This window comes from Mus musculus, chromosome 10 (assembly GCF_000001635.26).
Source record: "Mus musculus strain C57BL/6J chromosome 10, GRCm38.p6 C57BL/6J".
NCBI lineage: Eukaryota > Metazoa > Chordata > Mammalia > Rodentia > Muridae > Mus > Mus musculus.
Window position 1 is genome coordinate 98,371,338 of NC_000076.6, and position 144,179 is coordinate 98,515,516.

Consider the following 144,179-nt stretch of genomic DNA (forward strand, 5'->3'; position numbering starts at 1 on the left):
CTTTAATTGTCTACAAGCAAACTAGACAGCTAATGGAATCCCCTAAGGTCTGTTTCTCTAACTCTTTCTTCTACAGCTTAACTCACTGATCTATTCCACTCCCAGCTTTTCAGCAAGCCTCACTTATCAAGCATTGTGTCAAAGAAAGTGCCATTATTTATCCTTGGGTGTTTGTCCATGCCAAGGCTTGTTTTCCTCATTTTTTATAGCATCGTTACTCATTCTTCAAAATCTATCTCAAATAATACCTTTTTCTTAGGGCCTCTTTCAAATTCTCTGCCTCCAAGTGTAAGATATACCAATATGTCTCAATTTTATTTATTTATTTTTATCACAGACTATTTTTAGATTTCTGTTGACTGGAGTCATATTTTTTCTTCTCAATTGTACACTAGAACTCTTGAGGTTTTTTTTTTCCACACAAATGGAAGTTAATACTAATACTGTTGGGTAAGATACTCAAGAATTATGAAAGATGATTTATAATGATTTTGAAAAAATAAGCAAATAATGCATATATGTGCCAAGATGTTAAAGATATATTGTAATCTGAAAAGTATAACTCATAGAATATTACAGATTTATACAATAGTTCAGAGAAAATGAATAGAAATGCTGTTATAGATTCAGAGAAAATGAATGGCAGGATTCAGCAGTAATGTTTGACAATGGTTATTACTAGGAAAAACAAGTTAATTTTTTTTTCAGTCAAGAGCTTGGATTACTTTGATAATTAAAGTTTTCCCTAACTTTTCTTGCTATCATTTGTACGTTCTTGTTGGAAATCTGTCCTTTTCAGACTACAAATTCAAAAAGGGATGAAGTCATACCTCAACCTGCTCATGAAGTGATGGCCACTTGATGACTATGCATCTACATGTCTGCTCTGACATTGGGCCCACTGTCTTCCCATGGACTCGTCAGTTGGACAGAAACTATTTTGAGGCCATCCCCAGTAAGCTGTGTGTAGAACATTCTCTTTGTATTTCCTCTATCTATCCTGAGATCATAGAGACAAATACCAGAAAGGAAACCCTCAAGCAAGCAAGGCTGCTTCTTGGAGGAAAGGGTTGGAAATTGGTACTAGACCCAAAAGAATCCACTTCTTTGTTATTTTGCTCATAAACAGAAAGTTTTGATAAGATGTTTGATGTATTCCAAGTCTTTCCTGCACCATAAGGAGGTACCACACTAATTCAGTCACTCTTTCCTTTAAACAAATGGCCATTTAGATTTCTCTGTTTTAATCTTTTAGGTGGCAAGTTGTTAACTGGTAGATGAAGCTGGCATTTACCTCTCATTTTTCTTTGGTGTGGCTAATTAAGGGGGCAAATAGTTCCATTTATTGGCTTGAAAAGCTGCTCAAACGTCTGCCTATCTCTTGTACTCAGGATGAGGAGGGGCTATTGTGCAATCTTCCACCGTGAACAATGGAAACATTGACTTCCAAGGCCCACAAGGGCTCCACATGAAATTGTGAAAGACTGGAAAAACTTTTATGAACATCAATCTTGTAAGAAATACAGTAGGAAAAGACATGCTATGATACCGTTTTGGAAGCAAGAACATTTTCACTGATTTGTTTTTGTTTTTGTTTTTATTTCGAACTGCCACAGATAACATAGTAACTATGCATGTTGTGAAAATAGTCTAATTCTGAGTCAGTCCATACAAATTAAAGAAAAAAATAATGATGGAAAAAAATCTATTTGGAAACTCCTGTAGAAATCTTTTCAAAATTAAGTCCCACTTTCTCAGGTGCCTTCCTCTGTTTGGAAGGTCATTTGATCCAGAAGTTGATTTCTCTGAATATCTATTATTGCCTCTCATACAGAAAGCATGAATTTTTAACTCGGTCATAGATGGAAAGTCTAATGCCAAGAAAATAGTTTTCTGAGACAAAAAAATCATTAAAGGCACATAGTGAGCCCAATGGCACTGTATTACTTTTTAAGAAAATGGATTTGTGAGCCCAGGTGCAAGTTGAAGAGAACAACAAAGATAGAGGATGACTCCATTCTCTGGTGAGACATCAAGCAGGCAGAGAACCAAGGATCCACTCTCTCAAGGGCAGGGTTCTTGATGCTAAAGTCTTTCTGTTCAGTGAGACATGAAGGTAAAAGTCAGAGCGCCTTGTGAGTTCTGTAGTTCACATTCCTGTCGAGATTTACGAGCATCACCCACATTGTGCTTGTGGGATAATCAGAATTTATTGCATTTCAGCATCACAGGTTCTTACAAGCTGTAACTTGCTGTTAGTGGCCACAGCCTGGCATTCTGGAGATTCCCTGACCTACTCAGACTGCTTCCATCTCCCTTTGACCTCACATTATTTGGACAAGACAGAGCATTTCTTCTTAGTTGATGTGGAAAGGGGAAAGCAGCTTTTATCATTTTCTGAATCCCTGCCATCAGAAGAAAACAATAAGCCTTAAAGTAGGAGGCTTTTTCAGTGCTCAAATGTAATTTTTTTTGGCTTTGTTTTAAGGACACCCTTTATTCAGCATGAAATACTGATTCTCACCACCTTCCTGGGGGTAAGGGGTGCTGTGAGGAAAACAGCTGTCTTTTTTTTCTCTCTTCCTACTACTATGGCCACTGATGGAGCAGAAGTTCTTACTGTCTGTTGCAGTTTCTTGGATTTAAAACATAGACAATAAAGACCTGTTTGCCGATGACTGCCTAGATTCCGCACTGTACTGATCATGGCAACTGCTGCAGTCGTGGTAGCTATGCAGAGTAAAACTGTTATTGTTGGATTTAAAACACTGACTCATAGTCAATACAAATATAGTCCGAAGTAAGTTTACAGTGCTTAAGGCCTTGTCAAAAGGTCTAGCTCTTTTTTCAGATAATGATGTCCATAGACAGTCAGTATTTTGGTGTGTGTGTGTGTGTGTGTGTGTGTGTGTGTGTGTGTGTGTGTGGTGTGTATTTGTGTGTGTGTGTGTGTATTTGTGTGTGTTCAATTTAATTTCAGTATACACCACCAAGCAATACCCCAGATGCTGATTTTTTTTTAAGCAAGGAGTATCATTAGATACACAGAGCCAGTGAGAGAGATACGTTAAAGAATGGACTGTACAGAAAATGATCCAGTGAGCTGTCAAAGCAAGCTAGAAGTCTAAGGGGAAGCCTGCCCCACCCTTCACACGCTGCAGCTTAGCTCCACTGGTCCCATCTCTTCTCCAGGGGAGTCTCAACTGTGCATTACATTCATCTGACTGCATCAGACCACTTGTGTTATCTAAGATAACTTTTTTCTGAAAACCAACTGATTGTGCTCTCAAATCACAAACTGTAAACACCTTCATGGACACAGATAAATTAGTATTTTAAAAAAATGAGAGGCTTGACACACATAACTGTCTAGAGTAGTGATTCTCAAACCTCCTAATGCTGAGCCCCTTTTTAAAGTTCTTCATTTTATAGTGACCACCAACTATACAATTATTTTGTTTGCTCTTTTGTAACTGTAACTTTGCTACTCTTATGAATCATAATATAAATATCTGTGTTTTCCAATGGTCTTAGGCAACCTTTATGAAGGGTCATGTGACAGTCCCCTTAAAGGGCTTGTGACCCATTTTAAGAATGACTAGTCTACTGGTAATTTGTTTATGAGCATGGCTAGGAATCTATCCTTTATTTGTTTTCCAGATGATTAGTAAATTAAAAAAAAAAAAAAAAAGCTAAGTTGGTAGCCTGGTGACACAGGCTATAAGCTTGACTACTGAGAAACAAGGCAAGCCAGTTTAGTGCCTTATTAGGCTCTAGCTTAAGCTTAAGGCCAGCCTAGGCATCTGAGATCCTTTCTCAAAGTTAAAAAAAAAAAAAAAAAAAAGGCTGCGGAAATAGCTAAGTGTTAAAGTGCTTAGATAGCATTGTGAGGCCCTTCAATATGCACACTGCCAGATTTTCAGAAAGGCAGATTGAGAGACTGGAAGTATAATTTTCTGTTATACATATTTACCAACACAGTGGAGAAAAATTAGGAGAGAAAAAAGCTCACACCTCTAATGATGGAGAGCTTTAAGACAGAAGTGTTCTCTAGGAAATCTCTGGAATTCTAGGCCAACCTCACTAATGGCCCTGTCACATGGAAAACAAGGAAAAAAATTTTAAGCCATAAACTTCAGTATGGTTTTTAAATTGTGATTGATTGTGTTGCACGTAGCTCAGAAAAAACAAACAAACAAACAACAGCAACAACAAATCAGGATCAGGAAGATAGCTCAGTCAGTAAAGCACTTGTGCAAGAATGGAGACCAACCTTCAGATGCCTAGCAGCTGTGAGTAAAATTGAACACAGCAAGTGTGGCTGAAATTGCAGTGTGGGAGAGAAGAGTATTCCAAATACAGGTAGATCCATGGATATTACTGGGCAGTCACCCAGTTAATAATCGCTGAGTTCAGTGAAAGGTCCTATCTCAAAATGTAAGGTAGACTGTGGTAAAGAAAACTAAGGATACTGCCTCTGGCCTTGCCATCCAAGCAATCAGATGGGCACATGCACCCATACACACAGACACACACACACACACACACACACACCATGAAAACATTTCAAAATCAAGATGAAACTATGTAATATTATGCAACAGTGTCTCAATGCTTTTTACTACTTTCTCTGAAGTTGGTTCTCTAAATATTCATTCCATGATGGGTTGACTTCTCCTAAAGACATCCTCAACTTTCCATGCCAATGCAGAGACTGTGAAGTGTTACTGATTGTGTGTGTCTGTGTGTGTGTATGCCTGTGTGTGTCTGTCTGTCTGTCTGTGTGTATGTGTGTGTGTGTGTGTGTGTGTGAGAGAGAGAGAGAGAGAGAGAGAGAGAGAGAGAGAAGTAGAGAGAGAGAGAGAATGGAAGAAAGCACAGGAAAAAAAGAAATGTGACAACTTTAGTGAAGATCAAATCCTGTGGTTACCAGATAGACAGAGAGCTTGAACTAAGGATTATGGGTAACTTCTGTAAGTTAGAGAAGGAAGTAAAACAGACTAGTCACTAGCTTTGGGAAAGAACAAGACAGCTAACATTGATCTTTATTTTGGTCCACTGAAACTCCATTTGGATTTTAGGCTTCCTGAACTATGATGCAATAAGTTTCTGGTTTGATTTGCTTTGTTGGGTTTCCAGTTTTATTTTATTTTCTGTTCTTTTAAACCAGGTCTTACCATGTAAGCCAAGCTGCCCTCAAATCCTGCTTCCCCCTCATGCTAGGAATACACGTGTGGACCATCATGTTCAGTAAATCCTGTTCTTGTCAAGCTACCAAACTGCAGTTATATGTTAGACTTGCAAGCAATGGTCCTGAGGGATCTATATGGTTTATCTTAAAATGCTATCTGTGCCTAATGTCCACTCCTTCATTTGTGCATTGTGAGCTAAAAATATTTAGAATAATGAAAACCACGTCCAGGTTTCTTTGCAAGGAAGGCAAACTAATTATTCCTTCTTGTGGGAAATAAAAAGGGTTTTAATCAACATCTGCAAAGTGTCCATGAAGAAAACAGAACTTTCTTTCATCTCTTTAGTTCTATTTCTTGATATATGTGATTTAGAAACTGGGGGTGACAGTAGAAGAGCCTTGACCATGAAATTCCATCCATGCTGAGGACAGCAAAACAGGCACATGCAAGTGTCAGGTGACCAAAGACTGTGGAGTCAACAAACTAATGCCTGGTCACTTACCCAAATATTTTATTTGTGAGGTAAATAAATTTTTATCTTATTTGAATTTTTAACTTTTCATTAACTCAACTTAGATTCACCTTATTTGCTTTTATTTTTTAACTCAATGTACATTTCTTTTTATGAATAATAGAGAGAAATGTTATATAAAAGTCTTACCGTAGAAAGCTTATAATTCGGGTATTGTCCTTATTATGATGACATCTCAGTATGCATAGGAGTAGGGGGAAATTTATACAGAAAAGAAATTCAAGACCTGAACCACGATCCATTATAACAATTCACACTGAAGAAAATGAACTAAGTTCCAGGAAACCTACATCAATCGATTCCAAGGACGATGCTCCCAGAATCTAGCTACCTAATTTGATCTATAACTCTTTTTTTTGCACTTCTTTTTTTTAATTAGGTATTTTCCTCATTTACATTTCCCAATGCTATCCCAAAAGTCCCCCATACCCACCCATCCCCCACTCCTCTACCCACCCACTCCCCCTTTTTGGCCCTGGCGTTCCCCTGTACTGGGGCATATAAAGTTTGCAAGTTCAATGGGGCTCTCTTTCCAGTGATGGCCAACTAGGCCATCTTTTGATACATAGGCAGCTAGAGTCAAGAGCTCCGGGGTACTGGTTAGTTTATATTGTTGTTCCACCTATAGGGTTGCAGTTCCCTTTAGCTCCTTGGGTACTTTCTCTAGCTCCTCCATTGGGGGCCCTGTGATCCATTCAATAGCTGACTGTGAGCATCCACTTCTGTGTTTGCTAGGCCCTGGCATAGTCTCACAAGAGACAGCTATATCTGGGTCCTTTCAGCAAAATCTTGCTAGTGTATGCAATGGTGTCAGCGTTTGGAAGCTGATTATGGGATGGATCCCTGGATATGGCAATCACAAGATGGTCCATCCTTTCGTCACAGCTCCAAATTTTGTCTCTGTAACTGATCTATAGCTCTTAATTGTTTCACCCAACTTGATATCTCCACAGTAAATACACTTAAAACACACAAAACTTAAAAGGACATATTCAAAGCCATAGTATTCTTCATCCAAGCCCCTAACAATCATGTTTTGCCCATGATGCAAAATACAGTCCCTCTGTCCCAATAGTCTCAAGTTATGAATTCATTTTATCATCATTCAAATCTCAAGTCTTACTTGAGACTCAAGGAAAACTACTTCTTGTCATAAGTCTATAACCTAGTTATGTGTGCATACACAATTCTATATATACATATATATCATAATATTAACTTATTATTAGACTATATAAGTATCATCTATATAATTACACATATAATTTTATATTTTATATATAATACATATATATTATATATTTATTCCCTACCCCAGTATAGAGTATTATCCATCCTTGCCCATGCTGTATACATATATCAGCACCATATATATGGTGCTGATATATATGTGTGTGTGTGTGTGTGTATACGTGTGTATATATATATATATATATATATATATATATATATATATATATATGTGTGTGTGTGTGTGTGTGTGTGTGTGTGTGTGTGTGTGTATGTATATGTGTGTGTATGTGTGTGTATATATATATATATATATATATGTATGTGTGTGTGTATATATATATGTATGTGTGTGTGTGTGTATGTGTGTGTGTGTGTGTGTATTTCACAGCAGCAGTTTTCTTCATGGCCTTCTATCCTTTCTACTAAAATATTAGTGAAATTCAGAGTCATTCCACAGCTCATGCATTCCACATACTTGCAGAATTAGTATCACGTGAATGATAGCTATGTATGGTGTCTGCTTATCGGGAACAGGAGGCCATAAGGACCAGGTCATGTTTATAGAACATGGTGTTGCTATAGACATCCAGGCTGGGCAAGGATGGATAATACTGGATATCTGGGGTAGGGAAGCTATGAAACAGCGCCAAATGTCTGATGCCAAATGACCAGGGAACCCCAAAATAAAGGTATGCAATCTAGCATATAATTATTAAAATATATTTTTAGCAGAATGCCACTTGTGTGCAAGTTTTGTATGAATGAGGCCTTCATATCAGCAACCTGCATCACTGCCTTCACCTGACTGCTTATGTTTGTCTTTCTGGAAGTCTATATGCTAGTTTTTGTATGTGCCTAGTCACGTACCTAGGTTCCTACTGGTGTCTGCCTGCCTAGAAGCCTGTGTTCCGGTGAATAAAATATGCCTTATCTACCTGTGACTCCTACCATGTATTTCTTTCAACCTCCCACATGCCCATAATTCACCTCTTTCCTGACTTTGGAGTTTAGAGCACACACTACTCCCTGCAGAATACAAGTATGGCCTGTGCCCAGTGAACCTACTTAGAGTGAGAGTGGAGAGCATGTCATTATGGGAAAGCAGGGGGCTGAATAGTCAGCTAGTGCTGTCTTGCAAGAATTAATGTAGCAACATGCTCATTTCTCATCCATACTCCTAGCACCTGTATGCCAGTGGTAGACCTGTAGACACCCCAAGCTTCTTTGCCACTGTCCTTGGGCTCAGCACCTGGCTTTGACCTGTGTCAGTCTTGTTGGCAAGTACATACTAGAATACCTCTCTCTGTGCTCTTCCTTCCTTATCTACCTGATCAGACTGCAAATGGTCACAACCTGTTCCCCCTGATCCATTTTCTACCTGCCAGTTGGCTCTTCCCTCTGAACCTGGGTATAGTGGTTAAAGGTAAGCATGCGCCAGCCTGAAGAATTTACTATTTAGAAATTCTCTTCAGCAGATAAACTTGCCTATCGCTGGAAAGTTCCACTGTTCGCAAAACCTTAGGGCAAGGACATGGTGTAGTTAAGTCCCTTTTTAAATGATAATAATAGTAATAATAATAAATATCTCCATTCCTATTTCCCACTGTTAGGCACTATTAGGAGGTGTGGCCTTGCTGGAGTGGGTGTGGCTTTGTTGGAGAAAGTGTGCCACTGGGGCATAGGCTTTAAGATTTCAGTTACTCAATTACACTATCAATAGCATTTAACGTTTTTGAGGATCTAGAAAATCTCATTGCCTGACAACTTCAAAAGAAACATCCCATTTCTGTTACCATTCATTTACTTCTTAGACAGTGGGTGGTCAGTGTGAGAATAACCACTCCAAGAAATTATGGCTAGAAACAGTCCTAGGTCCTACGCCCTCAGAAGGAAACTACCACCATTTTTTCTGCTAACTGGACGTAGTAATGAATTGACTCCTAATGGCTTCCTGTTATGCACATAGATCAGTGTGTACCTCAGATTATCTTGGAGAAGTTTCATTTTGGAATAGGTAGTGATTAACTGAGAAGCTCAATTGGCCAAGGTGCAATAAATAGATAAATAGATAGATAAATAAATAAATAAATAAATAGCAACTGTGGAATTTTCAGGTCTAAAATAGGAAATCTGTATCACAGCCCTTCATCCCAAGGCTTAGAGATCATTGCAGAATAGAGGGCAGAGAGACTGTACGGGTGAGAAGCAGTGGTTAACTACTTACGGACATAGCACTGCAGCTACACACATACACTCACAGTGGTTATGACAGTGTGGACAAGACCTGTGAAAGTGAGTCCAGAATGAGCCCCAGCATCCATATGAGAAGCAGACGTGAAATTCCACACCGAGATAGGAAACTATGGGCAAATTTAGCTAGTGGGAGAGGCAGAGGCTCTTCAATGGAAGGCTACACATCCAAAAATATATGGACAGCACAAACTGGAATTGATGTGTATGAAAAATATGTACATAAAATGGGTAAATATGGAGTAAATGAATCTGAGTCGTTGGTGTGTGTATGTGTGTGAGAGAGAGAGAGAGAGAGAGAGAGAGAGAGAGAGAGAGAGAGAGAGAGAGAGAGAGGAGAGAGAGAGAGAGGGAGATCAAAACATGTTGCATATCATATTCTATACATGTAATAAAATGTAAACAAATTGTATCACACACAATCACATCCTCATTGCTTTTCTAGATAATTACCATCTACCATTATAATCAGGTTTGACTTTGCAGTTACATGACTTTTGGAGGGGCCGTTTGAGCAGATAACTGTTTACCCACATAACTGACAATGAACAGGAAGGAATAATTCTGCTCAAATCTACCTCAGTTAACGTTTATTGAGGTTACTTACAGAAACATGTGTGATGGTTTGCCTTAAGATATATGAATGAATCAAAAGCAGTTACATCACTAAAACTCCCCCTCCAGAATGGAGAATAACTTATAAAAGATGCATCTTTGGGGCTTCCTGCTCAGCTTGTAGGCAGCTCCACTGAACAGGCCTGTCTCCTACAGGACTTTCTTATATTTGATATAACCATGAGGAGGGGGTCTAGTTTGCCTTATAGCTAACTTCTGATAGTCCTGGTTTTGTGAGTCTTTTGGGTCTTACAAGTTTTTTTACCTTCATGGGATTTATATCCTTCCTCCAGGAAAGAAGGTTTCACTATAGAAGACGTTGATACTCAACAGTTTCAGACACAGCCAATCGTTTCATCCATGACACCAACTGTATCTATGGGAAATCAAGTACTCATTCAGGTGTTCTGAAACATACTGGATCATTTCTAACCACTTGGCACATATATTTCAACTCTTCCTTTGTAAGTAACGAGAGTCAATAAAGGTAGCATAGATTTACCTCTGATATCAGAATATACAGAAAAATATTGTGGAAGAATTAAATTTTAATTACCTATGTGGCTAAATATTTTGGTCATGGCATGAAATTACTTGTTTTCATTGTTACCTTTAGATAACACTTAACTGAGAGGACTTTGGGATCTGATAAAGCAGAGTTTATGGTTAGAGCTTAGGTGATATTTCCTGGACAGACTAGAATTGAAATTAATAAAATGAATAAGAAAGAGGTTTCCTCTTTATGAGCAGGGAGCATTCAACTGATCAGAGACCTTCATAGGATAAAGAGACAAAAAATATATGAATTTCCATTTTTCTCTTGAGTCTGGGAAGACCTTCTTCTCTAGTCCATGAGACTCAAGGCTCTCTAGATTTTGTGCTAAGAGACATACTAGCAACACCCAGATTAACAGAAATCATATACATATGCACACACATATACGCATAACATATACATGCTCCTGAGAATTTTGATTAATGCCCATGCTTATTTGCCTATTAAATATAATTTTTCAATAGTAATAGAAACATATGCATACATGCATAGAACCCCATTTAAATAACTCTGTGCATATAATTAAAAGAATTCTAGAAAAAAAAAGTGCAACATGTGAACTAATTGGTGTTCCAAATTTCTCTGTCTTCCTAAGTCGAGGGCTGTAGAAAGTGCTGTTTATTTCCTTGGCAACATCAATTATGGATGACTGGTCTTGGTAGACTGATGGCAAAGCACCATTGACAGTGACATCACAGCCCACACTTCAGTCTGCAAACACAGACATTGAGATCTGTGTCTAGAGTGAGATAAACCTGAAGGATGTGGGAAACTGACATCCTCTTCCTCCCAAGAGCAGTGCAGTATGGAAGTATGGAAAAAAATATTTTTTATAAACAAAACAGCAAGTTTGCTCAGCAGGTAAATATGCTTATCCAAGAAGTTTGATGGCCAGGATAGTATTCCCACCTTTTCAAATCTGAGTAACATTCTATCATATCTTCATGTACATGTATGTGTGCATATGTATTCACATACACACACACACACACACACACACACACACACACACACTCACTATAGTTTCTTCAACTATTCATAGAAAGAAGGGTATTTATTTTTTTTGTCCCTATCATAGCTACCATGAGTAGATAAGTAGTGTAGCAATATACATGAGAACACAGATACCATGAGGTAGTGACTTTATCTTTACCTTCAGGTGTGTGTATATATATTATAGATAGTATTATAGTTCTGTATCTTATTTCTTTAGAAATATACACATTTCCAAATTAACATTACCAGTTTACATCCTTCTAATAACATGATGGATAATATACTGGAGTTCACATTTAAATGCTCCTCAACAGTGTTTCCCATCTTTTGACTTTTGATGGCAGCATCCTAATACATAGTCAATTAATACCTTATAGCAATTTGACTATGTATTTTTCTAACAATTAATGATGTTAAGCACTGTGTTAGTAAGCTTCATTTTTTGTGTGACAAAATATTAAGATAAAGAGTTGTAAGGGAGAAAGCTTTATTTAGTCTCTTGAGTATGGTAATTTCATCTCATGGTTGTACTGGCACATTGCTTCTAGGTCTGGGACAAAGAGTTGTATTGGGCAGAAAGGTATAGTGGAGGAAAGTTAGCAGCCACCATGGTAGCTGAGAATCAATAAATAAGAGAATGGAAGGGTCTAAGGACAGGATACATCCTCTAAATCAGTGGTCCTCAGCCTTCCTAATGCTGTGACCCTTTAATACAGTTCCTCATGTTGTGGTGACCCCCAACTATAATATTATGTTGTTGCTACTTCATAACTGTAATTCTGACACTGTATCAAACCATAATGTAAATATCTGATATATATCATATCCAACATATGACCTCCAAAGGGATCATGACCCACAGGTTGAAAACCAGTACTCTAAAGCCGGTGGCCTGTTCCTTCCAACTTAGCCTCACTTCTTGAACTCATTTCAGTTGACCAGATGATGTCATCAGGGCCCTCATGACCCTATCAATACTTAGTGGCACCAGCCAGCTAGGATATGAGAGGATACCTCAGACTCTAGCCAAAACAAGAAGGTTTTCACATAACTGCCATTCATTAGTATATATGCTTTGAAGAAATGTCTACTTGAGTCCTTTGCCTATTTTTAACTGCTGTTTGCTCTCCTCCTACTGAGTAGTGGAGCTAAGTATAACTTTTTATCAGAGAAATAATTTCCAAACATCTCTTCTCAATGTACAGGTTGTTGTTAGTTTTTTTATTTGTTTTGTTTTGTTTTGTTTTGTTTTTTCTTTTGCTGGGTAGAACAATGTTTGTTTGATATAGCACTGACATTATCCATATGGACTGAGTGAACATTGCAATATCTAAAATTTCGTTGCCAGGACCATCCAGGCACATTTGCCCCGGCCTCTCTTCTAAGAAATTTATAGTTTGGGGCCTGACAGCCCAGGATCATATCCCCTTAGAACTAGTTTCTGTTCAAGTATAAAATCAAGATGTAATTTTTGCATGTGAAATTTAATTTTCCCTACCCTATTTACTAAATATACTATCTTCCTTTTGCTGTAACCTTTCAGAGCTCTTGCCAAAACTTTGTTTCTGGTCTTTGTTCAGATTTATCTCTAGGGTTTCTGTGTGTTCTGTGAGCCAGGTGTCTGAGTTATGAGCATACGGCTGCTCTTATTTCTGTATCTTGTTTTTCAAGCATGTGTATTTGTTATACCCACCACACACTAGAAGCTTGACACGGGGTATGAATTGTCCTCTAGAGTATGACGTGCTGTCTTCACTAGGAGAGATTGCTCTGCAGCCTTCAACAGTCATTTGAGCACTCTGTCTTTCAGGCCATTTGGGGAAGGCACAGTATGCAATCACACCAGTGGTATAATTCAATACAGCAGGATACATAAATAAATACAAGAGAAAAACAAAAACTGTGTTCTGCCTTTATATCTATCTGAATCCTATATTGTAAGGTTAAAACCTTTTAACCAGAATATTACAGACAACCCAAATTTGAATCTTTACGACAATGTACCATAAAATAAAATAAAATGGCACCGGTAAAAGATCAATGAGCAAATAAACCGTTACACTGACTAAGTTCAATTTACTTCGACTAATAACGCTAAACTTAAAACTCTAGCATTAACAAAAACTTCAAAACCCAGAACATTTTACTAACGCAAATAGCCTGATGGGAAGGCATCATGAGGAAGGCCACTATGACATAAAAGAAGAAACATAGTAGTTTACTATAGCACTTCCAATGGAGGAAGGCAACCAATAGTCCTACCCAGTTAGGGAGCCTATGAACCACAATATGCAGCATGACACAATCACACCAACAGGACAGTTATGGTACCCATACTCTGGATAGTGACAAAAATATCTCTAATTGGATGGACAACTCTCTCAACAAGAGGGAAATCATGGCTGGACCAGGATCCTGGAGGAGAACCTACAACCATAGCTTTTCTAAACCACCATAATACCTTAGTACATTCTAAATTTTTGTCTTTCTGTTCATGGGTAAGTTCAGTCTTCACCCTTATCAAGAAAATTTCTATTTGTAACAGATGAAGACAATTAAAGAAAACCTCAGCAATTAAAAAAAAAAAAGCAGAGTTGTGGATCCCAGTCGAGATGAATTTATACACAAAACAACGATCACAACTGAGGCTAGGGGAACTTTGTGGAAGGGTCAAAAAAGAGAAAAAGGACAAAGGGGTTTGCTGTGAGACTGTAACTCACAGTAATGTCAGAAGTTGTACCCCTGAATTCCTACCAACGTGACTGCCTAAGCATGCGCTGAATAAGGTTAACAACAATAGACGTGCCAGAGTGAAAGAAGGAAAGCTCACAACAGCTCAACCCCACACTCAAAAATAAATAAATGAAAGAAAGGAAAAAAAAAAAAACCTATAGGCAGCTAAGGATCGCTGAGCACAAGAGAGATTTTCTTCCCCTGGGAAGCGCTCACCAATCAGTTATCCGATACCAAATGGTCAACTCTGAAAACATACATTTAAGTAATACAACTGAACGAACAGGAATATGAGTGTGTGTGTGTGTGTGTGTGTGTGTGTGTGTGGTGTGTGTGTGTGTGACATATACATATACTTATAGACTACAATAACAACTAATGGAAAAGAGAGCAAGAGCAAGGCAGGGTATATATGAAGACTCGGAGAGAAAAAGAGAAGTGTCAGAATGAGGAAACTATATTATACTTCAAAAAAATAAATAATTTTGAAAAGAAGTAAATACTCCTATTTTAAAGAGAATTGCTGGAGGAAAACAGATTTCAATTTTACTTATGAGTCTATTAAATATTCATGTTAAAATACAACACAGATAATATTAGAAAAGTCCTCAATATAATATCGCAGGACGCACTCCAGTGATGTAATAGAGCAAACACAACGTGACTATCTAGTTTACCACAAGAAAGCACAGATTGTTAACATTAGAAAATAAATTAAAATAATTCATCACATTAATGCATTTTACCGCAGCAGCAACAATGTTCTCTGTAGCTGATAAAATTCAGTATCTTCAGTTTTCAAAGGAAAAAAAAAGGGTTCTTGGAAAATTAGAAATAGAAATAGCTATTTAACCTGATTAGTGCTATTCTGGGCTCCCCCAGTACTATTCCTGAAAAAGAAAATAACCAGAAAAAAAATCTTTGATGGTTATTTTGAAAGAAAGTGGCTCTCCATTATCGTGTCAATTGAACACTGTGCTTGGTCGCAATCAGTGCAGTAAAGTAACAAAATCAAACTCAAATCAAACCATTGATAGAATGGAATGAAGCCGTCACTATTTAAAGTTGCTATTATTCTCTACTTAGTTAGGAAAGAAACAAATGAATGTACAGTATAAACTTTAGCTGATGTGAAAAACACAAAATGAACTGACATTATATATTGAAGGATGTACGTGTGTGTGTGTGTGTGTGTGTGTGTGTGTGTGTGTGTGTGTGTGGTTGGGATGTTTTCCCAAAAGATAACCTCAATAGTATAAAAAAGTGGCCAGAAATAAGGAGACTGTGTCAGTCACGGGTAATGTTTTATTTGGGGGCATGTGCATATGTCTGTCAGTGTGTCACAGCACACATGTGAAGATCAAAGGACAACTTTTGAAAAGTCAGTTCTCTATAGCATGTGTGTGTCAGGGTTCAAACTCAGGTCGTCAGTCTTACAGGCTCAGGAGTCACCCTTGAGGAATAGAAAACAACCTATACAATGAAATACACCATGTCTGCAAGACTCAATGTGACCTGAAGATCGTTAAGAAGTTTAAATAATATACCACAGGAAGAGTTACTACCATGTCACACCATCCTCGAAACTCAACTAGTAAATAAAGATAGCCCTGTGAAGAACAAAGGGATAAGTCTTAGGACGCACAGAGAAGAGTTGATTTATGACACCAGGAGAAAGATCTTCTTAATGTTAACATTATATTTCTTTCTTTTGTTTTCTTTTTTCTTTTTTTTTGGGGGGCGGGGGAGAGTTTGAGACAGGGTTTCTCTGTATTTCTTGAGGAAAGCAAACCATTAAGAAGCCAAGTGACACTGACCTTCAGTTCATCAAACACAATATAAAGATAATTTTTAAAGATACAGTGGGAAAAATTTTAAATAAAAGGATAACATGACTAACAGCATTAAAGTGGATAAATTTAAGATACATGAAAAATATTTAGAGGAAAATATAGAAAGACATCAACATAGAGTTGCTTGGTACAATTCTCTTTAATTTTCGTTCATACAAAGTAGAAAATGTGTTTTTGGAAGCAGAACTTTGAGATTGTCTCTTTCATTGGAGATGATTCGTTTTAGCTTCAAGCTGATTACTAGAGCCTATAAGAAGGTCTATATATAACTACCTGTAAATAACAGTATATTTAAAATGGCTGTAGCTATAGATAGAATGAGAGTTTATTAATGTCACTTAATTGATGAAGAATTTAATTCATTTCCATGTCATATATTCTAAGATGACCTAAATTATGATTGACACTCTAAATGAAACAAGCAGTGATGTGGACAAATTTCCAAGGGCTCATCTCCCTTTATCAACCACCAGTCACCAGCTCATATGCAGGTGTGAAGTTACCTGTCTCTAATTTAACAATGTTTTCCATTCAACTTGACCTGTTGCATAAACCCAATTATTTGAATAACTTTATTGTTCACCAAGAGAAAGAAAGAACAAAATATTTTCTAGAGGTCCTCTGGGAAACCCTACAGGCAGTACTAAAACAGCATTTTGTTCAGGATCTGATTCTGGGAAGGCAAAAGATCCCAAGTGGCAAAAAAACATATCAAAAGGTTGCACACATTTAAATAGGCTCACAGAATACTATAAAACAACGCATAGGCAGCTCAGCAAGTAGCAAAGAAAGAGAGGAAGGTCTGACATGGAGAGTATCACTCACGATATGCATACATAAATAATACTGAAAGTAAATTCTCAAGGTAACAAAAGACATGATAAAAAAAAAAAGGAGAAAAATATACTGATAAGAGGGCATTTCTATAGCATATACAGTTTATCTAAAATGAAAAAGCTTGTTAATCCCAAAGATTGGAGGACAAAGACCACTGACCCAAATCACCAAGGCTAAATTAATTAAAGCAAGTAATTTATTAAAGCATGCTATCTTGCTCATGTCCACAGGCTGCCTCCCACTAAGGCACGTTTCAAGTGTTGAGCCTTGAGTATGAGGAAGACAAGATGTTTATAGCTCAAGGGTAGGGGCTTGCCAAATGGAGGGCTTGGGCAGGCAGAGTAGTCAAGGTTACAGAAGCAGAACCTCATAGCAAGTTAGTCCTCACAACCACCTGAAAGAAAGGCATGGTTGCAGTGAGGGTATAACAAGGTAGTCACAAAAACAGATGGTCTAACCAAGGTAGTCATAGACATTCATGTGACCTTTTAAAACAAAGGTGGGGTTTCAAGATGGTTATAAACAACTTTTTGAAAAAAGGACATGATTGCCATTCCTGGAACATTTATAGTTAAGGTTACAGGTGGGGCATAGTCCAACCCTTGAGAAACAGGGGTTTAATCATAAACAGGAATGCACCTAGTTTGTCTATACTATAAAATGGCTTTTTAAGTCTAAGCTGGAGGCAGGCTGGTTCTTCACACTCACTTAGACATTTCTTTGGGAAAATAAACAAATAGTTCAAGAAAATGGTTTTTTAACATACAGAGGAAAAAAAGTCTAGTTTTTCATTAGTGTGCTATATTAAGGTTATTTTGGAATGTATAAATACATCCACTCAAACCTTAGCCAACTTCACCTCAAGGAATTACCTTTCCTTTTCTCAAACCTCTTCAAATTTGCTGCATCTGTTCAGATTTTGTTCTGTACCCCCTTACCCCCTACAGTGTTGTTTGATTTTCAAAAAGAAAAAGAAAAGAAAAAAATCTCTTTTCTTACTTTTAGTGAAGAACCTCCCACATTGCTCATCTACCTGATCTATGGTTGTTCATATTCACCTTCACTGGTTTCCTGGGTTTGAGTATACATACTGACTATTATTTAGTATCATTTTCTTTTTTTTTTAAACCTAGTTTGTTTGTTTTTTTAATTAATTAATTTATTTATTATATGTAAGTACACTGTAGCCGTCTTCAGATGCACCTGAAGAGGGCATCAGATTACGGGTGGTTGTGAGCCACCATGTGGTTGCTGGGATTTGAACTTCGGACCTTCGGAAGAGCAGCCAGGTGCTCCTACCCACTGAGCCATCTCACCATCCCCTAGTATCATTTTCTTAAGATGGGATTTTGACAGCTGTAGTGATGGCTCGCTCATTAAACTGTTTGCCTTGTGAACAGTAGAACTTGAGTTTGAGACCTAGAATTCATGTTTTTTAAAGAAGGTGTCAAGTGCTGTGGTATACGCTTGTAATCTGAGCATTAGGAAGGCAGAGACAAGAAGATCCTTTGAGCCAGCCAGACTTGCCTACTTGGCCAGCTCCAAGTCAGTGAGAGAGCCTGCTACACACACACAGAGAGAGAGAGAGAGAGAGAGACAGACAGACAGACAGACAGACAGACAGACAGACAGAGACAGAGACAGAGACAGAGAGAGGACCCCCACATCGTAGACAGGGCTTGAGGTTCAAAAATCAAGGTTATCTTCTGACCTCCCCATAAATACACACAAGGGTGTACATATCTGCACACACATATGTGCACAAATGTACACACACACACAAAAATCATATGCATAAACATAACAAAAAGGGCAAAAAAACAAACAAACAAACAACAACAACAAAAATCTTGCTCTACCTCCTGATCCAGGTCTTCTCAGCCTAGGTATTTCCCTGCAGGATCCATGTCAGTGTAGCACATCAATGTTCAATGTTCACTGCAGAACTCATCACAATAGCAAACTTCGGAAAGCCATGAAGGTGTCCAGCACCAGATAAATAATAAAGAATATGTGAAATATACATACAAGGAAATTCTCCTCCACCATCAAGAAGAATATAGTCAGGAAAAAATTTGACTATATCTGCAGATAATCATATTAATTGAATTAAGTCACTTTCAGAAAGACAAATAATGTATGTTCCCTCCCCCCCCCCACATTTATGGTTCTTACACTCTGCACAGTCACATAAAATCAAGCATGTTTGCACAAATGGAGGTAGAAGAGGCTTTCACTATTCAATATGTGGGATCAAATGTATATCAGCCAGCCTTCAGTTACTAAAATAAAATACCTAATATAATCAACTAAAAGGAGTGAAGGGGGCAGAAGGCTAAGGAGATGGATCACTCAACAAAGTGATTGCTGTGCAAACATGAGAACTTGAATTTAATGTCCAGAATTTACATTAAAACACTGGGAATAGCCACTTGAGTTTTATAATCCCAGAGTTGAGGAGGAAGAAACAAGCAGACCTCTAGGGATCACTGGCCAGCCAGCTGTCTATTTTGCAAGTTCAAGGCCAGTGAGAGAATGTGTCTCTAAAAGATAAGGTTGATTGTAACCTGGGAGCTACAGTTGAGGTTAACTTCTAGTGTTCTAACACACACACCAACACACATGTGTATCTGTGCATGCATGCATGCATACATGCATGTGCACACACACAAATACTCAGTGTGCGCACATGCACACACACATACACACATAGATAATATAAAATGAATAGGAAACATTCTGTGATATTATTGCATCCTGGAGCAGCATAACAAATTTCATAAATATATAATTGCCATTTCTGAACAGATTAGCTTTTGCATGACACAGGGTTTTTTCTATTTTTATTAGGTATTTATTTACATTTCAAATGTTGTCCCCTTTCCTGGTTTCCTCTCCGAAAACCCCCTATCCCTTCCCCCCTCCCCCTGCTCACCAACCCACCCACACCTATTTCCTGACCCTGGAATTCCCCTACATTGGGGCATAGAGCCTTCATAAGACCAAGGCCTCTCCTCCCATTGATGACCAACTAGGCCATCTTCTGCTACATATGCAGCTGGAGCCATGAGTCCCACATGTGTACTCTTTGGTTGGTGATTTAGTCCCTGGGAACTCTAGGGGTACTGGTTAGTTCATATTGTTGTTCCTCTTATGGGACTGCAAATCCCTTCAGTTCCCTGGGTCCTTTCTTTAGCTCCTCCATTGGGGACCCTGTGTTCAGTCCAATCATAGGCTGCCAGGATCCACCTTTGTATTTGTCAGGCACTGGTGGAGCCTCTCCGGCGACAGCTATAACAGGCTTCTGACAGTAAGCACTTGTTGGCATCCACAAAAGTGGATTTGGCAAAATCCAGTTTGGCAAAAGTATGTGCTTAACTTAATTGATCCTAGCATCTTCAGTCACACTACAAATAAAGGCTAATGGTGCATAAACTTAAACTTTTGAGTTCTTGGGTGTTTTTCCTTATTTAGAAATAAGCTAGATACTTAATGAATATCTCTTAACTTTCAGATTGAAAGTTACCAAACATATCCTGATGGCTTTTTACAGGCAAATGTAATATCATTGCCCTCTCCTATACTGTATTCCTTTAACCAATAGATTGGTTCATGTTCTACTATGGTTCTTATGTATTTTTAATTTTACACCATTCTATTTAAGCTCTACAGTATGAAGGAGAAGAAAGGATATACTCAATATCTTTACCTCCCTCTTTGCGGAGACTGGACATTCCATTTCGGTTGTAGTACATGAGAGAACATAGTAGAACAGTATGATGTTCTGCATTGGTAAACTTTAGACTGTCCTCATTTGGAACATACAATTAAAGAAATGTAACAATACGTGAACTTGTTATGAGTATGTAACTAGACCCCTTGGGGCTCAAATATTTATGCATTACTCTGGGTGTTTTTCTAATGATGTTTAGGTGAATTTAACATTTAAATCTACAAAAGAAATAAGGCCGATTGTCAACTCTCATGTAGGTGGACCTCACCCAATTTGCAGGTCCAGTATAGAACAAAGTGGATGACTGCCCACAAGTGAGAGATGACTGATGCCTGGTTGCCTTCACAACTAAGTCTTCCTGGTGTTCAAACCTCTATAGTGACCCAGGATTCTTCTGCTTCTCTGGCATTTGGACTCTCACTGCCCCGGCTCTGGTTCACGGGAGAACTGTGACTAACTAGAAACGCATTCTAAAGCAAGACTATTTTTGAAAGTTATAATCATAAAGCTTCCACACCACCGTATGTCAATGTGAGCTCATATGTTCCTCATAACTGCGTTTGGACTGCGAAAATGACATAAGCCACTAAATAAAGCCACATGGCACCACATGTTAGTTCACTTTTATTGCTTTTTGGTAACACATTAGATGAGTATCAAGAATACCATAAAAATAGATCAGGAAGTCAAACTTGCTGTTGGTTGTTTAACTGCTGTGCTTGACATCAAAAGTCATGACAATCATACAGTTCCATTCATTTCTGTATTTATTTTTATTTACCATTTTATTTATTATTTATTACCTATTAGACACAAACCAAGCTTATATGCCTGATAAATCCAAACACAATTAAAAATTTATGTTCACATCATACTCAATTCTAATGCCTCAGAAGGCACAGTGACTTTTATTAAGCCAGCCATGATAAACTGGCCTCACTTATCAAATATTATCCAGATAGTATGAACTTGAAAATGCTTGACTTTATAATTCTATCTTGACATTTTTTAAAGATGTATTTTATTTTATTTGTGGTGTGTGTCTGTGTGTATGTGTGTGTGTGTGTGTGTGTGTGTGTGTGTGTGTGTGTGCACATGCATGTGTGCATGCTCATGCACACTCGTGAGCTTTGTGGAGACCAGAAGGCACAATGGTTTCCTTGGAGCTGATGTTACAGGTATTTGTGAGCAGCTCAACTTTGATGCTGGAATCCAAGTTCTGATCCTCGTCATAAAGCAGCAAGAATTTTCAATCACTGAGCCATCTCTCAAGCCCTTTTTATCAGGAAAATTTAAGAATAGTTAATCTATATAAATACTTGCTTCTCACTAAACCAATTAAACTTGAGCTTTTTTTGATGATGATTTTTGATGATTTAATAAAAAACCATTCAGAGAACAGAGAATATCATACACATATTGCATAGCTATAGACAGGTAGATTCAAATTGAAATTACAATGACTTTTAATATGGCTTTTAGTCTTACAAAAATACATAATTTGTGTGTGTGTTCTTTCTCTCTATATTTTTATCCAGATTACATCTCAAACAGATGGAACAAATTGTCACCTGCTCAATATAGTACCTAAAATTTTTGTTCCAATACAGATAAAACACTGTTTTAAGGTTTTGTTTGTTCCTATGTATACTATTATAGGGACTCAACTAAATTTTGATGAAGATACTCAGGGATCAGTAAAAGGCGTTGGGTGTCTTCAAATCCTAACTAAGGACATTCAATGTTCAGTGTATTTCTCAGCCTCTTCAGCCCTAGATGGTTTCCAAGGTTTCTGAGTCCATTAAGACACTCCTCCCACTCCCAACCCATCCATGAAAATAATCAGAAGCCACAAGTTGCAGTCACTTCAGGCTGAAATTGAAAGAGAAGGTGTTATAAAAGCTGGTCAGGAGGTCTTAACTGAAGCTCTAAATTATCCTTAGTAAAGTCATGAAAGTGAGAAAAGAGACCACACTTGCAAGCATTGACAGAGCTTACAGTCACCCAGACTTAAGGAAAAGAAAAGAAAAGAAAAGAAAAGAAAAGAAAGAAGGGAGGGGAGGGGAGGGGAGGGGAGGGGAGGGGAGGGGAGGGGAGGGGAGGGGAGGGGAGGGGAGGGGAGGGGAGGGGAGGGGAGGGGAGAGGAGAGGAGAGGAGAGGAGAGGAGAGGAGAGGAGAGGAGAGGAGAGAAGAGAAGAGAAGAGAAGAGAAGAGAAGAGAAGAGAAGAGAAGAGAAGAGAAGAGAAGAGAAGAGAAGAGAAGAGAAGAGAAGAAGTTGAGGCAGGTTTCAGATTACTGAAAAGTTCTCATGACAGTGTAAGACCAAGTAGAGAGATCAAAAAGTCTTAAAATAAGAAACCAGAAGCAAAGTTTAGAAGAGGCACCTTCTAAAAACAAGAAACATTGATTCTCACCCAGTTTCTAAGAGTACCCTCCCACCAAATGATATTCAAATCAACATTCTGTTTTATGGCTTCCCCATGGATACCAGTTACATCTTCCAGAAAGATGCATAATATACATCCCCACAAACAAGTATCACTCTCAGAAGCAGAGGGGGAGAAAGTAAGCAAGAATCCATGTTGTACGAGGCAGCTAGCAAAGGCAAAGGAACCCAGAGAATCGGGACTATTTACCACTCCCTCTAAATCATAAAACCTGTTCGGGAATAGTTCCTCATCTTGTACCCTCTTAGGTCGAAATGAGTGTAGGCTTACAAATCATCTAATATAAAACAGATAAGAATAAAAATGAAAATGATCAGCACATGCTTCCAAGTCACGCAACACTATCCACTTTCTGACTAACCAACCACTCAGGGTCCCAAGCATCACAATCAGATGGTGTGGGCTCCAATGGGAAAGGGCAGGAGGTCCCGCTATTCTGTGCCAGTGAGGTGGATAAGCTCCATTGTCTTGGAATTTGCAGGAAACTCCCGTTGGACAAGGCTAAGAACTGCCTTCTCAGGAGGTTCTGCTTAAGTTAGATAAGAGAAATTCAGATTAGATTTTAAATGTATTCACTTTGTAAAATGTAAATTGCAACACATAGAAACGAAGGATTGTTTTTATTCATACATAGTTCAACTATGGCAGTTGCTGGAATACCTTGAAAAATTATTTTGAAAATGTCTTGACTTGCTTGATAAGATACTCTCACAAAACAGAATGGAATTATGATTGCTGTGAATTATGCCAGTAAGGACGTTATGAGTTTGATATCAGGTGACCTTATTATTGAGGAAGAGGAAAAGAGAGTCTTCTTGGGCCATCTTCTGCTTTATCACTCCAGTCCACTATTTGCTATTACTGAGCCACTGGCTAGCCCTCTGCCTTTCACATTATCATAAGCACTGAATATGTCATTAACTTACACTATTTCCTGCATTTATAATTCAACTGGTAATATTTGCCCAGATTTGCATATTAACTGCCAGCTTCAATATGCTAGTAAATCATTTTCCAATTGTGTAAAATGTAAGAGCTCGATTCAGAAAGTTCGTGCTCAAGCTTCATCTACTGAGGGATTTCTCTTCTATGTTTCACATCTTCATGTGGCCCGTGAATATTTAGTGGTTGCTAAGATCCATACCTAAATCTGATACTTACTACCTGAAGCACAGTTCATGCTTTAGAAGAAACCAAGAGGACAGGTGAAACATAATTGAATAATTTTAATAACATGAAAAATAATTGCTGATAATAAAAGTACATTACTTGAGAGAGAAGGGTTTGAGTAGTAAGTATATTAAAGCAAAGATAATCTCAATGTTTTGTGATTCATTAATTTAAACATTTATTTATTTTCCTTATTTCCTTATATTGTGTGTGTGTGTGTGTGCTTGTGTGTGTGTGTGTGCTTTTGTGTGAGTGTGTGTGTGTATGTAGATGTAAGCCACACATGTTTGCACGCCATGGATCCCAGAAAAGAACATTAAATTCCCTTGGTGCTGTAGCTTCGGGCAGCTGTGGATTTCCCAGCACAGGTGCTGGATATTGAACTCAGGATCCCTGGAAGTGCAAGAAGCATTTTTCACTGCTCAACTCTCTCCAGCCTTGGGAACATTTATTAATTACCAGTAATTGTGGTGGAATCTGGAGACATATAAATAAGTCTGTGTTCCACTGAGATTGCTGTAGAAATACTAGACTTTTAATTAATTTTAATTTAGCGGGCTACTTGATGTAATATGGGTGAGCCTTGACTGTTGTTAATCTCTGATTTGAATCCCTGCCCTGCCATCTCCATAGACATATCTGTAAATTCTCTTTCCCACTCTGGGTCTCAATCTAATGAAAAGTCTGTGATTGTTTTTTCCATCCACTAGCCATGCCTTACCTCCCTCATCTGTCCAAGTTTTATATGCAATTACCTGACAACATTTTGTTACACTGAAATTCTGACTTTTAGACTTACTTGTTTACATGCTTGATAACTTACATAGCAGGCACTTAGAAGCTAGTTTGGCTGGACTACACTGACTCTCTCATGGCCCACACTGTGACTAAAAGCATAGGAAAAGCCAGGCATCAGCCTTCATTTGTCTATCGGTTTCTTTGACTCGAGGGCCAGACACCTACTTGAGTCTATAGAGATGTGATAATGATTAAGAAATGTTTGTCTGGGGCTGGGGAGATGGCTTAGCAGTTAAGACTACTGGCTGCTTGCTCTCCCAGAGGTCCTGAGTTCAATTCCCAGCTACCACATGGTGGCTCACAACCATCTATAATGGGATCTGATGCCCTCTTCTAGTGTGTCTGAAGACAGCTACAGTGTACTCATATACATATATAATAAATAAATCTTTAAAAAGAAAAAAGAAGAAAATGTTTATCTACTTAATTTATCTCATCTCTCTTCACAGTTGAAGGCTCAGTGACAAGTCATTGTCCTAAAGGTGAAGTTCACTGGGATTCCAGGAAAATGTAGTGCAGCCCAGAAGCCACGCAGGACAAGCCACCTACAAGAGTTGAGTGAATATGGTCGAGAAGCCGAATGGATCTTGTCGGAATGGGACTGCCCCTCCATGTGATGAGGGAGATGAAGACAAGGATTAAAACCTTCTTAGTTACTTTTCTCCTTGTTGTGATAAAATACACTGCCAAGAGCAACTTAAGAGTAGAGAGTTCTGTATCCCATTTTAAAGGATAGTCAGTCCATCATGGCAGGGAAGTTGTGAAGGCTGGAGCTTGAGAAAGCTGTATCCACACCTTGGAAACAGAGAGACCTAAATGCAAGGATCTAGCTCATTTTCTACTCTTATTCAGTCTAGAACCCCAGTCCATAGGATGGTGCCATCTATAATTAAGGCAGGTCTTCCCAAATCAATAAGCCTAATTTAAATAATTCCTCACAGGCATGCCTAAAGGCTAACTTGATCTAGATAACCCCTCTGAAGGATACAACAGGGGCCCCTAGGCGATCTATCAAATACATAGTTAGTAGTAATCATCACAACAACAATTTAATAATTATTAGATTCCCTTGCATGACCTAAGCTTAAACAATGATAGATGAGATCTTGCTTTGAGCAAAATATCTCAATTCTTCATGCCTGTTGCCCATACAGCTTTTTCTAATAAAAGCTCACTTCAGTACCCTAGTGATAAACTTGGAGTCAGTAGAGCCTGCTATTTGATCCTGTTTGCAGATATTAATTAATTTTTTTTCTCTGCTTCTGATGACCACTCATATCTTTAATCAGAATATAGGTGGAGCCTAACTTATTGAGACTGCTAGAGCCTGTAAATTTGCCCTAAAATTTGACTTACACACATACACACACACACACACATGTGCGTGCACTCGCAGTCTCATTTCTTCACTTTGAATTTCTGTGAAGCTGAGAGCAGGACTGTTTAGCCTTTGTAAAATATGAAATAGTGTATTTAATGTAATAGGCAACAAAAATATCTATGCAAATCTATGCTATATAGTTTTTCATTTGTCCATCTAAACCTATACTTATTCTGCTATCTGTGCTAGCCCACCAAACTATGAACCTCATCAAAAGAAAATTCAGTGGAATGGACAAGAGATCAGATATAAATCTTAGCCTTTTCAAAGTCATACTGACCTGAAGTTATCTATCCACTCAGACATATTCTTGGCTGAATTCTTAAGGATGTTCTCTCAACAAGAAGATCACACTTTTCACTCGTCAATTTGGGCATAAGGTTCCTATCCTTAGGTGACTATCCACCTCTGACCATTATAAGGAATCCCTTTATGGTGGTTTGAATATGCTCAGCCCATAAGGAGTTGTACTGTTAGGAGGTATGGCCTTGCTGCAAGAAGTGTGTCCCTGTGGAGGTTGGCTTTGGGGGTCTCCTCCTATGCTCAGGCTCCACCCATTGTGGAAGAGAGCTTCCTCCTAGCTTTCTGAGGATGTCAGTCTCTCCTAGTTGCCTTCAGATCAGGATGCAGAACTCTCAGCGTCTTCTCTAGTGCCATGTCTGCCTGCAAGCTGCCATGCTTCCTGCTATGATGATAATGGACTAAACCTCTGAAACTGTAAGCCAGCCTCAATTAACTGTTTGCCTTTAAAAGTTGCCTTGGTCATGATGTCTCTTCATAGCAATGGAAGCCCTAATAAAGTCACTCTTTAATAATCTTCTTCTTAGCCGGGCGTGGTGGTGCACTCCTTTAATCCCAGCACTCGGGAGGCAGAGGCAGGCGGATTTCTGAGTTCGAGGCCAACCTGGTCTACAGAGTAAGTTCCAGGACAGCCAGGACTACACAGAGAAACCCTGTCTAGAAAACAAAACAAAACAAAACAAAAAAACAAAAACAACAACAAAAAAAAACCTTCTTCTTGAATGATCCTAATTTGAATACCCCCCCCCCCATTAAAACTATCTGCCCAGGCTGGTGAAATGGCTCAGTGGGTAAGAGCACTGACTGCTTTTCTGCAGGTCCTGAGTTCGAGTCCCAGCAACTACATGGTGGCTCACAACCACCCATAATGAGATCTGACACCCTCTTCTGATGCGTCTGAAGACAGCAACAGGGTATTTATTTATAACAATAAATAAATCTTTGGGTCGGAGTGAGCCAGGACTGAGCGAGCGGGCTGACCGGAGTGACTAGGGTTGACCGGAGCGATGAAGGTCCTAAATTAAATTCCCAACAACCAGAAGAAGGCTCACAACCGTCTGTACAGCTACAGTGTGTACTAACATACATAAAATAAATAAATAAATCTTTTGAAAAGCTATCTGCTCAATGGTTGTAGAGATGATTTTGGGCAAAGAGGAGAGAATGTGGAGATGAATGTCTCAAGTAAGAAGAGAAAGGTTTTGTCTAGATTGGGGAAGACAGTTGTTATGTTGGTGGCTGGAGGAAATTGAAAGAGAATTAGAACAAGTGATGAAGAAAACACTCTAGGAGGTTTGTTAATGATAAATAAAAGGATCCTGGAACAGCATGGAGGGCCTAATTTCGCAGAACTCAATTGGCAAACTCCCTTGACTTTCTCTAGCAGGGTTTTAGCAAAACAAGACCAAGAGGACTGTTAAAAGAAAATGAAGCAAAGGAAAACAACAGGAATGAGAGTTTCAGCCGAATTGAGCCTGATAGAAAATCATGTCCTGACTTTCAAAGAGAGAAAGGGGGTCACTCTCAGGAAAGAAACAGGAGTCTAAAGGAAGAGACATGAAGCTATGAGGTCAGTAGGTAAGGATGGTGGGTAATCTTGGCTCTTAGTTCTAATAAATGAAACGCCCATTGGACTAAGTGCACACAACATAGATAGTCCAAGTAGAAGCACACTCAGCTTTGCCTGCCTGTAGTATAGTTTACATGCCAATAATTAAACTCCCTGTCATTTAAACTATCTTCTTAAGGTACAGGATTAAGAGAACAACCATATTATTGTTCAGAAATTCCTCTCTGGGCTTCCTCGGAAATTTTTACTTTCCGATCCATCCTCCCTTCCGGTTTCTAGAATTTAAATCTTCAAAATTCCTCTAAACTTTGCCTCCTTTGGTTCTTCTCATTTTCTTCCAAGAATTTGCATTTCTGACAAATTAAGTATCACTGCCAGATTTTAGACCTAGCTGTAAAAGTAAGCACAAGGGAGAGGAAAAATAGAGAAGAAAATGCAAAATAATCACATTAAGGAAACAATCAAGCTCTTGATTGCAATATAAAAACAGGAGGCGATGTTGTGTGCTGCCTAGCAGACTCCACACAAAGGTTGCCAGGGGAACCATCCTGCTTCTCAGAAGGATACCCCTGTGATGTGTTTGTCTGTCTCTTTTCATTTCCTTTGGAACTCTCAACCTGAAATCTCCCAGCTTCTGATTGGCTTGGTTTTCACCTCTGAAAAATTCCTCTTCTGCTGTTCCTATCATAGAATCCATTATGTTGGCAATATATAAAAAGGCATTGATTTTTTTTCACCAGAAGTTATGAGTGCAATATGCAATAGAATTTTCTACACTCCCTGGAGCCCGTAAAAAAAATCAGAAAGTGTAAATTGAGTTTGCCGGTAAGTATCTTTCATTTTTTTTTGTTTTACAGTCTATGTACTTTTAGATTATAAGTTCCTTCAGGGCAGGCACTAGGTCCACAATTTTTCATAGAATTCCCCACAGAAATTAGACAAGCTTGCAGCTGTGAGAAGTAAATAACTCTTTTTTAGCTCTTATTACATAAAAGATTAAAAGTGAATTTTGAAAATTGTGAACTTACTTTTGGATTCAATTAGTTAACTCGGGTATGGATACCCCCCCCTTTTTTCCCTTGCCACAGGTAAACAGCTGCATCTAAGAATCAAAACAGCAAAGAGAACAACAGTAATGATGGGTAATACGTGGTTGAAGTATTTGAAAGAAAAATGAAAGACCATTACCATTGCTTCTGGTGTTTATTCTTGCTATTGCCCCTGGTCTCAGTGCAGTTTGTAGTTTGAGTAACAGAGCTGACCAAATGGATTAGTCAAAACAAAATACAGTAAGACTGTGTACTAAACATGATCTAAAATCATTAACGAAGATATTGGTTTAAAACCTATAAGGAAGATAAAGACAAAATAAATTCGTAGCTCTAATATGAAATATCATAACAAGCAAAATTAATTAATTCACCTGTAAAATGTGTGGATTCAGCAAATGTATATTAGACCTTCCTTCATGCAGATGATATTAAGTGCAGTGGGCATATGAATTTAAAATAGAAGACAACGTTTTTTTATGTTGAGGGAACTTAACATGTGTGAATATGTTTCCATGGGAAAATAATAATTGCTGTTTATAATTCTAGTCTTGCCTGCTTTTTGAACATAGTTTCAATTTTTAGATACAAGTGTTACAGGAAAAAAAAAAAACCTTCTGACATGTGTTAAGACATCAAAACTGCAAGGAAAAGCCTATTTAGTAAGTACTATTACAAAGCACGCTGTGATGCTTAACAATCATTGTCAACTTGACAGGATCCAGAATTCTAGATTATCTAGATTAAGTTAACCTTAGGTACATCTGTGAAGAAGAAGTATCTATATTCCCTTAATAGACAGAAAAGGGAATAGACTGCTTCCCTGAATTTGGACCACCCCATTCCTAGGACTGCATAAACAGGAAAAGGGGAAGCAGCAGTGTTGTTGCTAACAGCAGCAGGTCTCAGCCTGTGATTCACAACCCCATCAGCAAACCTCTGCCTCCAAACTAGCTTGGGCTAACTTAACCTTCACCTTCGGTGATGCGGATAGAGAACCAACTAGCCTAGGCTAACTTTACCCTCCTTAATAAGCATTCATTGCCTATCTGTGTGTCTTACTTAACATCCTTGGGACAGTCACATGAAAACTTTCAGATTGTAGCAGGCCACTGGGTCGCAGCCTCCATCATGCTAAAAATGTTATCAGGGCCTGTCTGAAGCTAGAGCAGAAGGTTTCACGCTTTGCTGTAACTGGCCTGCTTGAGGTACCCGCCAGTGTTATTTGAAGTTGGTTGATTTGTAAGTTTTTTTTTTGTTCTGTATATAAAAACATCATGAAAGAGTTTCTGCAGTAGAACCTGGAGGTTAGGGTGACATAAATCTGAGCTCTGGGGTCATGGTCATTCATATGTGACTCCAGAATAAACTGTCACTTGTCCACCGTTAGGTGAGAGCTGTTTTCACATCAGCAGAGAAGGACTTCTGCCTTCCTGCTTCCTTTCCCGCAGCAACATTACCATTTTATACATTTAAAAAAAAGAAGATGATGAAATAAAAGCCAGGAGACGTGCATATGTCAAGTTGTCCCAACTGTGAAATCTCTACCTGGGGGACACGTTTGCTAGCTTTAGGCTTCAGCCTTTCCCCTCTCCCAGCATGAGATTCGAGAAGAAATTTTACCTCTTACTGCTTCGATAGTCTGATAATGAAGGGAAGAGCATGCATGTCTGTGTTTAGGATATGTCCTTTCCTGACAGGAGAGTTACACAAGCACATGAGGTTATGTGAGAAGAGGACTCTGGCTGAAACTGCTTTGATGAATTATGTAAAGTCATGACTTGGAGCTGGAAAGATGGCTCATCAGGTAAAGCACTTGCCACTACAGGACCAGAGTTCAGACCCTGAGCACCCAAAGAAAAGCCAGGTGGGCGTCTTGTATTATTGCCTGTGATCCTAGCACTTGGGAGGTAGAGATAGGGGCTCCCCTGAGCAATCTAGCTAACTAGACCAGCCAACTGTGTAAGCCTGGAGTTTAATAGAGAATATTCAAAATGTAGGGCAGAGAGTATCCAAGAAGATACTCAACATCAGTTTCTGCCTTCCACATGCAAATACATATTAATGTGCATCTGCATACACATACATTCCCACACATACACTCATGCGCACTGGGATTCCTGCTTGTCTACAGGAAGTGGCCTCTTCAGGTTTCATATCCCCAATGCTGTGAGTCTCAGCTTTTCAATTTAGTCCTAAATTCCTCATTAGTAAATGAGGAAATGGGGGACAATGCCTGTATTTCTAGACTTTGTATAACACATAAGGACATGTTGCAAACATCTTGAGAAGTGACTTATTACAAAGATAAAGATGTTGTTTGTTTAGGGAATTGGGGTTGTGGTTAGGAGAGCCTATGTCATCAGAACAACCAGTTCGGATGTCTTTGGGATCACAAATAGAAGCAGCCATTACCTGCAATATTAAACTCTGTCTGTGCTCTGTTTAACATTTTAGTACGTGTTCATAGTAGTATATCAAAGTTATCCAGTTGTATAGCTTTCCATCCTACCACACTTTCCTCAAGGCAGTCAATTCAATTCTGCCCTTCTCTGTGCTTTCAATCACCATGGCACATATTTAGGTTTCAATAGGTGTCTGATGACAAGATGAAAAATAGTTCCTTTTAATCCCAAGAATATCTATTGTGAGTATCTTGTGTCTGGTTTTTCTGAAGTCATATTATCCAGCCACGGAAGAAATTCTTCCTTAACTCTCCAAATGCATTTGTATGGCAATGGGCTAAAGATGTATTAGATGTAATTTTTGCTCAAGAGGAGCATGAGAAAAAGCAGTCTTATATAAACAAAATTGTATTTGAAATTTTTTTCCTTCAGACGCTTTTTGTTTCAATCCTTGCTCTTTTTCTAATCTTTCATTAGCATGATGAAGGAAAAAGAACCAGATGGGAGAAAATGTCCCAAATTTACAGCAGCACATGCATATGCTGATGATGGGTTAAACAGTTGGGTCCCTGTTTCCCCTTCCTGGTATCCTCAGTCCAGACCTGGGGCCATACAACTTTTGCATTTGAATCAAATTAGGTTTGCTCTCTCTTGAAAGCAATCCACTATATCAAAATCTTATAGCTTGCATACCCTGTAGGCAGCCAATTGTCGGCTGGATGAATTTGGTCTGACTCTGATACTGACTCCTACAGCCACTGAGGAGTTTCTGCCATTTTCCAAGATCTTCTTCATCTCACATGCCTTGATTCATGCTGCATCAGGTTTTATAGTCCCGTTCCCTGATGGTTTGGTTTCTGTCAGGGGAATCTCACAGAAAGTTTGTACATCTGGGTTTTAGAAGCAGATGTGAAATTATTAATGAGCTTCTACATGTCTGCATGAAAAGTTTTGTTCTACTTCCTCTCAGGCTCTCCCTGCCCTCTTATGCTCTCAGAAGGGTTTTCATGTCGGTTCCTCCACTTACATGGATGACAAATTCATCAGATCTTATTTTCGGCATGTAGCTCAAGAACTGTTTCTAGGCCTTGCCAATTCTCTATTACTGCTCCTTATCTCAGCACCACAGAAGTATATCTAAATTAAGATAGATGACCGACATTGTTAAAGAACTGAACTACTATTGTTAACTATAACTGCTATAGTTTGAAGACAGTGAATCCATTTATCACAGAAGTAATGTAAGAATATTAATGCATTTCTCCATGCATGATCGATTTTTGTGTTTTAAAGAAAAGTAATACATCCAGAAATCAATCTTGATGTCTTGAGTCATGAAAGAGAATTATTTATGGAATTAGCTTCAACTTTGGAATGAGCATTAAAAACGATATGGAGTGTGTGATAAAGAATGAGCTCATCAGAGCAAGAACGGGGTCCAGACAACCACAACACAAGATCTGCTGAGAGGGGGAATTTGCTTCAAAGTCTGTCTCAGAGTAAGGGGTCATTTAGCATAATGTCCCCTAAGTTCTTAATTGCATAGAGGTTTGAATTTCTTCACAATCTTGCCAACATTGATTATCTCTCCAATTGAAAAGGCAATCTCTCTCTCCTAGCAAGTGTGAGATGATATATCATTATGGTAAGTAAGATAAACCAATCAAAAAAATCTATAATAATACTATATATGGTATCTAAAACAGTCACTCACTTGAGCTTGGTGAGAGTCTCCGGATCAAGACCAACTAATTCATTTAATTAATTCACACTCACACAAACATATTATTAATGGCTGTTGCTCAGGCCTGGATGAAGAATAAATGGAGGGGACTGTGGAATGAATATAAACATTTATATATGTAAGCTAAGTAAGTTCCAGAGATCTGGTATACAGTATTGTGCCCACTTACTATACCCTTAAAATCTGGTAAGAAGCTAGAACTTAATTTAAATTTGATAAGCCAAGAGAAGTGGGGGTGACCTATTTCATGAACTGGGTCATGGCTTACATTCAGAATTGCTGGAAATAATGTATAAAATCAGATAATGAGCTTTCTGAATAGACTCATCGGAAAACTTTCAGTGTTGGCTTATCTGTGCACGCTAAGTCCTCAACCACTTTGAAAAAGATAAGAGACTTGTCTTGGTTCATAAGATAATACAATTCAAATTCTTTCTTTCCGACTTCAATTTCTTCTGTAGGCAGTTGGGTGTGTTTGACCCAACTGGCACAAACATAGGATACTAGTGGGCCCATTACAGGCTCCTGGTTGGGTAAATACTCAAATCAAAATGAATCTCAGAAGCACATGTGTAAAGCTTGTCTCATATTCAAAAGCATTTGCTTCTTGTGATTCTAAACTCTCTTCTAAAGGAAAATAAAAGGTATTGAGCTCAAAGAACACAATTCAATTTCTTTTGTTATTGGTTTTTTGGGTTGTTTTTTGTTTTTGAGAGAGAGAGAAAGCCTGACTATATAGCTCGGGCTAACAATGGACATGTGACCCTGCTGAGTCTGTAGCTCCACTGCTAACATTACACATGTGCACCACTGCACCAGCATCAGTTTCCAGCTGTTGTGATGCTTTGAAGACCTATGTGGTGCTTTACTAAGGCTTTGGAAAGTGACAGTAATCACGTCACAGAGAGATTGATCCGTGTGCTATGTGCATGTAAGTGGGCTTACACATGTTTATATACACAACTGGAATTACGTGTAGTTATGAGATACCTGGTGTGGGTGCTGGAAACTGAACTCAGGTCCTCGGCAAAAGATCTAAGTCCTCTTAGACACTGAGCCATCTCTTCAGCCCTCCAGTGTAAACACCCTTAAGATAGGTTCTCACCAGCCGTATTTTTATACCTCATGCAACTTGCTCTGCTAATTCTATCAAAATTGAGGATAAATGGGATCCAGTAACCATAATTAAGTTCTCTGTGGGTTACATTTAAAGCTAGCTTATTGGACGTGCTAATAGACCATAGCTCAATCTGTGCAGTTTATAGAAACAAAGATAATAGATTGGGAAATGACTCAGTGGTTCAAATTCTTGCCATACAAGGGTGAGGACAAGAGTTTGGATCCAGAGAAACTCCTGTACATTCTGAGTAGTCATGACAGTGGCCTGTAATTCCAGTGTCAGCAGGCAGAGGCAAGGGATCCCCAGAGCAAGCAACCTTCTAGAAAGGTTAGCCATATCGATTCACACTGGGTTTTACCAAGAGAGTCAATGTCTCTGAAGAAAGTCAAGGGGGGATAATGATCACGGACTCTAACCTAGGACCCACACACACGCACACACAAACACATGAGAAAACCTGCTTACATACATGCACACCAAACACACAAGAAAAACTGACAAAGAAAAGAATATGGTAATATCTCATGAAGAATACAGTGATTGAAGAGTGATCATTCTTGAGTCAATGGTACAAATGTTCCTGGTTTGTAAGACAGGAAAAACACATTACTTACAGTGTGTCTTGCCCTAAAATCCTTTCCAACTTCATACAAAGCAGGATGGTATTGTTACTAATCCCTTTTCTCAACTCTTACCAAAACTTCCAAGTCACACACTTAAAAGAATTATCCATTGTTCTCACTCTGGAGAAAACATTTCTTACAGTTTTATTAGAAAAAAAAAACTTGGCATTCTGATAGACTTTAGGATAAGACAAATATTTCTCCACAGAGAGCAATGTGAATACACAGCATTACAAATTCACATTAAGAAGCAATTATCAACAGTTGGAGGAACACTGGGCTTTCAAGGCACCAAAACAGGAAGGCAATTGAATAAAAATAATTTAGCTTCCAATCAGGTTGAGCACAGAAAATGCCCTCCATTGTTAGCACTATCAGCCACTGTAATTAATTAACATCAGCAACAACAACAAAAAACCCAAATCTTGTTGCTGTGAACATGGCTGACAAGGGGAAAACTGTTCTCCCCATTGATGGAAGATTGGGCTTTTCCTCTTGTTTTAATTACCTGGGAATCAGCAGCTATCATTCCATCTCTGGGATGCCTTGCTCATTCACAGCTTAGACACCACACACAGAAACTTGCTTCATAGAGAACTAAGCCATTGCCAGCTGAGGGTTTGACCTTATCAATCCAATAGGGTTGTTTTGAGAACAGTTTCGAGCTAATAAATCCCCTTCATGTTTCTGACTTGAGTTCCTAAGTGATATATAACCCCTCACTTGGTTTAGGCTTGAATTCAGTTTTGTGAATAAAGCCAATGGCTAGAGTCTTTGGGGGGAAAGGATGTACAGTTTTTGATTGGTTTATCAAGCTGCGAGAGAATTTGAGAATCCTGTGCCTTACCTCTGCTTCTTGGGAAGATGAACAAACTGACTAAATTAACTAGCTAACAAACAAATAACTGACTGACTAACCAACCAACGGACTAATAAGCAGAGCCAAAAAACAAGCAAAAGTTCTTCTTAAGATCTTTTCCTTTCTGTTTTTCCCTTTGTGTTTAATGAGCTTTTTCCTCACAGGCAACAAAACTTGGAAGGATTCTTCAGGTGATCATGACCCCTTCCAACAGCAACTTTCACATGCTCTCCCAAGCCATGCACCACCTTTGCCCAGTTTGCCTCTGAGGTATAGCCTGGGTTTGAAAACTGTGCCTCATTAATATCCCTTTGAACTCACAAACAGATAATACATTCAATGGCTGAATAATATCTTTACATGTATGTTCCTTCAAGGCTTCTCCTGTAGTTTGTTACATTATCAGAATCGTCTAGTGAAACAAAACCAATAGTGTGTCTGTCTGTCTGTCTGTCTGTCTGTCTGTCTGTCTGTCTACCAGACACTGGTTTCCTTCTGCCTCTGAGCTCAAGAATAAGGCTGAAACATCAACTTCTAGTTTTTCTCCTTCTGAGACTTTTAGATCCAGACTGGAGCAACACCAGAAGCTCTGGGACACACAGTTAGCAACCTAAGATAAATTCTGGTAGACAGAGAATGAGTTTTCCTTTATTATCCTACACGGGGCTTCAGTGGTGTAGATGAGAGTGAGAGAGGGTGAACTGCTTTGATTAGCTCGGTGATTCTAGCAGCATCTCATTGAGAAAGAGCTTCACAGATGTGGTTAGAACAATGTTTTGGCAATATCTGGGATCTTGTAACCCATTCAAGTGATACCATGAACCTTATCATCTTTAAAGGACACATTGCCCACCAAGTTATATCAAAACTAACACAGACAAAAATCGTTTGAAACCATGCCTCAATAAATAAAATTAATTCTAGATCACCTTATGTTTGGAGTATCAAATTAATTAGGGATTTTTTTAATTTAGTATTATAATCTAAACAGTACATCTTTTTACAAAGATGGGTCTTTGTGTTTTAAAGAAATTTTGTCATGTTCATATACATTTTGTATGTGTCATTTCTAGAATCCTTTAAATCTTCATATTGTCATAATAAAAGTGCTAGTAGTATTTTCCTAGTGCATGTGAGGGTTTCATTATGCAAATTTGACTTAGAATACTCAGCAATCTATCATAGAAACTTTAAGATACAAATGACATTTAGGATAATTTACATTCTATATGTGTCTTTCCTCCAGAAAAGAAACATCAAACTCACACAATGTAAAATGGGCTTTTCAAAACTATCTTAAGCTGTCTTTGTTTACTGCATAGATAGAAAACTAAATATTTTCCTAATTCACTTACAAATAGAATTTCAAATGGTATTTTGCCTCCTCCCACCAAATTCAATTTGCACTAATGGGAAATTCCAATTGGATTCAGATTGAGTTAATTGGGACAAAAAGTAAATCAGACATGTTCACATGCAGATTGCAATACAATATTTCATGGTAGCTTTAGTAGCAGCTACTAGTTTTGTCAAAAATTATTTTTGTAATTAACAAAGGCAGCAAGTTTCCATAAGTGACAGAGTACCAATCTTTTTATTGTACAGTTGGGTAGCTCATAGTTTTTCTTATAACACTCCATCTCCGAGTGCACGGGTCAGGTAATTTTGTCTGCAGGATACGTACTTAGAACATTAGAACAGGGGTGGCTAAATGACACACTATAGCCACAAGTCAATCACTGTGACAGATGAAGAAACTAAGCCTGAAGGTTAAAAATATCCCTCCATCTCTGAATGAGGATTCACCATGAGAGAAAATTAAATATGGTATGACTCAGGCCGATGTTGTAGTTATAATGTTTAAGTATTTCTATGATAACTATTACAATATTGAAGCACTCCTTTTTCTGGGAATCCCTGTATGGCCTCTGTTGTCCCTCAAGAGCCGAATAGGCTTTTTCTTGAGAAACTAATAAGTAATAACTGATATTGTAGAAGATATCAGTGTGCCAGGTTGGTACAGTATGTGCCATCTAATCGTTCTGTATTTGTATCCTCATCCTTGGGTAGGAGTCTGCTAACAAGTGCTTTCTATCACACACTATTATGTCTTCCCTTAGTAAACACGTTATTGAAGTCCCCTCGATTCTTAGATTTAAAATGAAAGTAACATGTCTTTATTTCTCTTTAGAACAATAATACCATTGTTGTAAGAGTAAGAGAAAAAAAAGGCAGGGCTAGAGACTCAAACAAACCTTCTGTCATTGGGGGCAGCTCATCCAAGAATGCCAATTTATAAAATTTAATTTTTGACAGGTGGGTAGCAGTCTTACTTCCCTTGTGAAATGCTTAGCAAGCTGGAAAAAAAATCCAAGAACATAAAAGGAATCTTTCTCCGGCACTCATAACAGATAGAAAGCACAGTCTTGAATACCTAAGATTTTATAATTTTCACATCCATAATTTATGCCAAAGTTGCTTTTCAGTAAGATGCCAAGAAAAAACAGGCCTAGGGACCATTAAGCTACACAACACTGTGCTACTGAGTTATTTTATATTTGACTTCAGAAAATACTGTTGGTATGACAGTATCCTTCACATTTACACCTCTTGGCATCTGGCTTTGACAGCTGCATTTAGCAACAAAACATGCAGAATAAGTGTCTTCCTAGTATTGCTTGTTAACCATAAATTACTCCCTAAATTCTCAAAATGCAAAATCCCCAGACTTTCTAGACCCTTGATCAATAATGAGCGAGCCATTATACAAACACTGCTGGGATGATCAGTCCTGATCCGAGAAATGGAAGATAGATTTTTCTGATCTTTCCTGGCACCTAATTCAGCTGCAAAATAAATGTGTCATAATTTATTTAGAATTTCAGGGAAAGGAGAAAGCCCAAAAGCTCCCAGAGTCTAATGTACTTACTTCATGGAAAAATTGTAAACCACCGGATGACTCCTGCTACTGGGATTTAAAGCTAATAATAAATGGACTGGTATAGTGGATAAGCCCCAAAACTGGAGAAGCCAGATCTTTAGTGTAAACGTCAAATATTCTTGTTTGTGGACCTGACATATTGAAAAACTCATGTTTAAAAACTATGCAGACAGTTGTAAACTAATGCTCTGTATCCACATAAGCATGGTAGTGTTAAGACATATGCATAACTCATTCATTCCTTCAAAAAACTTGCTGACATATGTGAATTTTTTAACATGGCTGCTGCTGTGATAACCTCAATTAATGTGCATATGGTAATCAGACAATGACAGCATGAATTCAGAGGATGGTAACGACCATAGATGTAACAGGAAAAAAAGCTGAAGCCAACTAGTTACATTTATCATTCACCAATCATGTACAAAGGGAACAGCATGAGCCAAGCAATATGTAGAGGGGAACCACTGAGCAACAAAAGCACATGCATGATAAGTATTCACTTTTAAGTGGATATTATCCATAAAGTAAAAGATACCCATGCTACAGTCCACAAACCCAAAGAAGTTAACCAAGAAGGAAGGCCCAAGCAAGAATCTCACTTAGAAGGGTAAATAAAATAGTCATAGGAGGCAGAGGGAGGGAGGGAACTAGGAGGAAAGGATGAAGGAAGGGGAATGGGGGTGGTTGAGGATCAGTGTCAAGAAAGGCAGCAGAGAGGACCAGAGGGGCTGGAGACTGGATAGAAATCAATGCCTGGTAGGAGTGTTGTTGTAGGGGGCATATCAAGGATGTGCCAGAGACCTGGGATGGGGGAGGCTCCCAGAAGTCAATGGGGGTGACTTTAGTTGAGACCCAAGTATGGGCAAGTACATATGTAAATTATACTGGTAAATAAAACTTAGAATGTTAAGTAAATAAAATGAAATATGTTCTTCAGGAAAAGAATAATAGCTCAAATAGAAGAAGCTGATAAGAACCATCCAGAGATTGGAGACAAATTAATAGAATGACTTAACCCCAAGAGAGAGTGTGGATAGCAATGATGATTACTAACCTGGGTTTGATCCTTAGCACTGTGAAAGAGCCCAGAACTCAGATGCTGTCGGGAAGGGGTGGTCAGATCAAGGTATTCTCTGGCTCCAAGTGAGCTAGAAGCCATCCTGGGCTACATGAGTTCAGAGAGAGACAGAGAGACAGAAAGAGAGATTGAGAGAGAGAGAGAAAGAGAGAGAGAGAGAGAGAGAGAGAGAGAGAGAGAGAGACAGAGAGACAGAGAGACAGACAGAGACAGACAGAGACAAACAGAGACAGACAGAGACAGAGAGAGAGAGACAGAGAGAGAGAGAGAGAGAGAGAGAGGGAGAGGGAGGGAGGGAGGGAGAGAGAGAGAGAGAGAGAGAGAGAGAGAGAGAGAGAGAGAGAGAGATCCTCTTTCTCTACCTAGCACACACGGGACTACCCCACCATCTCTACAGGACAACATAAGTTTTCTGCAGCAGAAATTGTAAACAAGTAGAGTAGAGCAAAGGAGAGAAACACCATGTTGAGACTTGACAGGGAGTATGAGATCTTACATCCAACTGGAGTATCCATAGCTAAGGACTGAGTTATATTTCTGCTGAATCTCAAATCTATACCAGAACTCTACCTCTCATTGGTATAGATAGTATCTGGATCTTTGGGAGGGAAATAACTTCCACGAGTTCAGAAGATTGGGAAGCTCATCATGATGCTGATTGTTCCTGGAAGAGACTTCAGCAGTCTGGCCCACAATACACTCATACAATGAAGACATTGAGTGATAACAAGGCAGCAGATATTCTGTAAGGCAGGAGTTGGGACCAACAACATGGTGCCATTCTTCAAGCCTTCAGAACAGTATGAAAATGTCTGTTGTTTAAGATGCTGATACATAACCTGTGTTTTGTTGGGGCAGTTCAACCAGAATACCCACCCAGTCCTCACTGTTTCCCAATTTGTACACAGTCTTTTGGAACTGGACATTTTGTTTTGTTTTCTGGACTCTTGGAGATGGTGAGGGAGACCATTCTATGATATGCTGATAGATATACCACAACATGCATTAACATTTCACTCAGTCTTAAAGCCACCTTCTTAAATATGAATAGCCAGTCAAGAAACTGTGCTAAATTATAGATACACACACAGACACACACACACACACACACACAGAGAGAGAGAGAGAGAGAGAGAGAGAGAGAGAGAGAGAAGAGAGAATAGAAACAAAGGACACAGACAGAATTTTGAAAAAACAAAAATTTTAATGTACATTTAAATAACTAGTGTTTATCACAAGTGAGAGAGGATAACTTTAAAGAGGAGCATCTTTTAAGAAATGAAGGCCTAAAGAAGATTGAAAGAGTAAAGAAACACTCTCATCAATTAAAGTTTAAACTGTGTACATCAAATATTTCAAAGAAAAATTGAAAAGATCAAACAGTACATGAAAAAAAAACTATTAGGAAGCTGAACCAAAAAGGCATATAATTGTGGAATCCACTCAGAAGTTTAGACGTACCATTCAGAGGTATAGAACAGAAAAAAAAAAAAAAAAAGGAAAGAAATCAATGACATAAAACAAGAAAGGTTTCGAAAAATACTGAACAGTGTGATTTCTGACACTGCAAAGACCACTGAGTATGTATTACTGTGAATAGCAGTAGAGCACATATAATCCTACCATTCCACAGTAAGTGAAGGGACTAAAGAAAACTCCTAAAAGCTTCCAGAGGTTGATAAAATACACACAATGAATATAAAATCAAAAGGGCATCAAAGGCTCAGCAGCATCCCTGGGAACTGAGAGTAATGCAGAGGTATAATCCAATTCTGTGAAGAAATTCTTCTAATACTACAATCTGTACCGTTCACCATTAAGATATTTGTGGATACATGTTTTTTACATGCAGAACTTCACATGTACTTGCTTTGAACCATCTTTTGGTAAGCCTACTTGAAGAGAAATCCTCTCACATGAGTCTGTGATTTAGATATGAGTAAAAAAAAATCAGAAATGTTCATGTGCTAAAGAATAATCAATTTGTACTAAATATTGCAAATAATAACACTTGACAGCTGGTGGTATGACTGGTATGGAGTTTGAAGTCACTGTTAGTTAAACAAAGGAGTTGGCAAGGAAAGCTGGATATAGGCAAGAAGAAGGGCCTGCTAGGACCAATGAGGACAGACTGAAACCCTCATTTGGCCATAGGGTAGCCAGGAATGTACAAGAACAATTCTGCGAAGAACTTACCTCTGTTTTCTGCTAAGCACATCCAGACTCAGTGCATGTGGAAAGTAGGATGTCCTTAGAGATGTACAAGCCCTGACTGAGAACTCAACAAAGAATCTGAGAGGAGCCAGAGAGTCTATGGTACAGTGTACCTCACTGCAGAGCGATTGAGAGGAGCTAGAGTATGTGGTACAAGGCAGGGATAAGCTACCATCTGACAGGCTGTGATTTTTGCTTCACTTCTGTCCCCAAAATCTGGAGCAAATGTCTTCTGCAGTCAGTGCTAACCTAAGATCCTTCAAGGGGTAATGGGGCATTATGAGAATAGAATTCTACTTGATGCAAGTGACTACAGTCTAGATCTGTCACAAAGGAGAAGCCTGGAGACTCAGAATAATCTACTAACAGAGTGAGACAACCTATTCCAAGGCAGATAGGGAAAAGAACACCAGAACAAATACAGCTGAGGAAAACACTTCAATTCAGATTAGAGTCAGAAGCAAGGAGCTCTAAAAAAAAAAAAAAATACAGATTCAAAAAAATGTGCACCAATAGACAGGTGTTTGATTATAATTAGATATGTCTTTCACTTCTTGGTGGAAAGTAATTAAAACTTCAGGGGAAAAAAAAGAATATCTATACAAGAAACAAAGTGTAATCACAATTTACAACACTGTAGAGTTGTTAGTGATGTTTACATCACTGTAATCATTGCTCCATTGAACAGTGATTCAACACAGAAGACACACATGAAGAAAAGTGGAGGGGGGTCTGTGGAAAGCAAAGACAATTTTAGACTAAAAAGAATTCAGAATCGAATGCATTTACCTTAACCAATAACATTTCAGAATAATATGTATATTTATGTATCTACTAAGAGCAATTACATATATACATGGCAAAATAATAAGTAGTTATGCAGTGAGAGAAAAGTTTCAAGTCAGTGCAGTTAGTCTATATAATAATATAGTAGCAAGAAATCCTACCTTTCTTTCATTCCCTGCCTGCACACGCAACTTTATAATGTAAATAAATCCTAAACTAAAATATTAGCTGTGAACCTTAGTTAATAGTGATTATATTGGGCTGGAAAAATATGACTCAACATTAAGAGCACTGACTGCTATTCTAGATGACCAGGGTTTGATTCTTAGCATCCACATGATGGCTCACAACCATCTATAACAGTAGGTCTAAGGGATCCTACATACTCTTCTGGCCTCCTTGGGCAACAGGCACACATGTGATTCTCAGACATACATGCAGGCAAAACAACCCCACATATAAAATAAATAGCTGATTAAAATAGTGGCTTCTCTATGTTTGTCCTCTAATGATAAGTTTAGTATGCTGAAACATGATGTCAGTAATATGAGAAACTTTGCACAGGGTACATGTTACTTGAGGACTATATATAATGTATATACAACATTTCTAAAAATATAAAGTGGATAAAGGCTATTGAATGCTGTTTGCAGGTTCTACAAGAATAATGCAGGTGTCGTGTAAACATCTTGTTCTACAATAATGTGGCATAACAGACATTTCTTGGGTGATGTTTCACAGCTAAGTCCTTTGCCTTACATAGGGTAAGCTCTAGGAGTAGGCTGAAGATGGTTATTTAGTTCGGTTTGGGAGATTTTGTGTGTACACTGATGGGGTCTCACCATCTCCAGGACTTCCATGTAGCGTGGGCTATTCTCAGACCTACAGTTTCCTGCTTCAGACTCTCAGATGCTGTAGTTACAAGCTTGTGCCACTATCCCCAGCTTTAAGCATGTTTTTATACGTGTAATTACCATGTATTTACACAGAGTATTGTGTATTTTCTTCGGTGAAGTGTCTCTTCTCATTCTTTTCCTGCTTCAAATTGAGTTGTTTTCCTTATTGCAGGATTGTAATAGTCATTTGTAGTCTTAATTAAAGCTTTTTTTAAAAAAATAAATATTCATTTTATTAATACAATGTCCAGAGTTTGACTCTTTCTATTGTTTTAACAATATATTTTATCAGAAAAGAACTTTCTTTTTTTTTAATTCTGAAAAGCATCTTTTCTCTCTCTCTCTTTTTTTAAATTAGGTATTTTCCTCGTTTACATTTCCAATGCTATCCCAAAAGTCCCCCATACCCACCCCCCCAACCCCCTACCCACCCACTCCCACTTTTTGGCCCTGGCGTTTCCCTGTAAGGGGCATATAAAGTTTGCAAGTCCAAAGGGCCTCTCTTTCCAGTGATGGCTGACTAGGCCATCTTTTGATACATATGCAGCTAGAGACAAGAGCTCCGGGGGGGTACTGGTTAGTTCATATTGTTGTTCCACCTATAGGGTTACAGTTCCCTTTAGCTCCTTGGGTACTTTCTCTAGCTCCTCCATTGGGGGCCGTGTGACCCATCCAATAGCTGACTGTGAGCATCCACTTCTGTGTTTGCTAGGCCCCGGCATAGACTTTCTAAGCAAATGGATGGACCTGGAGGGCATCATCCTGAGTGAAGTAACCCAATCACAAAGGAACTCACACAATATGTACTCACTGATACGTGGATATTAGCCCAGAAACTTAGGATACCCAAGATATAAGATACAATTTGCTAAACGCATGAAACTCAAGAAGAACGAAGACCAAAGTGTGGACACTTTGCCCCTTCCTAGAAATGGGAACAAAACACCCATGGAAGGAGTTACAGAGACAAAATTTGGAGCTGTGACGAAAGGATGGACCATCTAGTGATTGCCATATCCAGGGATCCATCCCATAATCAGCTTCCAAATGCTGACACCATTGCATACACTAGCAAGATTTTGCTGAAAGGACCCAGATATAGCTGTCTATTGTGAGACTATGCCGGGGCCTAGCAAACACAGAAAAGAACTTTCAAATGGTAAATTTTCAGATGTCAAAGTTTCTCTAGTGGAAATAGTGTAACACAATCAGATAATTAAAGATCTCTCATAAATTAACTGATCATAAGTTTAGGGCAATAGTGCTATAGGTTATAGGGCAAATGAAGTTAGAACTTGGAAAAGAAAGTCTTTGAAATCAGTGAGAAAGAATTTGGGGGAGGCTACAGGGCTAACCACACAGAAATACAAATGGAGATCCTCTGCATTTGTGACAAGTTAAACGCACTCATGTAAAGGAAAAGGCAAAAACTCTAGACTGTGTTTAGGCTACGGTGGCACATGCCTTTGATCCTAGCACTTGGGAGGGAGAGGCAGGTGGTTCTCTGATTTTTAAGGCTAGCCTGGTCTACAGGGTGAGTTCTGGGATAGCCAGAGCTGCACAGGGAAACTTTGTCTCAAAAAAGCAAAACAAACAGAAAGACAGGAAGGGAGGAGAGAGAGAGAGAGAGACAGAGAGAGAGATCCTATTTTTGACTTGAGAAAGCCTTAAAACTGCAAACTACAGATTCAGCCACATAGAAATACAAAGGCATCTTCTTCAGACCACCATAAAAAATATTTTGAGAAAAATACAAAGCTTACATATACAAAAGAATATCACTAATTCTTAACAGCTCTTACAAATGGAACAATAGCAGAAATCAAAAAAACATTTTTAAAAAGCCTCTGAAGGGATGATTCATGAAAGAAAGGCTAAAGAGTGATGAACATAAATAAGGAGTTACAGATATTCAATCTAAAACTATAGCTATTTATCATCTGCCAGCTTATATAAGGAATATATAAACAGAAAGCTCTAGTGGTAGAGCTGCAGCTTGGTGTGGAGACATTAGCCAACCATGGTAGGGTTCAATTGCGAGAATCAAAAAAAGAAAGGGCAGTCCAAGAATCATCTCTAATGTGACAGAAAACACTATGTGATAAGAAAATTACTGTATTTTTTTAAGAAAGTCAAACAATGTATAATATAGCATTTAAAAACAAGTGGAACCTATGACTCAACAATCCTGCTGGTTAGAATTCATCTGAGGGAAATATTTGGCAGAATTAAAGGCCCCTGCCTCCTTTGAAATGGCAAAAATATGGAAAATTGAGTGTGCAGGGACCTAACTAAATTATTCAAATAACTCACTAATATAATTGCAGAGGTCAATGACACACACAATACTGGATGCAGAGGCTGCTTAGGAAACTAGTAGTTCACACACACACACACACACACACACACACACACACACACACACACACATAGCAAGCAGAAGTTTTGTTCCAGTACATACATCAAAAACACAGAATTATATGAGCCAAAATATCCACAAATATTGCTGGCAACAACATCATAGATGGCTTATTCTAACTTGTTAATCTGTACTTCCCATTTCGTACGAAGTGTAGAATAACTCCTTTGATAAAGCTTGAAAATTAGGAGGGAAAAGAGAAAAGGAATTCCCCAGTCAGAGAATGAGAGGAACGTTGAAGATAAACTTTGCCTGGATCAAGTCTTTCCAAGCCTGTTCGGAGAGAGGAACGCTGCGAGACTGCAGAGCAATCCCAGGGTACCTCTTGATGAGTCAGAAGCCTCAGGCAGGTGCTTCTCCTCTGAGAGTAACAGATGAGGAGCAAAGAACTTGACTGATTAAACGGTGATCCCACGGAGGCTATTTGACAACAAACATGTAGCTTTCCTTTTCCTTGTTTGAGATTCTGAAGAAGCCTGACATTTCTTGTCAAAAATTCACTCATCTACCATGCACCGCTAAATCTGCCTGGTGTCCTAAGTTTGAACTCATCCGACAGCATACAGAATCTGTTGACAAATCTTTCTCTCTCTCTCTCTCTCTCTCTCTCTCTCTCTCTCTCTCTCTCTCTCTCTCTCTCTCTCTCTCTCTCGCTCTCTCCCCCCCCCCACCCCCCACCCCAGGCCTTTGTGATCGGATGACTCATTCCCTGGTAGGTGGTAGTAGCTTTGCACTAAGTGAATGATTGGAAATGCTTTTGCGGCTGAATGTCTTGAAGCTAAATGATGGGTTGGGAAAGATGGGGTCAGAGAAAGAGCATAGCACTGCAGATTGTCAAATGGTGCGTGGCAGGCATCAGCCACGCCGTGCAGATGGAGAGGCTATGAATACATTTCAGGTACTGCAGTAATTAGAGCAAGCAGAAATCCACACAGGTTCCCTTGGATATTAGAATATGGTGTCAGTATTCTCAAAAATACAGATGGTGTTTCAATACACATAATAGCCTCACTTCTCACCATCTGGACCCGAGAGTCTTTTCTGCTTGGACTCTCTAATCAGTGACCATGTTTTACTGCATTAGAAACAATTAGAAGTCACATTTCTGTGCTCTCTCTCTCTCTCTCTCTCTCTCTCTGTGTGTGTGTGTGTGTGTGTGTGTGTGTGTGTGTGTGTGTGTGTGTGTGTGTGTGTGTGTCACTCCTCAGCCTCTCTGAGTTTCTTTCTGCATCTCTGCGTTTGTCTCTGTCTCTCTGTGTGTCTCTGTATGTCTCTGCCTCTCTCTCCTCTCCATTTCTGCCTCTCTTTCTCTCTTTCAGTCTCTCTGTTTCTCTCTGTATTTCTCTCTCTCTCTCTCTCTCTCTCTCAACTGATAACCTCAGTATTTCTCTGAATTTCTGTCTCTGACACTATCAGCCATTTTAGCTTAGAAATGATAGGACCTCTGGTTCTATGCACTTCTCTGCTTCTCATTTTTCATTCGCTAGAGTGTTTGTAGATGGAGTAAAGTCAGCGCAATAGCAAACGCCACGCTCTAGATCAGAGGGTAGAGACGAATGACAGGAACTTTAAAGGTGGGTGGCGTGGCTGAAGGGGACACTCCTACAGCACAGAAATCAGTGCAAAGTAATTGCTCAAAAGTCGTTCAATGGCAGGGGAAAAAATCTTTCTGATATTGATTTGTGCTTTGTTCTGCTTATGCATTAAAGAAAAGGCCAGGCTCCTGGTGCATACATATTTGGAGTGCTTCACACTACTGAGCCAACAGCACAGGCAGCCCAAAGACATTTATTCCCTGTAACTGAGTTTCTGGGGGGAAATCTACTACTAATTGAATAAGACCAATAGGAAATAAACGTGCTGCAGTAGAATTGTGTTGTTCCAAAATGATGCTTTGCAGTCTTAATCCCTGGTACCTATGAATCGGAGCTAATTTGGAAATAAAGCCTTTGCACAATCAAGTTAAGATGAAATCAAGCTGAGTCGAATGGGCTTTAATTCAATGACTTATGCCAAGTGTTGACACAAGAACACAGAGATCTAGGGAAGGACACCCTGGGATGATGGAGGCAGAGGTTTGAATGTAGCAAGTCAAGAGGTGCAAACAATCTCCAGCAACCAACAAAAGCTAAGAGAGAAAGGAAACAGACCCAGGGAAGCAACCATTTTTGCTTGCTTCATGTCGATATATATCAGTCTCTATGACTTGGAGAGAACAAATTTCTATTGTTGTAAACAACAGTTTGGGTAAAATTTTATGGAAGCTGTAGTAATCCGCTTTCAAAAAGGGTTTTTGATTAAATGAGATTCTTCTAATGACATAACAGGGTCATGGTTAATACAAGAAAGATCTCTGGCCAGCACTGCTCGTATCCACTTAACTTGGTGAACAATATAGATGATGTCATCTTTGTTTGCTTTCATCCCCTATATAAGAGAAAGAGATTTCATCTAAGCTAAAGTCATGCTCAATACCCCCTAGTTCTTAGTTTTATACATGGTTTCCTCATTACCAGTAACCAGGAACTGAAATCAGGGCCCAGGATCTGCCACCTAAGATCTTGAAGTGGTGGACTGATCCATAATCCAATCAACCTAAGGAACCACCTTGGAATCTATCAAGAGATCCTACCCAGTGATGGCTTGTATCTCTGCAGGGAAAGAAAATAAGTCTCAGAGTGTTTGCCTCCAACCCAATGCTGACAACAGAGGAAAGCTAAGTTAAGAAATAGAGACTAAAGAGATCTTTGTGATTGGTTCTATTCCCCCACACCTTAAGCTACAGTGATGCACATAAATAAAAAAAATCAATAAAATTATGACATATTTTCATTATGTTTATATCCTTGATTCACATACAGTTATATTCTGGTCTCTAGGGAAATCTCAAGTGATTGGGCTATGATTTAGGATTTGATTCTTTAAATGAGTTCCTTAGCAGAATGGCTACAGATCCACACTTTTATGACTGTAACCTACACTCTCATCGGCCAGTCCTTTCATAGATTGCACAGGGTAGAAGATCCTACTACCATGTGCTTGAATAAAACTATCCCACTAGTCACTATGATATTCCAGCCTTTGTAGTGCGAGCTGTGGTTTGATTCTCACTCCTTACTATTATAGAACAGAAGGTGTGAGGGTTACCGTTGGAAGCCCAAACTCCTTAAGACTCACTGAAACTATACTTGATGTTGTTCTAGCATAGAGGACCCCTTCCAATATACAACATTGATTTCTTTTCTCACAGTAACATACTGCAGAGGTGTACATCAGAGTGGAGGCTCTCAGTGTTCCATATAATCTGCCGAACCTGCTTTTATAGTTGACAGCCAATGGAATTTAGTGCATGGCAAAGATCATATAAATCAGCTGCAGTTTTCAAATTTGTCCTCAGTGATTGAGTATAATTGAGGATATGGTGGTATGGATTCATAGCTTAACTGACAGACATTGCCAAGAGAAGATATTCATCATGAGTCTTATTATTGAAAATGTCATCTATTTTTTTCTATAATATATATTCCATAAAAATGTAATCAATAATTGTCTCCATCACTGAGATTTTCTTTTAATTTAATCAAAACTCCAGTTTTTAGCCAAAGCATTAAAAAGAAAAGAGAGGTGTGGTTCTTGGTCTTGGTGGTCTAAGCATCATAGCTTAAGTTTACTTTGTCCCCAGCCTGTGCTGACAGAAAGACTATGTAAAGAGACTTTCTTGGGTGAGCTTTATTGATTTTTCAGATAAACTTCATGGCTAGATACCACCTGTAAATATTTCACAGACAGTTGTTAGAAGTCTAAAAGATTAGGAAAACCATATGTAGTCTAGCACCCAAACACTTGGCGCATGCAGATGACGCAAAGCATTCATTTCCATGTCAGGAAGATTCAGAGAGCTGTGAGTTGTCCAAAGTTCTTAATCTCTCCTATTTCGCTTCTGTGTCATGATATCATGCTACACATGTAAAGAATTAGTCTTTAAGGGCCACCACAACATAAGCATAAGTTTAATAAATAAGACTTTGGAAGGTATGCTGTGCAAGCAATTATATAAAAGGGTTTTTCATGTCACCTAAAGTTACCTTCTTAAACCTTTGCAGGTGCGATATATTCCATTGTACAATGAGAGCTCATTATTGACACGGATGCTTTATTTTTAGTAAAATAGCTCCCAGAATACTTTATGTCACCTACACACAGAAAGAAATCTACATCTTAAAGAGTACAGCAAAGCTGTCAATTTGAACATGCAATTGCATAACGAACTCTTGAGAACTTATTTCAAGAAGCAGGGTTGGGCGGTAACAACTTTCTCTTGGTGTTTTGCAAGTCATTTTGGCAAGTCAACTCTCCTCACGATATCCTGGTTGATATTTAGGGCAATACTATGCCTCAGCACTTATCTAATATAATTGTATAGTGATTGTGAGAAAAATTGATAGTTAACAAATGTTTCCCAGAAGGGAAAGACTACAGCTCTTAGAAATAATTAGGGAGTGATACATCATGCTTAGACTTCAAGAAACACAATCTAGTCTAGAAAAAATAAGAACACTACTTAAAGTCATTTTGGCTTTTCATCTCTTACAAAACTTTAGATTATGTCTGCATTTTCAAGCATTATGTAAATATATGAGAAACAAAAGCCTGGAAGGCAATGACTTCCAATTTTTATGATTCTTGTAAAAAAACAATGACATCTAGAAAATATTAGACTCTCCAAATTGCAGTTGAATAATTTAACAGAAATGCATTTCAAATAATATATTTTAGATGGAACTCTTTCTATTGCTGTGGGACATTTCATAATTCAGAGAACTTCTTCATACTCTTCTTGAAATTAAAAAAAATGCTTATAATAGATCCAACTTCCTATGCACTTTTTCTATTCACAAAATGTATATGGAGTTTTGTCACAGATGTTTTGGACAGCTCCTCTTGACGTTCCTGGACTCTTTGGTTCTTCAATGTTCTGAAAGAGGTCAGGTTCTCCTGACTCTAATCTTCCACATGAGGAGAACTTAAGACCTAGTTTCTATCCCTTTCAAGAGTTCTAATTGAAATTGAAGTCAAGATCTTTGCAGTTAGGAATGATTTCCACTTAATTTCCAACCAGTGTATTATTAGGCTTAGTCTAAGCTGATCGAGAGAGAGAAAAGCTCCTTTAGAAAAATAGATCCAGCAAACAGACACTTATCTCTGAAAGTTGTAACAGTTCAAGGAGGTTGAAGTTATTTGGGACTTGTGTTTTAGTACATTAGTTCTTTCTCTCTCAAATAGAAAAGAATGTGTTTACTAGGACAGATGTATCTGTTATACTTTCTACCACAAAAATTACTCTGACTCTTGTCCTGTTTGTCTTTGGCAGATGGGAAAAGGCAGGGTGATCAGGGCTTGCAAACGTTTCTAAAGCATGAGATAAGGCCAAAAGAAATGGTTCATGCTTATAATCCCAGTACTTGGATCCAGGCAGGAAGATTGTCATCCTGAACTACATAGTGAGAACCAGGCTTCCTTCATAAACAGGGAGACTGAGTTTGGATGCTCAGCAACTATTTAAGATGAGGAGCCAGATGACATGCACCTTAAAACCTAGCAATGGGGTGACAGGGATAGGAGAATCTTTGAAACTTGATGGCCCAACAGTTCAGCCAATCAGCAAACTCAGTGGGAGACCATACAGTTTTAAAAGACAATCAAGTAGAGCAATTGAGGAAGGTACTCAACTTCAATCTCTGAACTCTTCACATGTGTGCTCCCATGCACGTGTGTGTGCGCGCACACACGCTCACACACACACATACACACAAATGGTCAAGTTTATAATAAAGTAAGCTATTCATCTTGGGGCTGTTTTTTGTTCCTTCTCCATTCTTCATAATTTGAATAAAATAGTAGTATTTCTGATAGCAGACACTCCATCAAACATTATTTGGCAGGAGAGAGTGACAGAAATGTCTTGTTCAATAGCCATGTTTCTGTCTTGTCAGGCTCAGAGGATTTGCTCATATTTATCGAACAATGAGAGCTCTCCTTGACAAATTTATGGAATAAAAAGAAACATAATCCATGTTTGAAAATGCTAAAAATCAAAATATGAGTTAGACAGAAATGAAAAGTTCTAGACACATCAGGTAACCAGTAAAGAGTCTCATGAGACTCCCTGAACATTTCATAGCAACAAGAGATACTGTCCTGTAGAAAAAGGAGGGAGATATTTGGACAGATGGCAAAATGGTTGTGAATACAGAATATATGCTTGGGACATGGAACTATGGTGCCTTACTTACTTAGCCTTTAAGTTTTAACTTCTGGGAAAACCCGTTGTTTTACATCTTCTGTTTGCTTTGGTTCTAGACCTTTAAATATACACAATGGAAGTAATTATTCAAACCATCCAAATCCTCAAACTCGCAAACATTGCAAGCATTCAGTGAAGTCTAACATGCAAGTTCATTTCTGTACCTGCTCTATGCTTACATTTCTTTCATTTGGTGCACACATCTAGAACTTATTGTCTTGCCCTATTGTTTATGACTTAAACATTGGAAAATTTTATTTCTGGGATACCACTGTGTATTGTAAAATCATCTCATTTATACACTATGCTTTACTCACTAATTTTTCTTCTTCCCTTCCATTTGAGGATCTGGATTGTCTCTCACATTTTACCTTCTCCTTTGGGAGAAAGGAAAAGTAGGTTTGGGAGGTTTCTGAAAGCCTATTAGCATATGCTATTCAGTAAATAGTACCAATGCACTTGCTATGAGCATAGTGTTCTGATGTGTAAGGACCTCTCTTAGATGATTATTGAGTTTCTAGTCACACAGAGAGGCAGCAGAACTGTAAACATCTACAGAGCCAAATAAGAATTTACCTGGCACTCAGAAAAGCAGTAGAAATAAATTGTCTCTATGGTTTAAAACAACTCCTTCCCACAGTATGATTAGCTAAGTCAGAAATGTATTTTGGGAGTGAGTGATTCATACGGTGATCTAAATGTTGTACTTTTGATGCATGAATATGTACAGTTTGTAATAGAATTACATCTTCTATGAAGTGCAATTTTCCATTACTGTCTTATTATCATCAGACAAAATATCATTTGCTTTATTTCTTTACTGGCACTAAAAGGTATAAGCAAATCCAATATGAAATAAAAACCTGAAGGGTTACTTTACCATCAACCTCTCTCTAACGTATTAATTCAGGTGTTGAGGGGGCAACACACTGAAATATGTGCTTGATTCCTATGACATTATATATTCTAGGAATTGATTTCACACAAGATTAAGGAAATCAAACACTCATAGGCTGTGTTTCTTGATTTTTGTGTGTTTGTTTTAATTGCCTCATGGGGTTAGAAAACAAAGACTACACATTCGGCTAATGAATCAGCATTAGCACTTCAAGTTCTAGACTTTGCTCTGCATAAGTTCCAAAAAGTACTTTTTGAAGTTAACTAGACTCAAGATAAGTGTTGTATACCAAATAATATCCTTATTTATAGTATCTAGAACTTTCCTTCATGAGCCTATGACTATATCAAATTATATGAAAAATTATCTGCATTATCTCCATGTAAGAATGAAAAAACCAATAAGTAAATAGAACATAAATGAAATAATATCCAGAAGAAAGTAGCTTTTGAAGAGGTCAAGATCCAAAAGAACCAGGCTACCCCTGGAAGTTACAAAAGTCAAGAAAACAGGTGCATTTTTTAGAGCCTTCAGAAAGAAACAGTCCCAGCAGAAACTTAATTCTAGACACTGAGACCGACTTTGGACTTTTGACATCCTACCTGTTGTTGTGTGACAAGACTTTTCCTAGAGTGATGTACCATCCCAGATACCAAGCTCAGGACAGATCAAAGTATGGATACTACCAAAGTTCAGATTGGTAAACCAGTGAGTTTCATTGGAGTTACAGGAATATGGGTGAATGGTTATTTATAGCAGTTACTCACAAAGACAACTGCCTAGCCAAAGCCTACCTTATCGCAGAGGGAAAAAGCTGGGAAGCCGGAGTCTATTGCACAGATGCACAAAGTTTAACATGTTGGAAAGTATCCTTTCTGAGTGACTAGGTTAGTCTACACATCTTCCAGGCAGAGTGGCTACTCTCTGTTTTTTCAAGGCAGATGGTCTCCTCTCAGAGTCTTCTTTGCAGCTGGCTTGTCTGAGAGTGAATTTCATCAGTCTTTATTGTTTACCCTTGGGAGGGAAGAGCCTAGTGAATCTGCTTGGTTTTAGGGTCTTCCTGAAGTTCTTTTGATGCATTATCTTCTGTTTTAAAGAGATACTCTGCAAAATGGAATATCTCAATCTCAGAGGAAACTATTATGTCATGTGGAAAACTATAAACACATTGTACTAAACCACTGGGTGTGCAATTATTCATCAAACCACCAACCGGTAAAACTAATTGAGTAGAATACTAAAGAAATATGCTCTGAAATTAAACCACTTAAATTTATTCAAGGGGTCAACCATTATTCAGGAAAATACTTATCCCTTCCTGTTATATATTTCTATTATATAAAATAGGGCAACCACCAGAAATTTGTAGAATCATATGCGGATTAACTAAAGCACTTAGAACCATGTCAATACATGTAACATTTTTAAATGGTGGCAACTTTTATGATTGTCTTGTAATCTTTATTATAATTATTAATAAGATATATTTTATACTTCTACATCCTAATCCTCCTCTCCTACCTCTTTGTATAAGGAATCTAAGAAGACTTTCAGAAAAATATAAAGGAGGCCAGAAAGGTAGCTTAGTGGTTAAGAGTAGTAGCTGTTCTTTCAGAGGATCTAGGTTTAATTCCCAGCACCCATGTAGCAACAGCTGGCTCACAAGCATCTGTGACCCTAGTCCTCCGGGATTCAATTCCCTCTTATGATCTAAATGGGCATTGTATGCATATGGTGCATTGACTTACATGCAGGCACAAGACCCATATATTTCAAATGAAAATAATACTAATATTTTATAGGAACATATAGAAGTTAATCAGAGGTAACAATGTTGACCTAGTAAAACATGAATCGCAAGCATCAGAAGCAAAAGATAAAAATCCTTGTATTAAAGGCCCAATCCTGTTGTTAGATCAGATATCCACATTCCAAAGACATGTCAATATAATAACCAGACTATACAAATTTGGCATGAGCCACATAACACTTAAACAACATGACAGCAATGGGAGGTGACTGACTCTGTTGTACAAGTCATGGGAAGGCTTCAGGAACTATTTGACTTGGCCAAAGGAAGCTAGAAAGATTTAAATAAGGTAGAAAGTGAAAAGGGAGTGTTTATAAGTAACAAATAAAACTTTCCTATAGGGACAACAAATTGAATACATTGTCTTTAACCCAGAAAGGCCACTGTTTTCTAGACAAAACTACATTCTATCCCAATTCAGTTCTAAAACATCTTCCCAAGTGCAATCTTATTCAGGGCAGCTACAACACAAAATATCACAGCCTGGAACACTTTAAACGCAAGAAATTCCTTTTCTCTATGTTCTGGAGGCTAGAAGTCTGAGTTCAGACGAGACTGAGCCTGCATCCATCACTCACTTATCCTCAGCACTCCATGTTGCCATGGGTCTCTGTTTACCACCAATCACTGAGCAGAGAGGCTTCTCTGATGAAAGCTGAGAGTGGCATTTATCTATGAACGTGACTATAAATACTGAGAAGACAATTTGGTTCTATCAGCTTAGCTAAACAACAGCATTTATATCGAGCGAAGAGTTCCATGCACCCTGCCATGGGTTTTTGATCAGGTCTACAGCAGTAGGCATGGATTCCTTCCTGTGGGTCAAGCATCAAATCCAATTAGGGAGTTACTGCTTACACCCATAACAATAGTGCCACTATTTCAAAAGTTTGGGAACCTTGGGGGTCAGTTATCTTTACAGTTCATAGGGTGTGGACCTGGGCAAGAATGTGGATGGCTCTTTCTCACCCAGAATTTGAAATAACTTTCATAATACCTTTCAGGATTATATAAAAGCCAAGCGGCAAACAAAAAGTTTCCAACTCAATTTCATCTTTGCTTCTCTGTCTCTTGGAACAAATGCGTTATGGTATTTTTAGCAATAGGCTCTTATCTTCTTGTTCTGATGTGCAAAGAGAAATAATAAGAGCTTATATAGGTTCTGATGGCCTCTTGGGATTCAGTGCTCAAAACTCATAAGGAAGAATCTCACCGTTAGCACCTAGGGGTTTGTTTAATAACTCAAGGATTCTAGGATTCCAAGAGCAGTTTCCCTTGGGAAAAGTTCTCAGTATTACCAATGTAACCATAGAACTCTTCCTGGAATCTGGTGCTTATATGCAAAAGCTCCTTGGCAATGAACCACATGCACCCAGCCCACTCTTTAATTTACTTGCTCTCATTTCCTGCTCCTGCGACATAATCTCACTCTTATCCAAGCACAAGTTCTGACATGTTAGCTCTTCTAGACTCTGGAAGAGGAGTTGGGACCCACTAGGCCAAATATATGTGTAGTGGCTATTCCTGGTTGTCAACTTGACTATATTTGGAATGAACTACAATCCAGAATTGGAAGGCTCACCATTGACCCTTATCTGGAGGCTTGGAGATCCTTATCTGGATCTTGGTTTGGAGATCTTGAGCCATAGTGGCTATGGATTCCAGAAAATTGAATCTCCAAGTTCAAGGAACACACCTTTAATCTGGGCTACACCTTCTGCTGGAGACAATACAAGGACATTGGAAGAAGGGAGTCTAGCTCTTACTCCTTTGCCTGCTTGCTGTATGAGACTGAGTAACTGCTAGATCCTTGGACTTCCATTTACAGCTGCGACTGAACAATTGTTGGGAATTGGGCTGCTGACTGTAAGTCATCAATAAATTCCTTTACTATCTAGAGACTATCCATAAGTTCTGTGACTCTAGAGAACCCTGACTAATACAATATGCTATGGGACAACTCAAAATAGATGGCAGATAATGGAACAATAGAAGGTGCTTACCTAGAAAGTAAAATAACCTTATCACATTTGGCTATAATTCTTATTTATAAAGCATTCTTGCTTTTTCATGGAGAACTTCAAGGATGAGGCTAGTGGATGTTTAGACTCAGGGACCAAAACCACATTCACTGCCAGCACCAAAAATAAAAATAAATAAATTCTGTTCCAATCCAATCTCTAGGGACCTGAGACACCATTGGGGAAGCAGGAAACCCGGCCTGACCAGGGTCACAAGTCCCTACCACCGGTCAGCACCAGCACTGGGTCACCTGGGCGCAGAGTCAGCAGACACCCCCAAGGTCCCTAGAGGACAGCTTCTGAGACAGACCCTGTTTCAGGCTCCAGACATCCAGGCACCTTCCCTGCCAGAGGAGTGGTGTCCACCATGCCCGGGAGGGCTTTGCCAGAGCACCTTGGAGAGGCATCTTGGTTCCCAGATCCCTCCGGGACTAGTCTGTGCAGGTGAGAGTGTGGAATACATAAGCTAGCAGCTTCTGTGACAGGCTGAAGAGACACAGCTTCTATGACAGGTCCCTTTTCAGGCCTTCATCTTCTTCCAGGAGGCAGGTCTGAACGCCAGATATCTGTGCACCTTCCCTGCAAGAGGAGAGCTTGCCTGCAGAGAGTGCTCTGACCACTGAATCTCAGGAGAGAGCTTGTCTCCCAGGTCTGCTGATAGAGGCGAACAGAATTACCAGAGGAACAATCTCTAACCAGAGACAACTATAACAACTAACTCCAGAGATTACCAGATGGCAAAAGGCAAATGTAAGAATCTTACTAACAGAAACCAAGACCATTCACCATCATCAGAATACAGCACTCCCACCTCACCCAGTCCTGGGAACACCAACACACCCAAAAAGCTAGACCGGGATTTAAAAGCATATCTCATGATGATGGTAGAGGACATCAAAAAAAGGACTTTAATAACTCACTTAAAGAAGTACAGGAGAACACTGCTAAAGAGTTACAAGTCCTTAAAGAAAAACAGGAAAACACAATCAAACAGGTAGAAGTCCTTACAGAAAAAGAGGAAAAAAACATACAAACAGGTGATGGAAATGAACAAAACCATACTAGACCTAAAAAGGGAAGTAGACACAATAAAGAAAACTCAAAGTAGGCAACACTGGAGATAGAAACCCTAGGAAAGAAATCTGGAACCATAGATTTGAGCATCAGCAACAGAATACAAGAGATGGAAGAGAGAATCTCAGGTGCAGAAGATTCCATAGAGAACATCGGCACAACAATCAAAGAAAATGGAAAATGCAAAAAGATCCTAACTCAAAATATCCAGGAAATCCAGGACACAATGAGAAGACCAAACCTACGGATAATAGGAGTGGATGAGAATGAAGATTTTCAACTCAAAGGACCAGCAAACATCTTCAACAAAATTATTGAAGAAAACTTCCCAAATCTAAAGAAAGAGATGCCTATGAACATACAAGAAGCCTACAGAACTCCAAATAGACTGGACCAGAAAAGAAATTCCTCCCGACACATAATAATCAGAACAACAAATGCACTAAATAAAGATAGAATATTAAAAGCAGTAAGGGAAAAGGGTCACATAACATATAAAGGCAGGCCTATCAGAATTGCACCAGATTTTTCACCAGAGACTATGAAAGCCAGAAGATCCTGCACAGATGGTATACAGACATTAAGAGAACACAAATGCCAGCCCAGGCTACTATACCCAGCCAAACTTTCAATTACCATAGATGGAGAAACCAAAGTATTCCAAGACCAAACCAAATTCACACATTATCTTTCCACGAATCCAGCCCTTTGAAGGCTAATAACAGGAAGGAAAAAAAAAAACAATACAAGTACAGAAATCACGCCCTAGAAAAAGCAAGAAAGTAATCCTTCAGCAAACCTAAAAGAAGACAGCCACAAGAACAGAATGCCAACTCTAACAACAAAAATAATAGAAAGCAACAATTACTTTTCCTTAATATCTCTCAATATCAATGGACTCAATTCCCCAATAAAAAGACATAGACTAACAGACTGGCTACACAAACAGAACGCAAAATTCTGCTGATTACAGGAAACCCATCTCAGGGAAAAAGACAGACACTACCTCAGAATGAAAGGCTGGAAAACAATTTTCCAAGCAAATGATCTGAAGAAACGAGCTGGAGTAGCCATTCTAATGTCGAATAAAATCGACTTCCAACTCAAAGTTATCAAAAAAGACAAGGAGGGACACTTCATACTCATCAAAAGTAACATCCTCCAAGAGGAACTCTCAATTCTGAATATCTATGCTCCAAATGCAAGGGCAGCCACATTCATTAAAGAAACTTTAGTAAAGCTCAAAGCATACATTGCACCTCACACAATAATAGTGGGAGACTTCAACACACCACTTTCATCAATGGACAGATCATGGAAACAGAAACTAAACAGGGACACACTGAAACTAACAGAAGTTATGAAATAAATGGATTTAACAGATATCTACAAAACATTTTATCCTAAAACAAAAGGATATACCTTCTTCTCAGCACCTCATGGTACCTTCTCCAAAACTGACCATATAATTGGTCACAAAATAGGCCTCAACAGATACAAAAATATTGAAATTGTCACATGCATCCTATCAGATCACCATGGACTAAGGCTGATCTTCAGTAACAAAATAAATAATAGAAAGCCAACATTCACGTGGAAACTGAACAACACCCTTCTCAATGATACCTTCATCAAGGAAGAAATAAAAGAAATTAAAGACTTTTTAGAGTTTAATGAAAATGAAGCCACAACATACCCAAACTTATAGGACACAATGAAAGCGTTTCCGAGAGGAAAACTCGTAGCTCTGAGTGCCTCCAAAAAGAAACTAGAGAGAGCACACACAAGCAGCTTGACAACACATCTAAAAGCTCTAGAACAAAAGGAAGCAAATTCACCCAAAAGGAGTAGATGGCAGGAAATAATAAAACTCAGGGGCAAAATCAACCAAGTGGAATCAAGAAGATCTATTCAAAGAATCAACCAAATGAGGAGCTGGATCTTTGAGTAAATCAACAAGATAGGTAAAGCCTTAGCCAGACTCACTAGAGGGCACAGGAACAGCATCCTAATTAACAAAATTAGAAATTAAAAAGGGAGACATAACAATCCTAAAGGAATACAAAACACCATCAAATCCTTCTACAAAAGGCTATACTCAACAAAACAGGAAAACCTGGATGAAATAGACAAATTTCTGGACAGCTACCAGGTACTAAAGTTAAATAAGGATCAGGTTAACGATCTTAACAGTCCTATATGCACTAAAGAAATAGAAGCAGTCATTAATAGTCTCCCAACCAAAAAAAAGCCCAGGACCAGATGGGTTTAGTGCATAGTTCGATCAGACCTTCAAAGAAGATCTAATTCCAGTTCTTCACAAACAATTCCACAAAATAGAAGCAGAAGGTACTCTATCCAATTCATTCTATGAAGCCACAATTACTCTGTTACCTAAACAACAGAAAGGCCCAACAAAGATAGAGAACTTCAGACCAATTTCCCTTATGAATATCGATGGAAAAATACTCAATAAAATTCTTGCTAAGAGAATCCAAGAACACATCAAAACAATCATCCATCCTGACCAAGTAGGTTTTATCCCAGGGATGCAGGGATGGTTTAATATACAGAAATCCATCAACTTAATCCAATATATAAACAAACTCAAAGACAAAAATCACATGATCATCTCCTTAGATGCTGAGAAAGCATTTGACAAAATCCAACACCCATTCATGATGAAAGTCTTGGAAAGATCAGGAATTCAAGGCCCATACCTAAACATGATAAAAGTAATATACAGCAAACCAGTAGTCAACATCAAAGTAAATGGCAAGAAGCTGGAAGCATTCCCACTAAAATCAGGGACTAGACAAGGCTGCCCACTTTCTCCCTACCTATTCAACATTGTACTTTAAGTCCTAGCCAGAGCAATTCGACAACAAAAGGAGATCAAGGGAATACAAATTGGAAAAGATGAAGTCAAAATATCACTTTTTGCAGATGATATGATAGTATATATAAGTGACCCTAAAAATTCCACCAGAGAACTCCTAAACCTGATAAACAGCTTCGGTGAAGTAGCTGGATATAAAATTAACTCAAACAAGTCAATGGCCTTTCTCTATACAAAGAATAAACAAGCTGAGAAAGAAATTAGGGAAACAACACCCTTCTCAATAGTCACAAATATTATAAAATACCTTGGCGTGACTCTAACTAAGGAAGTGAAAGATCTGTATGATAAGGACTTCAAGTCTCTGAAGAAAGAAATTAAAGAAGATCTCAGAAGATGGAAAGATCTCCCATGCTCATGGATTGGCAGGATCAATATAGTATAAATGGCTATCTTGTCAAAAGCAATCTACAGATTCAATGCAATCCCCATCAAAATTCCAACTCAATTCTTCAACGAATTAGAAAGGATAATCAGCAAATTCATCTGGAATAACAGAAATCCGAGGATAGCAAAAACTCTTCTCAAGGATAAAAGAACCTCTGGTGGAATCACCATGCCGGACCTAAAACTGTACTACAGAGCAATTGTGATAAAAACTGCATGGTACTGGTATATTGACACACAAGTAGACCAATGGAATAGAATTGAAGACCCAGAAATGAACCCACACACCTATTGTTACTTGATCTTTGACAAGGGAGCAAAAACCATCCAGTGGAAGAAAGACAGCATTTTCAACAATGGTGCTGGCACAACTGGCGGTTATTATGCAGAAGAATGAGAATTGATCCATTCCTATCTCCTTGTACTAAGGTCAAATATAAGTGGATCAAGGAACTCCACATAAAACCAGAGACAGTGAAACTTATAGAGGAGAAAGTAGGGAAAAGCCTCGAAGATATGGGCACAGGGGAAAACTTCCTGAATAGAACGGTAATGGCTTGTGCTGTAAGATCTAGAATCGACAAATGGGACTTCATAAAATTGCAAAGCTTCTGTAAGGCAAAAGACACAGCCAATAAGACAAAAAGGCCACCAACAGATTGGGAAAGCATCTTTACCTATCTTAAATCAGATAGGGGACTAATATCCAATATATATAAATAACTCAAGAAGGTGGACTCCAGAAAATCAAATAACCCCATTAAAAATGGGGCACAGAGCTAAACAAAGAATTCTCAGCTGGAGAATACTGAATGGCTGAGAAGCACCTGAACAAATGTTCAGCATCCTTAATCATCAGGGAAATGCAAATCAAAACAACCCTGAGATTCCACCTCACAAGAGTCAGAATGGCTAAGATCAAAAATTCAGGTGACAGCAGATGCTGGCGAGAATGTGGAGAAAGAGGAATGCTCCTCCATTGTTGGTGGGATTGCAAGCTTGTACAACCACTCTGGAAATCAGTCTGGCGGTTCCTCAGAAAATTGAACATAGTACTACGGGAGGATCCTGCAATACCTCTCCTGGGCATATATCCAGAAGATGTTCCAACTGATAAGAAGGACACATGCTCCACTATGTTCATAGCAGCCTTATTTATAACATCCAGAAGCTGAAAAGAACCCAGATGCCCCTCAACAGAGGAATGGATACAGAAAATGTGGTAAAATTACACAATGCAGTACTACTCAGCTATTAAAAAATGAATTTATGAAATTCCTAGGCAAATGGATGGACCTGTAGGGCATCATCCTGAGTGAGGTAAACCAATCACAAAAGAACTCACATGATATGTACTCACTGATAAGTAGATATTAGCCCAGATACTTAGAATACCTAAGATATAAGATACAATTTCTGAAACTCATGAAACTCAAGAACAAAGACCAAAGTGTGGACATTTTCCCCTTCTTAGAATTGGGAACAAAACACTCATGGAAGGAGTTACAGAGACAAAGTTTGGAGCTGAGACAAAAGGAAGGACCATCTAGAGACTGCCATATCCAGGGATCCATCTCATAATCAGCCTTCAAACGCTGACACCATTGCATACACTAGCAAGATTTTGCTGAAAGGATCCTGATATAGCTGTCTCTTGTGAGACTATGCTGGGGCCTAGCAAACACATAAGTGGATGCTCACAGTCAGCTATTGGATGGATCACAGGGCCCCCAACGGAGGAGCTAGAGAAAGTATCCAAGGAGCTGGGGGGATCTGTAACCCTATAGGTGGAACAACAATATGAACTAACCAGTACCCTCTGAGCTCTTGACTCTAGCTGCCTATGTATCAGATGATGGCCTAGTCAGCCATCAGTGGAAAGCGAGGCCCATTGGTTGTGCAAACTTTATATGCCTCAGTATATGGGAACGCCAGGGCCAAGAAGTGGGAGTGGGTGTGTAGGGGAGTGGAGGGGGGGTATGGACTTTTGGGATAGCACTGAAAATGTAAATGAAGAAAATACCTAATAAAAAATTTAAAATAAATAAATAAATTAATTAATTAATTAGTAAACTTTTCATATAGGGTACTCTACTGCTCTGTAGAGACTATCCAAATATACTGTGCATTTACGTGGTCACACGGTGATACCTTCAAAAAATAAAATAAAATAAAATAAAATAAAATAAAATAAAATAAAATAAAATAAACAAAAAAAAATACCCTCAAAACTCTGCTTGATGGGATATGTGGGGTTTTCTAAGTGACCTATAGTAGGTGGGTTGTGAGATTGCTGGAACAACCAGCATATGAAGGCAGCAGAGCCAATTGTGACAGCGGGATTATGATACAACTGAAGCCCAGATAAACACAAGGAAGACAACAGAGCACCAAAGCTGGACAGGCATGGGCTTGGGTAAGAAGACCCTGGTTGAGTGCTCAGATGAGTGGATTTTACTCTGCCATTGAAGTAATCTCAGCAAAAGCAGAGCATAAAAGAGGAACCACGCCGTGAAGCCGTACCATGGGAAAGCATTTTGAAGGAGCACAGATAACCAGTGAGAGAAGGAAAAGAACAGAGAGTAGGGAATAAGCACAACCCAGATAAAAGACAGTGGGGGAAGAGAGAAGGGGAGGACTATTAAAGTGTCAGAATGTATTCTCCAAGACAGTGCTGGGAGTTCTAAGCAACTCACATTCATTTGCTTTTAGTTTTCAAAATAACTCCGTGCAAACAGAAGGAGCACCTTTATTTTGCAATAGGAGACTGGGACTAAGAGATTGCATGGTGCTTACCCTGGGGTATCAGTAGCCATGAACTAGGAGAGCCTGAATTGGGACCCTGTCTGCAGTGTTTCCACTCCTATTCTTGTTTCACAATAAACTGTCTTTTGTGCCAGAGGGACTGGAGAAATCAATACAGATATGAGAAACCAGGAGGACAAAATAATAGAAAAAGTAATTAGATAGTGTGGGAGGAGGAAGATGGAGCAGCTGCTTGACTTGAAATGGAGACACTATACTGAAGGTATCACCGTGTGACCAAGTAAATGCTCAGTGTATCTGGATAATCTCTACAGAGCAGTAGGCTACCCTATATCAAAAGTGCAGATTCAAGTATCACCAGCAAGCAGAATAGCACTTCCTAAGAAATACAGAAAGGGCATGAAGGAATTAAGAGTGTAAGGATGATGTGCATGCATCAGAAACTACATCACTTTGTTCTATCTTTCTATGCTTTTTGACACAGTAGTTGTTATTAGCATGCTGACCTCAAAGAAATGCTCTAGAACTCTGTGTAGTGCATGATAACCAATCAGTGCTAGGGTCTGAAGGAACACGAATTCATTTCCCAATGCTGTATAGCCAACTTCATAAGATTCACACATTAAAATAGCATTCATTAACAAAGTTCTGTAAGTCAGATGGAGCGAGGGAGGGAGGGAGGGAGGGAGGAAGGGAGGGAGGGAGGGAGGGAGGGAGGGAGGGAGGGAGGGAGGGAGGGAGGAAGAAAAAGAAGGAAAGAATGGAAGGAAGGAAGGAAGGAAGGAAGGAAGGAAGGAAGGAAGGAAGGAAGGAAGAGAAAGGAAGGAGGGAGGGAGGGAAGGAAGGAAGGAAGGAAGGAAGGAAGGAAGGAAGGAAGGAAGGAAGGAAGGAAGAGAAAGGAAGGAGGGAGGGAGGGAAGGAAGGAAGGAAGGAAGGAAAAAGAAAGGCAGAAGTCCAGTCCCCACCTTTTGTTTTCCAGTTTCTTCTACTGTCTTTTCTTGGAAAAGTTTATGAATTCATCTTCTAGATTGGGTTACAAAATCTTTATCTCAAATTGAGAAAATAGATTATACTGGAATAGGTTTGAAGCTGAGAAAGGATCATGGATAGCACCAGAGAACAGCAGTTTTGTTGGCTGTAAAGGGGTCATGAAATAGACAGGACAGGATACAAGTAGTTTTGCAGACTAAATATTCCCAAGATAATTATGGAACTCTATTAATTGAGGGATGATGGTTTGATTATTTCTAATGTACTAATGAACCTAAATAATCCTATGCATCACATAAAAATATGGCAATTTAGAATGCTTTCCTGGGATTTTTCACACCACTCCAAGGTAGTCAATGTGTGTCTTTGTTCTTAAATAAGAGACTAGAATACCAGAGACATCTTCTAGGTGAGCTAGACAATTTTAAAGTGGTCTATCATATCTTGTGACAGAGATTAAAGACCACTAGAAATGGGCAGTAATCTCCTTTTCTGGCTTGACTGGGGTAAAGGGGCAGGCTTGGTAAGTGTGCTGACAAATTGCCTTGAATTTTATTATTCCAGGAAACAATCTAAGGTGATAGTTTGCCAGGTTCTTGGGGGAAAGTGTGATTTTTCAGGAGTTAATACACTTCTCAAATCCAATCACAGCAGAGGTGTGGAAGAAGACTGAGAGACTGGGTGTAATACCCAGGTAGGATCCCCACCTTTCAACAGCTCTACCTATTCAACCCCTTAATTATATGCTTAGACAACCTATAGTAAAAGTGCAAAACTAAGGAAAAGCTCGTCAGAGCCTACTTTTAACTTGCAGCATTAAACTTAAAATGTGCATATCATGGTCATGTCACATTTACCTAGAGATTAATGAATTTCTATTCTTGACGACTTTGAAGAAAAGGCAAGTGGAAATTCATAAATATGCATTCACTTAACCCTCCGCTGATGTGAAGGAGAGATGATTATTTTAATGTGTTCTCTAATTATTTATCTACCCCACCAGGGACAAGTACTGTGGTGAATAAAGTCCGCCATTTATGACCCATGTGTATGAAAACTATCAGGAGCAAAGTCACCAACACAGTCAGCCACAGATTACCTAGTGATGCCATTAGTATCCTAACTTTCTAATAGAGAATGTGAGAGATTTAGTGTGATTTCATGGCTTATCTAATCTGCCTCCTCATGGCTACATCATTATCTATTTCCTTCCCCAACAAGGATCAGGCAGCCTTAGCCACAGTAGCTAATTCAATCATTCGTTTTTCTTTCTTTGAACTACAAAGCAAAACTTCTGAGAGCAGAGACATTCCTGTTTAGTCCATGGCTGTCTACCCGAAATTTATTGAAAATGTTCTTAAATAAAAATTTGTTGAGCAGCAGTGGCCATCTTAGTTCCGGGACTCTAAGGAACTTAGGAATTTAGTCTGCACAGGTGAGAATCTGCACCACAGAAGCTGACAGCTTCTGGGAACTGCCAAAGCAACACAGCTTCTGAGAAAGGTCCTGTTTTGGGCCTTCTTCTTAGGCCAGGAGGAGGTCCAAACACAAGATATCTGCGCACCTTCCCTGTAAGAGAGCTTGCCAGCAGAGAGTGCTCTGAGCACTGAAACTCAGAAGAGAGAATCTGTCTCCCAGGTCTGCTGATAGACAGTAACAGAATCACCAGAAGAACAATCTCTAAACAGACTCAACTATAACTACTAACTCCAGAGATTACCAGATGGCGAAAGGTAAACGTAGGAATCTTACTAACAGGAACCAAGACCATTCACCATCATCAGAACCCAGCACTCCCACTTCGTCCAGTCCAGGGCACCCCAACACACCCGAAAACCTAGACCTAGATTTAAAAGCATATCTCATGATGATGGTAGAGGACATCAAGAAGGACTTTAATAAATCACTTAAAGAAATACAGGAGAACACTGCTAAAGAGTTACAAGTCCTTAAAGAAAAACAGGAAAACACAATCAAACAGGTAGAAGTCCTTACAGAAAAAGAGGAAAAAACATACAAACAGGTGATGGAAATGAACAAAACCATACTAGACCTAAAAAGGGAAGTAGACACAATAAAGAAAACTCAAAGTGAGGCAACACTGGAGATAGAAACCCTAGGAAAGAAATCTGGAACCATAGATTTGAGCATCAGCAACAGAATACAAGAGACAGATGAGAGAATCTCAGGTGCAGAAGATTCCATAGAGAACATCGGCACAACAATCAAAGAAAATGGAAAATGCAAAAAGATCCTAACTCAAAATATCCAGGAAATCCAGGACACAATGAGAAGACCAAACCTACGGATAATAGGAGTGGATGAGAATGAAGATTTTCAACTCAAAGGACCAGCAAACATCTTCAACAAAATTATTGAAGAAAACTTCCCAAATCTAAAGAAAGAGATGCCTATGAACATACAAGAAGCCGACAGAACTCCAAATAGACTGGACCAGAAAAGAAATACCTCCTGACACATAATAATCAGAACAACAAATGCACTAAATATAGAATACTAAAAGCAGTAAGGGAAAAAGGTCAAGTAACATATAAAGGCAAGCCTATCAGAATTACACCAGATTTTTCACCAGAAACTATGAAAGCCAGAAGAGCCTGCACAGATGTTATACAGACACTAAGAGAACACAAATTCCAGCCCAGGCTACTATACCCAGCCAAACTCTCAATTACCATAGATGGAGAAACCAAAGTATTCCACGACAAAACCAAATTCACACATTATCTCTCCACAAATCCAGCCCTTCAAAGGTGAATAACAGAAAAAAACCAATACAAGAACGGGAACAATGCCCTAGAAAAAACAAGAAGGTAATCCCTCAACAAACCTAAAAGAAGACAGCCACAAGAACAGAATGCCAACTTTAACAACAAAAATAACAGGAAGCAACAATTACTTTTCCTTAATATCTCTTAACATCAATGGTCTCAACTCCCCAATAAGAAGACATACTAACAAACTGGCTAAACAAACAAGACCCAACATTTTGCTGCTTACAGGAAACACATCTCAGAGAAAAAGATAGACACTACCTCAGAATGAAAGGCTGGAAAAACAATTTCCAAGCAAATGGTGTGAAGAAACAAGCTGGAGTAGCCATCCTAATATCTGATAAGATTGACTTCCAACCCAAAGTCATCAAAAAAGACAAGGAGGGGCACTTCATTCTCATCAAAGGTAAAAATCCTCCAAGAGGAACTCTCAATTCTGAATATCTATGCTCCAAATACAAGGGCAGCCACATTCATTAAAGAAACTTTAGTAAAGCTCAAAGCATACATTGCACCTCACAAAATAATAGTGGGAGACTTCAACACACCACTTTCATCAATGGACAGATCATGGAAACAGAAACTAAACAGGGACACACTGAAACTAACAGAAGTGATGAAACAAATAGATCTGACAGATATCTACAGAACATTTTATCCTAAAACAAAAGGATATACCTTCTTCTCAGCACCTCATGGTACCTTCTCCAAAATTGACCACATAATAGGTCACAAAACAGGCTTCAACAGATACAAAAATATTGAAATTGTCCCATGTATCCTATCAGATCACCATGCACTAAGGCTGATCTTCAATAACAAAATAAATAACAGAAAGTCAACATTCACGTGGAAACTGAACAACACTCTTCTCAATGATACCTTGGTCAAGGAAGGAATAAAGAAAGAAATTAAAGACTTTTTAGAGTTTAATGAAAATGAAGCCACAACGTACCCAAACCTTTGGGACACAATGAAAGCATTTCTAAGAGGGAAACTCATAGCTCTGAGTGCCTCCAAGAAGAAACGGGAGACAGCACATACTAGCAGCTTGACAACACATCTAAAAGCTCTAGAAAAAAAGGAAGCAAATTCACCCAGAGGAGTAGACGGCAGGAAATAATCAAACTCAGGGGTGAAATCAACCAAGTGGAAACAAGAAGAACTATTCAAAGCATTAACCAAACGAGGAGTTGGTTCTTTGAGAAAATCAACAAGATAGATAAACCCTTAGCTAGACTTACTAAAGGGCACAGGGACAAAATCCTAATTAACAAAATCAGAACTGAAAAGGGAGACATAACAACAGATCCTGAAGAAATCCAAAACACCATCAGATCCTTCTACAAAAGGCTATACTCAATAAAACTGGAAAACCTGGACGAAATGGACAAATTTCTGGACAGATACCAGGTAACAAAGTTGAATCAGGATCAAGTTGACCTTCTAAACAGTCCCATATCCCCTAAAGAAATAGAAGCAGTTATTAATAGTCTCCCAACCAAAAAAAGCCCAGGACCAGACGGGTTTAGTACAGAGTTCTATCAGACCTTCAAAGAAGATCTAATTCCAGTTCTGCACAAACTTTTTCACAAGATAGAAGTAGAAGATACTCTACCCAACTCATTTTATGAAGCCACTATTACTCTGATACCTAAACCACAGAAAGATCCAACAAAGATAGAGAACTTCAGACCAATTTCTCTTATGAATATCGATGCAAAAATCCTCAATAAAATTCTCGCTAACCGAATCCAAGAACACATTAAAGCAATCATCCATCCTGGCCAAGTAGGTTTTATTCCAGGGATGCAGGGATGGTTTAATATACGAAAATCCATCAATGTAATCCATTATATAAACAAACTCAAAGACAAAAACCACATGATCATCTCGTTAGATGCAGAAAAAGCATTTGACAAGATCCAACACCCATTCATGATGAAAGTCTTGGAAAGATCAGGAATTCAAGGCCCATACCTAAACATGATAAAAGCAATCTACAGCAAACCAGTAGCCAACATCAAAGTAAATGGAGAGAAGCTGGAAGCATTCCCACTAAAATCAGGGACTAGACAAGGCTGCCCACTTTCTCCCTGCCTTTTCAACATAGTACTTGAAGTATTAGCCAGAGCAATTCGTCAACAAAAGGAGATCAAGGGGATACAAATTGGAAAAGAGGAAGTCAAAATATCACTTTTTGCAGACGATATGATAGTATATATAAGTGACCCTAAAAATTCCACCAGAGAACTCCTAAACCTGATACACAGCTTCGGTGAAGTAGCTGGATATAAAATTAACTCAAACAAGTCAATGGCCTTTCTCTACACAAAGAATAAACAGGCTGAGAAAGAAATTAGGGAAACAACACCCTTCTCAATAGTCACAAATAATATAAAATATCTCGGTGTGACTCTAACTAAGGAAGTGAAAGATCTGTATGATAAGGACTTCAAGTCTCTGAAGAAAGAAATTAAAGAAGATCTCAGAAGATAGAAAGATCTCCCATGCTCATGGATTGGCAGGATCAACATTGTAAAAATGGCTATCTAGCCAAAAGCAATCTACAGATTCAATGCAATCCCCATCAAAATTCCAACTCAATTCTTCAAGGAATTAGAAGGAGAAATTTGCAAATTCATCCGGAATAACAAAAAACCTAGGATAGCAAAAACTCTTCTCAAGGATAAAAGAACCTCTGGTGGAATCACCATGCCTGACCTAAAGCTTTACTACAGAGCGATTGTGATAAAAACTGCATGGTACTGGTTTAGAGACAGACAAGTAGACCAATGGAATAGGATTGAAGACCCAGAAATGAACCCACACACCTATGGTCACTTGATCTTCGACAAGGGAGGTAAAACCATCCAGTGGAAGAAAGACAGCATTTTCAACGATTGGTGCTGGCACAACTGGTTGTTATCATGTAGAAGAATGCAAATCGATCCATACTTATCTCCTTGTACTAAGGTCAAATCTAAGTGGATCAAGGAACTTCACATAAAACCAGAGACACTGAAACTTATAGAGGAGAAAGTGGGGAAAAGCCTTGAAGATATGGGCACAGGGGAAAAATTCCTGAACAGAACAGCAATGCCTTGTGCTGTAAGATCGAGAATTGACAAATGGGACCTAATGAAACTCCAAAGTTTCTGCAAGGCAAAAGACACCGTCAATAAGACAAAAAGGCCACCAACAGATTGGGAAAGGATATTTACCTATCCCAAATCGGATAGGGGACTAATATCCAATATATATAAAGAACTCAAGAAGGTGTACTCCAGAAAATCAAATAACCCCATTAAAAAATGGGGCTCAGAGCTGAACAAACAATTCTCACCTGAGGAATACCGAATGGCAGAGAAACACCTGAAAAATGTTCAACATCCTTAATCATCAGGAAAATGCAAATCAAAACAACACTGAGATTCCACTTCACTCCAGTCAGAATGGCTAAGATCAAAAACTCAGGTGACAGCAGATGTTGGCGAGGATGTGGAGAAAGGGGAACACTCCTCTATTGTTGGTGGGATTGCAAGCTTGTACAACCACTCTGGAAATCAGTCTGGCGGTTCCTCAGAAAATTGGACATAGTACTACCATAGGATCCCGCAATTCCTCTCCTGGGCATATATCCAGAAGATGTCCCAACCGGTAAGAAGAACACATGCTCCACTATGTTCATAGCAGCCTTGTTTATAATAGCCAGAAGCTGGAAAGAACCCAGATGCCCCTCAACAGAGGAATGGATACAGAAAATGTGGTACATTTACACAATGGAATACTACTCAGCTATTAAAAAAATGAATTTATGAAATTCCTAGGCAAATGGATGGACCTGGAGGGTATCATCCTGAGTGAAGTAACCCAATCACAAAGGAACTCGAAAAAAATATACTCACTGATAAGTGGATAATAGCCCAGAAACTTAGGATAACCAAGATATAAGATACAACTTGCCAAACGCATGAAATTCAAGAAGAACGAAGACCAAAGTGTGGACACTTTACCCTTTCTTAGAAATGGGAACAAAACACCCATAGAAGGAGTTACAGAGACAAAATTTGGAGCTGTGACGAAAGGATGGACCATCTAGTGACTGCCATATGCAGGGATCCATCCCATAATCAGCTTCCAAATGCTGACACCATTGCATACAGTAGCAAGATTTCGCTGAAAGAACCCAGTTATTGCTCTCTCTTGTGAGACTATGCCGGTGCCTAGCAAACACAGAAGTGGATGATCACAGTCAGCTATTGGATGGGTCACACGGCCCCTAATGGAGGAGCTAGAGAAATTACCCAAGGAGCTAAAGGGATCTGCAACCCTATAGGTGGAACAACAATATGAACTAACCAGTACCCCGGAGCTCTTGTCTTTAGCTGCATATGTATCAAATTATGGCCTAGTCAGCCATCACTGCAAAGAGAGGCCCATTGGACTTGCAAACTTTATATGCCCCAGTACAGGGGAACGCCAGGGCCAAAAAGGGGGAATGGGTGGGTAGGGGATTGGGGTGGGTGGGTATGGGGGACCTTTGGGATAGCATTGAAAATGTAAATGAGGAAAATACCTAATTAAAAAAAAGATCTGCGAAGAGGGAAGGTAAAGAAGAGAGAGAGACAGAGAGAGAGAATATATTGAGATTAATAGTAATTAAATAAAACAATCTTAAATTTTCAAAAAAAATATGTTAAAATTTGGTTTCCTCATCCCACCATCATAGTTTAATCAGATTCGGTCTATGTATGATACCCCCCACCCTGCTTTATTTTCCCTAACAAGTGAGGTTTGGTGAAATAACTTGCAGATATCTTATTCACTTCAAGCCACTGAAGCAAGTATTAATATTCCCACTCTACCCAGGAGAAAGCATAGCCAGAAAGAAAGAATTTACTTTCCCAAGAATATGGCAATTTGCTTAGGCCAAATAAAGTATCTCTATAGAGTTCTGGCTGTGTTTGCCCATTGGCTTCGACTCTCTCGTAGCTGAATTCAGTCCCATGGTAAACATATACAAACACAGCCATCTCCACGCTCCTGGGTGATGAATCCTTCTGATGTTAAAAGCCTAAATGAAGTGCTCACTACGAGTCTATCTCTCTGCAGGCTTCCTCTAGTCGGTACAACACTTCTGTGTAGTTAGCAAGGAACTGTCTCTAGAAAGATCAGTTTTTAAAATGCTCTATAGTCAGAAACACCTATCAGGAGCAAAAAAAAAAAAAACAAAAAAAAAACAAAAAAAAAAACAACAAAAAAAAAAACTGTTGTGTTCTTTTCATAGGGTACTTTTTCATGTTGACCTCAGTTCTCTTTGCATGCATCTGGGTAGTTGCAATAAAGTACATAGTAGTGTAATGAAGCACAACTGTATCAGAATAAAATATAGATATTTAGAAACACACAAAAGATATGCCTAGTCATGTCCGTCTCTGAGGGAATGTCCAGAGATAATTAACCAAGGTAGACAGAGACACTCTATGTGTGAGTGGAACTTTCCAGCAAGTGTACAAATATTCAAAGATCAGAGAAAACAGCAGTTGGCCTGTACCTGCCTTCTTTTCTTTCTCGTTGAATGAATCTATTGACAACAAATCCCACCTTCCTTGAAATTCTGGAACAGACTAAATGCCAGCAACTCTTCAGAGATGTTTCAGTGTTTCAGTAACAGATTGGGACTACTAATACATTTAGCTTCATGAGCTAAAAAGCTACTAGGATGCCCCTCTCTCTAGTGTAGGCTAGTAGTGTTGCTGGACTATTCAGTCCCTCTCATTTGACCCAGAAGCGTATCTTTATAACATATGGATACAGTATGTTGATTCTGTTCCTCTAGAGAACCCTGCCTAATACATTTCAAGTGATTCTTAATATCAACATTTTACCTATTGTTATTTAGTTGCATATATATATTCCAGCTTGAACCAAAAGAGGAGGATCAAGAATCTAATATCAAGTGACTGATGAGATCTTGAATCAGTGATCTTAATTATCTCACAGCCACCTCTGCACATGGCTTCCCAACTCCCTCCCAACCAATTAACAACATTAAATTGCTAATTCTGGCACATCAAATCACCGCAGGACATGGCATTTCAGTTGATCACACATTATATTAAAAAAAAAAAAAAAGGTTGGCTGCTTAGCCTCTGTGTTGCTTAGTTTTATGTCACCTTGACACAAGCTGGAGTCATCTGAAAAGTGGGAACCTCTATTGAGAAAATGCCTCCATAAGATTGGGCAGTAGGCAATCTTCTAGCACATTTTTTCTTAATTAGTGATTGATGTGGGAAAGCCAAGGCCATGGAGGTTGGAATCATCCCTGAGGTAGGGTCCTGGGTTCAGACAGATGCCAACACCCACTTCAAACAATGGATGGAGCTTGAAGACTCTTATGGAATAATAAAGAGAAGGATTTCTAGCCCAAAAGAGCATAGTAACTCCACAGGAAGAACTACAGAGTCAACCTGGAGCCTTGGGACTCTGAGAGACTGAACCACCAACCAAAGAGCATACTTGAACTGGACCCAGGCCTCCCTAAACATATGTAACAGATATACAGTTTGGTCTTCATGTAGGTCCTAAACAACTGGAGCAGGGGCTATCCCCAAAACTGTTGCCTGTCTACAGGATGTATTTTTCTAGCTGGCTTTTTTGTCTGCCCTCAGTGGGAAAGGATACACCTAGCCTGGAAGAGACTTGATGTGCCAGGGTTGGGGGAAACCCAAGGAGGGACTTACAAGCTCAGAGGAGAAGGAGAGAGGGTGGGGGTGGGGAGAATTTTGGGAGGGGGTGACAGGGAGGGGGCAGTGAGTGGGACTTAAGGTGAATAAATAAAAAATTAAGTTAAATGACAAAGAAATGAAAGGAGGGAGGGAGACAGAGAGGGAGGAAGGGAGGGAGGAAGGAAGGGAAAGAGAAAGGAAGAAAATGAGGAAGGAAGGAAGGAAGGAAGGAAGGAAGGAAGGAAGAAAGGACGGAAGGAAGGAAAAAAGAAAGAAAGAAAGAAAGAAAGAAAGAAAGAAAGAAAGAAAGAAAGAAAGAAAGAAAGAAAGAGAGAGAGAGAGAGAAGGAAAGAAAGAAAGAAAGAAAGAAAGAAAGAAAGAAAGAAAGAAAGAAAGAAAGAAAGAAAGAAAGAAAGAAGGAAGGTAAGCAGCCTGAGCAAAGCCATATCAGCAAGCCAGGGAGCAGCACCCCTCCATTGCCTCTGTATCAGCTGCTACCTCCAGGTCCCTGCCCTGCTTGAGTTCCCCTCCTGACATCCTCCAATGATGAACAGTGAATGCCTGTTCATCACAATGGAGCCTATGGCTAACAAATTGTTTCCTCCCTAAGTTGCTTTGGTTGTAATGTGCTACCTGTGCCCTGAACTACTCGCTGCCTGACCCTGCCAGCCCTTGGGGGTCAGAGGTGAGGTAGCGTGGAGCCAATGACACAAGCTCCGGGAACAGGTGAGAAACACTGCAACAGGCTCCTCTGAACACTGCTGCAGGCTCCTTTAATACCTTCCATCTGTGCCCATTGGTCCGAAGAATGCATCGCTTCTAAACAGCAGTTCCTGATTGGCTGGCATTTGTGTCAGCAATCCTTGATCTCTCAGTCAGTTCTCAGTTAGGTTCTCCTGCAGAAGACACTTTTCAGCCCCTGGCTGCCAGTTCAGCTACAGTAGTGTTTCCTCACAGTGATGATGACTCTAACAAGGACAAACTCAGTGACTGAAAATTTGTGACTAAAATAAAAGTAAAAGAAAAATGTTGACATTAAGCTTGGGCATATTATTTTTGGTTTTTTATTTTAAAATTACCATTTTTATAACTCTTGGTCAACTAAGTCAAGCACTCTCACCTTGAGATCTATACTTCTAAATTTATTTAATGAAAACACAGAAATAGGCTATTTGGAATGTCAGAAATAATCTTCCCTTTGTTCTTATGAAATAATGCAAGGAATTTAAACATAACTAAGAATAGTTTAAGTAAAAGTTAGACACATATCTACCATATTGCTGCATCAAGTGAAGAAATATTCTTCTAAAAGCTCAGCAGTACTTTGCAGTACATGACGCACATGTACTGATTTTTTTGTCCTTTTTTCTGCACTCAAATTTTATTTGATTATTTTACATTTAATTAGCTGATGGTGAAATAAATGTCAATTACTCAAATATTTTTGATCTTTTAATTATTTAAAAATAAGATACATTTATGACCTCTAGTGTATATGCCTTATACATTTTATAACTTTTTACTATAATTTTGATACTCTACAAATATGAATTGTAAACCTGTGAGTTTCCCAGGAAGAGGACAAAAATAAATGTAAGGAAAAGTTATTCACAAAAAGAATGTAGTTTCAAATCTACATTTATGCCCTAAATTAAAATATATTCTGGGAATATTTTAACTCCTAACTTCAGTGGTTACAGCAGATCTGTAAGAGTAATTCTTTACACTTAAAGTGGATTTGCATTTCACAATGCACTTGTCATCTTGAACAGGAAAGCCAGACTCAAACATTTTGTCTCAGTAAACCAGTATTGAAATCCATCAGAATAAAGATTGTGCAGGAGCTGTGACAAATAGGTAGAGGTTGAAGATAAAAAAAAGTTTTGGGCCATGTGCAACAGCTATAAATCAAACCAGCTGTTCTTCAGCCCCTTTGTTAGCAAGAAAAAAGAAATATTAGTGGAAAAAAAGGTAAAACGTGATTTTCCTTCCATTTTTGGGTAGTCAGTAAATAAACTTTTAATATAAATGATTGAAAAGTACTCATGTATTACATTTAATTGTTGCGTTTATATTAATAATATTAATAAAATATTTAAATCTTTGAATGCATTTTGTGGTTTTCAATATAAAATATTCCAAAGTACCTGTTCATCAAGAGGTGTCCAGACCTGTCAAAGCAGCTTGGTTCTAGAATCCCAGTCAAGAGCACAGGCTCTCAGTCATGTGGCTTGGTCAGCATCATCCTCATTGTTTGGGCGTAACATGAAGGCCTTCCAGAGACACAGGTACCATGCCTCTGGACTTCTCAGCATCCAGAACTGTGGGCCAAGTGAACTACTGCTTATAATTCTCTCACCATCATGGCTGGGTTTTATATCCATGATTTCAGTCAACCATGGAATAAAAGTATCAATGATACTGAACCTGTATTAAAAATCTCAAGGCATTTTTTCCTCATAGTTATTTCACACATGATATTCTGTTAAAGCAACAACAACATAAAGTCCAAAGACAAAAACCGCAAACAATATGTGATAAATTTAGTTGTTTTATTTCATAAATTACAATAAATTTAGGCTCCCATTATTATGTTATCTTTGAAGAACTGAACATATGTATGTTGACTCCATCACATTTATCAATACACATCATTTTCCTCACTCAAATATGTTTTTTCTCTATTTGTAATATCTTAGTTATTTGTAATAAAAGTACTGTTGTTCGTGAAAGCATAGCTGAATCAAAAAGTAATGTTATCAAGCTGTTGAGAGTCACTGCTCTTAATATTTGATTAGACACTTGTTTATACCATAAAAGGTTCTTTAGAGCTAATTGCAGAAGAAAATAACAAGCTTAAAAATACGAAGCATAGGCTATACCACGTCAAAAACTCAAAGCAGTTGAAAAAGAAGTAGAGGTGCTATACAGAAGTTGAAGGAAACACAGGAGGAAAACTAGGAAAGGTATCCATTTTTAATTTACAGATAAGCGTTAAAATAGTACAGGAAGTAAAACCTAAAGAAGCTGTGGTCTTGGAGGGATTTAACAGAAACAGATATGGCCGATTCTGTATGAGAAAAGCTCCTGTTAGCATTCTCTGTCCACTTTTTGAGAAGAGTCAATCAGATGCTCTTGAATCAGTATCACATTCACCTGCTCCATCTGCTGCTAATGATGTGCCTAAATTCACCCTCAAACCAGTGCCAGTGACTCCTTCTGCACATCAGGAATCAGGGTTTTCTGTCTGCCATGAATGCTGAGAGACCCACAAAGTGGAAAGTTACTTTGGATGATTTTTTTTATAGGTATGCTTGTGACATAAATCAAGCTAATCTCACCCCCATTGAAATTGCAGGTAAATTATGTAATAGTATGCATGACGTTATGACAAAATGGGCATTCTTAATGTATTTTGTTGATTTAGCATAGATATGCCCAGGTTCTGTACATTTTACTTCCATGGTTCTATTTCACATGAAAATGTAATGCAGCTATTCTCTCAGATCCAAGCCGGAATATTTCTAGGAACTAAAGCCCCTATCCCAACCACACATACTGATGTCAAAACCCAAGGTTTTGCTCAAGCTAGGTGACAATTTCACACATCTTTCTATATTTGTTAAATTCCTTATATATCATTTGTAATACCTACCTCAATATAAATGCTATGTAAATAATTACTATGCTATATTTTCAGGGAATAACTATAAGAATGAATCCCTTCAGATGTTTAATACAGTTTCAGTATTTTTTAATACTTTTATTCTATGGTTGATTGAAATCATGGATGTAAAACCCAGAGACTTGCCGGGTTAATTGTATTTAATATAAATGAATTTACATACATATGCTTTCAATGAATATTTATTGTTAATCAAAATAAATATAGATACTAAATCAAGCATCAAAGAAATAGAAGACAGTGAAATAAAGACTCAAGCTATCACTGAATTACTATCTAAGAGTGGCATAACATATTTAAGAAACAATTAAATCTACTGACTCCTACAAAATTTAATAGTTCAATTTCAGACCAAGATCCCATGGCATCTTTCAGACTCTAACCTAGACAACTAACTGTAAAGACTTTATGCAGAAGGCTTCATGGGGGAAGCTGCCCTTCTAATACTAGATTGGCACACAGCAGTCCCTAGCTGTGGCTTGCAGGGAACTACAAGCAAGAATGATGCTCTTGTAAACATCTATGTCCCTTTTGAGCAGTCTCTATTCAGAAAGTGTCTACTGAATGACCACGGGCCATACAAACCCTTTCTTGGACATATATGCTGTGATCACATTAACTGGGAACTTTCAATACTCTTTTCTCCAAACTCTGAATTCATACTTTCCCTCTCCTAGTCCTTCCCTTTTTTCTTTCCTTGATCCCTCGACTCTTGATTCCATCAACATATCAGCTTTTATTTGGCTCTCTGTCTACATAAGAGTTTTTGTTTACCTCCATATCTGCTGTAATATATCCGGTTCTTCCCTGATCTTGTCCCTTAAATAAAAATAAATAAAGGAGCAATTCATACCTTTAGCCTTTTGCCTGTGCTATTAGCACAAGAGATGAAAGTTTTAAGTTGCTTTTATTTGATCTGGTTTCCTTAATCAATCACCTCAGTATCAGGTACATCAAGTCTCAAATTCGCCTCTGGAAAACACTTCTTGTTGGCTTTAACTCATATTCAGTAGAGGGAAAAAATGGATACTATGGACATTGATGCAATTACTCCTAGGAGAAGAGAAGATGTACATAATAGGAGAAATAAATGCAATGCTCGGGGCTGGAGAGATGGCTCAGTGGTTAAGAGCATTGACTGTTCTTCTAGAGGTCCTGAATTCAATTCCCAGCAACCACATGGTGGCTCACAAACGTCAGCAATAGGATCATATGCCCTCTTCTGGTGTGTATGAAGACAGCAGCAGTGTGCTCATATAAATAATTTTTTTTTTTTAGAAAAAAATGCAATGCCCAAAGTAAAGAACAGAGATCAAGCATGGGAACGGAAGGAGTCAGTCCTGCAGAATGCCTTAGTTTTAAGGAGTAGATTATTAAGCAATTAGTGGAGTAGGTGAGAAATTCATGCATATCCTTCTGGTCTTTACTCATGCAATAAGGTGTCGTGACAAACAATGAATGAATTGATATTTAAAAGACAAGGGAACATCTTTTCTTAACAAGTCAACCGTGCCTCTTACAAAGGAACAGAGAGAATAACATAGAATAGCAGGTAGAATGTATCTCTAGCCAGCCATAGATGGTCTGCACTGAAAGCCTTGTAAACCATAAACTGCCCCCTCTTGCCCAGATCATCGGACACTACCCTGGAGAATAGACCAACATATATCCTCCAGCCACAGAGCTACTCACTCAGGACCCAGCTTACCAGGATATAAAAGTTAAGTGGAATGTGCTATGTAGCTGTTGGCATTGAACTTAAAACTGTCTTTTCTAAGGCCAGCTTTACCTTCTCTTACCTGGGCAGTCTTGAGCTCCTCTTTTGTGCTTGAGCAGATACCATGAGGAAGACATTGTCTTGATTTCCAGTGGTGCTCACATCTGGTATTGGCAAAAGACTTGTTGAAACTTCAGATGAGGAAGGACTGACACCTGGTCTTCCTCTCTTCATTTACTCTGAAGTTCCAGTTTAGTGAATCAGTTTATGGAATCACAGTGCTAACAACTGGCAAGAACCTGTTCACCATCTAGACATCCAATGTGTTTTTCGTCTGGGCTGCTACAACCAGTTGCAATTAGGGAGGCAGCTTAGAGAGAACAGAAATCAATTTCTCATTGGAGTCTAGGCGTTCTAAGACCAAGGCACGAGCAGATTAAATGTCTAATGGAATCACTTCCTGGCCTATATATAATGCCCACTGATACACTGATCACACAGTGGAAGGGGATAGCTAATGCATTGCACTGGCTTTTGTAAAAACACAAATACATGGGGCAATCCACACTCATGATCTCATCATTAATCAAATTCTTACCTCCAAATATCATAACCTTCTGCCCTAGGTAAATATTGTAGGAACAAAGCATTCAGACCCAAGTACCGTTTTTGCCATACATTCTTCAGCTCCAAATCAGTATCTTCAAGCAGTCTTATTGAAAATATCCCTCTAAGCATCTTCCCTGCTCTTTCTTTCTGCGAGGTCCCTGCAAGGGCCAGCATTTTAAACAGCAATTCCCCTCAGTCCAGAGCTTTGTAGAATAAAGTTCTAAAGGTCAAGTCTTCAACCAAGAGACATTTTGTTGTTACCTGGACAATGTATTTTCAGATCTCACCGTCTGTAGTGTTGATAATTAGTTTATAGTGTTGTCATTCAAGACAGCCATCATCATCTAATGCTAAGAGAAAATATCAGCTCCTTCTAATTAAGCAATCTGGCATAATGTTTATAGAGCACCTGACCAGTGATTCTCAACACTGTCAAGATCCTCAAAATAAGAAAAGTCTTAGAACTGACTATGGGCAAAATAAGCCTAAAGAAACAGAACAATTAAATATAATGTGGCACATTGGGCATAATGTTGGGCTATATAAAGAGCTTTGGGGAAAAGTAGGACATTTGGATAAACTATTGACTTTCATTCAGGATAACTAATTTCAACCCATTAATTTTAGTGAATATACTATGTGACTGTGGTATATGGAAATGCTAAGCTGATTGGTAGGTTTATAAATCTTAAGACTATCTTTAAAGTACATTATTAAAACACACCACACATTGTGCAAAGATTACAGGTTTTGCCTTAGCCCAGAAAGTATGCTCCCTGCATAGATTTCTCCAAACCTCTCTATAATTCAACTTCATCATTCTTAAGAGGCAGACAGATTTCCCCTTTATCTTGAGCAGATGGATGGAGTCATTTAAGGTCAGGTTATCTCCAAGTGTTGGAATTTTTTTTATTTGGAGTAGAAAAGAGATCACGTAAAATCATTTTTTGTTAATTATTTATTCCTAAGCTTTCTGATTTGTTCTCTTGTTTATTGATCTATGAGAACACACACAGTCAAGCAACTCGGCTGCCTTATAAAGGTTTCATTAAGCATCCATTCTCTGTCATCAAAATGTACCGTCTCAACTGACCCATTTTCTGCCATCCAAACACCTGTAGAAAGAAAATAATGTTCTCTCCTTCAGCACCATTGAGAATGGAGCACGGGCTGATCTAGGAAAAATATAAACTCGGGGAGTTAATAGGATTTGTTTGTTTGTTTTATCTTGAACAAGATCTGTACTTTTCCTCTGTCTCTACCGCAGAAATAATACCCAAGAACTGCAAAGATTAAAAGAAATATTGCATCAGATAAGCTTAGTATAGGGCCTCCCACACAACACAGCTTCAAGAAAGGCTAGCGTGGAGAAGAATAAGCAATCTTGTCACCCACTGCAAAGTTCACCGCCAAGACAGTTCACTGAGGAAAAGGCAAACAAGGGAAAACATGCAAATTAATTTATTTAATTTTTTGTGATACAGGATCCCCCACAAACAGAGTCAAAAGGAATTGGGAAGATAAATATACTTCATGTTGCATGGAAGATTGAACAAGCATAAGGAAATATGATTGTATCAAAGGGGTATGGTAATAAGCTTGGGAAAATATGGCAGGACCTTTCTATCCAGATTCTCTTGGCATTATTAAGTTTTTGTGGGAAAAGAATGTTCTTTTTCTCTTTGTCTAAGGAGGATACATCTGGAATGAAGAGCTTAAACTGTACCTTGGAGAAAAGGAGAAGGAGAATTTAGGAGTGACTGTCTAAGCCAAGGACCAGAGTGACATATTTGGGGTTGGTCTATCCTTAGCCTTACAACCAGTTAACTTTAGGGTTGTGGCTACCTATAAGTGGTCTGGAAAAGACAATGCTGATGAGCCACTTATGGTAAAGCAGGTAAGACATAAATCACTGTCAAGGTACAGGCACTCCTAATACTGAGATTCAGGACAGTGAGAACACAGTAGTAAATCACACACAGAGGAAGCAATGGGAGTAAGCAACATTGTAAAGTGAGGGAGAAATGAGATGGACTCACATTATAGGTTTGTGATATCTGTCCATGAGCTGGAGCTCACCGTGTAGGAAAAAAAAATCCAAAAGCTGTGGTTTGAAATTGAAGGAAATTTTTTGAAACTCACTCTAACACTAATAGAAACAAGAAGAAGAAGGTAAACAAAAAGTCGTTATTATTCACACTAGCTCTCTGTGGAGAAAAAACAAACAAACAAACAAACAAATAAAGCTGCAGGGCTTTATTCAGTCAACATTTGTTGAATTCATTTGGCCACAATTGGTAGCCAATAGTTACCTTTTGAACATTGTATATGTGACACACATAGTACAGATTGCATCTTGTTTAATGTATACAACAACCAATGAGAAAGATTTGTGCAACTCTCATTTGAGAGAGAGAGACACAGAGAGAGAGAGAGACAGAGACAGAGACAGAGACAGAGAAATAAAGCAAGAAATTCAATAGCATGCCCCAAGACACACAGCCAAGAAAATGGAATGGAAGTATGGTCTAACTCCAGATAGATACTGGAATGCTTATTCATTGCACTAGGGGTATAATCAGCTTATGACCTAAATACAGTACTGAAGGTGCTGACAGCACAAGGAAAACACATAAGGAATAAGATAAACCTGGATTAAATGGGCCCACCCAAGCAGAGACTTCTACCTTCAGTCAAATAGTTACCATTCATGGTTCACTTCACTGAGCAATGTACATTTCACAAATGGCTCGGATATATGAGGTCCTTAACAATGGGGAGTAAATATATCTTTCTTATTTTTGGATAATACCACATGAGGTATTGCTTTGAAACACCTATTTTAAAGAAAGTGTATGTAGTTTGGCATATTCTGAAGGTCAGTTTTCCCATCTATTAAAGAGAGATGCTAATAACATTTTTAATAGGAAGATGACTTTAGGAGTCATTTAGGACAGATTCATATGAGTACATGAATGTATGTTTAAATCCTTCCTCCTGGTATTTAGACCAGGGTTTGGCAACTGTATGTACCCAGTTAGTGCTTTATGTCAAGAACGAGTCAGGAAACTAATGATATTGAAATTTTAGGCAGCTCTGCAAGAAAACTCATAAATGAGGTTTTCATAAATATTTATCTGTGTTAAATATCTCTTCTTAGTAGAATAAGTCCTTGCTGTTTAATACAATGACAGTGGTCAACAGAAGTAAAATGGAATATGAAGAATACACCTAGTATCTACACTTCGCAGTTTTACTAGAAAACCAACTGCAAGTCCATTCTAAGGATTTAGTGGTGAGGCTAATTGCTGAGTATTGTCCCTCTGCTATGAAGAAGTTAGAAAGCATGTCCATAGGAAGAGTAGAGTAGCAATCTAGTATTACCCAAATGAAATCTATAGTAGTAGTAGTAGTAGTAGTAGTAGTAGTAGTAGTAGTAGTAGTAGTAGTAGACATGAATGCAAATCAAAACAACCCTGTGTGTGATTCCACCTCACACGAGTCAGAATGGCTAGGATCAAACATTCAGGTGACAGCAGATGCTGGCGAGGATGTGGAGAAAGAGGAACACTCCCCCATTGCTGGTGGGATTGCAAGCTTGTACAACCACTCTGGAAGTCAGTCTGGCAGTTCCTCAGAAAATTGGACATAGTACTACCGGAAGATCCAGCAATACCTCTCCTGGGCATATACCCAGAAGATGTTCCAACTTGTAATAAGGACACATGCTCCACTACGTTCATAGCAGCCTTGTTTATAATAGCCAGAAGCTGGAAAGAACGCAGATGTCCCTCAACAGAAGAATGGATACAGAAAATGTGGTACATTTACACAATGGAATACTACTCAGCTATTAAAAACAATGAATTTATGAAATTCTTGGGCAGGTGGATGGATCTGGAGGATATCATCCTGAGTGAGGTAACCCAAACACAAAAGAAGTCATTAGATATCCACTCATTAATAAGTGGATATTAGCCCAGAAACCTAGAATACCCAAGATACAATTTGCAAAACACAAGAAAATCAAGAAGAAGGAAGACCAACGCATGGATACTTCATTCCTCCCTAGAATAGGGAACAAGATACCTATGGAAGGAGTTACAGAGACAAAGTTTGGAGTTAAGATGAAAGGATGGACCATCCAGAGACTGCTCCACCCAGGGGTCCATCCCATAATCAGCCACCAAATGCAGACACTATTGCATATGCCAGCAAAATTATGCTGAAAGGACACTGATATAGCTGTCTCATGTGAGGCTATGCCAGTGTCTGGCAAATACAGAAGTGGATGCTCACAGTCATCTATAGGAAGTAGCACAGGGCCCCCAATGGAGGAGCTAGAGAAAGTACCCAAGGTGCTGAAGGGGTCTGCAAACCTATAGGTGGAACAACAATATGAACTAATCAGTACCCCCAGAGCTCGTGTCTCTACCTGTATATGTAGCAGAAGATGGCCTACTCGGCCATCATTGCAAAGAGAGGCCCCTAGGTCTTGCAAACTTTATGTGCCCCAGTACAGGGCCAAGAAGTGGGAGAGGGTGAGTAGGGGAGCAGGGCAGGGGGTGGGTATAGGGGACTTTTGGGATAGCATTTGAAATGTAAATGAAGAAAATATCTAATAAAAAATTTTAAAGTTTTTTTTTATAAATTTATTTATTAAATTACTTTATTTATTTACATTCCAATGTTACCCACTCTTCCCAGTCCTAAAAAATTAGTTGCTCTAATTTCATGTCCAGGCTCTCAAAGCTAATCATATTTAACTCACTTCTTTTTTTTTTAATAAAATGAAAATAAATCTTTTTTTAATTAGGTATTTTCTTCATTTACATTTCAAATGCTATCCCAAAAGTCCCCCATCACCTCCCCACCTCCTGCTCCCCTACCCACCCACTCCCACTTCTTGGCCCTGGTGTTCCCCTACACAGCAGACTTTCAGATGAAATTTCGTCCTATTATAATTTCATCTTAATGTACCTTAGCATTAAAATGAAATACTAATGGTATTTTCACTATAATTGTCAAAAATTATCGACAGGATTCTGAAAACATAAAAGTTTGGGATAAGTATAGAAACCTTCATTTTCAAATTATACTGCTTAGAAGCATGCAAATTCTAAATCGAACAAACACAAAAGTGATGGGGAATGAATGAATGATCCTCACTTATCATGGACCCGTTATACCAAAAATCATATAATGCTCAATTGAAACAAAATACATAGACTCAATTTGGAACAGTTATGAAAGGATTCCATGTGTTGTGTTCACTTTCAGGATCCTTTTACATGCAGTTATACTCTTCCACGACTCTATCTGCTCTGAAAGAATACGTTCAAATCACAGCTCTTTGGAGGATATTAAACTGGTGTTTCTGGCTCCCAAAATGACTATGTGTAACCTCAACCATGAAACTGTGTCTTTCTTTGAATTCCCATGCACACAATTAGTATGAACTCTGAACCACTGTTTCCTGTGGAAAATACTGGCCTAGTCCTGGGAATGCTTTCTATCCAAATCTTGCTGATATTATATACCAGTTGACAGTACTGCTAGTTGGAAAGATATTTTTTTGCATTTTAAAATTCATGGTTATCTACAAAGTTCAGTTAATTCTCTTTTAATATCTCTTATTGTTATTTTATTTCAGTTCTACATAGCTGATACTAATCAAAAAAATTACTCTAACACATGAAAAATATTTATGAATGTTAGTGTTTCACATCACTACTACTAAATACTTGAGACAAGCAACATGGAAAAAAATCTTAATTTAGCTTACATTTTTAGAGTTTACAAGGCATGATTTTTTTTTACCATCCATGTGTTACTGTTAATCAACCTATATATTAATATTGCATTGCATTTTATGATAAATTATATTTACATTTTATGCTCTATATTTTTCTTTCTGTTTTTATTATATATTTTATTGATTTACATTTTAAATGATATCCCCTTTCTCAGTTTTCCCCTGCAAAAGCCTTATCCCATCCCCCTTCCTCCTGCTTCTATGATGGTGCTTTTCCACCCACCCACCCACTCCCAACTCACCACCCTGACAATTCCCTACACTGGGGCATCAAACCTTCATGGGACCAATGGTCTCTCCTCCCATTGATGCCAGATAAGGCCATCCTCTGCTACATAAGCAGTTGGAGCCATGGGTCACTCCATGTGTACTCTTTGTTTGGTGGTTTAGTCCCTGGGAACTCTTGGTGGTGGTGGTGGTGGGGGGGTGTTCTGGTTGGTTGATATTGCTGTTCTTTCTATGGGGTTGCAAACCCCTTCAGATCCTTCAGTCCTTTCCCTAACTCTTCCACTGGGGTTCCTGTGCTCAGTCCAATGGTTGGCTGTGAGCATCTGCATCTGTATTTGTCAGGCTCTGGAAGAGCCTCTCAGGGGACAGCTATATCAGGCTCCTGTCATCAAGCACTTCTTGGCATTAGCAATAACGCCTGGGTTTAGTGTCTGTATATAGGATGGAGCCCATGTGAATCACTCTCTGGATAATTCCTATCATCTTAAATTTTTTAAAAAAAAATGTAGTATTACATTATTAATTCTTGCAAAAAATGTATTCAAATATATATTTCAATACTGAAAGTGTGAGGTATTAATATATCTTCCATCTTTATTTTTGCTGTGTTTTTTATTTCCTTTCTTTTAAGTTCATGGTTAACAAATTGTTATGCATTAGGTACATGCAGGGTATTCCCTTTAGTCATTGAAAGCCTTCTCTTTAAGAGAAAAAAAAGAATTGTTCTAGAACTCAGAAGGAAACCACACTTATGAATAAAATCAAAGTTTATTCAATAAAATATCCCCAACTTAATTCATTTCTTTGATTTAAAACCACATAAGACTAGGATGTATTTGGAATTGGTAAAGGTGTAGAAAAACTATTTCAGTTGTCACAATTTTATTTTATGGAACTTACAGTATCCAAAATAGATCCCTGGAACTATGCTCCTGGTTTAAAATTTTCCCTCATTTCCAAACACAATTATTTTCAAGCTCCACCTATTGTTGCTATAGAGAATCCAAATGCTAACTGACAAATGCTTTTCTGTTGTCCAGGGTGATAGAAGACAAAAGAAATATTGAAAAGAGACAAAGGAAAAAGAAGTTCACATTAACTTTAATGAACATCCAAAGTCGTAGTGACATTCTTGGTTCATAGGAGCCTGACTCTTTTCTTGAGTTTTATGATATCAATATTACCAAAGCATGTCGCTCATGCTTGAAGAGTCTATGCAATAATTCCTCAGAATTGCTGGGTGTGCTTCTGTCTTATCGGAGCATCATAAAGGTAGTAATTCAAACTCTTGACAAAATATTTCTTTAAAACAACCTGAATTCAATGGAGAGAGTTAAGAAACAGATTCCGGAAGGAATTTGAAATTTAAAAACATAAATTTGCAAGAAATGAGCTGCCTGCTTTTATGGCATGAATATGAAAATGACAACAGAAAGAGAAAAAAAAATGCACTTTTCTACCCTAAAGGCTTTGCCTGGAAAGACAAGAGCAAGCTTCTAGATACCTCGTTAAAAATGCACCCAATGTTCCCTGCCCTACCTGCATCCAGCTCCAATGGACAGTTCCCTATCCCAACAATTGTTTACTGATATGTACATTTGGGGAGCTCTAATGGCGCTTTTAACTTTCTGTCCTCATTTGTTGCAAGTTTCATTAGATTTCTGAGTCTTATAATCCAACATAAATAAAAATAAGTACAAAACAGTCTCCCTTTCCTCTCGTTCTTACTGTAGTTCTATGCCCCAATCTATACCGTTCCCTGAGCCTTAGAGGGGTGATGTAGATATCCAGTTATTTCCTATTTACGGATAAGTAATGAGCCCACTCTGCCACAACAGTTGTCTCTTATTCTCAAGAGCTTGACAGGTTTTAAGTCTCTGCAATACCTACCACCCATTGCAAAAATAAATAAATAAATAAATAATTTATTTTTGCTACTACCCAGGTTGACAGCAGCAATAATCCATGGACATAAACAGAAACAAATATTTATAAGGCAATTTGACAGACACATCTGTTGTGTAGCAGTTTGCTAGAAGACTAAAGCCTTCCATTTTAGAGAGAGGCTCATTAAGACATAGGATGTTAATGGAAGGTGAAACAGCAGGGTGTGCTAATGAAGAAGCTTTGTAAGATGTAAGATGCTAAAGGGAAAGGAAACAGTAGGATGTGAGGCATTCTGTTCTGAAAGGAAGTTTGTTAAACTTGATAGCAAACAACTCAGTGTTTTCAGGAAGTTCCTGAAACTGACTGGATTTAGCAGGCCCCTTACTCCCTATTCATACATAAGCAGTAAGGACTGCTCAAGGACACTGTCAGACATTCACCTGTCTAGAACAAACTCAGACCTGCAAGACTTCCTGCAATAAACAGATTATCCAAGAAGCACACATGGATCAAGCCACCTGGGAAAATCAGAGAACAAGTTGAATTTCCCAGGAAAGGCTCACACTAACTGAGCTACCTGGAATGACACTTTCAATCCTGTTGATCTGACTCCAGATTCTTCATTGTACTTCAGACCTTGAGCATTCTGATCTATAATTCTTGCTGGGGTGGACTTTCTTTAAGCCATTTTGTTCTTGTAAGTAATCCCAAAAAAAAAAACTCACTGGTTCAGTAAACTGGGCCTTTTGTTAATCCATACTTTGGTCTATCATTAGCTCTATATCTGGGATAAGTAGACATTTGCTCAAGTGTTGTCAGGAATAGTGTCACACGACAAGATCACACACATTTAACAAGACACTGGCAAGTACCTCACCACTAGAGCCTAGTACCTACAATGCCATTGGCTCTTCGCTCTAGCTAAATAACAGAGATGAATTCACAACTGAGGCACAGGTCTTTAAATCCAGCCAGAGATCATTTGCTTGCAGAACTGTGTAAACTTTTACTGGAGGGACAAAGAAATGTCTTTTTATTCCAAGGAAGTCACAAATGACACATGGCAAAGATAACTCCACTCAAATTTAGCTTGGTGTACCAGTGAATTTAGTTAGATTCACTTTCGGGAGCATGGATAGGTGAATGGTTCCAAACAAGGACATGAGTGATTTAACCAAGGTTAGGGTGCTGATATAACCATATGGTTGCTGTATAGCGCCAACGTTCAGTGGACTTGGTGAAACTGGGTTACATTCAAACATACCCTTTTATCCAACACAACATACAAACATACCCATTACACCCTTCTCTTCTTTCACCCTGTCTCGATTGCATTAGCACCTTATGAACCTGATTTATATGCTAATCTAAAGCACTCAGGTCTACTATTCTAACTCATAAATAGCACATCTAATTATGGGACTCAGCAAAACCACTAAGGCTTGTACACCAGTTCCAAAGTACCTGTTGAATTACCCTACTTCTTAACTGACCTATGAACACAATTCATTCTGGTCCAATAAAGTGTCTCTAAAACACCACCCTCTATATATGCTGTTCTCTCAAAATGCCCACCCTTGCTAAATTACCTTCCAATCACTCATACTTATGGGCATCTCAGCCAGTGATAACCACGCATTGCTAATGGATCATAAGAGCAGGTCTATTAGCGACTGATTTTCATTATTTTTGCCTCAAGGAGAGATAGGTACTTATATTATTTATTATCTTGACTCCCACAGCACTAAGACTGGTCCAATTTTAATCAGTTCTATACTCCATTCATGTTACCCAGTCATACTTCTTCTAGCTATTTACCTGAAAGATTTTGAGTCAATAAATCACAGAGATATTTGAATGTGTTTAATGCAGAATTATTATTCACAAGAACTAAGTTATAAGCATAGCTTAGATGTCCAACAGCAGAGTTATAGGCTTGCAGAGGTTAATCTTGTGAACTCGGTAGGATTTGAAAACACGCTTCTGGGTTTGTTCAAGTGGAATCTTTAGAAAGGTTTAGCTGAATGGGTAAAACCTATATTAAACGGAGACAGCCATTCCATGTACTGGAGTTTGGGAATGAATAAAATGTAGAAAATGCATGGGGTTCCAGAATTTCTTGTTCTGCCTCCTGACAATGAATGATGAGTGATCAGCTGCCTCATACATCTACCATCGTGCCTTACCCCCCCCATTACCATTTATAATCCTTCTTACACAGGAGTCAAAATAAACACCACCTCCTTTAAGTTGTTTCTTGTCAGTACTTTAATACAACAGTGAGAAAATAATTAATACAGAGAGTAAATAAAAGACATTCCCACATGAAATAAAAGCATGCAAACAAGTGATGGTAGCATGTGCTATAAAAAATGCTAAAAGACAATTCTTTAAAAAAAAAAGATTTGTGTGTGTGTGTGTGTGTGTGTGTGTGTGTGTGTGTGTGTGTGTGTGTATACATGTGTGTGTGGCCTAAATGGATGTCTATGTGTGTGTGTATATATATATATATATATATATATATATATATATATATATATATATATATATATATATTCAGTTCACACAGCAGCAGCCAGAAGAAGCTATCAGATCCCCTACAACTAGTGTTACTGACAGTTGTGAGGCACCATGTTGGTGTTTGGAATCAAACTTAGATTTTTCTGGAAGAGCAGTCTGTGCTCTTAACCACCAAATCATCTCTCCAGTTCCAAAAGACAACTTTAAACTCAAAGAAAGTGTAGCATTGGAATCATCAGAAAGAAATGCAGAAGTGTTCAGTGCATGGTACATAAGAAAGACTATTTACATCCAACTTTTTAAAACTATAGTTGTTCAATGCAAATATAATTAGTTCATGAGGTTATAATATATGCAGAACAGCTGTGTCCTAACAGTTGAATAGAATATGAAAAATTAGAATCTGTGCTACCATCCTAAAAGCAGTCATTAAAACAAATAATATGAACAATAACATCTATCTGAGCAGGCAAAAATGTTTTCTAAACATTTAAGATACAAGGAAAACAGCAAAACAGTTATAGATAGCTTAAAAAAGGAAGAATGGGACCTATAGATTTAAATCAATACAATATGAATAATTGCAGCAAATAATTATAAGATATGTGCTCAGATATAAAAATAATGTTTGTTAAAAATATACTTTTAACAGACTGAACCGGTGCCTGTTCCATATGATACAAATGAACCACTTCTGAATCTTCACGTGAAGGACTTAGAGTCAATGGATGACAAAGATGTCAATTTAATGACAGATATTTGAAAATCAATGCCTACCTCTGCCATATCATGGCAGTTTATTTATTGAAACAGACTACATATTCAACAACAGAGCAATGAATAAGAAAAGCACAGATGTCATTTTATATATATATACACACAATGGAAACTTTTTTCAATCACAAAAAAATGGAACAAAGTCACATTGTTTACAGAAAAAGATATATGAAACTAAATGAAAGATGATCATATTAAGCCAGTCTCACAGCAAGAAAAGTTGTCTGTTTTCTCGTCATCTGTAGTTCCATGATTATATACAGATACATAAAAACATATATATGTTTCTATGTATATATATATGACATATATATGTTTTATATATGTGTGTATGTTTACAAATATATGTTTTATGTATATATAAAACATATATATGAATATATATATACCCATATACATGTGTATGTGTATATATATATATATATGAGAGACATGAAAGGAGAAGCTAAACTGCAAAGGGAAATAATGACAATGGGGGAAGGGAGGGCTGACAAGTGAGAGGCAATAGAGCCAACGTGTGTGTGTGTGTGTGTGTGTGTGTGTGTGTGTGTGTGTATGTGTGTAAGGTCCTCATGCAATACAGTAGCATGTACAATGCATACACCCAAGGAGAACTGAAGAAACAAAAGTAAGTAAATGTCACCAGCAAGAAGGACGCATTAGATATGGAAGTGGAGAGTAAATTAGTGAAAAATGATAATATGATAGAAATAAACTCTAGATGGCAAAAATACTAACGATACAATCTTCACAATTCATAATATTAATAGGGAAGTAGAGAGTCATATGATGACAAAAAGATGCTCTGTTTATAACGAAGATATTAAACTTTGAAGTGAAAGTTCCACACAACAGAGAATTGGCATTTATAAGTTAATATTTTAAAAACTGCATTTCTGGCATACTCTGTAGGAACTGAACACGGGAACAAAACCATCTGATGAACCGGATGGCTAAGTTATGTATTCTCTGCAGGATGTCTTCAGTTATCTATATATCCCTTGACCCTGCTATTGTAGCCTTCCCGAGAAGCAAGTAGGCAGGTGAGGCAGGTAGATTAGCTTCAGATCTCAGATCTCTCTTCTCTCTTCCAAATCCAATTCCCAAATCTCATCCTCAGCTCTATAGCAAACTATTCGTGATGGCCTCTCCTCACTCTCTGTCCCCATTCTTGAAGATTAAACAAACACTGAAGTGGGAGATGAGAAGGAACTGGCAAGAGTAGAGGGAAGGAAATCATCTCCAAATATATAAAAACCTCTTTTAATAAAGGAAAAAAAAAACAAAAGAAATTAAATGGTTCAGCTGTTAAAGCATGGTTTTGATTATGGTGTAATTAAATGCAAGTGATTAAAATGTGTCCCCTAAAATAATCACAAATATTTTGGAACTTAACAAGACAAATTCCAAGTGGATTCTAAATAATTCATTTGTCAAAAAGTAATAAAAAGGAAAAACTATAAAATCCTTTTGAAGTTAAAGATAAAAATAGTGCATATTAGAATTGATGGATTCTGTTAGTGTTTCAGATGAAATTTATTATAGGTAGTGCTTTCATCATTTAAGAATATAAGAATAAAAATGATAATTCATGTTTCCAACTTAAATTAGAAAAAGGAAGACTAAAATTCAATTGCTCAAAACAATAAAGATAAACAAGATTAATCAACTTGCAACTATATCGATCAAAATAAAAAGGCAAAAGGCACATTCCAAGCAATATCCTTCCTGAGTGATGCAAAATACTTGAAGAAATAGTAGCCAGTTTAATTTAACAACATACAAAAGGACAGTGCACTATAATTCCACAAAGTTAACTCAAAAATACAAAGTTTGTTTAACACTTACTAATTATAGTAACAGACTGAAAATTCAAAATTCAAGATTATTTCAAAATGCAGGAAATGTATTATTTTAGCTCAACCACCATTACAATTAAAATAAAGCAATATTTTATTATTATTTTAATATGTGGAAGGGAATTTCCTGACACCAATTAAAAGTAAACACATAAAATTTACAAAATTGTCACAATGAAATAATGGACTAGAAGCTACATCCATATGACCCAAGTAAGAAGAAATGTCCATGCTACAAAGGAATATTCTGTTCCACAGATGGAAGAATTGAAAGCTTTGGGCACAAAGGCAGTGACAGAAATACTTACCTACGTGACAAAGTGAACAAGTGACACACAACAATAAGGCAGAACCGTTCTGACCATGCATCCCCCACATGAAGAGACTGCAGCAGCACACACCTGGTGTCAAGAATGGTAGCCTGGGTGGGGGAAAAGTGGTTAAGTTTTCTTATTCTTAAGACAAACTCATAATCCACGCTTTCCCCAAATCCAGCTGTATATTTAGTGTTGTAGTTATACCTTGGTGTTGCCTCTCAGCCCCATGTTGCCAAAACTAAGACTCAGATTCAAATTATATTTAAATATAAGAGTTCCCTTAGTCATGGTGTCTCTATACAGCAGTGGAAACTTTGGCCACATAGCTAGGCTCTACTATGACTAGATAATAACTAAAGAAAATCCATTTATTTTAACCTGTATTTTGACATGTGCCTGGTTACCTGTGCTCAAATACCATGGGTCCCACTTCTCATATCTTTTCCAGTTCCTTTCCCCCCTCTCACCTCCTTCTCTCCCAGAATGTTTTCGCCTCCTGATATCCCAGCTCTATTTCCTGCCTAAGCCATAGGCCATAGGGTTTTGAATTGACATGTGAGGCATTTATACAATATACAAGATGATTTCTCTACCATTTAGATAAGACAATGATTCTTCTGACAGAGGGGCTAACAGTAGAAGAAACCCACTCTGTCACCCAACAAGGACAGTAATCAGGTACCAGGGAAAAATCCACAAACCAAGATATTTGAAAGTATCTGTCACAACAATGCCAGTATAAGAGATGTTTGTGGGAAGCATTGTGGAGAACAGGATGACCAGGGGCTGACATATGAAGAATAAATTGTATGAAGTTTGGCTTAGGCAGTGACTTGCATGATCTTGCCATGCGTAGCTGAAATCCAACCTCATCAAATTAACAGCACCTCTGGAGTCTGAAATTCCAAAATCTCAGAAGAAGAAAAAAATGAGTGGATAGATGCATGGAGCTATCTGTCACTTACTGTACCCATACATCAGAGTTCTTTATATCTTGAAGACCAGGAAACCATGAAGACAGGGGCTCTTCCTTTATATATCTCAATGTGTGGTAGTTCCCCACATCCCAAACATACTCAGGAGACATCTTTCCAGCCAGGCTATAAACCAGGATGTTTATCCCCCAGATGTTGTCCTTATAAGAGTTGCCTTAGTCACGATGTCTCTACACAGCAGTGGAAACCTTAACTAAGACAGAAATTGGTACCAGGAACTGGGGTACTTCTGTGATAGACCTGACCATGTTTTTGTTTGGAAGTATGTAGATTTGAGGACTTTGAATTTAGAAAGTCATGGAATGCTTTAAATGGTGCTTAGTGAGCTATCCTAGTAGGAACTTGAAAGACTGTAGTGCTGAAGGTGGTGTGTGAACTGTGTTGGTCTGCTAGCCCAAAAGGTTTCAATGGAGAAGGCTGTTAGTATATGGACTACAGACGGTTTTATGGTATTTTGTTGACAAACATGGCTGCTTTTTGCCATTGTCTGAAGAGTTTTCATGAGGCTAAGGTGAAGAGCTTTATATGAATTGCTTTGAAAAATGAAGCCTCAAAATATCCTGCTATAAATTCTGTTGTGTGATTTCTAAAGTTCACACTTATGAAGAACATTTTAATGAAAATGAGCAAGCAGAGAAAAGAAAAAATATAAAATGTATGGTTAAAGTAATAAAAGGCACCAGGAAGTGAAATGGAGCTGAATCCTATGCTTAAAGAGATAAACAGATTAAGGGAGTGGGAACTTTGAGGCAAAAATCCCACCCAGCTAAACTTAGATCCAAGGATGGTAATACACACCTTTAATCTCAGGAGACAGAGGCAAGTAGATCTCTGAGGTCAAGGCCAGCCTGGTATAGAGCAAGCTCCAAGTAGAGAAAAGCTTAAGTCCAAGTGTTGTGGTACAGGCTTTTGATTCCAGCATTCAGGAAACAGGGCCATGCAGATCTCTGAGTTCAAACTGAATCAAGAAGCTGGCTTATAGGTTCAGAGGTTCAGTCCATTATCATTAAGACAGGAGGATGGCAGCACCCAACCAGGCATGACTTAGGAAGAATGAGCGTTCAACATCTTATTCCAAAGGCAAGCCAGAGGAGACTGGCATCTTCAGGTTGCTAGAAGGAAGCTCTCAAAGCCCACAACAACTGTGACACACTTCCTCCAACAAGGCCATACCTCCAAATAGTGCCACTCCCTGGGCTAACCATATTAAAGCCACCCACGTGATCATAGAAGAAATTTCCAGTATCTAGAGAATGAAAAGGGCAATAACAACAGACATTTAACTCCTCAAATACACAAGAAAAATAAGTAATCTCTCCATGACACATTGTAACAAAAATACCAAAAGGGAAATGACAAGAAAGAACAATCAAATGTAGAAATAGAGAGCACACAGGTCAGAATAAGATGTTATCTCTCATTAGCGATCCCAAACTGCAAGAAGGGTGGAGTGAAATATTTTAAGATCAGAAAGTAAATAACTGACAACCAATGTTGCTTCATAAATCAAAGTTGTCTTTCAAAACTGATAAAGGAACAGGGAGATTTCAAGATAAGTGCAAATGGAGACAGTTGATGACCATCAAGCCAGTACCACAGAAGATGCTTAAAGTAACATAAAATGATAGAGGAGGAAAAAGTACAAGGAAGGATAAATTTAATTAGAGGAACTGAGAAACAAAGGGTAACTGGAAATGTATCTATCCATACAAATACTAGTGATGGAAAAATAAAAGAACAAACAGTAATCTAACAAACAGAAAAACAACCAACAAAATTACAGGAATTAGGAAACAACTCTTAGTAATGACTTTAAATGTAAATAGGTTCAACTCACCATTAAAGAGATGTAGACTAACTGGCCATATTAAAAAGCAAAGTTGATCTGTCTGTTTTGTTCAAAGACATGTAGACCTATAGACTGAGACTCAAAGGATGGAGGTCAATCAGTCTATCAAGCAAATAGAGAGTGAAAATAAGCTGGCACAGCAATAGGGTAATCCAGAATCCAAAACAAAAGTACTCAGAAAAGAGAAAGAACATTACACATTCATAAGTATAATAATTCGTCAAGAAAAAGTAACTATTGTAAATATGCATAAACTGAATGTTAGCATTTTGAACTTCATAACACAAATAGTAGTAGAGATAAAATGTCACAATATCCCTGACACAAAAATAAGAGGTGACTTCAATATTCCATTTTCAACTTAGACTATCCAAACTAAAACTCAAAAAACTTCAGAGTTAAACTGTATTATAGACCAACTAACACATACAGAATATTTTATCAAAAACTAGGGAATACACATTTCTCTTAGCAGCCAGCCCATGGAATCTTCTCTAAATAAATTGCCCTATGGGAGGCAAAGCAAGATGCGACAAATTCAAAAGAATTGAAATAATTTCTTGTATCTCACCAGATCATAGCAAGACAACTAGAGAAACACATTGAGAGTGAACAATGCTCTTTTACAAACATAAGAGCCGTCAAACTAATCAAAAGTTTAAAATATTCCCTAGTCAAATGAAAACAAAAGAAACTTATAAGAATCTTTGGGATACAGCAAAGGCCAGGCCCAGGAAGAGGGTTTCTTCCTATGAGTGCTTAGAATTTAAAAAAAAAAAATCAGGCCTCAAATAAATTAATATACTAGGTCCAGTTTTTAGAAAAATAATAAGTAAAGTCCTGGATGACAAGACATAATAAAGATTGGGGCATAAATTAATGAGATGGACACTAGAGAACAGAAATTCTATTAAAAAGTTGGTTCTTTTCAAAGAAAAAAAAATACTAAACAAACACAACCAAAAAGAATGACAAACAGACAGAGAGAGGGAAGGAGAGAGAGAAGATAAAAAGAAAAATCTAACCTAATAAAACTAATCAAAAGTAAGATAGAGAAGAATCAAATCTATAATGTTAAAATAGAAAAATGGATGGAATAACTGCCTCCAATAAAAGCTGGGGGATCATGAGCGATGACTACAAAACTTTTATTCCCAAACCTGGAAAATCTAGGTTAGTTTTATCACTATATCAGATTGACAAAAAAAATAATTTTGAGAGCATCTGTACTGGAGATGGGAAAACCATCTCTTATATATTTCTGATAAGAATATGAAAGATATAAGCACTTTTGAGAAGAATTTTCTAATATTTAGCTATATAGTTGGTAATATTTTTACAATTTGATGCAGTAATCCTGTCTCAAAGTATTAATAAATTGCTCATGCAAAACAAAACCAATAACAGCAAAAATCTTTAATCCTAATAATTAAATATGGTATTGTATGTGATGAGAAAACACTGGAGAGAGCATTTCTATTGATAAGGACCTGGCCCAGTAACTCACAGTATGAATGAAGTGGTACCAGATACCAACATGGGTGATTGTTGGCACCAAACATTATCTCTTGACAGTACATGGGCTTCTGGATATGTTTTTAAGTGTAAAAAAGTAAAGGTCAGACGTGTCACTTGACAAACTACAAAATCTTTGTGGAAAGAAAACAATGAAATGAGTATGTATGTGCATGTGTGTGTGTGTGTGTGTGTGTGCTTGTGTTATGTCTGTGTGTGTGTCTGTCTGTCTGTGTGTGTGTATATGTGTGTGTGCCTGTGCTTACACATGCATGCTGGTATTTGCAAAAATAATAACCTGTGATGGAAAGCCAAAACTAAAATATCTAGTGGCATTGGACATAAGAATCCTGGTTCGGAAATACTTCTGATAATGTCAGTTTGATGTATAGTTCTATTCTATCATGTTTTTACATATCCAAAAACAAGATCAAAGAAAAGGCAATGCTAATAATAGAAAATGAATAGAATAAATATATTTAACTGTATAATAAGTTACAATCAGAACCACATGGAAAAACGAGTTACCTTGTATAATTGAGAAACAAAGTATTACTTTGATGATCCTTGACAGGGTAAATACTAAAGACAAACAAAGCTATAAAGAAATCTTAGTTATCCTAGTTTTGATACTTTTATATGATATGGGATAAATTTAAAACAGAATTGTACATAATGTCGAGAATATTGCTGGGAACAAGAATTTTTATGTAAGATTTTTAGTACTGGTGAGAGTAATTGATGAGAATTATAGCTAAATTTTATAAATAAAATATAAATTGAGTAAACGGTTTCTGAAATGCATGCGATGTTCTATTTTTATAATACTAGAAACAATGAAAGGTGACACATAGGAAGAATACAGCACCCTAGATACTTCCCATCATCTTCACTCTTGGTCTTTTGGTGTTATTCAGGGCCTTTTCTTTTGGATGAGGGTCGGACTTACTGCTCCACTTCTGGTGCACAAGTCAACACATCAACAAGAGATCAGGTTACAGTTATTTCTGTTTTAGGAATAGGAAGTGCCTCTTCCTATTCTCTCCTGCTTGCTACTGTGGGTTGGATTCCCTCTATCAAAAAGAGGCAAGCTGAAGTTCCAAGTCATAGTAACTCAGGACTCAACCTGATTAGAAAGGGCATTGCTGCAGGCACAGCGAGTTGGATTGAGGTCATACAGTAAATGTCAAGGAAGTCATACAGAAGAGGGTAGGAGCCTAACTGGTTTAAGTGGTGTCTGTATAGAAAGGTGGCCATGTGGTCATAGATGCAGCCATGGGAGTAGTGAGATGATGAAGGCAGAGAATACAGTTTGGTGGCCAAAGCCAAACACACATGTACAGATTCCTGATATGCCAGTGGAAATAACACTTTGCAGGTTTCTGAAGAAATGTACCACTCCTGACCTCTTCCTGTGAGACTCTTAACTTCTAGAACAAGAAAAGAACAAATATCTTGTTTTCTTTTTTAGTGACCTAGTTTTCAGTATTTTGTTATGACATCCCTTAAAACCCAATATGCTTGCTCTGATTCTTGACCCACAAAAACAGAAATAATATGTTTGCTATTCTGAACAGCTGAATTGTAGAGCAACTTTCTATAACCTAATAGTTAACGAATACTTGTGTTGCTTTGAACTAATTTGTGGGATATTACTGTTATATTTATGACAGTTCTAAAATAAAAAAAAAAAACCTGAGGAAAGTTTTCTCTGTTAAAATGGTTTTTCCTTGAGGGAACAAGGAAGAAATGGAGATTGAGAGAAGACTGTAACTTGTGGTCAACTCTAGAAGCTGTCATGTCAATCCTTGAATCGAGTTTGATCCTCAAGGGTGTCCATCCAAATGCTATGCTTTATAATGAAGAGTTGAAAATCAGTTACGTTACTTATATCAATATTAAACTGCAAGAGAAACATAAACACTATTCTTTATTACAACTTAAAATATGACGTGGAAAAAATTCTGTCTAGTTACATCCCTTCTTTATAGACGAAAACAAACTACAGACCTCTTAAGTGGTCATTAATGCCTCAATGCATCTTGATTCCAAGAGGCAGGGAAGTTAGCAACTATTTATAATCTATAAAAACCTAGACAGGTTCAAATTGAGACTCTCTACCTGTAACAACTAAAATAATAAGAAACATAAGAACTAATAGTTCTTGCTGTGGCTTGATTGTCTGGATCGCCTCTGTCTCTGTTCAATGCACTTCTGATTTGATAGTATGTTAAGATGGAGAACTGGGCTATTCTTAAAGTTTCCTGTTGCAATGATGCCATGAGGACATTACTCTCAGACTTCCCGCCACCATAGCTAGTGTGGGGTTAGGTGGCTATGGTAGCCCTAGCAGAACAAGACAGTTGTCCAAAGCCTACAGATACTACATGTGATGACCATGATGACCAGAGCTGTGTTTTCATAGCTGCATGCCTACCATCAACTTTGGAACTCCAAAGCTGATCTCATTTGCCATCTCAAAGTTCCGGGTCTACATAGTGCCCCACACCAGGATGAACAGTTGTGTTCAATAGCATCAGAGTACGAAATTCCCACCTTACCTGTTGTTGTATACTCCAGCCTCAAGTTTGGAAAGAGGAGACCGAATTTTATGAAGATACAGAACATTACTAAATTGAAATCATTATTTCATAGCCTTGCCTTTTTATGAGGTTGTTCCCCTTAGGCCACTCTCATGATCATGTAACTGATACAACTCTACTGTGGAGCCAGAAGGCAGAGAGAATGGGGAGCCGGTCCTGAGAAAGAGCAAGATAGGTCCAAACCTGTAAAATTGCTATTGCCACAGCAATAACCTGTCCTGAGACAGGTAGGAGTAAGGCTGTTTCCAACCATAGTGTTAATATTCTTCACACATGTGGATTCTTGGAAAGAGATAAAGTCAGGTGGGTGAGTGAGTATCTTTTTTTTTAATTTTTTATTAAGTATTTTCTTCATTTACATTTCCAGTGCTATCCCAAAAGTCCTCCATAACCTCCCCCACCCACTCCCCTACCCACCCACTCCCACTTCTTGGCCCTGGCGTTCCCCCATTCTGAGGCATATAAAGTTTTCATGACCAATGGGCCTCTCTTTCCACTGATGGCCGACTAGGCCATCTTCTGATACATATGCAGCTAGAAACACGAGCTCTGGGGGTACTGGATAGTTCATATTGTTGTTCCACCTATAGGGTTGCAGACCCCTTCAGCTCCTTGGGTGCTTTCCCTAGTTTCTCCATTGGGGTCCCTGTGTTCCATCCTATAGATGACTGTGAGCATCCACTTCTGTATTTGCCAGGCACTGGCATAGCCTCATACAAAACAGCTATATCAGGGTCCCTTTAGCAAAATCTTGCTGGCATATGCAATAGTGTCTGGGTTTGATGGCTGATTATGGGATGGATCCCTGGGTGAGATAGTCTCTGGATGGTCCATCCTTTTGACTTAACTCCAAACTTTGTCTCAGTAACTCCTTTCATGGGTATTTTGTTCCCACTTCTAAGAAGCACTGAAGCATCCACACTTTGGTCCTCCTTCTTCTTGAGCTTCATATGGTCTGTGAATTGTATCTTGGATATTCTGAGATTTTGGGCTAATATCCACTTATCAGTGAGTGCATACCATGTATGTTCTTTTGTGATTGGGTTACCTCACTCTGGATGATAATTTCTAGTTCCATCCATTTGCCTCCAAATATCATGAAGTCCTTGCTTTTAATAGCTGAGTAGTATTCACTTGTGTAAATGTACCACATTTTCTGTATCCATTCCTCTGTTGAGGGGCATCTGGGTTCTTTCCAGCTTCTGGCTATTATAAATAAGGCTGCTATGAACATAGTGGATCATGTGTCCTTCTTACCAGTTGGAACATCTTCTGGATATATGCCCAGGAGAGGTATTGTGGGATCCTCTGGTAGTACTATGTCCAATTTTCTGAGGAGTGAGTGAGTATCTATGTGAGTATGTGTGTGTGTGTGGGGGGGGGTTCATGTGTTCCTGTGTCTGGGGGTGTCTGTGTGTTGTGTGAGAATGTTTGTGTGGATGAGGGTATCTGTGAACACATGTGTAGCAGTCAGAGGCAACCTTAGGTGTTGTTCTTCAGGTACCACTTACCTTTTCTCTATTGCTTTTTTAAACTCTTTTAATGGGAACTATAATTAGATTGGAGCTCACAGAGGGGTAGACCCTGCCTGGACAACAGGTTCTAAAAACCCACCTTTTCTAGTCTGGGATTACAAACATACCCCACTGCTTGCTTTCCCACCTAGCAACACTTGGTCCTCATGTGCACAAAGCCAGCACTTTAGCCACTGAGCCATCTCTCTAGCCCCATCCTCATTTAAGGGAGAAGATCCTGCCTTTTAGCTTCAGACTCAAGAATTTATGAATTTTGATTCAGATTTTCCAGTGCTAATGGTGACTTGGCTGACACAGAGCCCCTTCAATGCAAACACAAGAGACTATACTTTAACTTGTTTTTTTTTTTTTTTAAACGCTCTCCCTGAAGATATGACTTTCAGCTCTTGCATTTGAAGTTTGTAGTACCCAAATGGGCAAACAGAAAGACAGCTTGCCAATACCAGGAACATCCTATCTATTTCATCAGTGCTAATTGCCAACTGCTTCACAGTCTCTGCCACTTCCAGGCCAGGACAGTGTACTTTATGGGTTTGTTACATTTGGATCGGGGCCTAGACTTCCAGCCAGTATGTAGAAAGAAGTAAAGTGCCACTTCAGGATAAGCATTCGTTTGCCACTGTGAAAGCTCTTTTCTCTGTCATGGCAACAAGCATCATACAAGACCATAGGAAATTGTATACTTGTAGCCAGAATTATTTGATTTTTTTTACAGACTGCATCCTTGAAGATCCATTTGTTTTTTGGAGAAATTTATACATAAGTATTGTGTTTATATCATTCCACACATGAGTGTATTTTCATGTATATGTGCATGTGTGTGCATGGTAAGTCTTTCAGCACACCATCGCCATTTTGGTTCCATTCCTCTACTTTCCAACTCAATCATAACCCTCAAGTTCAACACAACATGCTCCTTTCTTTTATGATGGTGATACTGAAAAATACATTTCATTTGTAAGGTCTGTCATGTTCCATGAAGTGATCTGTGTAAGCTTCTCTACTGAGAATGATTTAAAATGGTTATAGTAACAGACCCATAACTAAATATGGCCACTCTGCCTATTGGGCTCAGATTAGAGAGAAAGAATATGATAGGATTAGAATTCACTTACCTAAATACACACATCTCTTCCTGTGCATTACCCAATATCCACACACAATTATTATTCTTGAATGTTGAGCTAATTTTCCGTCATCACCATTGTTATCAGCAGCCTGAGCATTGATGGATTTAATATTTTATGGAACAAATTAATCTCACTTCTATTCGTGTTCAATAATAAGCTGTGTGTTTGTACTGAATAATTGGAAATCCGGAAAGACATACACACACACACATACACACACACAATATTTTAACTTGTTACCAAAACAAACCATGAGACAAAGCACTGATTTTACATGTCCATTAAAATTTGTAGGAAAAATTGCAGATATTAATGTAAGAAACCTGAATCAAACATAAACAACTCTGCTGTTTGGAGAGGCAGATAATCTAGCTCCCCAGCTGTCGACAGATGTTTCAACCTAACTATAAGAGAGAAAAAGAACAGTACCTCTAATGCCTTAGAGGAATAAAAGGCCAAATGTAAATGATTTCAGAAAAACCTCCTTTTCAATGCTGGAATCAGTGAAGAAGGCAGGCACTAATCTGAGTTTTCAGTGTTTTATTCATAGCTTGGAACAAACACGAGGACAAGAAATCCAGATGCACAGCACTGTTGCAGAATCATGTCACGAACACACAAAACACTGGAGCGATGGATCAATGAGTAAAGCATTTGTCATGCAAGCGTGAGGATCTGAGTTCAGATCCCGGAACTTAGGCTAAAAACCTAGCACTCAGCACTCATCTAGCAATGAAGAGGAGGCTAGTGGAGACGTGTTAAATCCCGGAAGCTCATTGTCCAGCCAACCTATTTGAACCCATTGAGCTCTGGATTCAGAGAGAGCTCTTTTCTCAAAAGTTAAGGTAAAAAGGAACTGAGGAAGACGCTTACCCTCAACCTCTGGCTTCAGCACAAGCACACACATGCATGCATATCTACCTGCAGAAAGGGACACATACATACAGAGACATGTACATAGACAACATACATACATACATACATACATACATACATACATACACAGAGAGAGACTTCTTACTTCTCTCACATACCTTTAAAAGTATTAAAGCCCACTCCATAAGCTAGAACTCACTGGTACTGTTAACTGTTCAAAAACCCTAAGACTGTTATTCTGATAACAGACATAGTATTACATTGTTTCCTAAGTACTGGCCTTTCTACCCATAGACTAATCCCTCATCAGGGAAGCTTCTTTTTGCAGTGGATGGCAACTCACACAGAGACCAACAAGAAGTCAATGTGCCGAGAATAAGAAAGTGTGTCGTGCTCAACTCTAAATGAGATAGAGCTGTGTTATACCTGCTCTCCCCAAAGCTCAGAGATCATTGTAGAAGAAAGGGTCAAAAGGCAGTAAGTGCCAGAGGTAGTGTACATTTATAGTGAACCAGTATCTGTGGTAATTGTACACGTGAACTCACAGTGGCAGTGACTCCACGGACAAGACTTACATGTTACTTATGAAGGCAAATGTGTTAACTCACAGGCCCATAGTCCTAATTACCATCCATGGGAAACTCTTTCCTGTCAAGCCCATAACTTAGAACACCAGGTATGTCCTTTTTCTTATCCCTTTGGATATATGCATACATAGTAACTCTGTCTTATAATCTATGAGTTAAGCAATATAGAGAAAATATGTATTGAGTACTATATGAATTCAGATGATCTTGACTGAGAGAGCCAGTCAAGGAAACCATTGCTTTTCCTACCGTTGCTTCCTTCGTGGCAGTCCTCAGTTGTGAGAGGCCTTAGCCCAAGCTGACATCTTTCCAGTTTAGGTGTATACTCCAACAGAGTCCACTTCCCTAACAATTCCTGCAACTGAAGCCTGACAGGGCACCATGTAATCCCCCAAACAATTACTGAGGGTTTAAGACTGTGATATCCTCCTCCTCAAATAGGCTTGTCATCTCTTGAGCACAGATTGCCTTTAACCTCACTTTAAAAAAAAATAAGCACCACAATTCAGACTTGGTGGCTCACCCAGGGGAATCCTACTACACTCTCCAGAATAAGGACAATAGTGTTACTCAATTCCTCTGCAACTTCTTAACATGTTTGAGGCATTTTTCCCCTCTGATTCCTTTGTTCTGCCCTCTGCTGAAGGCCTGTACTCCTTGTCTAGATGGAAATCAATACAAACTTAGCCTGAAGCCCAAAGACTCTTAGAGTAAAGATATTGGAATGGAAATGATTCTAGTCCAATCCCTTGCATTATGGATGACAGGAATATAACAAAGGCTAAGTGGTTTACCCAAAGTTACACGAGTGGTTTTATTTTATAACTGGGTACAGGCTGCCACATCACTTGACCTTCATCCTCATGTTCTCTCCAGTTAGCCCAGGAGATAAGGGATGTATAATGACAGCTTACGAAGATGCAAAGTTACGGGTTAGTTTGAGGAAAGGTATTGACATGGAACCTGCTGGTGAGGGGAGAATGTCACGGAGTTGAAGAATAAGATTGGATACAAGAACAAGCAGAAAACACACAAAAGCCAACACAAATTTCACTCTGCCAAAGAATGGTTTGGTTTGAGCCTGGTAGTAAGTTATGTACTGAGTGCATGTAATGTCTCATACTCTTTGTGCTGCATACTCTACATTCCCAATCTTGACAAAAAGGTTCCAGTTGTGCAAACTTAAATAAATCCCACAACCCTGGAAGTGCCAAAGAGTTATAGAAAGAATTAGAGCCATTGGAATTTCAAGAGGGTTAAGTGAGCTGCTGTCTATGCAATGTACCACTCCAAACTTAGAATGACTTTCAAGGATGGATAACTTGTCTAGCAAGCATGGGTCCCTTCAAACCAATGAGGCATGGATATCATTCTACAAAAGTTGTGCTTTGGTCCCTAAATGAGGGTGATGTATGATTGGATAGAGCATGCAACACAGTGCTGGGAAGTCTCCACTCAATATATAGATGTCCTCTAAAGAAACAATTTTCAGGGAGTCAAGATAGCTAAGTGGGTAAAACTGCTTGCCTCCAAGCCTGACAAACTGAATCCAACTGAATCCCTAGGTTGGTCAGTCTCTAGATGGTCATTTCTTCAGTCTCTACTTCACACTTTGTTTCTGTAACTCCGTCCATGGGTGTTTTGTTCCCCCTTCTGAGATGGATAGAAGTATCCATACTATGGTCTTCCTTCTTCTTGAGTTTCATTTGGTTTGTGAATTTTATCTTGGGGATTCCAAGATTCTGGGCTTCTGGGCTAATATCCATTTATCAGTGAGCACATAGCTCTCTCCTGGAAGTCTCTCCCAGTGCCTCACAAATACAGAGGTGGACTGAGCAAAGGATCCCCAAAGAAGGAGCTAGAGAAAGGGCCCAGGGAGCTGAAGGGGTTTGCAGCCCCATAGGAGGAACAACAATATGAATTAATTGTACCCCCAATTAATACCCCCAGAGCTCCCAGGGACTAAAGCACCATCCAAAGAGCACACATGGTGGGACTCATTGCTCCAGCTGCATATGCAGCAGAGGATGGCCTAGTCAGATGTCAATGGGAGGAGAAGTCCTTTGTCCTATGAAGGCTGTATGACCCATTGTGAGGGAATGCCAAGGCCAGAAAGCAGGAGTAGGTGGATTGGTGAGCAGGGGGAGGGGAAAAGAGAATGGGGAGGGTGTTCTTCAGACGGGAAACCAGGAAAGGGGATAACATTTGAAATGTAAATAAAGAAAATATCCAATAAAATTTTATTTTAAAAAATACTAAGCCTAAAGCTATAATATGTATGCAGAAGACCTAAAGTCTTTGAAGAAATAATAAAAGTGCCTTTGGTATGACTATAGATCATGAAATTAACATGGCCAGTATAAGGCAGAAATTTATTCCCAATCAACTAATAGCTTACATGAGATAGCCTGCTTGGGATTCTTTTCTTTCATTGCAATGATAGATGTAGCCTACAGCAATTCAAGTCTACAGGAAGAACAGGTGAGGTGAATCCTGGATCAGACACTGTAATGCATTTACTTTATCAAATTTTATTGAGCTTTTAGTTTTTAATATCTCTCCTGAGGGGACAGGAACACACACACACACACAGTGAGAGAGAGAAGGGGAGGAGAGAGAATTGATTAAGCATATAGTACTAAGGAAAAGAACTAACCAAATGGAGAGCATGCCACCCCTACTTTAGTAAACAGAAAATACAAACTCATTGTAAGTAATTTGTTTACATTCTATTCTGCTTTTCAGAAAGAAGAAAACATGCTTCAAAATTATGTTCACATGGTTACAGGGGATGCAATCGCTCTTGTCTTAGATAATTACGATTTTAAGGTTTATGGTGATTTTATTTTATTGTATTTTTAATTTTGTGTGTGGGGGGTGGTTGTATGCAAACATTAAAAATATGAGTGATTGGTTAGTTAAATAACCTAATAGAAACCAGGAAAGCATTATTATTTCATTGGACTAATTAGGAGTTACCTTTTGAAGTTAAATCACATTAATGCTGCACAAGTCACATACTTTGAATTTCCTGCCACATCACAGATGACTGGATTCTGAAGGTGCTCCATCCACCCTACACTGGTATGTTCTGGAGGACACTGCTGGCTTACATTCTAAATAACTGACTGATAGAAACATCCTAAGCCAGCATTGCAAGGCTTCTTTGCTTGTCAGTTAACTGCCTCAGGCAACAGGCAGCAGCCAGCTCTTGAGCAGCCAAGGCAGACATGTCGTTTCCAGCTGGTGCTATGCATAGCATCTGCGCATCCATAACATTCCTTCAGAGTGATCTTCTCTAGGTCTTCCATCCCTTGAAGGCTACTAGAGTTCCCATTGTTAGCAAATCAGCATCTGAGGAGACCGAACACAGCCTTCTGGAAATGCAGACGCCTAGCAGAATCAATCTACCCTGAGAGAACTACTTCTTCAAGTGAAGGGATACAAAAGCCAACATCTGAAGATATAGCCTAAGGGAGACATAATTCCTATGTCTTTATTTATTGAGCCTCTCTTCTTCACTCTGCCCAAGTGAAATAAACATTTTTTAAAATAAAATATTCACTGTCTTCTATATTTTAAGGTTCCATCATCTGGAAGAAGTTTCCAGAAAAAAAAATCCAAAATTCCCGTAAAGCTATTCAAAGCAGAACATGCATTATAAAAATGGGCCCATTGAATATATTTACCTTGGGATAAAAGCCTGGCTTAAATTTGTTGGGATTACATGAATAATTACTCAAGCTTAGTTGAACAGAGAACCTTGTGCAAAGTACACTCAAAACAGAGCTATAGCCACTGCTTTTTGTTTTTTGCCTCTTTCAAACTAATATACCCCAAACAAACAAGGATGCCTTCCATCTGTCCCAAACCTAAGAATTCTATCAACTTCCCCTGCATTGTCAGATCACCATCCCCCGTTAATTTAATCTGAACGTCACTGGGATTACAGGCCCATGCCACGACATAGGTCACTGAATCCTTTGAATATTCCCCATTCTGTGTCACTTCCGTATTGTGATTTATGTCTCTCTTGTATGTCTCCAGGATACAGTCCTATCCTCTCTCCACCCCCAGCATCACTTTGGCTCAAATCTTTATCATCTATTAAAATGTATCTTTCATACTGCTCTAAAGGCAGATGGGCAATAAAAGACAAAGGCAGACCTACCATCCCCAGCTTGAGAGCTTCACAGTAGAATACACTGTTTTGTTTTGTTTTTTTTTGTTGTTGTTGTTTTTTTTTTTTTTTATTCTCCAGCCCTAACTACCTACCCAATCTCACATACTGGCTGCAATATTATATCAACTGCATTTTGCCAGGAAACACTGCCAATCTGTACTTTTAGGTCATTCCACACTTTCTCCTGCCCCTCTGCTTTTTGTCCTGAAATATGAAAAGCACTCATAGAAAAGAAAACTTACTAACTTTAACAGGGTACTCAGTGATTCAACAACTGCCAGGAAAGCAATAAAACGAATGCATATGAATATAAGAATGGCTATAGTAAGAAGCCATCACTTATTGAGCTGAGTACCACTTAACGACTCCCCTCTCCACAGGCTGAGATCTAGGTAGTATCAAAACAAGACTAGACACAGCTCAATGATGACACAGAAGTCAGACGTTACTGTTATGCTGGCCTGGGGGAAATGACTGGAGAGTCACTATCTGGTATTTGTTCATGGGGAGGTATCTCACTAGGAGCAGCTGGCTATAATGCTAAGGGATTCCTGGGGACAGCTGTGGATTCTAGCTGCTGCCTGTTGTGACTTGCCACAAGAATCAAATCAAGAAACCCCATGAGAGTATGTGAGTGCAACAAGCATCCCAGCACTGAGAGGCAATTATTCCTCCCATAGTGTGTCTCAAGCATCTGCTATGATCAAGTGGGGGGCGGGGTAGTAGGGAGGACATTCTTAATAGTTCTGTCTCCATTGTAGGCAATAGATGGTGAGCACAATTTGGACTCAAGAGACAATAAGTCAACAGCGGGCAGCTGCCTACCTCCCTTTCATCATAGCCTTACTTACCATCTCACCTTGATCCCAAGAAAAATTAAATAATTCTTCAAAATGTTGCTCCTATCATGATTACAGACAGTTTTATGTGTAGCTTATCTCTACAGCTCCTGCTAGTCCTTTCTTCATGTGACATAGTCAACAACTATATCCATGAGGTGGGCTTCTCGATGTTAGAGCTCATAAAATAAGCATAAAATTAGAGCAAACAATCAACTAATGGAAGATTTCAGAACACATGAAAAATAGAGAAACTAGACATCGCTGGGGAACATTAATGCTTTGGAGTGCTAGCTAATAGAGTTTTCAATTTGGGGTGTGTGTGTATGTGTGTGTGTGTGTGTGTGTGTGTGTGTGTGTGTGTGTGTATGTGTGTGTGTGTGTGTGTGTGTGTGTGTGTGTGTGTGTCTGTGTGTGTGTCTGTGTGTGTGTGTATGTGCGCGCGCACATACACATAACACATAACATTATGGTGCATTTGGAGGTCATACATCAAGTTATGTGAGCCTGCTCTCTCCTTCCACTGCCTAGGATTGAAGAAATCACACTTGGGTCATCAGCCTTGATGGCAAGTACCCTTACTCAGTGATGATCTTTTATCTTGAGTAAAGTGGATCCAGTTTTCACAGTTCTGTCCTTTAGCAGCCAAAGGCCATACTGATTAAAATACTTATAACATGCGACATAATGGACTGAATGGAAAAGCGAAAACCACCACTCCATTGTTAGGAGTGGCTTCCATTTCAACATTTCTCACACCCTTTCATGATACTTCCTTTAAATGTGACTCGCACACTGCATTGTATTTCGATTTTAATTTTTCCCACAATTGCTCTTCTCTCTCATAAGGTTCCTATTAAAATTCTTTTCATCCTCATAGTATCAAAAAATGGGATCGTGGCATAGGAAAACGTGAAGATCATGTCCTTACATATCCAGTGCTCCCATCTTCAGAGTGCTCATCACTTTCTGTTCTGTTCGTAACTTCTCCACCTTTTCATCTGTCTTCATTAAGACTCTCTAGAGCTGGAATAATAGACACACATTAACTCTAGCTTAATTAAAGCAGATAAAGTGGGTCTCATATGGCATTGAAAACAGAACTTGCCCCCATCCCCGCCTTCCACTCGCCAGCATGTTCATATCAACTTGTTTCACCATCTACCTGCAGCTGCCTGGAATTTTTTAAATTGCCACTGCAAATCCCAGGAAGGGAGAGCTTGACTCCACTTACTTGGATCAGGAGGCCAGGTCAATTCTAATCAACTATGATCCAGGGCTGGAGCAGATATTTCTTGCTTCCTTCCTCCTCCCTGTCTCTAAATACCATCCCTGACATAGTAGGGTGGTTACATCTAACTAAAGGAAGAAGGCTGTGTTATAAGTCAGAAACTTACTGTTTACTATAGTTGACTATTTAAATTCCATATAGACCCAGGCCCAGTGGAAGAAACACCGCATAACCATCTTTCTTGATTGTAAGAACCAAATTTAGTTACTTTCTTCGTTTTTATATCTTCACCACAACTCAATTGATTCTCAGTACATTTTTGCCTAAATAATTGTTTTTACATCCACATGACTCATCTTTGTATCTCCCCAAATCCGAAAACAATAGCATTAAACAGTATGAGTTGTTTGGCATAAATGACATACTAAAAGATTCCTTGGGTCTCTAAACACCTATGATGCACTTGCTTGCTTACCACAAGAGCAATTATTTATTAAACTTTCACAGTTATTCTGAAACTTTGGTGGATAGCACGTACACCAAAATGGCCAAAACTGACTGCTTTTGAAAACCTAAATCTCCATTGTAGATTTTTGAAAAGCAACCAAGCCCATGGGGTGTCATTAAATTATGATTAATAGTGACAAGAAATGCAGTGTAACTATAATAAAGAGGTCTACTTTAGACTATATTGTCCTTACCAAACAGGGATGGTGAGTCCCTGTAATGGTAATACTTAAGAAAGCTGAGCCAATGCAATGTAAATTGAAGCCTACATAATTAATCCCAGGCCCGTATGAACTACAAAGCAAGATCTTGAAAGAAAATCAGAGAAATCCTAAGGAATGGCCAGAAAGTCCGTCAGTGGTTCTCAGCCTCCTGATCCTGTGACCCTTTCATACAGTTCCCCATGCTGTGATGTTCCCCAACTATAAAAATATCTTCATTGCTAATTGATCACTGTAATTTTGCTACTGTTATAAATTGTAATGTAAATATCTGATATGCAGGATATCTCATATGTGACCTCTGTAGGGTTATTTGACTTCCCTTAGGGGTCACAACCCACAGGTGGAGAACTGCTGGCCTAAGTTAAAAACACAAATTGAATGCAGATAGTTGGAGGGCAGAATTTTATGGGAGTGAGAAACGTGTATGAAGACTGCATGGGTATGAAGTTGGTGCTTCCAAGAGCAACATAAGGTTACTATACTTTTAAAAAGTTAGCAATCAGTCCAGTCGGAGAACGTGTTTCATAAGAGGTATGCAGAAACCAATTTACAGAGACAGTGCTGGATGTGTTTGATCCTGCATCCTTCAAGTGCTTCCCTGGGTGCTGCAGAGAGGCCAGCATCATGGATACAGCTCAATTTTCAAAATACACTGTCTTAGTTAGTCACTGTGACCAAGCCAACTTATAGAAGACAGAATTTATTGGTGCTTACAGTTTCAGAGGGTGAGTCCATGATGGGGTGGGGAACGTGGCACCAGACAGCTCAGGCCTGGCAATGAAGCAGCAGAGGAGAACTTTCATCTGATCCATAAACATGAATCAGAGAAAGAGCCAGAGAACTACCTAGGAATACCATGGGCTTTGTAACCTCAAAGAACACCCCAGTGACACACCTCCTTCAACAACGCCACACCTTCCAATCCTTTCCAAGCAGTTCTCCCCATTAGGAACCAAGCTTTCAAATAAATGTCCCAATGGAGGATAATCTCATTCAAACTATCACATGTTCTCTGACTGAATGGAGGCAGTGTCAAACTAAAAGCAAATTTTGAGACCAGTTCAGCAGGGAAGCACCCACACTGTCCTTGCCGCTATCTGCAAACCTTCACTTCTGAATTTCTCTCCTGCTCACCTTCAGAAGGCCTTTTCCTCTCAATTGCTTCCTGTCCGGCCTTCTTGTGACTGAACCATGGACCCCTCTTCCCGACCTTACACTTTCTGTCTCCCATCCTCTCATGTCTTCTTAAAAGATAACACCTGTATTTCTGTCTTTGGCTTTGGAATTTCAGTCATAATCTATATGACCAAATTGTTGTTGTTGCTTCACATAGTTTTAGAAATTATGACAGAGACCAACTGTGATTAGCCATTGGTATCAGCTTAAGGACTTTGCAAAGCACAGAGTCCCTAGGTTTGCTTGTCATTGTTTCCAATCAGTAGGCCTGTGGTGTGGCTGAGACATTTGTGTCCTTAAATAAATAACCCGGAATAATACCAAAGACCATCCATGTTTCAGCACCCTTGCCTGTCACACAATAATCAAGTTCATATCACACCACTTTAGTTCAAATGATTTCTAACACCTTTAGCTTCCAGAGATCACTTGCAAGACATGCTGCCATGCCTATTTGGAAGTCATCAACCAACAATTTTTCAATGATTCTTTTCTTTCAAGACAGGTCAACTTCTTTTCTGTGGTGCCTTAATATTTGCCGTTTATAGACCAAAGACACCTGTTCTCTGTGAAAGAGAACTGTTTTTTCAAATTTAAAATTGCAACACGGGATTTTTCTAAATCCTGCAGCCCCGTTTTTATTAGCAGATTGATACCAGTTGTGCACAGTCCTGGCAATAACAAGAAGCAATGTGCTCCTGCTTCCTATTAAGAAAAACAACGTTTCCTGATTTCTTATTACTCACTTGCTTATAAGGTTAAGGTATCAGGTAATGTGAGAGAACTGAAGGGCATAAGCTTATGTGATCTGCTAGAACCAAAGGAAACAAGAGCAAATTCAAAAACTCTGCGCTCCCAAATTTCTAGTCTTCTGTTTCTCGCCTAGAGTCATACTACCTCCCACACCGCACATGTTGTAAACTTTATGCGGCCCATCTGTTAAGGAGTTTGTTTTCCAAATTTGCAGGGGCTTGGCTCTTCTGGACTGAGTACCAGAACTAAATGTGACACAGATTTTTTTTTTCCCTGCTTAATAATTTTCAATCGCAAGGGCACTGATGTCGGAAAAGGTCAGGGGAAAGGAGGCAAGCACCGCAGGAGCGCACTGACTGTTAAACGGCAGGACATAGGCAAGCACATACTTAGCATCCGCCATGATGACAGGCATAGCTGTGCTCAGGGGATGTTGCATTTTTCAGGTTGGTTGTGGGATAAATGTGGGCACAGCTCGGCATTTAAAATGAGGCAGACTCAGACCACGATGTTTCCTCACAGTTAATGCAGAGACCATAGATAATAATTATGTTGCTGAGCCCACAGAGAATTTTTACGACTGATCCTCTATTAAACTGGCAAAACAAGAGGATAATGTCTCCAGCACTAACAAGTTGGCAGGGAAGTCGCTGGCAGCTCCTCCCACTGATGTTCCATCTGTGTGAGCCTTCAGCAGGATCCAGGATATTGTTTCCCTACACAGGTTGTTCCTGCAGTATAATCAAGAGAGACTGAGTGTAGATAGCTTTATTGTTTTTGAAAAAAAAAAATCACTGCCACTTCAGGGTAAGCAGCTCCTGGGCTGGGCACCCTCAGTTAAGTCTTGCTAGGAAGAAGCAGCCATGCGGTGACGTCAGCAGGAAAAGAACCATTTCGAAGCACCGGCTTGTCCAAACGACGTGAAGTCGCAGGAGAAGAAGAACTGCTTCAGAGCAGGATTCATTTTAGAAAATCCTTTTGAGTCCCTTAATCGAAACTTAAAAAATTGCTTTTGTTTAAAAATACCATTTTTGCTGGTGGCTAATAACAGAGCGCGTTTGCCCAACCTTGACTCTCCTCCGGTGTCCTGGTTACTGGCTCAGATTTTCCTCTTAAAAAATAACAGTTAAATGTTGAGGGAGAAAGATCTGTGAAGGCAAAGGGGGTATATAAACCAGCTGAGTCAAATCCTGAGTCAAACTCCTGTGTCAAACTCCTGTCATGACGTCTGTCATTGTACACTTGGCATGCGATGCAGAAATGGCCTCTGGACAAGCCAGGCAGCTGCCTCCATAGATTTCCTAAATACTCTTCTGATATTTAAGACATATTTTAATAATGAATTTACTGCATATTGTGTCTTATCCATTGTGTGTCCAGAATAGGGTCTCACTGGACATACTTTCTTGCTCTGATAATGGAAATGGATTCTAAGTCATCACTTAGATGAGGGAGAATGTTAAGCTAGTCAACCCTGCACAAACACATGGTACCACATACAACTCACTTTGGCAGAGGATTATATGTAAATCGCAGGTAAAATAGGCAACATCATGGTGCTTGTTTGCGCCAGCCTGGTTGTCCATATTTAATAGATTTGAATCTCACCCCAGGAAAGAAATACTATTATTATACCCTGTTTTTCAGATGAGGGGATCGAGGCTTAAAAGTAGTTAAACTTGCCTAAGACCTACCCCCTAGTAAGCGGATATCTTTATAAAGCTCAAGTTCTCCAGCCCTACTCTGGGTGGGACAACTAAAGGAGGCCTTGCAATTCTGCTGAGCCATTTTTAAACCATCTCTAAGACCTTACCAAAAAAATCAGCATAAATCAGACAAAGGCGGTTTTCGTCATCTAGTGCATGGGTCCTCCTCCATAGCATTCGCTTTAAATTCATTTCCATTGGTTAAAGGGGTTCACAAAATGATCTCCTTCTCTCTTGTCTTTATGTATTCATCCCCACACTCCTACCATACATTGGTTCAAGCCCCTCTCCAGCGCCAAATGAGATAGAAACAAAGAAAAATATCAAAGCTGTGAGAGACGCCAACAAGCATCTACAAGGTTAGTCCTTCCCTGGAAATTTCCATCATTGTCTGATTCACTCAGCAACTCTTGCTCATCTAAGCACAGGACCAGCAGAGCTTTTCCCTACCTGCGGCACCCTTGTTGTTTCCTACTGTCCTTTTTTCGGGGTTACAGCTCACTATATTGGGTGGGTTGGTGAGCAGGGGGAGGGGAATAGGGAGGGGATTTTCGGAGGGGAAACCAGGAAAGGGGATAACATTTGAAATGTAAATAAATTATCTAATAGAAGAAGAAGAAGAAGAAGAAGAAGAAGAAGAAGAAGAAGAAGAAGAAGAAGAAGAAGAAGGAGGAGGAGGAGGAGGAGGAGGAGGAGGAGGAGGAGGAGGAGGAGGAGGAGGAGGAGGAGGAGGAGGAGAAGGAGAAGGAGAAGGAGAAGGAGAAGGAGAAGAAGAAGAGGAGGAGGAGGAGGAGGAGGAGGAGGAGGAGGAGGAAGACCCTATTTAATTACATCAAGACCTCATTCCCATGCAACTCACCCGAGGACCAAAAGGGGTCTTTTAATTATTGAATATTCTTAGGTGCATTGGAGGGACTCCCATTCAATGTGTATTCTGAACGAATTAATGATTTCACGAGGCCTTCATTTTACAAAGGAAAGAATTTGCACTGGAGGTAGAGATGATGGCTTGCTTCCTGCTACCAATTCATTAGTCAGTGGTAGAGCTGAGGGTCAGCTCCCATAGTTTCCACCATGAATGCTGAGGTCTCCAGAGCTGTCATCAACCCCGACTGTTTAAATACCTGGAGACAAGTGCACAGCATCCATACCCTTGCCCTCTCTATTATGCCTGCACTCTGCCATGCTTCCGTAGCTCTGGATACAAAGGTACACCTTTCTCTTACCTAGATCAGGTGCCTACATCAGGAATACCTGGACATTACAAATGCAGACTGATTTTACTGTCTTTTCAGCATGCCTTGGTTGCTTGGCTGTTTGCACGCTGGAAAACCAGAAACTGATCATCTTATCTGTTCATGCAGGAAAATAGAGGGAGTGATACCACTCCTCTTATCAGTATTTATAGCCTCAATATTTTTTATTGATGCCTTCTTCTCTCATATCCAAATATAACCCCCTCATTTAGAATGGAGAAAAGGGAGAAAAAATATGTCAGGCTACAAGTTCCTTGTAATACTGCCATGTGGTCCCCAGTTTCTAGCATCCAAAGTGATGGCTGAATCCCCAAGTGCCACAACAATACTCAAAGCCACCAGTAAATGAAGGAAATAAGAAAAGAAATGTCCCATGTTTTGTAAGAGGACTTTCCCAGAGGTTCTATATCAGATTGTTAAAACTGTTCAGGGGGCCACACTGAGATGGAAAGGAATAGGAATAATGTAACTTTTGACCAACCAAAAATCCAGAATTCAGAATTCATTCATGGGAACCTTCAGTTCCTTTTTTATTTTATTTGTGTGTGTGTGTGTGTGTGTGTGTGTGTGTGTGTGTGTGTGTGACTGAGAGAGAGAGAGAGAGAGAGAGAGAGAGAGAGCTGCTGGTTATGTGATTGAATCCAGTGTGTGTCTTGAACAGGATAAGCACTCTAACACTGATCTTGTAGTGCCAGGGAAGTGTTAGTGATCCCTCCAAAAAAACAGACAGGAGCCTATCTGATGCAACCACAGTAGGGCTTTTTATATTAGAGCTAGCTCTGCCCCACCCCTCAACATACTGATATCAAACAGGATGGTTTTGATGGTGGGCAGCCCTGAATATATATTAGGGCAAGGCTTTATAAAAAGCTACAAGTGTGGAAGGGGTTGTTTAATCATCTAATTGGAGAGCTACCAGGATAATTGGCTGGTGCTTGGAATCATATCATAAACTTAATTTCTGTTTCCCTCTGCATTGGTGGTCATTAGGCAGGGGCCAGGCTGGTAACCTGGGGATGCAGAGCTGTTGGGGTAATAACCTGGGTACATTGTTCTTGTTGTGGTATAACCTGGACAGATGCAGGTCTTGTTGGGGGTTAGTCTAGAGATTGGAGCTAAGCTCATGTTTTGTTGGGGGGGTAACTTGAAAACTAATGAGAAGTAACAGCCTGTTAGTTTACCTGAGTTCAAACTTAGGTCAGTTTCTCTAGAATAGAATAGAATTTAAAAGATTTGGCCTCTCAATCTATAGCCTTAGCTAACTTTGACTTATTTTCTCCTATGTAATTCACATGTCTATAACGTAAGAGTCTTATAACAATCTCCCTGCCTTTTTTCTTTTACAAATCTTGTTTTCCTTTGAACATAGTGCTAATGAACTGAGCCAATAGTCCCCTTTAGATCATTTTTTTTTAATTTTTGTTCATTTTCCCAATTTCCTATTCCTCTTTGTTTTGGTGTCCTAAAGGCTATGCCTTTTTGAAAATCATCACATCACTGTTTCTACACACACACACACAAACACACACACACACACAGCACACACATACATGCATACTCACATACACATAGTCACATACACACACAAATGCACACACACACACAGCACACACATACACACATACATACATATACATACTCACACACACAACACACACATATATACACACATACTCATATATATACACATACTCACACACACATGTACACACACAAAGCACACACATAAACACATACACACACACACAAAGCACACACATAAACACATACACACACACACAAAGCACACACATAAACACATACACACACACACACACTCACACTTTCCAACTCTCCATCCTTTCTGCCCAGTGTCCTTTTCAATTCCAAGTTCTACAAATTCATTTTAGACTACAAACTAGAAATTTAGATTTATTCTACCAATTAAAGCCTTAACATCTAAAACAAAAAGAAAAAAAGACCATTATTATAAGAAATTATATTCAAAATACAATGCAGAATTTTTTAATAGGAAAACATTCTCTGATTTTCCCATATCAGGCAAAGCCATTTGTTCTATATCATACCACAAAGCCTAGAACAACTACAAGAATTACTTACTTAATGGGATAATTTGGGTAATGTCTGTTAAAAAAAAAGAAAAAGATTTGTAGTTCCTATAAAGTACTAGGTCATAAGGACAAGAAAAGTATCTTTCTTTGGGAAGCAATTTATCTCCTGTACTAGCTAGCAGTCGTGAGAAATAAAATAGGACAATCAAAGACACATAAAGGTACCATCTGCCATTATGATATGCTCAAAAGTAAAACTATGTTGGTTCTTTATGTATTACCTGGTTTTTTTCAAACCCACCGTCAGTGGATGAATACCAAGTGAGATTATCAGCCTCTATATTCATAAGATGGTGTCCTAAGCATACTTCCAAAGAGATGTGCAAATAACATAATATACAAAACAATCCTGTCCATGGGGTGCTGTAAAACAGATTTGAAGAGTCAAACTCTGTTCCAGACATCACAGAATCACTACAGAATCAGGACAACGGTGCACATCCAGATGATCCCATGGGTTATAAATCTAGACATGGACATTCTGCTATTCCTACCTTAACAACGAGAATGATTTCTTCAAGAGATGACTACATCTTCTACTTACTGTCCTTAATGTGCATTTTTTGAGAATATATTTGGATTTTAGTTCCAGCTTGAACAAGCTTGTGACCTTGAACAAACTTGTGACCTTGAGCAGGTTTTAGTCCTTGAACAAGTATTTTTACTTCACCTTCTGTTTCCTTATATGAAAAACCTGAAGGGGGAATACTGATACCTACCTTGGGGCTATTGAGAGGATTGATATGGTAAATGTGGAAGGCGTTCTGAGGATGATTAATCTCTTTTCTAATTAACATATGTTTGATATTTCAAGTTATACCCCAGCCCTACTGGCCAGGGAATCCATTTTTAATATGTCTAGTCTCGAGTGTTTTGTGTTGATTGAGTAGCTGGAGTCTCACAGGCTCTGGTTATCTGTAGCCTGCTTGTCATATCCTACATAAAGTCACAGTAATGATTACTGTAACAATAATAGTAGTTCATTTCCTGATTTCTGTTCCAGTTTACTAGAGGAAAACCTCCAACTACCAAGAGATCACCTTCAAACGGCTCCCTCTCCACTGTAATGCTCTTCTGACAGAAACAGCATTCCTACTGCACTGAAGGCTTTCCTCCTCCTTCCTCCCTCCTCCCTCCTCCCTCCTCTCTCCTCCCTCATCCCTCATCCCTCATCCCTCATCCCTCATCCCTCATCCCTCCATCCCCACCCCCTGCTTTCCTTATATTGGTGAACTGGCTTGCTCTTTTTCTCCCAAAAATCCATCTAGTCCTTATAGGGTCCTTGGCTCTACTATCCCAATCTCAGTTTAGATTCCAATAGAACATCATGCTCACTTTTGAAAATCAGTTTAATCTTGTTGGGTTATGAGGGCTGACATTCCTACTGCCTCCTCAAATGATTCTTCTTTGTATGGACAATGTTCTTGGAGATGAAACAATTTTAGACTACTCACATTCTCTCTCTCTCTCTCTCTCTCTCTCTCTCTCTCTCTCTCTCTCTCTCTCTCTCTCTCTCCTTCCTTCCTCCCTCCCTCACTAATTTTCTAACAATCATTCCCAATCACTGCAAATTTTACATTGGTTATTGCTAGCTTCTATCTTCTCTCTCAATGTTCACAGCCGCCAACTGAAATGAGTCATTAACCTTCTTGCCTGGATTACCGAAAAATTCTAATTTATCTTTTCATCGCTTCTGTTTTCCCTTCTATACAGCAGTTTTCTCATCTACAAAGTTGGGACATGTGACTGACGGTTGCTGCTCTGAGAGACAGAGTCTGGGAAAAGCAAGTTGAACTGACCAAAATTTTTCCTATAAATTTACATGACTGTTTCAATCTATTTTTGGTTAAACCAGTCAACTAGGTCATTTTTTTTCTGGTTCACACTAAAAGCAAGTTGATAGAAGTCAAACAGTACTCCTTTGAAAACCAAAGGTAAGTGTCCTAGTTTTCAATTGTAGAGGTTAGGGAGATGTCCCCTACTGGAGGATCTGCCATAGGGCTACTTTCATCTGAACTAGAACAAAGGTAATTCTGACCTGGAGTCATCCGTGGGTGGTTGTAAGTAGCCTTTGTGGCATAAAAGCTAAGTGGATGGATATTCCTGCATTCACGTCGAAGCTAGACCTTTTATAAGAACAGGGTGGTGTCCAGCTTCTGTCCTCAACACTTAGCATATACGACTTGACACCACGTTGATAACAAATCACGTTTTGATTCAATAGTTGAAAGAATGGACTCTTTTCAATGTGCCATTTCAAAGAACTTATCAATGAAGCTTCTTTCAATATCTGGCCTATCCTCTATCCCTGCCAGGTTTTTATTTTGTCAGACAAGACATTCAAATAGTTATATGACCGATGTACTTTAATTATAAGTACACACAGATATAACACTGGAAAGGGTAATAAACCGAATCTTACCATAGAAGAATGTGTTCCTTCTCAGCTCCTACGGTCCAAAGAGAAAACTTCTAATGCATGAAATAACTTAGAGGGCAGCAAGCAGGCCTCCTCCAGAGACATTCCCAGCCATGTAGGAGGTAACAATGCCTCTTTCCCAGCGTCATGCATGTCATTTTCAAGCATTATTGAATTTTACGGGAAAATAAAACATTATTTCCCAGTTTTGTGATCCTATAAAAAGGCATTTAGTAAGTAAGAACTTTGGAGAGGTCCTCTATACTCGAAGCTCAAATGTCGTGGCTAGAAAAGAGACTGGTTCCCCTAGCCATGACTGAACAATGTGGCTGTTCAGAGAACAGAAGATAATGTGGAGTTACGTGTTTTCTAAAACATGAACAGAGAAATATATTATCACAACCACTATTGCTGTCATTTTTATATATTAGTGACCCTGATTTGAATTACAAAAATAACTAAAAGTTGATAATCTTCCTCAATGTATATTCCCAAAATATGGCTAGCTGCTTAGTAGCATTACAAAGAATGCTAGAAAACCAGAACTCCCTAAATAAATTCTCGGGATGGGCTGCCCTATGCTCCCTGGGTTCTGTGTGTGGATTCTACAGCAACTCAAGAGCACAAAAGGTGTCCAGTATTTTAATGAAGCAAGTGGCAAGATCCAACAAGGCCATTAGCATTACACAGGGGAGACAGCAAGAGAAATGACTTCTTCCTCTAGGATACTGGAAATGTTCAACTATACTTAAGAGAAACCAATGTGACACTTTGCTTTTATTGTTTTTTAAAAAGAGACCTTCAAGTCTTCTCATTAATAGCTAAGTTTATTCGGCTGCTTTCTTCTGTCATTCTTTATACGTACTGGTATTTGTCCCTATGGTTTTTTTGTTTGTTTGTTTGTTTGTTTACTAACTTCATAATTCCACTTTTTAACTTCTATTTCTCATTTTACAACAAGACAACAACAAGAAGAAATCCCTCCTCATCTCGTCTTCTCTTCGAATATTTTTTTATTCACCCTATTTCCGTTATTCTTAATTTCCATGCTTTTCTCCTCTCTTCAATCTACATGACTGTTGGGCGCTTACGAGTTCTTGATAAATCCTCTGCTGTTCATCTCCCTCTCTTTCACAATCCTACCGGTCTGTCCTCCTTTGTAAATTATGTTTATAAAGCATGGGTGGGTGGCCTTAAAACCCTGCAGGAACAATCCGTTACTAGGATATCTGCGAAGGGGGGAAGAAGCCACAGTGAGGAGCATTCTTCCGAAGAGGGGGCAGATGACGGACTAGCATCGCTAGGTGGCAGTATTCCAGACAGGATCCCAACCACAGAGCTGGGTACTGCCTCTCCACCCCAGTTCCTGCCTGTTAATGTCCTATATAGCGATTTTGATTCAGAAATTTACTCGGTTGTCTGCAGCATCTGCATTTGAAATCTAGGGCATGTCACATCATTTCTCAAAAATAACATAACTTAACACTTTTAGGATGTATGGCTGCTGATTTGAGCTCAATTAGAGAGAAAATGGTTTTGTAGATTTGTCTCTTTTTTTTTTCTTTCCATGAAAAGAAACTACAAATTTTAATGGTCTTTATATAGAAATTTTCAGATTAATGAAATTCCAAAGACTAGCACAACATATTGTCTATGGAGTAGACTGTATTAATCAGTGTTTCTTGAAAACATGCCTTTCAAGTCTTGCAAATTTTACAAATATACATATAATATATTATATACATATATATATGGACCTGACCTGGTTTACAATATACTACCTAGGAAACTTTTAACATATTATGAAACCCTGTTCTTCCTTGGTTTCTCCACTTGTAAATGGAGGTATTCGTAACACATTTTTCTGGAAAATATTGTAGTTTAAGTGGGTTAATATGTGTAAAAAATTACAACCATATCTGGCATATGTAGCAACCAGTCTTAGGTTAGCTACTCTGTGTTCAAATGACCTTAAGCTACCTATTTATTCTTAGTATGTGTGTGTGTGTGTGTGTATATAGTGTGTGTGTGTATAGTGTGTGTGTGTGTGTGATTGTGTGTGTGTGTGTACTTGTGTTATGTACATAGGAGCTGTGTACCTTCTTTTACTTGAGTATCATCCACCCAAAGTCAGGCCTCGGGCTTGCACAAAAGACATTTTACAGAATGACCCATATCCTTCAGCCCCAAGATTGCATATTTACCTCTAGATTATGATATAATTACATGATTTCTTCCCTCCTTTTCTTCCTCCAAACCCTCCCACATACTCTCCCTTGCTTTCTTTCAAATTCGTGGTCTCAGTTTTTATTAGTCATTGTTACCGTCGTACTTATATCTATTTTTCAGCACTAGACTGGGTATCTTCAGTGTAAAGGGTTTTTTAAGGATTTAATATTTTTATTTTATGCCCATGCATCAGTGCCTCCATGTGCATATGTGCACCACATGTGTGCTTGGTGCCAGTGAGGCCAGAAAAGGACACCAGATCCCCTAGAGCTGGAGTTACTAGTTGTCGTGAGCTGAGACCCAAACCCAGGCCTTCTGCAAGAGCAATAAGTGTGCTTAACTGCTGAGCTGCCTCTCCAGTCTTCCTATGGTAAATCTTAAAGTAAGGGTCCAGATGAACCACACAGATCCTAGTAAGGGGTGAAAAGGAACACGGACTTCTATGGAATAAAAACAGATCAACTATCACAGTAGTAGTGCCGGTGGGAGAGAAAGAAGGAGACACTTCCGTATAAAGATGCCTCAGTGAAACCAGAGGCTGATCAGGCTTGAGTGTGTGACCTGACAGAAAGAATGTTCAGTAGAGTTTCTTGCAGAGAAATGGCTTCCACTTACCCTGATAAGAATGACTAAGAAGGAAATATTGGCACTATTCAAGAACTGGGTCATTTTTCCTTAATGCTCACAGGTGTCTGTGAACAACTCATTTCAATTCTCCAAGAAGCACAAGGGAAGGAATCATTTCAAGGGCCAAGAAAAAGCTATTATACTCCGGCCTACTGAAGTGTGACTCTGAAATAGTGAAACAAATCTTTAAACAAAATGTGACATGAATCTTTTCTCAAGTAATATGCCGACCTCCTTCCTATAAAACGCTACAAAATATCTCTGAATAAAGAATGCATTCGTGAGCCACATTTTCCAGGAGTAGGCATGGGTTTGGACTGAGTCATCTGTTATTCATTCCTTGGGGTCAATTGTGTGAATGTGCAAATCATCTTGACATGGGATAGACTGTCAGTCACATGGGAGGACACAATCAGGTCACACAATGAAGTCGCAGATCTTGACAGTAATAAAACCTAGGATTAAAGGTCATCTTTTGCAAAAGTTATTTCCAATAAAGCTGACCATAAGGTTTTTGTCCCTGGAATGAGATCATATAGGGCTTGTGTTTGGAGAGAATGAATTCACAGGTTCTCTTCAAACTCTACTCCTGTAAAGCTGTGGTCTTGATTTCCAAGATAAATAAAAGAAGCTTCCTATAGTAAAACCTTATATATAAGTATATATAAGTTTTATATAAGTAAAACCTTAGTGTGCTTGCCTCTTAAATGATTTTTTTCTCCCAAACCCAAACTTTCATTAGTAGAATCTCTTTGGTTAGTAGAGCTTTGGTTAGTATAAAAATCTTTGAAAGTTCTGTGTTAGACTCTGACTAGCAGAGTCTATGAAAAAGTTTTATAGGCAGATAGTTTCATTATTAAAATTGGAGCAAGAGTCAGAAGACTCAGATCACAGATGATGGCTTATTTCTCTATTTCTTTAATGATCATAATTACCAATTTTATAAGAATAATAATTTCAATTTCAAAAAAAATCATTTTCTTTTCAAAAGTCAAAACCTTTGCTGTTGTGGTCTGCAGGCTTTAATGACTGTGTCACTTTTATGACTGACTAAAAGAAACCCTCCACACATTGAAATGATTCTTTGCAGCATGGAGGCATAAGTCATGATTAGTAAGACACAAGACTCCTGAGGTGATCCCAGTCTATATGAGAGGCATCTGGTGGCACTCATGATGATGCTATTTTGTTTCCAAATGAAAATTTGCTTTCTTACATAGTTTTCATAATGGAGAAAAACTTAATTCCTTTTGTTGGAATACAGTAGTTGTTGAATTAGGGAAAGGCTGGAAGAAGTTGAGGAGGAGAGCAACCCTGTAGGAGGACCAACATTCTCAATTAACCTGGACTTCTGAGATTGCTCAGACACTTGACCACCAACCAGGCAGCATACACCAGATGATATGAGGCCCCCAACACACATACAGCAGAGGACTGTCGTGTCTAAGTTCAATCAGAGAAAGATGCACCTAACCCCCATGAGACTGGAGGCTGCAGGGAGTTTAGAGGTCTGGTGGGAGTGTGGGTGAGCACATCCTCATGGAAACAAGGGGCTGAGGAGGAGGTCTGCGATGTGAAACAGTTGGAGGGTGGATGGGGTGGAGGGAAGGAATAAAATCTGTGGTGTAAATAAATAAATGACAAAAAAGACGAATTATAGCTATTTGTACTATGGAACACCCAATGACTTGTAATTAGCATGTCATTCTGAAAACAACTGATAAGGTTTTTTTAATCTTTTTTTTTTTTTTTTTGAGTATCTACTTGGCTTAGGTTAGCTGACATTTTCTTTCTTTTTTTTTTCTTTTTTTTTCCTTAGATAATTGCTTTATTTACATTTCAAATGCTATCCCAAAAGTTCCCTATACCCCCCCTGCCCTGAACCCCTACCCACCCACTTCCACTTCTTGGCCCTGGCATTCCCCTGTACTAGGGCATATAAAGTTTGCAAGAACAAGGGGTCTCTCTTCCCAATGATGGCTGACTAGGCCGTCTTCTGCTACATATGCAGCTAGAGACACGAGCTCTGGGGGTACTGGATAGTTCATATTGTTGTTCTACCTATAGGGTTGCAGACCCCTTCAGCTCCTTGGGTGCTTTCCCTAGTTTCTCCATTGGGGTCCCTGTGTTCCATCCTATAGGTGACTGTGAGAATCCACTTCTGTATTTGCCAGGCACTGGCATAGCCTCATACAAGACAGCTATATCAGGGTCCCTTTAACAAAATCTTGCTGGCATATGCAATAGTGTCTGGGTTTGGTGGCTGATTATGGGATGGATCCCCGGGTGGGATAGTCTCTAGATGGTCCATCCTTTTGTCTTCGATCCAAACTTTGTCTCAGTAACTCCTTTCATGGGTATTTTGTTCCCACTTCTAAGAAGCACTGAAGCATCCACACTTTGGTCCTCCTTCTTCTTGAGCTTCATGTGGTCTGTGAATTGTATCTTGGATATTCCGAGCTTTTGGGCTAATATCTACTTATCAGTGAGTGCATACCATGTGTGTTCTTTTGTGATTGGGTTACCTCACTCTGGATGATAATTTCTAGTTCCATCCATTTGCCTCCAAATTTCATGAAGTCATTGCTTTTAATAGCTGAGTAGTACTCCATTGTGTAAATGTACCACATTTTCTGTATCCATTCCTCTGCTGAAGGACATCTGGGTTCTTTCCAGCTTCTGGCTATTATAAATAAGGCTGCTATGAACATAGTGGAGCATGTGTTCATATTACCAGTTGGAACATCTTCTGGATATATGCCCAGGAGAGGTATTGCTTGATCTTCTGGTAGTACTATGTCCAATTTTCTGAGGAAACTCCAAACTGACTTGGAGAGTGGTTGTACATGCTTGCAATCCCACCAGAAATGGAAAAGTGATCCTCTTTCTCCACATCCTCACCAGCATCTGCTGTCACCTGAATTTTTGATCTTCGCCGTTCTGACTGGTGTGAGGTGGAATCTCAATGTTGTTTTGATTTGCATTTCCCTGATGATTAAGGATGTTGAACATTTTTTCAGGTGCTTCTCAGCCATTCGGTATTCCTCAGTTGAGAATTCTTTGTTTAGCTCATTTTTTAATGGAGTAGGGTTTTTTAATCTTAATGTTTCTTTTCTATTTTTAATTTCAAACTTCCATAAAGTACATTAAGAAAATAAATTTCTGGGCATGGTGGTGCATGCCTTTAGTCCCAGTACTTGGGAGGCAGAGGCAGGCAAATTTCTGAGTTCGAGGCCAGACTGGTCTACAGAGTGAGTTCCAGGATAGCCAGGGCTACACAGAGAAACCCTGTCTCGAAAACAAACAAACAAACAAAACAAAAAAACAAAAAACAAGAAAGAAAATAAATTTCTTTACAGTGAACTGAACTGCTCCTTTTGCTATGATAGGTCATAAGATACAGCATCTACTTATAAATAGACTTTTTAATCATCTAGAATATTGACAATAATTTCATTTCCAGTATCATTTTGTGACTGGATCTAATAATGTTTCTCTGAATTGTATTGCTAGTTGGTTCAGAATAGGAAGTCAGTTATATAAGAGCAACATTTATTCATAGTGATTGATTAAATTATTTGCCTAACTTAAGGAGACTAAATACATGCATAACTCTGAATTTACATGCAACTCTCAGTGTGATGTCTCCCTGTGGAGGATGTATGTCCCTTTATTTTCAGCGCTTAGAGATACATTCAACTGTAATTGGGAAGATGCCATATAATTTTAAGCTAACTTGGATACCTGGGTGCTGTACATGTGTTTTGTATTTAAGTAAAGGAACATCTTTTCAAAATGGAAAAAAAAAATGAAAGAAAGAAAATCCCAGAAATACAGAACAATTGTTTTAGCAAGCCAGAAAACGAGAAGGAGAGCCATTTACAGATCTTTTCAGGAGAGATGTGTTTCCGCAAGGCGGATAATCATGAATAATTTGATGAAATATATAAGTGAAGCCTCAAGGGTCTGTGTATAGATGCGAAGTGATGAAGTTGAGCACTTACTATAATTGCTTTCTACCATTTACTCAGGGAATGATTAAAATGGGAGCTATGCAATTTGGGTGGCAACGGGGTCAAGCTTATTCCCAGCTACAACGTGTCCTTTTCTAATGCTTCTCCTTATATGCAGCTCCCTGTCAGCATTAACACTATCCGACTCCAGAATTAACCCAAGCAGATGCTGACATTCCCTCATCTGTCTAACTTTCAGAACCCAAATTTAGTGATGAAGGGTAGCTGGGGAACATATATGCCTCCTTCATGAATTATAGAAAGAGAGAACAAAAAGTTTCGGTAAGTGTAGGGTGTCTGAGGTAAACCTGAGAGGAATGTTCGCACAGATCCTTCCAGCTGACTGGGAAATGATTCCTACAAAGTGTTCCCTATTCTGATGGCTGGCTGTCAACAACCTCCGAGTATTTCCATACATGGAGTTTCCCAACTAAGGAGCGCATTCATTTTCAGCAGTTTCTCCCACATGGATGCTCAAATCCCTCTCTTCTCCTCTGAGTAATGTGTCATTTGGATTTTGAGGGACTTCACAGGGGAGAGAGCAAGTGACTTGAAGTGATGAGTATTCTTTATACTTTTTTTAACTTTCCAACAAAACCACACCAAGACATGTGATTCTGATACGATCAACACACATTTCTTCTTTCATTTCTTGACCCCATGAAAGTATTTCTACTCAAAGACAAGGACTATCAAAATAGTCATTACACCTTGTGCTACTTCCCATTTTCACTCCCAAATTGTTTCAATGACTTCATGGCTTTACTATAATATAAAGTTCAAGCAAAATGATCATTTTAACAATGCCTATCTACTGCACACTGCTATGTACGCACATTACCTAGTTCATTTAATTCTGCCCATTTTACCATTACGGTCTAATCCCATCTTTACCATTTGAAATAAATCCTCTCAAATATTCTTGTCTTCCTTCCTACTTGGGTTACTACCTTAAGACATACAGGCACAGGATCTTGTTAAAAACTGGGCATAGTGGAACATGCCAACAATCCTAGCAATCAAAAGGGAGAAGGCCAAATGATCAGATGTTCAAAGACTCAACTACATAGTGAGCTATATCTCGAGATCAAGGTTATCCTGGGCTAAATGAGATGGGTGTGAATGTGTGTGTGTGTGTGTGTGTGTGTGTGTGTGTGTGTGTGTGTGTTGTGTGCATGTGTGTATGTGTGCATATGTGTGCTTGAGTGTTTGTAAGTGTGTGTATTTGTGTTTGTATCTGTGTGTGCTTGTATATATATGTGTATGTCTCTGTGTTTGTGTGTCTGTGTCTATGTGTGTTTATATGTGCATAGATATTGTGAATAATATATTTAAATACAGGACCTCATGCTTATGGCAGCAATCATTCTTTCCTTCTGAGCAACCTCCTAAGCCAAAGATGAGGTTTTTCAATAGCACATGATCCAATGTATATAGCTTCTCTTCTGCCTAGGAAAAATCAATGTGAATTCTCTACCCATCTGTCAGCCTGGTAAGAACAGCCAGGTTCAAACGAGTCCCGAACAAAGATGCTCCATCTTTTGTCCCATTTTAGGTTTTCAGAGATGGCACAGTTTGTGACCATGATTTTCCCCTTGATCTTCTTCTTCTTTTTTTTTTTTTTTTTTGAACAGCATTTATGAGCTTGAGGGTTTTTCGTGTGACTCACCAAGCAGCAAATATAGCATCTTAGAAAACTGAAGTTTTCTGTAATCAGAGGATAAAACTTTCGCTGTAGCATCATACTGAGATAGGACAAAGATAATAAAAAGTGGTCATTGAAACTAAACAATTTCTGAAGGAAAGGTGTCAAAGCAATTACCTACAATTGCAGGACGATTCTGTAATGTGCTCAGCATGACCAGGTAATTACAGCACTTGAATTTTTATCAACACTCTTAAAGAAACTGAAACAATGTTTTAAATCCTAAACCACTATAGCCTGTTGCAATTAAAAACATCAAGGCAGACCCTATCCTTTAATAACATCTATAATTTCTACTAGGAAAAAAATACACAAGAATAACCAGGCATCAACTGGAGAGAGGGCTTCCAGGAAATCAGCAGTGTTCAGAAGGGAGAGCTAAACTGGGCAGCTATTCTGGGACTAGATTCCATGAGCCATTAGTTTTCTTTCTCTCTTCCCAGTGCTCTCTCCCTCTACTCTCCTCTCCTCCCTCTCCTGTCTCCCTCTCCTCTCCTCTCCTCTCCTCTCCTCTCCTCTCCTCTCCTCTCCTCTCCCCTCTCTCCCCTCTCTCCCCTCCCCTCTCCCCTCTCCCCTTTCTCCCTCTCCCCTCTCTCCCCTCCCCCCTCTCCCCCTCCCTCCTCTCTCCTCTCTCCCCTCCCTTCCCCTCCCCTCCTCTCCTCTCCTCTCCTCTCCTCTCCTCTCCTCTCCTTTCTTTTCTCTGTCTCTCAGTCTGTCTCTCTTTTTTATTCCTCCCTCAGCTGCCATCAAAAGTTCTAAAGCCTGGCCTAGCAGTTCCTATCAGAATGAGCTCTGCTTTTAGACAGAAGAGGAGACTTTAAGTTTTTCTCAGTCCCTTGGCCTGTGGCACTTGCCCAGTAGCTGGATTTCCAAGAATAGCTATTTTCTATCTTTCTCAGTCCCTAGTCCCAAGGGAAACTCAAGTAGAAACTTTTTTTGGTCCTAAGGTTGTTTCAAGCATCAGCAAAAATGTTTGCATTGGTTTTAGCCCATGTCTCCTTTCATTCCAATGAACTCATGAATCTCAACTCACACAAGCCAAATGCCCACCAGACAAGCCAGTGAGCGTCTCCTCTGTAGCATGAATGGAAACTAGAATTAAAAGCAGAGGCTGAGCAACCTCGAGAAAGTATATTTGACTGAATGACAGGTAGGGCAATGGAGAACTGACAGTTGGTGCCTCAGTCTTGGATTTCCAATGTGACTCTGGGTCACAATCGATGTTACTTACTAGTGAAGGGGACTCTTTTAACCATTCCTGGGCCAACTCCCAGAGAAACAAAGAAGAAAACAGTCTTTCTGAAATTTCATTTGCAGTGCAAACTGGAAAGCAGAATGGGAACCAGGCACGAACTTAGCAGCTTCATCCAGCCTTGAACACTAACATAGCAAAAACTGTTCCTTCAAAGAAATTGGTTTTGCCATTTGATTCAAATTAGAATATATATGGATTCGTCCACAAACTCAATGGTGAAAATGAGTCATTTACTTTTTTATCTTAATCTGATGATCTAAAGTTGCACCCAGCGTAGAAACAATCACATAGTCAAGTTGTCCAGAACCCAGGTAAACTGGAGGCACCGATGCCTATCTGTAATCCAAATTGACTACAGTAAATAAGAAAAAGGGAGATGAAAACATCCTCCAGACATCCCCAGGCTAACTAAGTTTCTCACTGCAACAGGGACCAAAAAGTGGCCTTGCCTCAAAACAGAAAGCAAGGCCCAAGACTTGAGGTTGACCTCTGACTTCCACATATGTGCTATGGTACATGACTCTACACTTGTACACAGGAGCATGCACACATACACATTAAAAACATACAAGGAAGAAATTGGTAACATCAAAAGTCTATCTAGAAAATCCACTTGGGATCTGGTCATTTGGATGTAGTGCCTGAACCACATCTAGATGTCCTTTTGAAAGCTAACAGTCACAGAACCCAGAGATTAATTAGCACAAGGGCATCTTCTGGAGATGTGTAGGGACAGTTTTCAACTTGACACAGTATTATTGAAAAACAGTCCCTTAAAGTCCTGAAATGTCATTCAGTTTTATCCCACCCCCACCCCAACCCCTCTGGTCTGCACACTATTAGCAGCTGGAAATTTTTTCTTTTGAAGGTTAAATAACACAACATTAAAACACTTCATCATATTCTTATAGAAATTCAAGCTAGTACTTTTCATGCTTGGTACGATTAATTATTGCGTCTAGAAAGTCCCAGACCCTGAAACATAGAAAACATGATGTCATTATTCACTTTTCCAATGACTCCTTGTTCTATGAGTTGTAGACGCTATGGTCATATCCCAAGAGGGTGGGGAGGATTCAACTTGCTTCTAGACCTCTGCTTTGGGGAAATGGGAGGATTTCCCCCATACATCACAAGTTACTAGCTCATCTAAGGACATCCCCAATAGCTCAAGTGTCTCTCCACACTGAAGGAAAGCAAGTCAAGGACAAACTCTATGAAATCCTGAAACAAATAAATTCCACTCTCCCGTGAGAAGGAATAGGAAGTAGGGAGTTTTCCAAGAGAACTCTGTTGCTGTTCTTTTGGTTGCCTTGTTTTATTTCGTTTTGTTTTTCCCTCACATGTTTTAAAGAAAGTTTCCTCTTGTTTCTCATTGCAGCTAAGCTTCATGGTGAATATTCTTTTTTTTTTTTCCTTTAGACCTTTCTGTTTAGCCTATGCCATGGTTAATATGTAAGTGTTAAAAAAAAAAAAAAAAAAAGGACTCAAGTCAAAGAAAGCTCAAGTTTGAAGCCATGTGCAGCCTTTCCTGATTCTGTAATCGTGAACAAACACTGAAGTCACCTTTGTGTATTTGCTCATGATATGTAAAACAAATGTGTTTGCTCACTATCTCCTATGAAGGTTAAATCAACACCATGCTTAGTTGGCCACTGTGTTCTCTCCCTTTCTCGTTCTATACACACAGCAGCCCTACCATTGGCTCAGCCTTCCTCAATCACAGAAGGGTTGGTGTAAAGTATATAAGCTTCTTTTCTACCCCAAGAATATTGATAGGTGATCTTGCCATCATACACGATGGTTCATGTTCTCAACATCTAGGCATAGAATTATAGAATTACTTTACTTAATACAACTTAAGCTTCACTCGTCCAACACACTCACAGAAAGAGAGAGAGAGAATTGCAGATGGTTCTGGGCTAAGGCTTCAGGACCTTCCTCAGTAACTGAATTCATAATTTCACTTCTATTTTTTTTATATCCAATGATATAAACGCCTGTAAACCCCACTTTCATATCAGCTCATTTTTAGTGATTTTTCTGACGTACAAGCTGTTACTTTTTCTAGAAAAGAGCATCAGCCTTCCTACCTTGAGCCAAATCATCTCGTCCTGCTACGATATGCCACCGTTTCCAGGGTTCCTTATCATTTCTGAGGTATCAGTTTGGTGGCTCATCATTTTAATCTCTGTAAATTTATAATTTACTTTTCTTGAGTTATATTTCTAATTAATAACCAACCACCTTAATTTTCGTCATCTGTCATATGCCTGATGTATTATAATCATGGAAAGACTCCTTGCTCTTTTCTTTTTTTTTTTTATTTCTGCTCAATACGTTGAAAAATGTTGCAACGAAGTTACCTGCTAGATCAAAGTGTAAACCACCCATTTTTACTGTGATGAATTCCCAGCTTCCCTATTTTGTATGTCAGGACTTCCCTTGCCATCATGGCGGTCACATTGAAATTGTTTCCCAGTAACAAATGCACGATGGCCCAGTGTCATCTGTCACTCAGAACTTCATTCCACAGAACTGAAAAGTTTACGAGTGGGGATTTTGCTCTGAAATTTTTACCAAGACCCAACCCCAACCTCATCGAAATCTAAATTCAAGCTTTGGAGACTGAAACCAAAGGAGGTACACCCCAGAGGAACTTCAGAGGTGTGCCTGAACATGATGCTGTTGTGGTTGCAGAAGGTTGGGAGAAGTTCACTGTTAGTGATGCAAAATTGTAACTACTGGATTTTTTTTATTGGATTTCTCTTTAGTCATATTTCAAATGTTATCCTCTCTCCAGGTCTCCCCTCTAGAAACCCCTTATCCCATCCTCCCTCCCCTGCCACTATGAGGGTGCTCCCCCACCCAGTCACCCACTCCTGCCTTCCTGCCCTGGCATTCTCCTACACTGGAGTATCAAACTCCCATAGGACCAAGGGCTGTTTCCTCCCCATGAGGTCCAACAAGGCCATCCTCTGCCACATATGCAGCGGGAGCCATGGGTTCCTGCATGTGTACTCTTTGGTTGGTGGTCCAGTCCTCGGAGTTTGGGGGAGAGGGGAGGTGACTCGCCGATTGATACTGTTGCTCCTGCCACAGGGCTGCAAACCCACTCAGTTCCTTCAGTCCCTTGTCCAACTCCCCCATATGCTTAGTCCAATTGTTGGCTGCAAGCATCCACCTCTGTATTTGTCAGGCTCTGTCAGAGCCTCTCAGGAGACAGCCATATCAGGCTCCTGTCAGCAAGCACTTCCCAGCATCCACAATAGTGTTGGGGTTTGGCAACTATATATGGGATGAATCCCCAGGTAGGGCAGTCTCTGCTCTACACTTTGTCTCCATATTTCCTCCTGTGAATATTTTGTTCCCACTTCTAAGAAGCACTGAAGCATCCACACTTTGGTCCTCCTTCTTCTTGAGCTTCATGTGGTCTGTGAATTGTATCTTGGATATTCCGAGCTTTTGGGCTAATATCCACTTATCAGTGAGTGCATATCATGTGTGTTCTTTTATGATTGGGTTATATCACTCTGGATGATAATTTCTAGTTCCATCCATTTGTCTCCAAATTTCATGAAGTCGTTGCTTTTAATAGTTGAGTAGTACTCCATTGTGTAAGTGTACCACATTTTCTGTATCCATTCCTCTGCTGAAGGACATCTGGGATCTTTTCAGCTTCTGGCTATTATACATAAGGCTGCTATGAACATAGTGGAGCATATGTTCTTATTACAAGGGCTGGAGAGATGGCTAAGCTGTTAAAGGCTAGGCTCACAACCAAAGATAGAAGAGTGGCTAACATATCTCAATCTCCATTTGTCAATTAGCCACCGTGAGGACATGGTTCAGGTTCCTCATCTTATATAGTTTCTACGTATGGAGGTTCTCATTTGAAAGAGAAGTAATTTAAAGTGTTGTAAAGTTCCCAGATCACAGTAAGCATTGCACTCATATTAGCCATTTTTATTACCAGCTACCATCTCAAATAAGTAGGGCTTTTTTGAGAAAATGAATATTTCTGATTATGTGGGTTTTGTCATGATTCTAGTTTTAGGTAATATTTTATCTGAGCAGGGCCCCAACCAAACATAAAAATTAAACACATTTCACTTTCAGCATGGAGTCGACTAGAATTGACTCCTGAAATTAGTTATTTGAGAAGCACTTTATATTTTTATTATCTAAATTGTAGAAATAATGGTAAAGTTTCCAATGAACTGTCTCAAAAATATGCACAAGGGACTTCAAAGGTAAAATTACACTGAAGAGTTTGTGTCTTGCCAAGGAATAGTGTTCTATAGAGCAATGCTCTCATCTAATGTGTATAAAGATATAATTAAGACAACATAGTAACCCCCTCTCGTACTTTCGTGAGTTGTACTCTATCTTGTCAGAGGAAAGACAGCTAAACACATTGTCCTAACATGGTATAATGTCCTGTGGAAGATGAACACATGCAGTGTTAGAGTGTTTAGATTTAAGCTTTCATTTCATTGTGAGATGCCCTCACTCTGTAAGCCTTTGCTGGCCTCAGGAGCTTTTAGCGAGTGTATGTGCTTGTGAGTGTTTACTTTAGACATTAAAAAAAGAGTCTTTTATAAATCTCATTACAACTTTCTTTCTCCTACTCCTCCTATGTTCAACCTCCTTTCTTAATTCACAACTTCTTGTTCTTTAACCATTGTTAATACACACACACACACACACACACACACACACACACACACACACACACACACTGATGAGTCCGTGCAGTGTTCCTTGCATGGATATGTGTCTTGAGCTGACCACTTTATTGGATAACATTCACTATGACGGGAAAATATCTATGAGATCTCAACAACATGATTGCCTAAACAGGACCTGAACATTTCAACAAGAGTCGGCATCCTTGCGTAGATGGGAGAAACCTCACAGGGGCCATCTCTATAGAAAAAGCTATAGACAACAAACAATTTGAGGGAGGAAAGAGAGGAAAACAGAGACAGACAGGAGGGAGAGAGAGAGAGAGAGAGAGAGAGAGAGAGAGAGAGAGAGAGAATATTAAGCTTTGTAGATATTAAGGGAATTTTTTTTTTGCTCTCACTACTTGAGACCACAAAAACATGCTTTCTCATCTTAATAAAGTTAATAGAAAAAAAATGGCAATAGTACTGGTTGCTGGTCCCTTTGTTTCTTTAAGTAAATTAAATACAAAACACCTGTATTCAATGCAGGTGCCTAACAGAGTTTTAGAGAGGAAATAATTAAGGCCATTTTCCTCCTTACCAAATCAGTATCCCAAAAAAGAAATCCCAAGGGAGGACTAGTGTAAACACACGTAATCCAACACTCAAGGAGGGGGCTTGCGTTTCTGTCAAAGCACACAGCGACTTGCATTCAGACTTCAAGTACACAAACTCAGGGTGCCTCAGTTGAAGGATGCTGATAAAAACATCTTCTGTGAGTCATCCCAGTATGCAGTGTAAAAAAAAAAAAAAAAAAATGTTGAGGTCTTTCCTCAAAGTGTGAAAGGATATGGGAGCTATTCTCCCACCCACTGGGTGGGGTGGAGTGGCTGGATGTGTCACTGGGTGTGACTGCATGATGACACACCATGATGAAAATCCCAGTGGTGAAATTTCACTGTGCATCAGGACACAAGATTAGACCCCATTCCCCACCCCGTTCACATTCCAGCACAGAAATGAAAGGAAGCGGTAGAATGCAAAAGTGGGTGTACTGTCAGGGAGTCATTTTCAGCCCTTTGAGTTCATGAAGAGGTCTGGAAGACAGATGTATGTGAAAGGAATCATCCATCGCAGCCTCTCTCGCTCTTATCTGGAATGAAGAGACAGCTTTGTCATGCAGCTACCCAAGGCTAATCCTCTCCACTCCCTGCAATCTCCTCAGTCTACTGCCTGAGGACCTTTGAAGCCAGGATTTAAACCCCTAAAATTAGAAGCAGGATTATACTGGTTGCAGACTGCTGAAAAGCTTACCACTTCCTGGAAAGAGCAGGGAATGATGTCTGATTGTCTGTGGAGGGATAAACGGAGAGAGGGAATGTCAATTTTAAGAGAAATAGTGAAGGCCAACTTATCAGGTTCTCAATAAATCTGACTAGTCTTTTTCTGACACTCAGACATACTCATAAGATATATTTTCATACATAGAAACGTTACCCAATTGACTTGAGTGTTTGTTTATAAAATGCCCTATTCTCTTACAATTGATCCCTTCCTCCCTCACCCTCTCAAGTGCTTTCAGTATAGCTGGGTCAGCAACATAGTGCATTACAGTTTATCAGTGGTTTCTCCTTATGACTGCACAGCTATCGGGAGATGAAGTTCCCTGTCACCATCTATCAAGAGATATAGTACTCTAAGAGAGTGTAGTACTATATATTGCTAGCTCAAGTAAAGATCAAAATTCAAGGCATTCTTTTTAACAAATGCATATTACCTCCTACCCTCATGGAGTTGAAAGACAACATGACAAACCATTGGAAATCAGGCACCATCTGTATCCATTTTCATAAATCAAGGCCACCTATATTAGCACAGAGTAAAAATTAATAAATGTATCTTGGTAATTACATTTGATGCTATATTTAGACTATATAATGAATGAAATTCTTGTAAGTACCTGGAGCATAAGGACTATAAGATGACTTATTTCCATACCCCTTCCCATTGCATCATAATGAGGTCAACTGTGTCCATATGATTCCCTTTGGCCAACGAATGCGTATTATGAGAGTCATTTCCAAGCAGAAGGTTTATTAAACACTCTGAATGCTTCCATAAGCTCCTTTGTTTCACTTCTACTTAACGGTAATATTCTGGATATAAAAAGAATCACCAAGTGTGGCCAATAATGACAAGGGAACCTAAAGACCCTAGCCAATCATTGAGAAACCTTACGTGTGTAAGGGTATGACATTCCTCATTGCACTATAACCTAGCCAACCCAAACTAATTCGTACTAAGCAACGTTTCTTGTGATTTTTCAAGAGACCCCGATTTCCCAGTCACAGCTTTTAAGAAGCTTTATTTCCATTAAGTGAACGCCTTCGAAGCAGTTTTACATATCTGAAAGGCACTGAGGGGAAAAGAGAGGAAAGTCTAAACCTAGTGAAATCCTGATACAGCACAGATGGGAGGAGTCCCAGCTGTTCTTCAGCTTCTATTGTATGGATGCTTTCAGGAAAAAAAAAATAGTTTTGCATATCCCCTTCCTGATTCTTCACCGGGGCAAAAGCAAATTCATTACCTACAAAGTGCTAAAAAAAAATGATGCTTATTCTTAGTGCACTAACATGCAACTGAAGGATATTATTAAACTGACAAATATTTGTTAAAGCAAATAGGTAGAACTACAACTCCAACTTAATGAGACAAACATTTTGGCACTCCAGGGAATACTAATATGACAACATTGTGTTAATATCCAGCATCTTTCTGGGATTCCCAAAGGGACTCTTCTCTAATCATTTCCTTTGGCATTAATTGAAATATTTTTACCCACTTGTAATTTTTCTCCTGAGTCTGTTTCACTTTCAGAATTCATCATGTTACAATGACATCTGCTCATTTTCCATGTATGAATTAGAATGTGGGATTGATAAATTAATCTTGTTTTTCCTCTAGAAACAAAATGTTATCTCTAAAATTCCTTAAAAGTTACCTGCCTGAAGCCTGCAGCATTTGAAATTCATGTTAATGATGCAGGAAGAACTCTAAGCCTCATCAATGTCTCCTTAGATGGGGCATATACAATACCCACTGCCTTGAGTAGCCGAATCTGGTAACTACTGCTTAGGGTAGATACACTCTCAGAAATGCACATTTCCAGATAAAGCCCAGAAACTCCTTTTTTGAATCTGACTGGGAGCAGCCATTTTGCAGAAGAAACAACAAATCAGAATCTATGATGTCTCCCACACATCAGTTTCCTACTGTCTGTGGAGGTCATTAATCAGATTAACAGTAATGGGGACTCTTCTGTCTGTGAATCTGAGAGAAGCTAGTGAGGAATATTCTGAGGAGGGGCAGAATCTATATTAGCTGTGTTTTTGAAAGGAATACATTGCTATGAGAAATGTGAATGATCAAACTGGAAATGGTATAAAGGATAGTCAATAGTGGGTGCTCAGAGTTTTAAGAGCATCTATCAAAAGTACCTACTATGTGCTAGGAAGACTAGATATGTGTCTTAGGGTTTCAATTCTTGAACAAAACATCATGACCAAGAAGAAACAGGACAGGAACTCACACAGGGCAGGAACTTAGAGGCAGGAGCTGATGCAGAGGCCATGGAGGGATGCTGCTTACTGGCTTGCTTCACCTGGCTTGCTCAGCTTGCTTTCTTATAGAACACAGAACCACCAGCCCAGGGATGGCACAATCCAAAATGGGCTCTCCCACCTTTGATCAATAATTGAGAAAATGTTTACAGCTGGATCTCATGGAGGCATTTCCTGGAGGCAGGCTTCTTTCTCAGTGATAACTCCAGCTTGTGTCAAGTTGACACACAAAATCAACCAGGACAATATGAGAGGAGATGTTGGTGTAAGATGTTAAGCATGTTACCTCTGAGATGATATTAGGTATGCAAAAATATGTAAACACTTCTCTGGCTTTTTTATGTCCAGAAAGCAACTCTGGACATAAACTTATGACCGCCATGTTAATATTGTAACCTACAAGGCCAGTGATTCTGCCAAGGAGACATACTAGTGACCAAGCCTCTACATTAATTATTTCTTTCAATTATCACTATACATATACAAACTTGGTATCATTTCAAACCACCAAATGTGTATTAGAATATGCCAGGTAATATGCATATATATCAAGGTTTTCTTTCCACTCGAATGTCCAGCATCTCCTTAACCAACTAAATCAAGACCACAGTGTTGAGGTTCAGATACAAATATATTTAAACACTTTCCAGATGAGTTTACTACAACATGAACAACTACCATGGCCTCTGCTATTAAAACACTAGATAAATACATATAATGTGCATAATGTATATATACTTGTATGTGTATGAATATAATCACATTTCTATGAATAGATTTTCCACTTGGAATTTTTATTAATAAGTTGGAGAACTGTGGCTAAATATCTGAGGTCCTTTCCAGATTAATTATTCTATACTTCTATCTAAACACACTTCTATTCAAATGAATACTTCCAAGAGAATTGAAAATTAGTATGGGAATTTATGGCCTTAAAAGATCATTAATTGCGTAGGGTTTGTCTTGTCAATAGTTAAAATCTTGTGTGTTTACAGATCACAAAAACCCATGTCTTCCAAAATTGAGTCCACTAGGAATCCAGTCCGTGAATGACATAATCGCTCCAGAGCTGTCTAATGTGATGGATTAGAGAAGACAGGAAGAAGGGCAAGTCAATTCCAGTTAGGATCTGAAGTGATATAGAAGCCATTGCAGGGACAATTATGTAAAATTATGACACTCATTATTTTTACAATTACTATGCAGCCGCTATGCATTTTCTTCCCAGAAGATCCCTACAATGAAGAATTTCCCAAAGCCCCTCAACTGATACAGCTGGTTAGAGGAAGAGTAATAGAGGCTGGGACCTTGTAATGAGAAGAGGGCATGTAAGACAGGGGGGACATTTTCTACATTTAAAGGAGCAACCTAAAGAAAATAGATGTGGGAGAAAGCAGGTAAAGTAAGCCAAATGTCTATGTGGATTCATCATTTTAAAAACAATCCATAATTTTAAAAAGCATAACTTCTCCTGGGAGATAAGCTAAGCCCCAAGGAGAAAGAATGGAGAGAAAAAAGTCATTTCTATGTTTTTTCATTTCTATTTTTTAGAATTGCAAAATGAGCAGATAAGCTGAAATGAATGTGGCACTTATGTAAATGAAGGAAAATCTTTCTATATTGCCTGGACTGCCTGGCAACTCACTTTATATCCCCCAAGATAGTCTCATGCATGTTGAATACACTGACTTCAGTCTTCTAAGTGCTCTGAAGACAAACATTTGTACACAATGTCTGTAGACAAACATTGCCCCACCCAGATCACACCTTTTTTAACTTTTCAAATCTACTGCAAACTTGAAAGCCATATCCCCTAACACTATATACATTTAAAATATAAACCCTCATAACATTATATGTATTTGAAATACAATGAAAGTAGAGGTTTATTAAAAAAATTCAGACACATTTCATCACAGTAAAATTTTGGTTGGATGCTAGTATAATCAGATGTAATCTTTCTACCCAAATTATAGCTACAATGATACAAAGGGGCTATTTACACAGAACAGATAAAACAATAAACCTGATTTTGAAATGTGTTTATGCCTTCCTTATTGGTATTAATGCTAAACCACTAATTAATAACATCTGCTGTGCTCACCATTTCTTGCGAACATTGTCTTCGTCAGGAATTAAATATTGAAAGATAATTAGCCAGGCTGTGGTGCCACATGCCTTTAATTCCAGGACTTGGGAGGCAGAGACAGGCAGATTTCTGAGTTGGAGGCCAGCCTGGTCTACAGAGTGAGTTCCAGGAGAGCCAGGGCTACACAGAGAAACCTTGTCTCTAAAAAGAAAGATATTAAGGTGTTAATATTAAGGTGTTAATGTGCTCTAGGGCTCAGCACAGGGTTTTAGGTCATTACTCATTCTTCAAAACAACACTATACATGCACAAAATGAGTGATATATGATATAACGTTAATCTTACATCCTTTAGTGTCAAATGTACCTATCATGTTGAGATCTATCTATACACAATGCTTTTTAATAAGCAAGCAAAGAGAAGAAGCCCTGCAGAAGAATGACATGGAAATCATTAATATGAAGTATGAAAGATAAGGAAATAGAAAGTAGAGAAGGGAAAAAGGAAGAGAAATAGAAATGACCTAGAAAAAACAGGGAGAATATGACTCCAGGTTGGTGATAACGAACAATATACAAACAGCACTCAAGTGCATTTGAGAAGCCTCTAGTTCTTGTCAGAGTGCTAAGGGACATTACAACTTACAAAAGCCTACCCATCACTTAAGAAGCACACAACCCCTTGCAATAAGTAGAGACACATAATCACATTTAAATATTTGACTAAAAACTATGTGTTTTAAATAAATATTACGTACTGTATCTCATTCTGGAGGCTAAGCACGCAAACAGCAATATAACACAGGTCCTATGCCAGCAAAAGGATTAAAATATGGTGGAAGCCCAGAGAAAAAGATATGATGAGGCTACGGGATGGCTCAGCAAGTGTTGACATCACAGTCCTGGGTGACGGAGCAGCATCTCACGCTTACCAGCTGTGTGACTTGAGCAAGCTTCACCAACATTGTCACTCCCCGCAGTAGCAAGCCGTATCATTGGGAAAGGCTGATTTCTTTGAATCCTCTGATAATTCTAATAGTGCTGCACACCCAAATTCACAGATTAAGACCATTGAATGAGCCCTCCTTCTCACTCCACTACCCACCAGGATGACTCAAGCAGATTTTTCCAAATATAAAAGTCTGCAACCGAGCAACTTGTCTGTGCTGATCGCCTTCTTAGATAAAGAGGATTGAGTACTGGAAAAAAGAAAAAAAAAAAAAGCATGTGGAAAAGAAATCAAAGACCTGATCTCTGTCCATTAAACAGGGTTGGTGAACAAACAAGCGTGAACCTATGTTGGGTGCAGGACTCTATGGGTGCACCATGCTGTTCGTTCCTTACCTGCTTTTGGTACACTGTAGAGAGAGAATTCGGGATTTGTCACTTTATAGGGGCACAGAGTACTGAAGTCACTTTAAACATTGCCTTACTTAATTCCTTCTTTTGATCTTAAGAGGACTGAAATGGAATGGTATTTTGAAGTAATAGAGTTAGTCAATAAAGTATCCAGCTTACACAGTTATATAACTCAGAAAGCGTGTGGTCAGGTTCTGACATGGGGGTGGAAATATAATGTTATAGATCTTCCTCTTTCAGTTCCAGGGAGAAGGCTGTGACAGTGCTGAGCCAAACAAGAAGGAAACAACCACAGAGAAGGAAAGCAGAGGATGACAGAAGAACTAATGAAAAATTAACTTATCTTTCAACATCCACAATCTGTCTGCTCTTTGAATATTTTAAAGGAAATATTGAATAGCAGAGAAATAAATTCCTGGCTTAGGTTTTTTTTTCATCTTGCAGAGAGTGAGAGATTCTGTCATAATGGGAAAGGAAACGAATTTCTTCTCAACATGTTAAATATTACCAGCTCAAAACTAAGTAACCAATAAATTGCTACAGACAAGTAAATCTCAGAGTTCCTCAGGGTATGGCTTGGATGTGCTAAGAAATCTAGTCTCAAGGTGAACTGGCAACTTCAGAGGGAAGTATTCTGAGAAACTGGCATTTTTACCCAATGCACCCGACACCTCTATATAAGAAGTCCCACCAATATTT